The sequence below is a fragment of the Hyaena hyaena genome, unplaced genomic scaffold (assembly GCF_003009895.1).
Source record: "Hyaena hyaena isolate Hyena2069 unplaced genomic scaffold, ASM300989v1 scaffold_38, whole genome shotgun sequence".
NCBI classification, from domain to species: domain Eukaryota; kingdom Metazoa; phylum Chordata; class Mammalia; order Carnivora; family Hyaenidae; genus Hyaena; species Hyaena hyaena.
Window position 1 is genome coordinate 4,193,050 of NW_024080670.1, and position 136,024 is coordinate 4,329,073.

At 56.1% G+C, this 136,024-nt stretch overlaps 7 protein-coding genes and 1 pseudogene across 20 annotated transcripts in view; 7 read left to right on the plus strand and 1 right to left on the minus strand.

Annotated features, from left to right (window-relative positions):
- Positions 1–8,489: 8,489 nt before the first annotated feature.
- Positions 8,490–8,690, minus strand: LOC120230219 (annotated as a pseudogene).
- Positions 8,691–15,961: 7,271 nt separating this feature from the next.
- On the plus strand, positions 15,962–51,049 carry FAM102A (family with sequence similarity 102 member A). The gene is made up of 11 exons (XM_039229530.1): positions 15,962–16,448; positions 39,047–39,167; positions 39,454–39,483; positions 41,465–41,581; positions 43,449–43,495; positions 43,615–43,769; positions 45,777–45,881; positions 45,964–46,159; positions 46,621–46,742; positions 46,848–46,917; positions 48,286–51,049. Exons 1-11 carry the CDS (start codon positions 16,303–16,305, stop codon positions 48,329–48,331), a joined length of 1,155 nt encoding a protein of 384 aa, XP_039085461.1. The 5' UTR covers positions 15,962–16,302; the 3' UTR covers positions 48,332–51,049.
- A 1,852-nt stretch (positions 51,050–52,901) lies between these two features.
- DPM2 (dolichyl-phosphate mannosyltransferase subunit 2, regulatory) lies at positions 52,902–55,805 on the plus strand. Of its 2 annotated transcripts, XR_005527914.1 has the most exons (5): positions 52,902–53,068; positions 53,370–53,459; positions 54,264–54,366; positions 55,250–55,359; positions 55,585–55,805. XR_005527914.1 is itself a non-coding variant. In XM_039229433.1 (4 exons), the coding sequence occupies exons 1-4, from the start codon at positions 53,066–53,068 to the stop codon at positions 55,306–55,308; spliced, it is 255 nt and encodes an 84-aa protein (XP_039085364.1). In that variant the 5' UTR covers positions 52,902–53,065; the 3' UTR covers positions 55,309–55,805. The 2 variants fall into 2 exon arrangements, 1 of the variants encoding a protein (XP_039085364.1); XM_039229433.1 differs by having other exon boundaries at positions 55,250–55,805.
- Positions 55,806–58,631: 2,826 nt separating this feature from the next.
- On the plus strand, positions 58,632–67,164 carry PIP5KL1 (phosphatidylinositol-4-phosphate 5-kinase like 1). 3 transcript variants are annotated; one of them, XM_039229663.1, is made up of 11 exons: positions 58,632–58,683; positions 59,476–59,679; positions 60,748–60,798; positions 60,985–61,139; positions 61,411–61,535; positions 62,027–62,061; positions 62,153–62,208; positions 63,419–63,531; positions 63,823–63,976; positions 65,976–66,734; positions 67,061–67,164. In XM_039229663.1, exons 1-10 carry the CDS (start codon positions 58,654–58,656, stop codon positions 66,241–66,243), a joined length of 1,191 nt encoding a protein of 396 aa, XP_039085594.1. In that variant the 5' UTR covers positions 58,632–58,653; the 3' UTR covers positions 66,244–66,734; positions 67,061–67,164. The 3 variants fall into 3 exon arrangements, with proteins under 3 accessions (XP_039085594.1, XP_039085596.1, XP_039085595.1); XM_039229664.1 differs by lacking the exons at positions 58,632–58,683; positions 59,476–59,679; positions 60,748–60,798; positions 60,985–61,139; positions 61,411–61,535 and adding an exon at positions 61,838–61,883; XM_039229665.1 differs by lacking the exons at positions 58,632–58,683; positions 59,476–59,679; positions 60,748–60,798; positions 60,985–61,139; positions 62,027–62,061 and having other exon boundaries at positions 61,497–61,535.
- A 2,987-nt stretch (positions 67,165–70,151) lies between these two features.
- ST6GALNAC4 (ST6 N-acetylgalactosaminide alpha-2,6-sialyltransferase 4) lies at positions 70,152–79,264 on the plus strand. Of its 2 annotated transcripts, none has more exons than XM_039229518.1 (6): positions 70,152–70,295; positions 70,718–70,804; positions 72,202–72,387; positions 75,460–75,872; positions 77,558–77,665; positions 78,581–79,264. In XM_039229518.1, exons 2-6 carry the CDS (start codon positions 70,793–70,795, stop codon positions 78,768–78,770), a joined length of 909 nt encoding a protein of 302 aa, XP_039085449.1. In that variant the 5' UTR covers positions 70,152–70,295; positions 70,718–70,792; the 3' UTR covers positions 78,771–79,264. The 2 variants fall into 2 exon arrangements, with proteins under 2 accessions (XP_039085449.1, XP_039085450.1); XM_039229519.1 differs by lacking the exon at positions 70,152–70,295 and adding an exon at positions 70,314–70,399.
- Positions 79,265–85,650: 6,386 nt separating this feature from the next.
- On the plus strand, positions 85,651–98,409 carry ST6GALNAC6 (ST6 N-acetylgalactosaminide alpha-2,6-sialyltransferase 6). Of its 8 annotated transcripts, none has more exons than XM_039229513.1 (7): positions 85,651–85,781; positions 86,487–86,678; positions 88,523–88,613; positions 90,412–90,591; positions 93,174–93,580; positions 96,132–96,239; positions 96,900–98,409. In XM_039229513.1, exons 3-7 carry the CDS (start codon positions 88,599–88,601, stop codon positions 97,087–97,089), a joined length of 900 nt encoding a protein of 299 aa, XP_039085444.1. In that variant the 5' UTR covers positions 85,651–85,781; positions 86,487–86,678; positions 88,523–88,598; the 3' UTR covers positions 97,090–98,409. The 8 variants fall into 8 exon arrangements, with proteins under 8 accessions (XP_039085444.1, XP_039085439.1, XP_039085448.1 ...); XM_039229508.1 differs by lacking the exon at positions 86,487–86,678 and adding an exon at positions 86,935–86,991; XM_039229517.1 differs by lacking the exon at positions 86,487–86,678 and adding an exon at positions 86,935–86,991 and having other exon boundaries at positions 96,904–97,055.
- A 6,338-nt stretch (positions 98,410–104,747) lies between these two features.
- AK1 (adenylate kinase 1) lies at positions 104,748–113,494 on the plus strand. 2 transcript variants are annotated; one of them, XM_039229740.1, is made up of 7 exons: positions 104,748–104,849; positions 107,626–107,664; positions 109,213–109,248; positions 109,408–109,571; positions 110,291–110,407; positions 112,812–113,003; positions 113,257–113,494. In XM_039229740.1, the coding sequence occupies exons 2-7, from the start codon at positions 107,658–107,660 to the stop codon at positions 113,323–113,325; spliced, it is 585 nt and encodes a 194-aa protein (XP_039085671.1). In that variant the 5' UTR covers positions 104,748–104,849; positions 107,626–107,657; the 3' UTR covers positions 113,326–113,494. The 2 variants fall into 2 exon arrangements, with proteins under 2 accessions (XP_039085671.1, XP_039085670.1); XM_039229739.1 differs by lacking the exons at positions 104,748–104,849; positions 107,626–107,664 and adding an exon at positions 108,797–108,921.
- A 9,078-nt stretch (positions 113,495–122,572) lies between these two features.
- Positions 122,573–136,024, plus strand: part of ENG (endoglin) — a 33,058-nt gene continuing 19,606 nt past the window's right edge. The window contains exons 1-2 of one of the 2 annotated variants that reach the window (XM_039229630.1): positions 122,573–123,001; positions 131,973–132,118. In XM_039229630.1, coding sequence (XP_039085561.1) covers positions 122,935–123,001; positions 131,973–132,118 — 213 coding nt within the window. In that variant the 5' untranslated portion in view covers positions 122,573–122,934. The remainder of the gene's footprint in view (positions 123,002–131,972; positions 132,119–136,024) is intronic. The other variant, XM_039229631.1, reaches the window with a different exon arrangement.

Genomic DNA, 136,024 nt, shown 5'->3' on the forward strand with positions numbered 1-136,024 from the left:
TTTGAGGAATCTAAAGTGGGTTATGCGGGGGAAGGTGGGGCTTTGTTAGGAGCAGCGGGGATGGAGAGATACACTCGGAGTGAGCAGAGGAGGCAGGATAACGGTGATTCCGAGGGGCTTTTTATCACTGTCACCAGAGCTACAGTCATATGGCTGCAACACTGACACAGCTACCACAACAAAAGGCACAGTAAAGGGCATGCTCTCACCACGTGAAGCAATTTTCATGCAGGAGGTTGCTGGGTAACAGACACCAATGCCAGCTACAAATAGAACCTTGGAGAACCTTGTCTAACCACTAGTGTTCAGTGCTAACATTAGCACTGATCTAGCACCTTCTACAGACCAGGCACCCATTCCAAGCACCTCACTTATAGCTGCTCACGTAACCCTCCTAAAGACTCCAAGAGATCGATACTATTATCCCCATTTTACAGATGGGGAAAAGTAAGGCACAAAGAGGTGCAGTAACTTGCCCTCATTCACAGAGGCAAGATTCCAACCTGGGCAGCTTGGCTCTGATGTCATGCCAGTAATCACTGCTCCCTGCGCGCTGGCATGGACCTGACGCTGTTCCAGGCACTGGGATAGAGGCCAAGGCACAAACCCTGCTTCGTGAGCCTCACTGTCCGGGTGGGGAGACACATAAACGACAATGACCCTCATCATGAGTGAGCGGTCGCTGTTGTTTTAAGTGCTACAAAGCTTGGAACTCTAAGAGTATCTAGAAAGGGACTGTCCTTGCCTACAGGGGTCACGGAGGGCTTTCCTGCAGAAGTGACACTGATGCTGAGGCCTCCAGAGTGACAAGGGGTGGGCCAGGCAAAGCAGCGAGGGCAGATCGTGTGCCAGGAAGAGGTCCAGGTAAGAAGGAACAGCATGTCCAGGGTGCCTCCCATTAGGTAAGCACTTTTCCAAAGGTTATCCCAGACAAAGGTTACAGGGCATGATGGGGACCCTGCCCTGGCCTCCCGGTGACTGGCCACTCTCTCCGTGACTGCCCCACCTCCCCGCTGGCAATCACAGCTGCCTGTCTGCAGCTCTTTGAGGTGGCAGTAGGGACAAACCCATGACTATTTTCAGGGTAAATGTTTGCTACCGAGTGGCCAGGAAGGACGCTAATCACTTCAGTGCTCGGGTTGTGGGAGTCATGATGATTCAGGGAAAAAACCCACTGGCTGGATTCTGGAGGGAATTCAGCCAGCCCAGCTGCCCATGCATGGAGATGCTTATCAGAGACGAGCCCAGGCACCATTCACCTCGAAAGTGGGGCTCCGGCAGTTTGTACAGAGCAGCCCTGGCCTTTCTCCAAGGGCTTATTTTGGACACTGCTGGCCTTCCTAAGTGCGTTAAAAAGCAAACTCTGGGGTTTTTGAGAAGTGTTCTAATCTCAGCCATCTGATGGATATTCTTTTTTTTTTTTTAATATTTTTTTTTATTTCTAGGAGAGAGAGAGAGAGACAGCATGAACAAGGGAGGGTCAGAGAGAAAGGGAGATACAGAATCTGAAACAGGCTCCAGGCTCTGAGCTGGATTCTCAGCACAGAGCCCGACGCGGGGCTCAAACCCACGAACCGTGAGATCATGACCTGAGCCAAAGTCAGACACTCAAGTGACTGAGTCACCCAGGCGCCCCAGAAATATTCTTGACCTTTGGCCCAGAGGGTCTACTTCTGGAAATTATTCCCTGAGACTCTCCCACCAGCACACGGGAGGCATTTACAAGGGTGCGCACTGCAAAGTGGCTTCAAAAAGTTAAAAACTGCAACCCCTGCCCCCCCCCCCAGACATATCCTGATAGGATTGGCTAAGTCTAGGGCGGATGTCCTCATGTCAAACAACTGCAACCCCTCAAGAGAATGTTCCAGCAAGGAGCAGCCTCTAAAAGTCACTGTTAGATAAAACAAAACAAAACAAAAACACATACAAGGGACAAAACAATATGTATTGTATTATTCCATTTTTGTTTTTTATTTTATTTTATTATTATTCTTTTAATGTTTATTTATTTTTGACAGAGAGAGACAGAGTGTGAGCAGGGAGGGGCAGAGAGAGAGGCAGACACAGAATACAAAGCAGGCTCTAGGCTGTCAGCACAGAGCCTGATGCGGCTCGAACTCAAGAACCGTGAAATCATGACCCGAGCCAAAGTCTGTCTCTTAACCCACTGAGCCACCCAGATGCCCCTGTTTTTATTTTTTAAAGAAAGTGTTACTACAAGCTTTGAAAAAAAATGATCTGAAGCATCTATACTGCACTGTTAAACAGAGGTTATCTCTGGGGAGGGGCATATCGGGGACTTTCAGTTTTTAAACTTTTGCTTTCTATAGCGTAAATTGTGCAATGCTTGACTTTTTAAAAGATGAGCATGTGTTACTTTTGCTTTCAGATCTTCCCTTCTTCATGTAAGCATTTATTGCTATAAACTTCCCTGTTAGCCCTGCGTGTGCTGCATCCCAGAGATTTTGGTATGTTGTGTCTCTGTTTTCATTTGTTCTCAAGATATTTGCTAATCTCCCCTGCGATTTCCTCCTTGACTCACTGGTTGCTTAAGAGTGTGCTTGTTCATTTCCACATTCTTGTGAATTTTCCAGTTTTCCTTCTGCTGTTGATTTCTAGTTTCTTCCCATTGCAGGGCACATGCTATGTCTGAAGTCAGAAAAGCAGTGATGAAAATGAACGAATGTCTTCGTGGCTTGTGGGCGAGAGCTCAGGCATGTGACCCGGACTGCCTGGATTTGAAGTCAGCTCCATCATTTACTACCCAGGTGACCCTGGGTGTGATGTCAGCACTCTGTGCCTCAGCTTTCCCACCTGTGAAATGGGACATACCTTATGGGATCTTGAGAGGATCAAAAGAGTTCACATGAAGAAAACCTAAGATCGGTGCCGGGGGCGCATAGTAAGCGTTCGGTGAAGCATGAGCTGTGGTGATGGAAGAGGAGGGCAGGACACAGGCAACTCAAAGTCTGGGGACGTCTTCACTGAGCCCAGGGTGGTGGCCACAAGCATGCAGGATTGCGTTACCTGCCCTCCAGGACCAAAAGAGCCCTTGACCCCTGACCCCATGGAAGGATGCTGTCAGTCTTTCCTCTTGTTCGTTCCTTCCTTCCTTCCTTCCTTCCTTCCTTCCTTCCTTCCTTCCTTCCTTCCGGATTCAGCACTTATTCGCTGTCCCCCTCCCCCATGCGCTACCCTGGGACTGGTGGGGGTGGGGAGGGGGATAGACAGAAACTCTTCTGTGAAATGGGGATGATGATTATGTTAGTTTGCTTGGGCTGCTGTAACAAAAATACTACAGACTGGATGGTTTATAAACAACAGAAATGTATTTCTCACAGTCCTGGAGGCTGCAAGTCCAAGGTCAAGGCGCTGATAGATTTGGTGTCTGGCAGGAGCCTGCTCTCCCGTACACAGACAGCCATCTGTCCTCACGCGGGGCAAGGCGGGAGGAAACTGCTGGGGTCCCCTTCACTAGGGCACCGTTCCCATTCATGAAGGCTATATGCCCTTGTGACCTAATCACCTCTGAAAGACCCCACCCCCCTAATATCATCACCTTGGAGGTCATGGTTTCAATATATGAATTGGGGGGAACACATTGTATCTATAGGAAAGACCTGCTGCAGGCTGTTGGCATTTGAGGAGATCTTAGGAACGCAGTGCTTAGCCCAGGGCATGGGCCCCCAGGGTGAGGTCAATACACGCAGAAGCTGTTGTTTAGAGGGGCACCTGGGTGGCTCAGTTGGTTAAGTGACCGACTTTGGCTCAGATCATGATCTCACGGTTCTTGAGTTCAAGCCCCGTATCTGACTATCTGCTCTCAGCAGAGAGCCCACTTTGGATTTCTCTCTCCCCCCACCAACTTGCATTCTCTCTCTCTCATTCTCAAATATAAAAAAATAAAATATTAGGGGCGCCTGGGTGGCTCAGTCAGTTAAACGTCCAACTTCGGCTCAGGTCATGATCTCTCCATTTGTGGGTTCGAGCCCTGCGTCGAACCTGTGCTGACTGCTAGCTCTGAGCCTGGAGCCTGTTTCAGATTCTGTATCTCCCTCTCTCTCTGACCCTCCCCTGCTCACACTGTCTTTCTCTCTCTCTCTCAGAAATAAATAAAACATTAAAAACATTTTTTTAAATAAAAAATAAAAATAAAACATTAAGAAAAGGAAGCTTTTGTTTAGAGAAACAAGTGACAGCCTCAAGGCCCTTCTAGCTATATATCTAGTTTTCTTTTTTTTAAGTTTATTCATTTATTTTGAGAGAGACAGATACAGTGTGAGTGGGGGAGGGGCAGAGAGAAAGGGAGAGAGAGAATCCCAAGCAGGCTCTGTGCTGTCAGCATGGAGCCCAATGTGGGGCTCGAACTCATGAAACCTGGAGATTATGACCTGAGCTGAAACCAAGAGTTGGACGCTTAACTAACTGAGTCATCCAGGCCCCCTGTCTATCTTTTTTTAGTTTTGTTTTGTTTTATAACATTTATTTTTGAGAAACAGAGAACAAGCTGGGGAGGGACAGAGAGAGAGGGAGACACAGAATCCCAGCAGGCTCCAGGCTCTGAGCTGTCAGCATAGGGCTCGATGTAGGGCTCAAACTCGCGAACTGTGAGATTATGACCTGAGCCGAAGTTGGACACTTAACCGACAGAGCCACCTGGGTCCCCTGATCTATTTTTAAAGAAAGCTTTGTGGTGCCTGGGTGGCTCAGTCAGTTAAGTGTCCAACTTTGGCTCAAGGCATGATCTCATGTCTTGTGGGTCCGAGCCTCGCATTGGGCTCTGTGCTGACAGCTCAGAGCCTGGAGTCTGCTTCAGATTCTGTGTTTCCCTCTCTCTGCCCCTCCCTCCCCAAAATAAATAAACATTAAAAAAAATTTTTAAAGAAAGCTTTATGCCCTCCATGGGGCTTGAACTTATGACCCTGAGATGAAAAGTCACATGCTCTACCAACTGAGCCAGCCAGATGCCCCCATCAAGGCCCTTTTTATTTTTTATTTTATTTTTTTAATATTTTTATTTATTTCTAGGAGAGAGAGAGAGAAAGAGAGACAGCGTGAGCAGGGGAGGGTCAGAGAGAGAGGGAGTCACAGACTCTGAAACAGGCTTCAGGCTCTGAGCTGGCAGTCAGCACAGAGCCCGATGCAGGGCTCAAACCCACGAACCGAGAGATCATGACCTAAGCGAAAGTCGAACGCCTAACCGACTAAGCCACCCAGGAGCCCCATCAAGGCCCTTTTTATTTTATTTTTTATTATTTATTTATTTTTTTTTTAAATATTTTATTTATTTCTAGGAGAGAGAGAGAGAGACAGCGTGAGCAGGGGAGGGTCAGAGAGAGAGGGAGTCACAGACTGAAACAGGCTCAAGGCTCCGAGCTGGCAGTCAGCACAGAGCCCGACGCGGGGCTCGAACCCACGAACCGCGAGATCATGACCTAAGCGAAAGTTGGACGCTTAACCGACTAAGCCACCCAGGCGCCCCAATACCATCAAGGCCCTTTTTAAAGTCAACCCCCCTTGTAGGAGAATGGTCAAACCTGCCTTGGGGCTCATCATTGGTGTTGATTTCTAGCCACCTCTACCCCCCTCCCCCCAAAAAATCCTCACTGAGGTAAAAACTCTTGTCTGTTGTCCACACTTATGTCCCAGTGCTTACCTCTCAGTGCCTGGCACGGTGTGGACACTCAGTTTTTGTTCCAGTCAAACAAGAACGATTATAAGCACTTTACAAATATCATTCTCTACTCATCACAATATTCTCATCTTAGAGATCAGGAAGCTGAGGCACAGAGAGGTTTCATAACTTCTCTAAGATCACACAGCCATGAAGCGGCAGAATTGGAATTCGAACCCTGGGTGATGTTTGCTGAGGGAAGGAAGGAGAGGTGAGGTGCAGGCTCTGGGGCTCTATAGTTCTGAAATGCGGAATCAGAGAGCAGGGCTTTTAGCAAATATCCGTCTCCACCCTCACACCGCACAAGTGGGAAGTAAGTGGGGACTAAGGTCTAAGAGGGTGGGACCCCAAGGCCAAACAGGAGGTTAACATTTGGGATTCCCAGCTTGCAGCCCTGTGATCCTAGGCCATTGGGAGTTCGGGACGTGCCAGGAAATCTCAAGTGTTAATTCCCTACTGTTGATGGCGAGAGGTTTCTCATGAGTTGAGTAGAAAGGACAGGTTACCAAATACTGTGTGATGTTAGTAGCTAACACTTGATGAGCACTTCCTAGGTGCCAGGTAATTTGAATTTTTTTAAATGTTTTATTTATTTCTGAGAGAGAGAGAGAGAGAGAGGCAGCATGAGCAGGGGAGGGTCAGAGAGAGAGGGAGATACAGAATCTGAAACAGGCTCCAGGCTCTGAGCTAGCCATCAGCACAGAGCCCAATGCGGGGCTCGAACCCATGAACTGTGAGATCATGACCTGAGCCGAAGTTGGACGCTTAACTGACTAGAAGCCCCCCCCCCCCGCCCCCGGCGTCCCAGTGCCAGGTAATTTGCAAAGTCCTTTATACATTACGCCCTCGTTGAATCCTCAAAAGAATTTCATGAGGCAAGTATGATCACTAAAACCATTTTACAGCTGTTAAAACTGAGACTAAGAGCCTCCAAGGGACTGGCTCCAGGTCATAGAGCTGAGGAGGAGGAGTCTGGGGCTCATACCCTGCTCTGCTCGCAGGTCCCTGCTGTGGCCCCTGTCCCCCACTGCTCCCCCGGTGCCTCGCCATTCAATGGCACCTTTGATGATTTTCACATTTAAAAGTAAGAGCTGTTGCTGACAGTAGCATCAGGGACTGCGGCTAAGAATTCAGAAAATAAGCAGAGCTCAGCAAGGGCTAAGGGCTTGCGTGTGTGTGTGTGTGTGTGCGTGTAAGGGGACAGGGTGGTGACCTGGAAACACCTCTTCTGGGTAAACACGGCCCCGATCACTGGGTCAGAGGTGCTGGACTCCTGACCAGTTATGTAAGCTCTGTGTTCACTGCCAACTCCTGGCCCCACTGGCTGGGGGTCCAGAAGTCTAGCTCGGCAGTGGGGGGCGGGGGTGTCTCGTTTGAGCTCACCTTGCATACAGTCAGGCTGCCTGAACAAGGCCTCAGCCGACCCCTCCACCCCGCTCAGGGCCAGCAGGGCCCTGGGGATGCTTCCCAGAAATAGGACTGTGGTCTGCTCTTTCGGACGCCCCCTCCAGCCCCCTCCAAGCCTTTAGTTTGACTTTGGGCTGAAGGAATTCAGCTGCACTCCATTTCCCAAGTGGCTCTGTGCCACACACTTTTCCCTCATACTTCAGCTGTGCAAAGGTGTCATTATCTCCATTTTTATGGGTGAGGACACTGAAGGTGAAAGAGGGTAATAACTTGTGTGAAGCGATAGGGCCAGGGAGTGGCGGGGCTGGCATTTGCACCCAGGTCACTTTGGGCAGAAAAGCCCTGGGAACTGTGTGCTCATGAAATATCTTGAGACCCAGGTGACACAGGCAGAGAAACGAAAGTTAAAGGGAATACATACCTGGTTCTTACAGGGAGGCAAAGGTCATGTAGGGAGCTGGCCTCTCTCTAACACCTTCCATGGCTCCCCATTCCCTTTAGGATAAAGCACAGCATCATTACCACAGCCTGCAAAGCCCTCCTTTGGGATGAGGGCTGCCTACTTTTCTAGCCTTGCCCTCACCTCTCACAGATTCTAGGCTCCTACATCTTCTCAGTTTAGACATTCCGCCAACTCCTCTCTCCTGGCTGACTTCCACCCATTCAGCCACACACACCAGGGCAGGCCCACTCTGCGTTCCCACCCCTTCCTGAACTCCCCTTGACCCCCAAGTGTGCCACAGCTCTCATCGCTAGGGCCACACCTGTGTGTCCCCTCCTCCCCCCAGCCCCCCAGCGCAGCCCCAGCCCCAGGGCACATGGTGTGACAAACACTGTGAATGAAAATGGAGGAATGAAGTGCTTGGTGGAGACCGCGGAGCCTGCTGGGCTGACCTGTGGGTTGTTCTAGGACCAGACTGGAAGGGCAGGGCCAGCGCTCAGAGCCCAGAACACAGGCTGGAGTTTGGACTTTGTGTGGTTAGTGATTTGGAGTCCTGGGCTTAAGGCCTGCTGGAGCCGAAGCCACGGTGTACAAAAGTAAGGCTGCCCTCGAAGGCACAGGGGGAGGTGGGTGGCTCTGGGCAAAGGCACCCACAGGTCTCTGGACACGATGGCAATGGGGTAAACACACTGTCATGTTTTAGCCTGGGAATCTGGCCTGATTTTGCACAGTGTCAGGTCAGGCATTGGGCCTCGGCCTTTCCACACTCACTGTTCGAATCTCCCCCAAAACCCCAGGAGGCAGGGACTGCTGGGGGCCCCAGTGGACAAGATGGGAAAACTGAGGTTCAGAGAGGTGGAGCAACCTGCCTTAAGTCACACAGGGACTCTCTATCCCTGCCTTAGGTATAACTGTATTGCAGCTCGCTCAGGGGTTAGGGGGATCTAGGCCATCTAGACCCATACTGTCCAATATGGCCATCATAAGCCCCCTGAGGCTATTTAAAATTAAAATTTAAATTAAATGGAGTTTAAAATTCAATTCCTAGAAAAAAGATAAAATAATAAAATAAAATTCAGTTCCTCAGTCACACTAGCCACATTTTATGTTTTAAACTGGTAAGAACAGATACTACACTTGATCTTAGCCAAAAGGCCGAGAAGCGATGCCACATTTTATTTTTTAATGTTTATTTTTTGAGAGAGAGAGACAGAGCATGGGCAGGGGGGAAGAGCAGGGAGAGAGGGAGACACAGAATCAGAAGCAGGCTCCAGGCTCTGAGCTGTCAGCACAGAGCCCGAGGTGGGGCTTGAACTCACAAAATGAGAGATCGTGACCTGAGCTGCAGTCGGTCGCCCAACCAACTGTGCCACCCAGGCACTGCCACATTAGCCACATTTTACATTCTCTATGGCCACATGTGGCTAATGGTTACCATATTGGATAGTTCAGATATGGATAGTCCATATCTGAACTGCAGAACTTCTATCAATAGTGCTGGTCTAGACTGTGAAGGTGGATAGGTCCTCGGATACCAATTAATTCAATGCTCTTATTTAACAGACAAAGTCACACAGTGAGTCAGTGATAGGGGTGGAACTCAAAACCTGGGCTCCTGACTCCCAACCTACCTCTCTCCATTGACTCCTATCTCTTAGCTGGAGCTTTGTAAGGGGCTTCTGTGAGGCAAAAAGACACCATAAAGTCCAAAGACAACTGCTTAAGTAGAAGTAATACTTTAATAGTGAACTATAACAGAGGTTGATAACCATAATATGTAATAAGCTACCATAAACAAATAAGAACAACAAAAAGATGACTACTTCAATTGAAAAAAATAGACAAGGATAAGCCAGGCAATTTACAGAAAAAAAAAAAAAAAGGAAAATTGAAAAAGATTCTAGTGAAAAAAATGTCCAGTAGTATAAAAATAAGTATAAAAAAAAGTAAGTATAGCTTTCTTATTTTTATTGTTTTGGTCAAACAGATTGGTAAAGATGGAGAAAATGTGGGCATGGGGGCTTATCTTAGACTCTTGGTGGGAGAATAAGTGGGTCCAACCTTTTTGGAAGGCAGTTTGGTCACATTTTTCAACAGTAAGTATGTAAAGACTCTTTGACTCCGCAATCCCTCGGCTGGAACCCAAGGCCACCTGACTCCAGATCCTGTGTTCTGAACCATGACTACTCTCCATGAGTGATGGTCAGGCTTAGGTTGGGAAGGGCAGTGTCGGCTGGTCAATGGGGATACTTGTGGACTTGGCCGTGGGAGGTTTAAGCAGGATGGAACCCTGTGGGCGAGTTCTTTGGCGCCTTTATCTTCTTGTGTGACTGGCTCAGACATTAGCAAAGGACGCAGCACAAATCAATATGCGCTTGGTCAGCTGCTGTGGTGGCTCAGCAGCCATTCCAGTTCTGCAAATAATTGGAGCCCAGTCACCGGTGAATCAGCAGCGACTGCCCTTGGCAAGCAAAGCTGGGAAGGCGCCTTGGCGTGGCACTCTGTGCGGGGTGTCAGGTGACAGAGAGCCGGCCAGCTGGGTAGCTGCCCTGAGGGTGATCTGGGCCAGTGACATTCTCCACCCCACCTCAGTTTCCTCTTTCCCCTTTCTTTCCCTTTCTTTCCTTTTTCCCTCGCTTCTTCCATCCCGCCCTCCCTTCCAATGAATGCCAAATATGCACCACTTATTGTGACAGCAAACAGACGGCGGGCTCTCATTTTCTCTGCACGCAGATGGTCGGTGACTTGAGGGCACAGAGCAGGGAGTGGGCACAGTGTCTGGCATGGGGGCATCGGGTGGGAGAAGATGCTAGAGCTGAAGCTCCATGCTTGGGAGGGGTCACCAGGTGGGCAGGGGACAAGGCCAGAATCTTTGGGCGGGGCTACAGGGGCCTGAGGGAGGCAGGCAGTGAGAGGCTGAGCTGTTGCTTTCAGAGGGTCTTGAATGCCAGGCTAAGGACCTTTGATTATCCAGAGGGTGATGAGGAAGCATGGAAATAATACCCTTATATATTTTTGCTTGTAATAGCTTTACGTATTATTAAATCACAAAATGAATTCATCGTATTATAAAAAACAAACAATATCCCCCCAAATTCGTTAAAATAAGGTAAAAGTTTCCCTGTAAACTCTCTCCCCAGATGGAAGCCTCTGGTAGCAGTTTAGGGTGTATCCTTCAAGATTCTTCTCTACACACACGTAAAGATACCCATGCTTCTTGGCAAAATATAAGCTCACCCTTCATGTACTATTCTGTGACTTGCTTTGCCACAGAAGGGTAAGCAGTTCCTTCCTCGGCCACACACACATCTCCCACATCCTTCTCAGCCACCACGTAACCTCTCATCAATGACGCTTGCCTTCATGTGCCAAATATCGACTGAGCTCCGTCGCGTACCAGGCACTGTTCTGGGTGCCGAGGATGGAGCAGAGAGCAAAGCACAGCACTTGCTCTCAAGGCTTCCTTCTTTGCACTGCCAGACGTCAGGGTGGTTTCAATACTTGTGTGTACTCTACGAGGGTGCAGGAACCGCCTTGCATACCTATCTCTGCATGCATGAGTGAGGACTGCTATTGGGGTAACTTACTCTTTTTTATAGAATTTTAAAAAGTTGTTTAAGAATATATTTAAGGGGCGCCTGGGTGGCTCAGTTGGTTGAGCGTCCGACTTCGGCTCAGGTCAGGGTCTCACGGTTCGTGAGTTTGAGCTCCACGCCGGGCTCTGTGCTGACAGCTAGCTCAGAGCCTGGAGCCTGTTTCAGATTCTGTGTCTCCCTCTCTCTCTGACCCTCCCCTGCTTGCTCTCTCTCTCTCAGAAATAAATAAAACATTAAAAAAAAGATTTAAAAATGTATTTAAGTAATCTCTACACCCAATATAGGACTTGAAATCACGACCCTGAGATCAAGAGCTGCATGTTCTTCCAACTGAGCCAGCCAGGCACCCCCGGGTAACTTTATTTATTTATTGTTTTAAAGTTTATTTTTTCACTTTGAGAGGGGGAGAGACGGGGGGGAGAAAGGGAGAGAGAGAGAGAGAGAGAGAGAGAGAGAGAATCCCAAGCTGTCAGCAAACAGCCTGATGTGGGGCCCGAACTCAGGACCTACAAGATCATGACCTGAGCTGAAGTCGAACGCTTAACCGACAGAGCCACCCAGATGCTCCTTGGTAACATGCTTTAAAAGGTATTGTGCACATTGAATTTTGGTAGTTATTGGCAACATTGAGGAGTTTTAGCATAGGCAGTGGTTTGGTTCATCATCCATCCACCCCTCTATCCATTTACCCATCCACCCATGCATACGCACATAAATGCGCATATACATCATGTGTGCATCTGTGCAGCCATTCCTTTGATAGCATTTATGGAGTATCTCTCATGTGGCAGGCCCTGAAATGGACATAGGGACCCCAAAGATGAGGTGTCTGACCCTGTGAAGCTCATACTTCATGCTGATGGGGGAGAGAGGTAAACAGCATGACAGGAGACTGTCCGAGGCCAGACTAGGGTAAGGAGTCTCGGAGGTCTCCCACTTTCTGCAGCTGTGATTCTCTTCTAGAAACTACAGTCCCACTAAATTCTTCTGTTCCCTCTACTCCTTCCTCACACCTATTCCAGTGCTTATGCTCACTTATATCCCGACTTCAAGAACCTGGTGGCGGGGTGCCTGGGTGGCTCCATCGGTTACATGTCCCAACACTTGATTTTGGCTCAGGTCATGATTTCATGGTTTGTGAGTTCGAGCTCTGCGCTGTCAGCACAGAGCCTGCTTGGGATTCTCTCTCTCTCTCTCTCTCTCTCTCTCTCTCTCTCTCTCCCTCTCTCTCTCTCTCTCTGCCCCTTCTACCCCCCAAAATAAATAAATAAACATTAAGAAAAACAAAGAATGCTGCAGCAGTCAGTCAAATTCAAAACCCTGGGAATCTTCAAAAAGTTCTACTTGAGTAGCTATTATTGTTGCTCAGGAAATGCTGAGTGCTTCCTCTGCAATGTGTCTCCTTTCTCGCCACAGCACGCTGGCTCCACCCTGGTCTGAGCTACAGTCTCCTGTATGGCCATGCGGCTTCCTCGCCCATCTGCCTGCTCCTGTCCTTGTCTGCCATCAAATCCGGCCATCAATCCAATCTCCACGTAGCCAGAAAGAACTTTGAAAGAGGCATTTTGGATCCTGTCACCAACCTGCTTACCTCCTCCAATGGTGTCCCTTTGGGCTTGGAAGAAAACCTGAACTCCCTCCATTTCCCTCTCCAGGCCGCTGGTCTGGATTATCTTGTTAGTTATATGTCTGCTCGGGGCCTTGGGTAGGTAGGACAGGTTATACTTGGGAATTTGGAGGGTGCTGGAGAACTGGGAAATTGCTGGCCCGGGGCTCCCTGCAGACCCCTCGCTCAGATCTCCATGTCCCTTCGGACCTAAGCTGCTTGCAGGTGTAGCCTCTTGAAGTCCTCACAACTTTCTGAAAAAGTGGATATTCTTTTTTTTTTTTAATTTTTAAGTAAGCTGTATGCCGCATGTGGGGCTTGAACTCACAACCCTAAGATCAAGAGTCACATGCTGGATCGACTCAGCCAGGCAGGCGCCCCAGGCTGGTATTTCTATTCCCCTTTTACAGGTGAGAAACTACGGCTCTGAGATTTAAAAAATAAATAAATAAAAGTTTAGGGTGTAACCCTCAAGACTCCTGTCTATGCAGGCAAAACTCCAACCAAAGTTAATGTGACAACTGGTGGTCGGTGTTGTATCAGCCAGGTTTTGAACCCTGCTCTGATGGCTTCCGAGCATGTGGTTCCAGCCACATCATCCTCAACCCTCTCTCTCTTTGGAGTCCCCAGGCCTCAGTGTCCCAAACCAAGGCTACACTGTCCCAGTGCAGCAGAGCCAGGATCCTAACACGGGTTTCTCAGCATCCTGAACTGGCGGCAGTCTCTCTCCCTTCCCCAGGCACCATCTGGGAAATGAGGAAAGGGAAACTTCCTGGGCTCCGAGCCCTGAGGCTACAGAGAGAGACATACCCCATCCGAGCTAAGTCTGGAAGCCAGGCCCACCCGGCTTCCTGTTAGAGCAGTCTGGGGTTACTCATGGTCACAGATGAGGAGCCAGCCAGGCCTTGAGACCTCCTTGGCTGGTCCTCTCCTCTGAAATCCCCTCCTGGGGGCAAGTAGGCACAGGATCTTCCCCTGGCGAGCAGGCCCAGCTAGGATCAGTAAGGGGAACACACCCCACAGTGTGGGCAGTACAGTTTAGCCCTCCGGCGCCTATGCTCCAGGGTCTAGACTGGAGTCAAATGCTCTAAACTCTCCAGGTCTCAACTACCTTAGCTATAAATGGGGATATGTGAGAGCAGTGAGAGCCGCTGTCCTAATTTTTCACCTATCTGCCCGAATTGTTTTCTAAATGATGGGACAAACCGGAGAGAAGTATGGGTTGCTACCCATTTTATGGCTGGGAAGCAGAAAGAAATCAGAAATTGGAGCCCTCTGTGCCATGTCTGGACCCAACTCAGCCCCAAGTCCATTCAGTGTCTGTCTCCCAAATGCCTCTCAAACCCATCCTCTGGTTTTCTCTCCGCTCTGAGGTTCTGCCTTCATCGCTTCTGGCCTCCATCAACACAAGGCCCCTCGCCCCTGTTTCCCATATTCTCCCCCTCCACACTACCTACTCCCAGAGCAAGCTTCTTAAACAACAGAGAACAAGTCTGGGTCACTCTCTTGTTCCAAACATGTGAGTGGCTCCCCTCTTTACCTGGTCTACAAGACTCTGCAAGATCCAACCACGCCACAGGTCTTTCAGGTGCATCTTTTGCTCCCCCGCATTCCCCAGATCTCAGTGCAGCCAGATGAAGTAGCCACTCTGTTCTCCAGGCTTCTAGAGGCTCCCTCTGCATGGGCCCTGCCTAACTCAGGGCATGCATGCATCCACCTATGGCTCTGATAACTTTGTGTGAGAAGCCTTGTCCCTCCGCCCGCATCCCTGCCTCCACTGGGCTCCTCCAGGCCCCTGTATATCCACAATCACAGTTGTCATCTAGCAGATTTGTTGCTGCCTGTGTCCCACGCTGCTTCGCCACTTGATCTTTGGCTTAGAGAGGCTCGGAGGAGAGGCCACGGCTCACACAGCTGGGAGCAGACTGCTAACCCTGTAACATTTGGGGGCTGAATGAATGAACTACAATGTGTCCAGAGTCTGGGAAGTACGAGGCTCCAGAAGCGGTCTCTGCCCTCTGGGGAGTGAACGTAGTCAGAGGGACCAGCCACAAGTAGCTAAGAAGCGAACCGACAACAAAAGGCTTGGAAAGCAGGTTGGGGGAGAAGCTGGGTCTAGCACGGGTTGCCTGATGAACTGCTCCAAGTCACTCCCTCGGCTAAGCCTTTACAGACACTTCCTCTTCAGTACTCGGAACTAGATTCCCAGGCGAAGAACCTGCTTGGTCTAGTCTTGGCCACCTCTCTGGGTGTTTTTTTTGGTTTTGTTTTGTTTTGTTTTTTTCCCCGAAAAATGGAGTCACTACCTCTGGGGCCCGATTTAGTGTCTAACGAGTCAAGTCTGGGGGGACACTGGAGGGCCATTACAGCCCTAGAGTTCATATTGTTTCTTTTCATTGTTTCTTCTTTTCTTCCGCTCGCGCCCTTCTCCTTGCCGGACCAGCCTGGGCTTCCCGCCCCGCGACCTCCCACTGCCTTGTCGGGGCCCCTCTCCCCTTCCCTCCGCCCGGCCTAGTCCGAGGAGGCGGGTGCAGCCACGCGGCGCACCAATCCAAGCTTCTTGAGCCGCTCTGCCTCCGCAAGTCCCGCCCCACGCGGCCGTCCCCCAATCGCGCTCCGTGCCCGCCCCGCCGGGTCGCCCAATCGCGGGCAGCCTGGGCCGCCGGCGCCCCGCCCCTCCCGCGCTCCGCGGCGGCTCCGCGGGCGGCCGCGCTGGGCCTCAGCTTTCAACGAGCGGCGCCGCACAGCGTTGGGCTCAGGCTGCCGCGTCCGGAGTGCAGGCGGCGGGGCTGCTGCTCGCGGGGGTGCTCGGCAGAGGCGGCGAGCGAGGCGGGTGCCACCGGCCGGCCGGAAAGGCGCCTCAGCTCCGCCGGGGCCCGCGGCGCGGGACCCAGGACCGAAGAGGAGGCGGCGCCCCGGCTGCCCGGGCCTGGAGCCCGCCCGGAGGGGGCCGCGGCCGGCCGTTCCCGACCGGGAGTGTCTTCGTCGCGCCTCCCGGAGAGGCCCCCCCCCCCAGAGCTCCCGGTCGCCCCCTGGGGGTGCCCTCAGCAGCCCCGGACTCACCTGCTAGGGCCGCCCGGCCCCCAGGTGCGGGGGCGTGTGCACCGCGAGGGCACCACCCCCGGCCGCCAGCGGGGCGGGCGCGGGGCCGCCCGCCGCGCTCGGCCTCACCGGTCCGCCCGCCGCTCCCGGTAGCGCGGCGAGAGCTCCCCGGGGACCGCGGTGCGGGATGCTGCCCTCCAGCGCAGCCGCTCTCGCGCCGCCCGCCACCCCTACCCCTGCCTCCCGGGCCATGCCCCGCTGTTTACATGCCGGTGAAGCCCCCGGCCATTCCGAGCCCCTCCTTGCCCCGGCTCCCCGACGGTGAAGCCAACCGGCCCGCGAACTGGACTGGTCGCTCAGACCTGGGCCCTCCGGACTCAGATCCCCGCCCGCTCGGCCGCCTTCGCCACCATCTGGGCGGGATCCGGCTCTGATGTTTTGAGGAGGGGGTGTGGTGTAGGGAAAGGAATCCTGGGGATTTCTGGCTTCCCCCCTTTTTTTGGCCTTCGGGGCTTCAGACTCAGGGAACTCGCTCATGGCTTTCTTGATGAAGAAGAAGAAATTCAAATTCCAAACCACTTTCACCCTGGAGGAGCTGACTGCGGTCCCCTTCGTGAACGGAGTCCTCTTCTGCAAAGTCCGGCTGCTGGATGGCGGGGATTTTGTCAGCTTGTCCTCAAGGTAGGAGCCGGGGCAGCCGCGCCTGCAAGGGGAGGGGGACGATGAGCCAGAGCTAGGCACTTGGCACGTGGAAGCGCCCCTGTGGGCCTGGAAAGTTCTGGGGATTATGTGTGTCTGGGGCAGGTTTGCACAAGGCAGGGCTAAGTGATCTGGGAGGTCTGGGCCTGAGGAGCTGGCGGGGCGCCAGGCGCCCTTCCGCAGGTGACCAGCTGGATAGGTGGGGGTTCATTCTTTCAGCCCCCTCTTGGGGCCCTGCACGCAGACCCTTTCCTCAGACTTGCACAAAGAGCTCACGGGGGTTTGTGCCTGGAAGGGCTGAGGCGGGCAGCAGTATTCCAGGCCACCTTGCACCCAGCTGGCCACTTTGGCTGTCATATGATTTAGAGCCTGGGCCAGCCACAGGTTCCCAGGCACTCCTGGTCTGGATGGATGGAGGTGGCTGGATTTTGGCCTGCCCAGCCCTCTCTGAGTGACTGTCCTCTTTTGGCTGTGGCTGGGCTGTTTTGCATTGCAAATGCCCTTGTCAAGGAGGCTGCCACTCTCTCTGAAAGAGGCTCAGTCTAATTTGGTTTTGTGTTCTTCCCCATCCTGCATGTCCAGCTGTCCAGCTCATTGCTGAGGGTGACTGAGTTCCCAAGCTGCCCCCACTGACTGGGCCCACCTGGGATCCCATAGTTTGGGCCTGTGGCGGGGAGAGTGTCTCGGAGTCTGACAGATGCGGGTTTGAGTCCTAGATTTGTCACTTTCTGGGCCCAGCACAGGTCTTTGTAAGAGTTGAGAAGTTTCAGTAGATAGAATGCAGTACAGGGCCTGGCCCAGGGCCTAGGACACGCTGGTTCCCTTCGCTGGTCTGTCCCTTTGCTGCTCGGGCCCCCCTTGGTGGGCCCAGTTAGCTGGAGATGCTTCATGGTTCTGCAATGGGAGAAACTGAGAAACTGCGATGGAGAAACTGAGAAACTGCAATGGAGAAACTGAGGCCCGGAAAGAGGAAGTAAGGGCTTTCCAGGGACCTCACGGGAGGTAGTTGTCAACTTGACTTGGCCTATCTGGAGACCTGTTGGATGAATCGGGTGGTCTGGGAATACGAGGGTGGGATGGGGTAAGGGGTGGGTGGGTATACAGCCTAACCCAGATTTAGGAATCTCTGGTGTGGACAGGGTGGGGCGCCTTTTCTCTGCACTTGGGCCCACTCAGGCCTGGAGGCTCCCCGGTCTGCCAGGAATTGCTTATCTGAGGAATTCAGAGAAGGGCTGCCCTTTGCTGTGGGGGCTGGTGGCGGTCCTCCGCTGCCTGGGAAGCCTGTGATCCCCGTGGCCACCCACATAGCAGCCCATGGTTTCGGGGAAGGGGTTGTGCTCAGAGCTAGGGTCTGGGGTCGGCCACTCAGTGACCAGGTGACCTCGGGGCAAGTCACCTAACCTCTTGGATTCCAAGAACCAGCAATTGTTGGTGTTGTGCTGCCTGTTTTCTTAGCGCGTCTTCCTTAATTCCTTGACTATGCCATGGAGCAGGGTCGAGGTGGGGAGGGGGCGCTGTAGGATTATTATCCCCACTTTACAGAGGTGAAAACTTGAGACTCAGGGAAGGAGTGATTTGCCTGAGCAAATGCAGCAGAGCCCAGATCCAGACTTGGGGTGTGCTTTTAACCACTACCCTGTTCTACCTTTGAGCCTTTGTTGCCTTGTCTGTGAAATGGGAGAAGTCATACTTGTCCATAGAGTTGTGAGGATAATGGGTATTGCCACGTCTGGCTCGGGCAAATGGTTGCAGCGGTTGTAGTTACCATGGCAGAGGGGTCTGGGCCCCAGGCCCCAGCCATCCAGTTGAAGGGACCAGCTGGAGTCAGCAGAGGGCCTGTATGTGAGCAGGGTAATGAATCCCATTGAGGAACCAGTATCTAGCTGCAGACTGAGGTCTCCTCCCAGGCACTGGGGCCACTGTCACCCCACCTGGCAGCCTTTCCATTGCCCTCAACCTGCCTCCTCATCTAGGAAAGCTTGGAAAGTTCTAGGGTTTGGCCCACAGCGTGTGGATTTCACCTCTGCCTTTCCTCCTTCCCTCCTGGCAAGGGGCCACGGATTCCCTGAACCCAGCTGAGCCCAACAGCTCTTCCCAGCCCTCATCCTGGACGAAAACTGAGAGGCTTGTGGAGGGAAGAGCTGAGCCCCCAAGGCTGGACACTCAGCAGGTACCTGGCTGTTGCTGGGCAGGTGTGGCTGGAGAGAGCAGACAGTGATGTTGGGACCCGAGGCTGCTTTAGAGCTGCCTTGGCTTTTGCCCAGGAGATAGGGGTGCCTGGGCTCCTTCCACCTCCACTCCCAGCCCACCCATCCTGTTCTGCAGCCTGGGAGCCCCGCCTCCCAGCCCACCCCTCCAGATGGCCAAGGCCCCATTGTTTTGGACTTGGGGTAGGATCAGAGGTGATGAGGCCTGGTCAGATCCTGGGCCCAGATCCAACAGCATACTCTTCCAACCCCAGGGACCCCTGGGGTGGCCCAGAGACTGCTGGTGGTGGCATTGGTGTTGTCTGAGTGAAGCAGGCCTGTGGCCCCACCCCTGCAGCACCCGCCTTCCTAGCTGGAGTGTTTCCTTGCTTTGGGTACCATGGCAACAGCCGGGTACACAGCTCCAACCTGACCCAATTTGAGTAGGTAGAACAGGTGGTATGTCGCGCTGCTACCCAGCCTCATCCTTGTGAGGCCTTCCGAGCGGCGATCGTCACAGCTACCGCGTTCTGAGGGCCGGTGTTCTGCAGGCAGTATGTCCGTTAATCCCCTTGGCCATCCGGAGGACCACTGAGGCCAGAGAGGTGAAGCTGCATGCTGGTCGCCCAGCTGGTAATGCAGTCGGGAAGATAACCTTTTTCTCATTAGGGTTTAAATTGCCTTTGACGTGTCCTTACTGTGAGCCAGGGACCTGCCGAGGGCCTTGAATGTATGATCAGTTGAGCCCTGGAACCACTCCATGAGCTGATGAGGAAACTGGGGTCAGGACACCTGGAGTAGAGGGCCCATGGCACTCAGCTAGGGAGTGGCAAAGTGGCAAAGCTGTGATTTAAATCAGGCAGGCCCAGCTCCGAAGTCCTGCCTGGCCTACGTAGCAGAGGGTCGGAAGCAGCTATAGCCCATGTGATGTCCCCAGACTTTAGGTTGGGTGATATGGGAAAGCCCAGGTTTGGATGCTTTCTAGGCACCAGGCTAGGCCCTGTGATAGCTGAGGAAAGAGGGCCCTAGGGCCATCAGTGGGGCTGAAGCTAAAATCGCTGCTGTAGATTGGGGGCCAGGCATGGGCTGGCACCGGGGCACAGACGGCATTTGCCAAGGTCCCTGCTTGGAGGTCTTCCAGGCAGATGCATCCAGATGACATTTGGAAGGCTTTCCCGGGGTCCTGGGAGGGATGCAGAGGTGCCAGCCACGGCTGGTGAGCTTGGAGGCAGCAGGCTGGGCCGTGGTGTCTCCATGGCAAGCTGAGGGCAGGCCTCCAGCCTTGAGCCAATCTATCCTCCGAGCCAGAAGAATCCCAAACATCCCAAGAGGACGCTGCGCCCAGTTGGCACGCGTCCTGTGGCCTGGCCCGTGCACGTGCACGTGCTGGCGGTGCCAGGGGAGGGAGAGAGGAGGTGTTGCTTTACATTATAGTAGGTCCTTGCCAGAGGAGAGCACCTCCTTAGCCAATGGGTTGGGGGGGCTGGTGCAAATGAAGATGAGGAATCGCCAGGCCTGACCACTCCTGGCCTTCAGGGTCCAGCTTAGGGGCAGGGGAGCCGTGGGGCCTGGCTTGCCCATCAGGATGATGGCTCTCAGCTGCTGAGTGGGGAAGATGCAAGGGCGCCTGAGCAGCACCCACTAAGGGATGGTTGGAATTGGCCGGGTGGGTTTTGTTGGCCCGGCTGCATGGTGGGGGGAGGGGGGGAGCGAGAAGAGTGGGCAGACTGGAGAGAAGGTGGGCAGGCCGAGTGGGCAGGAGGGTTTCCTGATCCTGAAGCGGCTGGCCCTGCACCTCGTGCTCAGTGGCTGCTGGAAGATGGGAGTTCAGAGGGTACACGGCGGCCACATACAGCTTGGGTTGGCTGCCCCGTACTGTGCTCGAATAGTTTTTGACAGAATAAAAACCCTGACTTTCGATTTCATTTAACTTGGGTATCTGGCAGAAGTGCCGCGTGGCAGCATTTGGCCCAAGGGGCTTCACGGCTGCCTTCTCGCTGGGCTGCTGCTCTAGGCTCCTGACCCCACTGGACACCCTTGGAGTTCTGCCATAGTCTGTGTCCCTCGTTGTATGAGGTCCTGCCTGGTCCCTAGGGCCCCTGCGGAAGGCCTTCCTTGTGCGGGCGGGGGCGGGGAGGGCACAAGGAGGCAGCCACTTGGGGAGAGAAGTCCTTCTGGCAAGCCATAGAGGCCACCCCAGGCAGCCAGGCTCTGGCACCAGGCCAGCCACTGGGTCCCTGCAGGGTTGGCCCGTGCTGCCAGTGCCCTTGGTGAAGCCTGAAGCTGTCCAGCCTGTGCTTGGCCTTGGTGTCTGCTCCTTGGACCTGGCCTTGGCTGCCAGCTGGCCACACCTTTGGCAGGTGCTGCCCTGGCAGCCCCTGCCACCTGTCTGCCAGCTTGGCAGCACCAGTGCCCTGGCCTGAGGTGATCTGACTCTGCGGAGCCAAGGCTGTTCCCTGAGGCCTGCTCCTCGCCTCCAGCTGTGGCCAGGCATTCTTAGCAGCAATGACATCGTGTGTCTGAGGGTCCCAAGTGCCCTTAAACTCTGCTTGTTCGGTCCCTGGAAATCCTGGCTTGCATTTGGGAAAACCCTGCTGAGCCTTGTGGCAGCCACTAGTGTGTCTAGTCACGTGCCCCAGGAGCCTGAGGACTCAGCATATGGAGTCTGGTGACTGCCATGGGGCGACCCTGTGGTCACTTGCCTGTCTCTGGGGGTGGGCACTATAACACCACGGCAGCCAGTATAAGTTTATCTTCATCCTGCCAGACAGCCGCAGCAAGGTCCGAGCAGGGCAGAAACCTCAGGTTTGCTTAGAAAGTGACCTGTAACTTACCAGACAAGCTCCCAGGGCTTCAGAGGTGCCCTGTGACCCAAACTCTGTCATCTCCTGGGCCTTCTGGCTCTCCATGAGGTCACACCATGCCTTTGATGGCCTTGGTGAGGCCTTAAACTGCCCAGTCTGTGCCTGGCAATGGTGTCTGGTTGGGTCCGTGGTTGCAAACCCACGGTCTCTGCTCTGAGCCTTTTTTGGCACTTTGGGTTTGGAACGGCTCCCACATGCAGGCCTGGAGTTGCCACCATCCCCCCCCGCCCCGTTCCTACCCACATGTCAACTGAGAGTGGCCAGCCAGCCGCTCCCTGCCTCCCATCCCAGCCACCTTGGTTCAACAGTCGGGAGGAGGAAGCTCTGATGGAAGACGTTCTGCAAGTTCCATTGGGCTGGTGCCTTGCCCCTGCCATAGGACTGGGAAGGGCATTCCTGTCCTGCCTCTTGCTGCCTGTGTGACCTTGGGCAAGGGACTTAGCCCCTTAGACCCTACCAAGTGGGGCTGGTCGTGCCTGCCTCACAGTGCTCTTGGGAGGACACAGTGAGATAATGCCTGTCACACGTCCAGCTTGGCTTCTGGCACATGCTAGAAGCATAGTGCACACTGCAGGCCAGCCTCGTCCCCGGGCTGAGTGACAGCGGTGGGCTGGGTGGCACACCTCAGTTCTCACCCCCTCCCCCTACCGGTCCCATGGCAGCTGGCACTTCTTTGCACAGGGTCCCCGGTGGGTCTCCATGACTGTGCCTTTTTTTTTTTTAGTTTATATTTTGAGAGAGAGAGAGAGCAAGCAAGTGGGCAGGGAAGGGGAGAGAGAGAATCCCAAGCAGGACCCTCGCTGTCAGCACAGAGCCCAACACAGGGCTCGAACCCAGAACCACTGTGGAATCATGACCTGAGCCGAGATCAAGAGCCGGACGCTGAACCAACTGAGCCACCCAGGTGCCCCAGTGGGCCTCTGTGCTTTTTTGCCCCCATTGGTTAGAAGCTTGGGGCGCTTGGCTCTGAGCCAGGAGAGCGCTGGGGCACTGTCCCCAGGAGGGCCCCGGGCTGGGCTCCTGCCTGCGGAAAGGGACCCTCTCTACAGCCAGCTTTGGAACCCACTCTGACAGGCTGAAGACAGCCCCCCACTTCAGGTGGAGGGCCTCAGCGTCAGACTCTGCTGGAGACAGTGGAGCAGGTGAGGCACCCAGGGGCCTCTTGGTGGGTGGGAGGCCCCTGGCGCTCCCCTGGCTCCCACCAGACCTCACTCTTCTAGTTATTTGTTTATGCAGTTACCTTGACCTCAGGCTCCCTTCCCCCGCTGCTTCACTAGGCTAAACTCCTGCTCAGCCCAAGAGCTACCTCCTATAGGAAGCCTCCCATAGACTCTCCTGCCTTATGCATCCACTGTGGGCCCTTATCTCAGGACATGACAGGTTCTGTACCTATCTCTTCACTTCTTCCCCAAATGCAGCGGCCTTCACTGCATCTTAGTCCTGGGGCTTCCTGCTGCCAGTCGTTGCTGCCATGGGGCTGAGACTTTTCACCCTTGGCACCGAACCAGTATGGGCACTGATGGTGCTGGATCGTGTGCCAGATCATGTGCCAGCCACTGCCAGCTGCTTGGGTCCAGCCCCTCCCCACCCTGGGGCCAGAGGTATCAGTCCGTGTCAGGAGCTGCCCTGACCCATGTAGTAGGCAGCTGGGCACCACCATGGGCTCAGAGGGTGTGATTGAGAGGCAGCTAAGGGCACCGATGGGTTGTGTTGGGTGGACCCTCTGAGGAGGTGGGGATGCCCCCTCTGCGGGATGGGGAGGACGAGCCCCGGGCTTTGCTCTTGGACCTTGGCAGCTGCTTGCCAGCTCTGCGACTGTGGCCAGAGGCCTTGTCTTCTCAGCCTTGGCTTCTTCCTCCATCAAATGGTGTGGGGGTGCTCATGTGGGGGTGGGGGGCTACCTACTCGGCACAGGGGCATGTACCTGGCAGCCAGACACAGATGAAACTTGCCGACAGGGGAGAAGGTGCATAGCCCAGTGCTGGGGGCGGCTCTGGGGAAGACAGAAGTCTGGGTCCCGTCTGCAGGCCCGGCATCTTCTCCTCCCACTGAGTCCTCTCTGCAAGCAGACATGTGAGGGCAGCACACCTGTGGCCCCCAGTCCCTCAGGGACAATTTCCTGAGCACCTGTGTGTAGGGCCCGTGGTGGCTCCTGGGGGCAAAGTCCTGCAATCACAGCCCTCCCCTGCGCCACACAGAAATTGATGCTGGGTTTGGTCCCAGTGAAGAGTGGGCAGGTAGTGGGGAAAAGCACCCTGGGGCAGAGGGAGGGCTAGGACAAGAGCAGGGAGGAGCCAGTGGCCTGGGGGCTTGGAGTGACAGGAGACCATGGGGGGAGGGGGTTAGACCTCTCCGAGGCGGGGAGCCCCAGAAGAGTCAGACTTGTATTTCAGGACCACCAGGGCCAGCCATGACCCTCCCGGGGCTCCAGTGTGCAGAATGGGAGGTGGCCTTCCGCTGAGAGGGCCAGCTCCCCACCTCTGTCATCACGGAATGGTTCAAAAACAAGGCTGGAGCCCCGGCTGCAGTGAGAACGAACACGCCGCTGTTCCTCACAGCCAGGACGGGCGTCACCAACGACGTCGAGGGAAGGAAGCGGCAAGAGCACGTTGTGTGATGTTGTTTATATAAAGTTCAAAAGCAATCTGATTCAAAAACCCACCTGATACAAGTCAGGATGAGGTTTTCTTTGCCGGGGTGGCAGTCATGCCTGGGAGGACTTCTGGGGGCCTGTTCTTCTTCTTGGGGGCTGGTTCCAGGGCGCTGTGCTGAGCCTCTGTGAGCTGACGATGTGTGTGCACCCATGTGTGTCAGCAACGGCCGCGAGATGCTCCCACGCCTCCGGGAGTGCTAGGCGCCTCTAGACAAAACTGAAGCTCCTTGGGTGCCTGGAGGAGGCCATCAGCCTTGCTGGCAAGGCAGCCTGAGCCATCCTGACCTGATAAGCATCACTCCTGTTTACGAGGCTGTAACTCATCTTGGCAGCCTCCAGCGGTCTTCTCTGGCTGCAGATTTTCCTTCTGCTGCTTGCAAACCCCGGCAGGGGCTCTGGACCGCGGGACTTGGCAGTTCAGAGGGAGGAGGGCTCTGGAGGCTGCCAGACCACAGAAATCTCTCTAAACCTTCCCTTTCCTCCTCTGCGAAATGGGGCGATAAGCTGTTTGGTGTTTGGTTTAAGTGGATTAACACCTGTTATGTACCCAGCATAGCGCCTGGCACAGAGTAAGTGCTCAGCGAAGGCTGGCAGTGATTGGTGTGAATCCAGGTCAATTGTTGGAGGGGATCCAAAGCTGGGAGCAGAAAGGAAAGGTCCACATTGTTTCATCTCTCCTGTTCATTGTTTCTCTTCTCTCTTTCTGTCGTTTACCCAGTCAGCCAACATTTGTGCCTCAAGCCAGGCTACTGCCCTGACTGGGCACTGGGCCCAGCAGTGGCCAAGGCAGCCGTGGTCCTGGGCCTGGGGCCCATGAGCCGGGGGAGACCATTAGTCCCATCCACTCTCAGAGAAGTGCCGAGTACCAAAGGGGAGGGGAGGCACTGGCTTTTCCCACCTGCTCTGGCCCTGGCCCCTTTTATTGGGAAAGGCCCTTTGACTGACTGGGTACTCTCAGTGCCAAGAGAAGGCTCCAGCCCCTCCTAAACGTTTTGAGTTGGCTGAAGAGGGATCACACGGACATGAGTGAGAATGGCCATACATGCCCATTTTGGCTGCAGCCAAGACTGATGCCAAGGCTTGCTTGGGATGTATCTCCAGTGTCCCCCTCCGGCCTGGCCCAGTGTAGTAAATGCGGCATAAATGAATGACAGAGGCAGTGATTGGCCCAGGGTCAGGGCATGCGTCTGTAGGAGAATCAGGTATCGAGGAGGTAGAGGATGGTGAGTGATGGTGTCGTGGTCCCACCTGACCCTGAGCTTTCTGTCCTGCGGTTGGAATCTTGGAGAGATGCTGAAAATGGCTGGAAAAACAGGTCTGAGTCTATGAGGAGACATGACTCTGACTCTGACTGGTCTCTGGGTATTCCTCCGTCACCTCAGAAGACCAGGGAGCTGTGTGTGGGACAGTGGGGACACCTGGGGACAGATCCAGAGGTAGCAATAACTCTTGACCCCTTGGACTCTGCAGAGAGCCAGAGGACATGGCTCAACCGCAGCTGGGAGGCCCTTTTCCTGGAGACGGAAAGAGCATTGCAAGAAGGTCTGTGGCAGCCCTCGTTGGCAGCAGGTCTGTGAAGGTCACTGATTTAGTCATCAGATACTTACTGAAGACCTACTGTGTGCCAGGTGCCATCCCCAGGGCTCAGAAGCAGCAGTGAGTGAGACAGAGGCCCTGCCTCTAGGAGCTCCATGCTCTGAGACACAAAAGCCTTGTTTTGTTTTCACCTAAGACCCAGACCCAGAAGAGGAAGTGGTTTGTCCAGCTACAGTAAGTAGATGGGGGAAGGGTGCTTACCTGGAAGGCCTAGTGAACCCCACTAGGATAGGGGCTCAGAGGACAGGGACGTGCCCCTGACTCACTTAAGTCCAGCCATTCAAGGGACAGGACTCTGGGGATGGGATTCCCTTCCTCCTGTTTGTCTTCCTTGGATGATTCAAACATCACCCAGATGTGAGTCAGCCAAGAGCAGCCTGGGCATGCGTGCCTGAGCCACGGGTTCAAGGCCTGGGGAAATATCCAGATATGTGGTCCTGGGGTAGGCAAGGGGAGGCTCCGTTAGGGGCCTGGCATGCCTGGCTTCCTGCTGGACCACTGTCGGAGTTACTAATGATGGCTGCAGCCACATCCCCCATTCCACATGAGTGCCCCCAGGGGCTGGGCTCCTGAGGTCGAGCTTGGGACACATCAGCACTTCCCGTGTGACCAGAAGACTTCTGGAGAGTTTGCTCAAGTAGGTAGCAGTCATGCCTGCAGAGAGTTAATGCTTGAGTACCCCCTGGCACATGTGCCTGGATGCCTAGGAAGCAGGAGCCAGCCTGGGCCACACTGGGTATTGGGGGCATCTCCGCCCAGGTACATGGGACTGGATCTGTACTTGGTCAGAGCTAGCGGTCTACTTGGATGTCTTCAATGGCCCACTCTCCTCTTGGGCTCTTTGAACAAGAGGGAATGGCCCACTGTTGCCACTTGAGAAGAGCATCCACAGGCCCTTGCCTGAGACGTGGGGAGGCTGGGGCAGAGAGGCTATGTAGCTGTGTCTGTAAAATGGGGAAGCTGGCACCTTGCCCCTTTGGGGATTTGATTTAGCTCAAGGTTATTGGGCTGGTGAGTTGGCAGGATTCAAACTCAGGTGCATCTGACTGCAGAAATCTTACTCCTAACCCTGATGCTTCCCCACTAGCCTGAGTGGTTTGGCTGACCCCCTACCCCCTTTTCCAGTTTGGAGTTTCTGATGCCCCCAGTGGGCTGTCCATTCTGTACTTCCATGCATCACTTGCTGGTGCCAGCCTTTCCTCCCGGGCCAGCAGCAGGACTCTTATAGGCAGGGGGGCAGAGAAGAGGACTTGGGGAGGCTAGTGAGCCCCGCTCCCCAACCCCATCCCCAGCACTCTGATGTCAGCACAGAGTGGCCAGCTTCTAGGAACCGACTACTGCCTCATCCTGTCGCAGGAGGAGCAGCCGGCCGTGTCAGAACTGCAGCAAACTGCTTCCCTTGCATGTGGCCCTGAACTCCCAGCAGGAGCCCGATGCCGCTGGGCTGCCACGTTGGCCACGTTGCCGGGATGGGAGCTCTACGCCTCACAGCCCCTGGATGGATGCCCTTGGCTGCTCCCCGCGGTGGCCCCTCCCCAGGCGGCTGTACTCTCTTCTCTTTGGGGAAGCACAGGCAGATGTTGTGGATTTAAATTGTTTCCTTATTAGACTCTTGCCTCTCCCAGCCTGGGCTGGGTTTCATCAGCCGGGAACCTGGGTTGCATCACTGCGACCGACTGCTCCTTCCTCCAGGAACCCAGCCAAGGCCTGGAGCTGATGGAGTGGGTGTGGCCGAGGAGGAGCAGGCTGGGCACCGGGATGGCACCCCCTTCCCCGGGGCTGCTGGACCAGCTGGGAGGGACTTAGGTGGTGCAGCATTGCTCTGGTTACCTGTCGTTATAGGGGCCAGCTTTCCCAGGAACCCAGGAGTGCAGCTGGGGCTGAGGGGTACCCAGGGTCCCACTCAGTTCTGGCGGATGTACCTTCTCTTAGGTGGGGGCCCAGCTCCTGCATCAGAATCACAGGAGAGCTTGTATCAGACGTTCGGCCCAAGGCCTGCAGCAGTGATGCTTCATGGGGTGACTTTGTCCCCTGGGGAGACAGCTGGCAGTGTCTAAAGACATTTTTGGTGGTCACAGCTGGCTACCGGCAGGATGCTGCAGAGTGCCCTACGATGCACAGGAGGACCCCCCCCCCCCGCCCCCCGCCCTGCCCCAGCCCAGGATTTCCCTCTCAGAACGTCAGTAGTGCTGAGGTCAGGGCACCCTGCCCTGGTAGGGCCTGGGCTGCCCCATTGACACCCCGGGTTCCCTTCTCCTGATTCTGCCCCTCTGGTAACTGCCAGCTGTAACGAAGCTCTATGCATAGCTCAGGGGTTAGAGCACTGCTCTCGTAACTGCCGGCTGTGCTGCGTCTTTGGTCGGGCTCCAGGGAGAGGCACCGAAGGGCCCATCTGGTTCCTGTCTGCCAGGACCCTGGGGGCCACAGACAGCCTGTGTCCAGAGGTGGCTCTCTCCCTGCCAACCCTTCATGGGGAGATGCCAGGGCTGCTAAGGCTCTGGGAGCTTGCTGCACTTCCTGGGTTGGAATGCCCGTCTGGGCTGGGCGTCGGGGACATGGCCATGAGCTGACCTTGGGGAACCATGAAGCCTAGACCCTGGCTCCAGCTGGGAGTCCCGCGTCTCTCTGAGAGGCCGCGCGTGAGGGCTCAGTTCAACCTGGCCCACCATCCTTCATGGCCTTTGAGGCTCTGCAGTGGCTGGGGCCAAAGAGGTGAAGCCGGGCCGTGATGTCAGGCCACCTCAGGCTGGCATCCGACCCTGTTGTTTTGTGAGTCAGGGCCTATCCTCCCCTTCTCTGGACCTCAGTTTCTCCATCTGTACTTTGGGAACGATAATGGCACACACCTCATAGGATTGTGGTAGAACTCAGGTTGGTCATGTGGATGAAACACTGTCCTGTAGAAAGAGCTCAATGGACAGGATTTTTTTTTTTTTTAATGTTTATCTCTGAGAGAGAGAGACAGCATGAGCAGGGGACGGTCAGAGAGAGAGGGAGACACGGAATCTGAAACAGGATCCAGGCTCTGAGCTGGCTGTCAGCACAGAGCCCAACGCAGAGCTCGAACCCATGAACCATGAGATCATGACCTGAGCCGAAGTCGGATGCCCAACCGACTGAGCCACCAGGCTCCCCGAATAGGGTCTGATTTGACTATTGATTAAATTAAAGATGAGCCTGGGGGAGGAGGGGAAAGGTGATCTAGAGTGAGAGTCGCACTCTATGCAGCTCTGGCCCGGGCTCTGGGGAGACAGTGGTGACAGATGAAACACCGTCATCATCTGTGTGAGGCCCCAGTGGCGGCCAGCTGTCTTGGTTTCTGGCACACGGCAGATACCAGGAAGATGCGGCCACACACCAAGCTGACAGAATTCACTGTGTGCCCCATCCTGCTGAGTAGGAAGGAGCTGGGCGTGGCACCATGGAGTCACCCTGTGACGGCCTCAGGCGCTGGGCAGTGTCCCCCTTCTGCAGATGACGAAGTCCGGGCTCCCTGAGATGGACCTCCTGGGGCCCCTCACCAGCCTGGTCCCACCCCTCCCTGGCCTTGTCTTCCCTCTTCCTGGGAGCCACCCCTTTCTCTCCGGGTCCTCTTGGGCCGTTCCCATGGCCTAGGACATCTCATCTAATCTTCAGCTGGCCAACCTCACCTTGAGGTCCCAGCTCTGGTGTCACTGCCCCAGACCAGGTGAGGCCCCTGTCTGCACTCTCGGAGGCTGGCGGCAGTTATCAGTCACTTGTGTAGCATCTGTCTCCCCCACCCAACCGGGGACTCCTCCAGGAGGGCTGCTCCCGCCGTGTCCCCACACTCACCCGGGCCCCAGGCCAAGCCAGCACCCACAGTAAGTCTTTGTGGGTGTGTAATAGAGGCCCCGCTCGGGATTTGGGGCCGGCCGGTGGGGGGGTTCCAAGGGAGTTCTGCTGGCCTGACGACGGCAGCATGGTGTGGTGCTCTGTCCTATTTCAGGACAACCCAGAAATAACAGAATTCTGCCACTGGGAAGGCCACAGTGGGCTGTGGTGGGTGGAGGGCTCGCCCTGCCTCCTGGGGCTTGGACGTCTAATTGTAGATCTTAAAGCTAAAAACGAAACTCCCCTGAAAACCCAGTCTCTGTAATTACCTGTGCCCGGCAGCATGGTGCTGGGCACTCGTGCCCGAAGCCCCAGGCTGGAGGGGCGCCTGGTCCTGAAGGAGGGCGAGTGTGGGCCCAGGCCTCGAATCGGGGAGGTGAGGGTCAGAGCTCTTTTGCTTTTGACCATCCCTTCTAATCTCACGCCCTTTTCTCATTTCTCAATTTACATTTCGATTATAGAAATGGTTCTTGGACAGAAATGAAGAAAATGGTCCTGGTGGTCTCTCATCCCACCCTAGCCACACCTGCTGTGAGCTCTCTCCTTCCTTCGACCTGTCCCCTCAGGCCAGCGTGCAGACGAACGCACCCCAAAGCCCGGAGTCCAGGCTCCTGGACCGTCTCCTCTCTGGGCTTCATCTTTATAGTTCCGTTTTCCCGCGCATCCTGAGCCACGTCAGCAGGACAAGCAGGGGCGACGCACAGTCCTGTGTTTTCTTTTCTTTTTTTTTTATTATTAAGTTTATTTATTTATTTTGGGGGGGGCAGGGGTGGCGAGAGACCATGCCAAGCAGGCTCCGTGCAGTCAGCGGAGAGTCTGATGCGGGACTCGGAACCGTGAGATGACGACCTGAGCAGAAATCAAGAGCCGGCACCCCAGTGCTGTTTTCTTAACAAACGTCTTACTTGTGACTTTTTCCCATAGATGCTCATCGGTTTTAATTCTGTCACCCTCCCCCTCTTTCTGAGACAGGCGCTCACTGTGCCTCCTGTCACTGCCGATGTACATGGAGGCCGAGGGTGCCCAGCCAGGCCGGGTCCCTGTCCCCGGAGCCCACAGTCCATCGAGGTCATAGCAGTGTCAGGGTCCTAGCCACCCGTCAGGGGTCTTGCATGGGGCCTCTGCCATTGCCGGGGGTCATTCCCCATGGTGGCTTTGTGGCCCCAGACCTCAGTGCAATGTTATGAACTTCCAGACGAGTTCATTTCCCCCTCAGTCACGCTTTTAAAAAAAACCACATTGGGGTGCCTGGGTGGCTTAGTTGGCTAAGCATCCGACTGTTGCTTAGGTCATGATCTCGCGGTTCGTGGGTTCGAGCCCCGTGTCAGGCTCTATGCTGACTGCCAGCTCAGAGCCTGGAGCCTATTTCAGAGTCTCTATCTCCCTCTCTCTCTGACCCTCCCCTGCTCACGCTGTCTCTCTCTCTCTCTCTCCTAGAAATAAATAAAAATATAAAAAAACAAAAAAAAAAACCAAACCACATTGATATTTCCCGTTTGAATAGAAAAGGACTTGGTTACCCTTCCCCTCTTCTCTCGGTCCTTCCCTACCCACCTGTGCACACGTGGACGCCAGTGATTGCTGGCACCTCTACATGGTTTGGAAGCTTGGGGCCATGACCCCCTCTCCAGTTGCGCTCCCACCAGCCCCTCGCTTACTCTGCTCCAGCTACACTGGCCATCTTGGCTTTGTTAAACATGTCAGGGGGGCACCTGGGTGGCTCTGTCGGTTAAGCCTCCACCTCTTGATTTCAGTTCAGATCACCATCTCGCAGTTCATGAGTTTGAGCCCCACATCAGGCTCTGCACTGTCAGATTCTCTCTGAGAATCTTGGGATTCTCTCTCTCTCTTTCTCTCTCTGTTCCTTCCCTGCTCCTGTTCTCTCCCCCCGCCCCTCTCAAAATAAACAAACATTAAAAGAAAGTCTCTTACACGTGTCGGGCACGCTCCCCCTGCCGGGCCTGCTCGCCCCGCAGTGCGTGGGTCACTCTTGCCTCCTTCAGCTCTTTGCTCAGATGTCACCCTCCCTGGTCACCTTTCTCTCACACTGTCCCCACGTGGGCTCTGCCTGCTTCCTCACCTGGCCCCCTTTCCTCCACAGCACTCCCGCCACCATCGGATGTGTTTGCCCCATTTTGTCGGTCTCCTACGCACTGCCAGACTGTAAGTCCCTGGAGGGCAGGAGTTTCTGTTTCCTTCACGGCTTGTGTCCCCGGGGCCTTCAGCAGTGCCTGGCACCTACCAAGGGCTTAATAAAAGGTTTATGAGTGAATCAAGGCCCTGAGACTTCCACAAGCCTGGCCTAGCCGGCTCCCACCCTGGAGCTCATCATGGCCGCTTGCCTGTCGGCCCCATCCCTGCCTCTTTTACAAACAGCCCTCCCCTGCCCCTGAGCCCATGTTCATCTCCCTCCAGCGCCCCTCTCCCGAACCCGTGACTCTATTTCACCTGGCTAGGGGTGCCCGACTCCCTCGTGGCTCTGTGACACTGGGTGGGCTACTCAGCCTTTCCGAGCCTCACTCTCCTCGCCCATGGAGTGGGCACGATAACACCCAACTTTCAGCGTCAAAGGGCTCCAAGTGGCACACGGCAGGCGCTAGGGAAGTGGCCGCTGCCGAGTGTTTATTTTACCTTTACTGTGAGCTCGTAGGGTGGGCCAGGGCGGAGCTGGGAGCCTCTCCCGGGGGAGTGGTGGCATTTAATAGTGTGTGTTTAGAGCCTAGTGGAAACAAGGGGGCGGCCCAGAGCCGGTTCCCGTGAGCCCTGCCCCGGCCCATCTTCCTGCGGAGGGAGAGGAAGGCACCTGTTACCTGAGCCTGGGAGGGCACCTCGTGGCTTTCTCTGGCCCGGCCTGGCAGGGCCCCACGAACCAGAGAGGGCCTTGGGCTTCCTGGCCGCCCTTTCCCAGGGCGGACTCACAAAGGGGAGGGGAGGGGTGAGGGCCTACGATCCGGTCCGGCTTTTGTTCCCAGACACTAATCCTAATCCACTGGGTGTGTCGACGTGCCCAGTGCTGTGAGCGTTCTCCTCAGGCCTCCAGCGGCCGCTTCCAGCTCCTGGGCTGAGTTGAGTGGAGAGGGGTGAGTGGAGCTCTGAGGGTCCACGTGGGAGCCATGGCTGTCCCCAGCTCCCATTTCCGGCTTGGGCCTCTGGCTGCTTTTCGCCCTTGCCTCCCACCTACTCCAGGGTTGCTCTCTGCCTCCACCTGAAGCCCCCGTGGCAAGACAGAGGCACTGTCAGAATAAGATTCAAAAACCTCTCCTGGGCCCATGAAGCCCCTCATGACACCGAACCCCCTGCTCCCTCACCCACCACATCCCCTCTGCTTTCCCGTCCATTTCCATTCAGCCACTTGTCTCTGTGCTTCTTTTCCATTTGCCAAGCACGTTTCTACCTCAGGGCCTTTGTATCTGCTATTGTTGCATCTCTAGACAGCTCTCCCTGGTCTTTGCCCAACCTGTACCCTCACTTCACTTCAGGCCCAGCTCAGATGTCACCATCTGAAGGCTTTCCCTGTCCATCTGCCCATAGTGCTCACCTTTTCATCTCTTTGCAGCTCTCCTACCCACCTTCCCCTCGGTTTTCTCCATTTTTCTCTCTTTATCCAACCTACCATAGGTGAAATGGTTTTTCACCTATTTATTTATTTATTTATAATATTTTTATTTATTTCTAGGAGAGAGAGAGACAGCGTGAACAGGGGAGGGTCAGAGAGAGAGAGAGAGACACAGACTCTGAAACAGGCTCCAGGCTCTGAGCTGGCAGTCAGCACAGAGCCCGACGCGAGGCTCGAACCCACGAACTGCGAGATCATGACCTAAGCAAAAGTCGGGCGCTTAACCGACTAAGCCACCCAGGTGCCCCAGTTTTTCACCTATTTAAAGCGCACAGCTCAGTGGTTTTTAGTCTACGCACAGAGTTGTGCAGCCATCAGCATAGTCAATTTTAGAACATTTTCATCACCTCCAAAGAGAAACTCCATACCCATTGGCAGTCCCTCCGCATTTTCCCCCAAATCCCCCAGCCCCTGGCAATCACCATCTTTCTGTCTCTTAGGGGTTCGCCCATTCTGGACGTCTTACATAAGTGGGAGCACACAATCCGCAGTTGTGACTGGCTTCATTCACTTAGCATATCTCAGGGTTGATCCATGTGGTAACAGGTGTAAGTGCTTAATTCCTTTTGGTTGCTGAGCAATAATTCCGCTGGATGGATAGACCGTGTTCTGTGGATTCATTCACCAGTTGATGGACGTTTGGGTAGCTTTCACTTTTGTGTTATTATGATACTGCCGTGCACGTTTGTGCACAATCTTTTTTTGTGTGTGGACATGTTTTCGTTTCTCTTGGAATACACCTAGGAGTAGCATTGCTGAGTCATAAGGTAACTCTGAGTTGAACATTTTGAGGACCTGCCAGACTGTTTTCCAAAGGGGCTGCACCGGTTTCCATTCCCGCCAGCCGCGTAGGAGGGTTCCGGTGTCTCCACCCCCTCACCGTCACTTGTTATTATCAGTCTTTTTTTTTTTTTAATGTTTTATTTCTAGGAGAGAGAGAGAGACAGCATGAGCAGGAGAGGGTCAGAGAGAGGAGTCACAGACTCCGAAACAGGCTCCAGGCTCTGAGCTGGCAGTCAGCACAGAGCCCGACGCGGAGCTTGAACCCACGAACCGCGAGATCATGACCTAAGTGAAAGTCGGACGCTTAACCGACTAAGCCACCCAGGTGCCCCTGTTATTATCAGTCTTGATTATAGCCTTCCCAGTGCGTGTGAAGTGGTAACTCATTATAGTTTTGATTCATGTGTCCCTAATGGCCAGTGACCTTGAGCATCTGCTCATGTGCTTATTGGCTATTTGGTGTCTTCTTTAGAGAAATGTCTATTCAAATCACCTGCCCATTTTTAAATTCGGTTGTTTTTTACCATCCAGTTGTAAGTGCCCTTTCTATATTGTTGGTGACAAGTCCCTTGTGATGTATATGCTCTGCAGATATTTTCCTTCGTCTGTGGGCTGCCTTATCACTTTATTATTTATTTGTTTGTTTGTTTGTTTTTATTTATTTGAAAGAGAGAGACAGAATCCAAAGCAGGCTCCAGGCTATCAGCACAGAGTCCAACATGGGGCTCAAACTCATGAACCGTGAGATCATGACCTGAGCCGAAGTCAGACATTTAACCAACAGCCCAGGCACCCCTAGTGTTTATTTTTGAGACAGAGAGAGAGAGAGAGAGAGAGGGAGACACTGAATCTAAAGCAGGGTACAGGCTCTGAGCTGTCAGCACAGAGCCCAACACGTGGGGCTCGAACCCACTAACTACGAGATCATGACCTGAGCTGAAGTCAAATGCTTACTGAGCCACCCAGGCTCCCCGCCATCTCACTTTCTTGATGGTGCCCTTTGAATCAAAAAACAGGCTAATTTTTATGAAATCCAGTATTTTTTTAATGTGTCTATACTTTCTCAATATTGAGAAAGCTCATTCTTTTTTAATGTTTATTTATTTTTGAGAGAGAGAGAGAGAAACCAAGCAAGGGAGGGGAAAAGAGAGAGGGAGACAAAGAATCTGAAGCAGGCTCCAGACTCTGAGCTGTCAGCCCAGAGCCCAACATGGGGCTCAAACCCACTAACCTCAAGATCATGACCTGAGCTGAAGTCAGACACTCAATAGACTGAGCCATTCAACAGACTACCCCTGAAATCCAGTATTTCTAACTTTTCTTTTGTCGCCTATTCTTTAGATGTCCTATCTGAGAAACTCTTGCCTAATTCCAGATCACAAAGACTTATCCTATTTTTTCTAAGAATTTCATGGTTTGGGCTTTTTTTTTTTGGTAAGTTTTTATTTACTTATTTTGAGAGAGAGAGTGTGTATGAGCACGTCAGGGAGGGGCAGAGAGAGGGAGAGAGAATCCCAGGCAGGCTCCACACTGTCAGTGCAGGGCATGATGCAGGGCTCAAATTCACGAACCATGAAATCATGACCTGAGCCAGTCAGAGATGCTTAACCATCCTGAGCCACCCAGGCAGTTAAGAGTTTGGGCTGTTAAATTTAGGTCTTTGATTCATATTGAGTTAGTTACTGTGTGTGGTGTGAGACATGGGTCCTACATCATTCTCTTGCACAGAATATCTTCATTGTCTAGCAACTTTTGTTAAAGACTGTCCTTTTCCCCCACTGGCAGGCACCCTTGCTGAAAATCAGTTGACCATAAATGTGAAGGTTTATTTCTGAGCTCTTAATTCCATTCCGATGATCTGTGTGTCTGTTCTTCGGCCAGAACCATCTTTTCTCAATTATGGTAGCTTTGGAGAAGTTTTGCCAAGACACTGAATCCTTTAATTATGTTCTGTTCTACTTTTCCTAGATGCTTTGATTCTTCTGGTCCCTTAAATCTCCAAAGTTTAGGATCAATGTGTCAAATTTCTACAAAGAAGCCAGCTGAGATTGTGTTAAATTTTTAGATCAGTTTGTGAGTATTGTCATACCAACATTAGATCTTTTGAAACACGACTGTGGGGTGTGTCTCCATTAATTTAGATCTTCTTGAATTACTTTCAATCATGTTTTGTAGTTTTCAGAGTATATATTTTGCACTTCTTTTGTGAAATTTGATTGTATTTATTGTGTTCTTTTTGGCTCTACTATAAATGGAATTATTTCCTTCATTTCATTGTGGGTGTTCACTAGTGTGTAGAAATAATTGATTTCTGTTTATTGATCTTGGATCCTGAAACCTTGCTAATAAACTCTTGTATTCGGATGGTTTTTAGCAGATTCTCTTTGTGATTTTCTACATACAAGCTCAAATTACCTGCCAATAAAGAGAATTCTAGGGGCGCCTGGGTGGCGCAGTTGGTTGGGTGTCCGACTTCAGCTCAGGTCATGATCTCATGGCTTGTGGGTTCGAGTCCCTCATTAGGCTCTGTGCTGACAGCTCAGAGCCTGGAGCCTGCTTTGGATTCTGTGTCTCCCTCTCTCTCTGACCTCCCCCTGCTCACGCTGTCTCTCTCTCTCTCAGAAATAAATAAAACATTAAAAAAAATTTTTTTTTAAGAAGAGAATTCTAGTTCTTCCCCCATCCACTATCATTTCTCTTTGTGGTTTGCCTGACCTCGTTCTTGTCCCATTGCAGTGTTTGGTCACTGCTGTGGTCCCGGTGTGTAGGACGGGGACTGGCATGTGTTTGGATGAATGAGTGGAACCGGCATGGTTGGGGCAGGGATGCTCCCCAGCCCAGGGCTCCTGCTCCCCACGTGGCACCTGCTTCTGGAAGGTCCCTGCCATGTCTGCTGCGGGTTTGGCACCCTCCTTCCTCTCCGTCGCGTCTAGCCCTAAGCTTTTCTGTTTGTACCAGGACTGGGGCAGCAGGGAGTTGCTGGAGCTCACCTTCCTCACAAAGTCAGAGCATGTTGGTGACAGTCCCTCTCGATCCCCATTGTCTTCATCAGACGAGACAGGTCTCATGGACCTCCCCAGCCCCGCCCTTTGAGGGTCCCGCTGATGCTCTCTGGTGCCCCCAAGTGAGTGGGCGGTGTGCCTCTTTTACCCACGAGTGTGGAGAGCTGAGCCCTGGCTGAGTCACTCAGTCATCTGAGGACTGTGAGCCCAGGTCTGCCTGACCCAAGCCCTGTTGTCCCTTGTCACGGCCCTGACAGGATGTAGAGTCAGGAGGGGGCTCCTGAGAGGTTCGGCGCAGGGGTTTTCATAGCCACGGAAACCAAAGTATGTTTGTTCCTCACTCATGCTGTTTCCTCTGCCTGGAACTATGTCCCCCACGGGCTACTCCCCCCTCGTCAGTCCTGTCTGAGCTTGAACGTCACCCCCACCCCCCCGCAGCCAGTTGTCTACCCTGACTCACCCTTTCCCTCCACCCTCTCCTGGCGACACTGAGTCGTCACCGGGTAACTGTCATTGTCGGTCTGTGCATAAAGTCCACCTCGGGCTCAGCGCCTGACTCGTACTTGCCACTCGGAGACATGGGTGGGGTCTCGGGTACATGGCAAGGGACTGCTGGCCCCCGAACCCTGGTGCGCTGCCAGCCCTCCCCCGGCTCTGTGGCCTGTGAACCAAGGTAATGGCCGAATGCTTTGCAGTCAGACAGTCCTGGGTTCAAATCCTGCCTGTTGGTCTCTGTGGATGTGATCCGGGGTAGAGTCTCTTGGGGCCCCAGTGCCCTCAACTATAGAGGGGGTGGCACGAAGCCTACTGTCTACTCATGTGAGCAGCGAACATGCCCATGTGCAGATGACCCTCCGACCCTCCACCCTCAGGCCCCAGTCTGGTGGTTAACCTGTGATCCTCAGGTCCCCCGGGGGGATGGGGGGGCAGTCACTTCCTCATCTGTCCACGTGGCTGTTCCTGTTAGATGGGATGATGAAGCAGGAGGTAATGTCTCTCACACCGTCCCTTCCCTTCCGTGGCCACCCCTTCCTGAGCACAGGCTCTGCCAGGCAGGCTGTGGGGGGCTGGGGGAGCCATGCAGGCCGCCCCAGATCCCGCCAAGCGGCCGGGAGACGCTGGGGGAGCTCCCAGGGCACCAAGCATTTCTCTGTTGAGGGCGTGTTGAGGTTTTCGGTGTGTGATACTCCCCAGGAGCAGGGGGAGCGTGCCCTGGAAGACCAGCCTCCCCCACCCCATTAGTGTCAGGGAAGCTGGGGACCCCAAGTTGGTGTCTCAGGCCAGTATGGTGAGAACGAAGCATGCAGCCCCTGGGGCCCCCCGCTCAAGGTCAAGTCCCTGTTTTTCTGTCCCTGCGGTGGGCCTCCGGCCAGAGTGCTAGCTCCCCCACCACCTCCCCCCACCCCCTGAGCTCCGGTGTCTGTGAATGTGGGATTGGGCTGAGGGTAGTACCTGTCCCAGACACCGCTGGAAGGGCTGGAAAGGGCGGGTGTGATGGCGGGTCTCTGGCCCTGGGAGCAGCCCCACTAGAGTGCCGTGAGGCCTGCCCGGCACATGGGAAGTACGATCCGAGCGTTAGACGTCTCCATTATTACTATCATCGTTGTTGTTAGTGGCAAAGAAACGGTCTCCGCAGGCCAACTGGTTGCTGACTGGGCGGTGCTGGGCAGTTGACCTTGCTTTTCATCTGCTGGGGAAGATTGTTGTGAGGGTCGGGGTGGTGGGAGGTAATGGCAGAGGAAGGGGCCACAGAACAAGGGGAGAGAGCAGCACTGGGAGCAGGGGCAAGGAGTGGCTGCCTGCAGCCTGACCTCACCCCTACCTTGTTTTTTTTTCACTTTTTATCACTTATTTTTGTTTTTGCAACACGTACAACAGGCATGTTCTCATTAGGAAAACACAGCCACTCTGTGATACAAAGTAAAAAGCGAGAGCTCCCCTCCTCCCTCTCCTCCCTAAAGACCAGCCCTGTCCCTGATACCTGTCCTGACCTGCCTGCTTGTGTTCACCTGTCTGCCTGCCCTGCAGGGAGGAGGTGCGGGAGAACTGCGTGCGGTGGCGGAAGAGGTTCACCTTCGTGTGTAAGATGAGTGCCAACCCGGCCACCGGCCTGCTGGACCCCTGCATCTTCCGTGTGTCGGTGCGCAAGGTGAGGCTGGGCTCTGGCTGGGCTCCAGGGCTGGGGCCGGGGCTGCGGGCCCAAGGCCAAAGCTGGGGGGAGGGGGGGGGAGGAGGCCAACGGTCCGGTCCAGTGGCTTTAGGCCCGTCCCCTGACCTGTCCCCTCGAGAGAGCATGGAGTGAGTCGCTCTGCCCCTTGGCTAGTCTTTCCCCCCAGCAGTCAGGTTCGATGTGGGGTGGGGAGGCCCCTGGGGAGACACCCGAGGTCCCTTGGATTCCCTGGTTACGCTGCTTGTGTGTCTGTCTCTCTGTGCAGGAGCTGAAAGGCGGGAAGGCTTATTCCAAGGTGAGTGGGGCTGTGAAGGGTTAGTGGGGCGGAATGGGCCTGAGACAGGCTCCCAGGAGAACTTCCAGTCCCTTCTCTGCCCCAAACTGGAGACCCTCAGCTCTGCATGAGATGTGTTATTTTTTGGAAATGTCTTTATTGATCGTCTTTGCCCTTAATATAAGGGACCCAGGTGCTTGTTGCAACACAAATGGCACAGAAGTTCAGAGTGAGAAGGCGGTTTCCACCCCCTTCCTCCCCAGATCCCACCCTTGGCTCCGGTAAGGTCCCTCCAGACTGCTCAAGAAAAGGAAAGTTAGGAAACAGACTCGCAGAGCAGCGAATAAAACGTCCGCGTGTGTGGTTTAGAGGAGTGTAAAATGAGCTCCCCGTACGTGTACTTGTGTACATGCAGACAAGAGGGTCTTTAGATACACAAAAGGGACTTGTTCTAAACATGTTCTACAGCGTGGCTCCCGCTTGCCGGTACTCCGTGGGCTTGCTGTCACGTCCTCACAGATTCCTCTTGCGTCTAACAGAGACGGCGTCCCCTTGTACGGCTGGGTGCTTGGTGCCCCGCCAGCCCCCGCTCTTGCACATCTGTGTTGCCGTTTGCACGACACCCACTGGGAAAAGTGGGAGAAGGCGGCTCTGGAAGGGTCACCCCTGGCTTCGAATAAACCTGCTTTGCCCTAGACCACTTCTTGGTGGGGGACTCACAGCCCACCCTCCGTAGCCCCTGGGAGGTGGCCTGGTAGCAGGGGGTGGGCTCAGTCCGGAGAGGAAATGCCTTTGCCTCACCTCGCCCTGCGTGGAAGGCGTGGCCCTTCCCACTGACCGGAGCTCAGGAAGCTCATCGTTCTGGGCCGTGCACTCTGCCCTGGCCTGGGCGCGTGTGGCCATCTGCAGAAACGGAGGGCAGGCTGGCTAGAACTGGGCTGTGGAAGGTGCCCCCGTAGTGGAAATTTCTCCTCCCGTTAATTCTCACGGGCAAGGACAGCTGCCCAGAAGGAACTACCGGCGGCCGGCTGTGGCAGCCCACCTCCACCCGACAGGCACTTAGCAGGTGCCTGGCACGTGTCAGACCTGCAGGCCCTTCCCTCCTGTCCCGTAACCAAATGCCCTCAACAGGCCCTGCTCCATTCTCTGGGGAAGGAAGCTGGGGCCCAGCGGGGCAGCTAGACTTGGTGCTGGTAGGGGGGCCTGGCCTCGGGCCTGGCTCTGCTGGTTAGGCTCTGTGGGGCCCTAGGCAAGTCACTTACCCAGAACCTTAGTTTCCTCCTCTGCCCACTGGGGGTCCCTAGGACTTGATGGCAGGGCTAGGATGTGAACCCACTGAATCGGATTCTGGCATATGTGCCCCTAAACTCGGTAGTAGAGACTTGCATGCAGCAGGTGGTCAGTAAATGCCACTTGTTGGTGTGGTTGTCCCCAAAGTCCTTAATCTCAGCACCCCCCCACCCCTGCCTTAACTCAGTTTCCTGCCCGCTATCGAAGGCTCTCGTAGCTTCTACACTTTGTTCTCAAGTGTTCTCCCACTTCCCTCTGTGTCCCCGGTGCCCCTCTCTGCACCCCAGAACAGCCAGGTGTTCCCACCAGCCCCCACTCCAACCTCCGTGAGGGACTCCTGCCTGCCCACCCCCCCATGCCAAGTTCCCACGGGCCTTCCCTCCCCGCTGCGTGCTGGCCCCGCGGCTCCCACAGCACAGCCTTGTTTCCCAGGGAACAATGCCTCTGTGTCACAGGCAACAATGTCCTTTCATCTCAGGCGCTGCCCCAGTGCACTCTGGGACGTGGCACAAAGGGCGCTTTGTGCAGCTCAGGGATGTGAGCTCCAGACCAGCCTCTGTCCTTCGGTGCCATTATGCAACACTCAGTCTGGGCTGTGGGGCGGGTCTGGGGGATCTGCCTGCCCCCCTAACCTTGACAAGTTAACCCTTGTGCCGCCTGCCCTGCGCCCACACCCCCTGCGGCTTCCCACACTCTCCTCTGTCCCTCCCAGCTGGGCTTCGCCGACTTGAACCTGGCCGAGTTCGCAGGCTCGGGCTCCACAGTGCGCTGCTGCCTGCTGGAGGGGTATGACACGAAGAACACTCGTCAGGACAACTCCATCCTCAAGGTACCGGGGCCCCACCCCCAGAGGAGCCCGGGCAGACCTGCTCCTCATCAGAGTCCCCTGGGGGGTTGTTACAAATACAGATTCCCATCCCAGACCCTGGGTCAGAAAACCACCCTCAGAAGCCTGGCTCTGCCACTGGCCTCAGTTTCCCCGTCTTTACTTGGGCGTACGGGTGGAGCCCAGCAGTCTTGTTAGGGGTGGGTTGAGCACTTTCAGTGAGATGAGCATCCCCCGGTGTTTGCCACCTTGCATCTCATGACACCTGACGACAGCCCCATCGGGTGTGGTGTCTGGTTTGGTCCCGGTTTTGCATAGGACGGGGTTGTAGATGCCAGCTCATTTGCCTGGGGTCACAGGCAGAGCTGACGCTTGGCCCCCAGCTGTTTGGTTCCATGGTCCGGCTCCCAGCCATTGCCCCATGTGACACGAGACCGCCTGACCTTGCGGTGGAGGGGCAGTGTGCGGGGAGAACCCGCCATCCCTTGAGCCTGGCACACCAAGCGCGGCCGCTCCAAGAGCCCAGCCAGGGGCACATTTCTGGTGGCCGAGGCAGCTCCCTCCCTCCCAGCAGCCAGCCCTCTGGCCTCTCAGGACAGAGCTACCTGGGCACCCGCCTCGGCCACCACGTCTCTCTTCCTCTTCCCCACACCCTTCCACCCAACTGAGAAAACAGACTTGTCCCAACCACACCTCTGTGAGCTGACCCAGTGGGAGTGTGTTGTACTTGAAGCAGAGCCAGGCAGAGGTGGAGGACTGGGGCACTGCAGTCCCTAGGCCCTTTGCAGAGACAACCAGCGGTACCCAGAAAGGTCCAGGCCAGTCGTGGTGGGAACAGGGACCTTTCGGTCTCGCCCCAGTGGCCCTGTGCACCCTCAGGCAAATCAGGGGTCCCCAAGGGGGTGCAGGTGGCTGCAAAGCCAGCTTCCTCACATCCTGTTTGCAGGGCTTTGGGCCCTTACTTCCCTTGAGTCTGTGTCTGAGTCCTGCCTCCCTCGTCTGCAGCCTGGGGCCATCACCTACTTTGTAGGCCAGATGAAATAATTCATTAAAAAGAAAGTCTCAGGGGGCTCCTGGCTGGCTCAGTCTTAGAGCACGTGACTCATGCTCTCTGGGTCATGAATTCGAGCCCCACGTTGGGTATACAGCTTACTTAACAACAACAACAAAAGTCTCAGCCTAACGATCTCCATTTTTGTCAGTGTTGGCACTGGGCTGTGAGCACCCATTCTCTACCCCATCACCCTCTCCCTGTCGCTTTATCTCAGCCCGGACTCGGGGGCCCCAGCCTTGCCTTGTTTGGGGCATTGATCTCTGCCCTGGTGGGTGATGCTGAATTTCTGATGGCTTCTTGCTTTCTTTTACTCAACACACTTTCACCCAGCCCCCGCCCTCCGGGTTTGACTCTCTGGGCACCCCATCTCCCACTCCCACTCACCGTGTTGTGCCTGGTGAACCCCCACACCAGGTGGGCTTCGTGAGCCTCCCCCTGCCTGCCTGCCTGCCATGCGGAGTGTGCCCTCACCCACTCCAAGGCCGTGAGCAGGCCGTGAGGCTGGAGAGGGACTGCGGCCCCCTCCTCGGCACAGTTTTGGAGAAACGGTAGCTAACTTTCCCAGCTGGCGCTCACTGTGTGCCAGGCCTCGCCTCCCCGAGTCCTCTCGGCCATCTCAGGAAACAGGTGTCACAATCGGTTCTGCCCGCCACCCAAGGAAGCGGGGACTCGGTGCTGCTCAATGGCTTCACCAGGGCCAGTAAGGGGGAGAGGCAGTATCGGAGGCCAGCCTATCTGAAGCTGGAGCAGGTGGGCCACGGGGAGGCTCCTGGGCTGGGGGCAGGTGTGGTGTGGCTGACCTCGCCCTCTGTGCAGGTCACCATCGGAATGCTCCTGCTCTCCGGAGACCCCTGCTTTAAGACGTGAGTGTGGGCACGGGCTGCGGGGGGCCACGCAGGGACCCTTCCCGCCTCTGGGCTCTGGGGACTTTGTCTGACCCAGAGCGTGCGCCAGCCCAGTCACAGCCATCTGCCCTCCTCAGGCCGCCGTCCACCGCCAAGTCCATCTCCATCCCGGGCCAGGACTCCTCCCTGCAGCTGACGCGCAAGGGTGGTGGGACCGGCAGCGGCGGCAGCGGCACCAACTCCCTAACGGGATCCCGGCCCCCCAAGGCGAGGCCCACCATCCTCAGCTCAGGTACCCTTCTCCACCTGCCCTGCTTCCCCCCACTCCCGGGGCCCAAGGCTCAGCTGAGTCTCCCCAAGTCCCAAGGGGGGCGTTTGCTGAAAAGACAGAGGCGTTGGGATGGCGTTTACAGCAGGTCATGTGGGCCAATGTCTGAACCCTTCCCGCATGCCGGGCTCTGTGCGGGGCCCCAGCATCAGAGCAGTGTCCTGGCCTCGGGGCCCCGTCTCGCAGGAGAGACAGAAGCCAGTCAGACAAGAAGTAAGCCCAGGTCACCTTCAGGTGTGACAAGAGCCGTGACAGGCACTGGCTGTATCTGCCTGGGAACAATCAGGGAGGGCTCTCCGAGGAGCTGGCTTTGGAGCCGGATCTGAGGGGTGGGTTGCGGGCAGCGCCCCTGGCAGAGGGGTGTGCCCTGAGCTTGGCTCTCCTGCTTGCTGCTGACCTGCACTGGCCGCTCTGCCTCTCCGGCCCCTGCGTCCTCCCCTAATGTGATAGTGATCGCGTCCCGGCTTGCTTTGGAGATTGGCCGAGCACACACGTGTGCCTTGCCTGGCACACGTATGTACTCCATTTCCCAGCACTGGGTTTCTGTCAAATTACCGTTATCACGAACGCCATAAAAACTGCGGACGCCTGAATCCGCAGAGGAGACAGCATGGCGATTAGGGGGTGGGGCCACAGGAGAGGGGGCTCCAGCCTCCCCGCCACCCCGTGTCTCGTGCTGCAATTGGTGAAGCGGGGCCCGTGAGGGCAAGCCTTGGCCGCCATACCCCGTCCAGGGGGTGAGCCCGGAGCACGCGCCGCCCTAACTTGCCCCACGAGAGCAATTAGAGAGGGCGGCTGGGCCTCCAGCAGCCCAGCGGATGTTTGCGGAGTGATTCTGCCCCCGGGGTGGCTGGGAGCAGAGAGGGCCCTGACCTCAAGGGCCGGGTTTCTTCCACCCCCTTTTTTCCTGTAGGCTCAGTCAGGTAAGGCCTGGAGCTGAAAGCCTGCCTCAGCCTGGAGACTGCTCGCAGAAATAAGGGCTTCCCAGCACCATCGCTCTCGCAGCTTCAGGGGTGGCAGAGTGTGGGGGGCGGGACCAGGCCACCCCAGTATAGATGGTGCCTTTTCCAGGCAGGGTGGGGTTTGAGCCCCCGCACCCCTCTAGCTGGTTTTCTGCCCATCTCCTCCTACAGCACCGCCCCCCCTGGCCCCCCCACCCCCCATCTGCAGACCACCTGTTTTGAGAAGCCCTGTGGCTTTGGGCGGGGATGCCGGCAGGCCTGGGGTCTAGCCTGTGGCCTGGAGTGCTGTTCTCTGAGGAGAGGCTAGACGAGATGAGTCCTTCCTTCCTAAGACCAGAACTGGTGGGCAGGCCCTTGCTGAGCCCTGAGTGGGTCCCACCTGGGCCCCTGGTGCCTCCTGCTGGCGAATGCCAGAAAGTTTGTTTCTGAATTTGGGCTTACGGGTGACCTGTGACAGGACTGTCAGCCACCCCCCATTCCCTTATTCCTCCCACTCTGGCTCTGCTGACTTTCGCTCATTTAAGCTTCCGAGGCCTTTGCTTCTGCTGTTCCTATGTGTGGAAGGTTCTTTCCCTGATGCCTTATGTGGCTTGTTCCCTCCCGTGCTTCCTGAAGGCCTCCCATTAAGGCCCTTTCCTCAGAGAAGCCTTCCCTGAGCCCAGACTGGGTCAGACCCCCGTCCACACCTCTCCCTGTTCTGTAACACACACGTCAGTGTGGTTAATTGTGGGTCATTATTCAACATTCTCCCTTCCCGCTGGCCTGTGGCACCATCTCCCCTCACGGCGCCCGGTAGGGTCCCCTGTGCAGAGGAGGGCCCCACAGATATTTGTGCAACGGACAAATCTGGGCTCCAGTGGTGAACCATGGCGGCAGCAGAACCTCAGCTTTTCAGTCTGTTAAATGGACACACTGAGTGCGCCACCCCCCACCCTGACTCAGTGAGAGGACGCGTGTGAACAGCAGGGGCCGGCGCCGCTGGTAAGCCTGTGTCCCCCCCGCCCCCCAGGGGTGCCAGAGGAGGCCGAACAGAACCTGTCCAGCCCCGAGGACGTGTTCCACTCTGGTCACTCCCGCAGCTCCAGCTACGCCAGCCAGCAGTCCAAGATCTCTGGTGAGTGCCCGCCTGGCCCCGCGCCCCCGGCCTTGCGCCCTCCTGGCCGCCCCAGTAACGAGCCTCCCCAAACGCCCACCAGGCTACAGCACAGAACACTCGCGCTCCTCCAGCCTCTCGGACCTGACGCACCGCCGCAACACGTCCACCAGCAGCAGCGCTTCGGGCGGCCTCAGCATGACCGTGGAGGGCCCCGAGGGCGGGGAGCGGGAGCACCGGCCCCCCGAGAAGCCGCCGCGGCCGCCTCGGCCTCCGCATCTGTCTGACCGCTCATTTCGGTGAGCACAGTGCTCCTGGAGAGCGGACCCCTCCCGGGGGGCACCCTGAACCTCTGCTGCTTTACCTGGAACACGGGGACAGCAGGCTCCCCCACCTCAGAGGGTTGGGTGGTGATGATTCAGCCAGAGGATGTACACGAAGGGCATGGCCTGGGCCTGGCATGCACGTGCCGTCACGTGTGCCTTAGCGCAGCGGGTCCCCCATTGACGCGCCTGCAGCTTCTCGGAGGCTAAGAGATTAGGTAACCTCTCAGAGCGTCCAGGTCCGCGTCCATAAAACCAGGTCATCGCGCCTGCCTTGGTGGCCGAGGTGGGGGCCCAGGTGAGGGCCGGAAGAACAAGCTGGCAGTACGTTCTCGCGTGCACTGAGGGCGGCCTAGGTGCTGCAGGGGCTTGCCGGTGCCCTCCTGCCTGTCCCTGGCCGGACTGCTGTGACTCTGCCCTGCTCTGCCCCACCCCAGGCGGAAGAAGGACTCCGTGGAGAGTCACCCGACCTGGGTGGATGACACTCGGATCGACGCGGACGACATCGTGGAGAAGATCATGCAGAGCCAAGACTTTACAGACGGCAGCAACACTGAGGGTGAGCTGCCCACACGGGGAGGCCTGGGGGCAGCACCACCTGTTCCAGGGGTCCCCCGGCTGCCCCTGCCCCTCTCAGCCTCCATCCTCCCCTGTGTCCCCACAGACAGCAACCTCCGGCTGTTCGTGAGCCGTGACGGCTCCGCCACGCTGAGTGGCATCCAGCTGGCCAACAGGTAAGGGTGATAGTGTGGGGATGGGTCCCTAGGGTGGCCGTGGGGCACATGGGGAAAGCGACACTGACCTGGCATTGAATGCCAGTTCTCATCACCACGTTGTGACTTCAGACCAGTCGCTTCTCTGAACCTCAGTTTCCCTATCCGTCAAATGGTGTGGACCATACCGTCTCACCCAGGTGGGACAACACGCTGGGGTGGGTTCTGAGGGTTGCCAGGGTGGCCTCGGAGAGTGCCTGGCACGGGGCGTGGCACACAACAGGGGCTTTATCTGTCTTTATTTTGCACTCTGCTTTTCCCTTCTGGATATGGGAACCTTAAAAACGATGATGCTGACTCGTTTTATTTATTGAACAAGTATTAATTGAGCACCAGCCACACAGCAAGCACTGAGTCAGGAGCTGGGGACGCAGCAGCGAGCAACACGCATCTGTGCCTTCATGATGTGTACATATGACGGGGTGGGAAGACCGAACTTGGGCTTCAACTCTGCAGTTTATAGAGGGCCTTCTTGTGATCATTTATTTATTTGTAGCATGTTTACTGGCTCACTGAATGAAGGAGTGGAGGAGATTCCCATGTGCAGGGCTGTACTGAAGCCCTACCCCCTTCCTGTGGGCCAGATGGGAAAGTGCACATTTAACATCTAGGTTCCAGGGTGTGGGGAGACCTGGCTGGGCTGCCCCGGGGCCGGCACCTTCCCTCTGGTGCCACTATGCTGACACCTGCTGGCTGAGGCTTGGAATTGCAGCCGCCTTTCCTGGTGGCTTCCTGGGCTGTGCCGGGTAAGGTGGGCTAGAGGAAAACAGGATGCCTCCTTGGAGGTTTGTGAACACCACTCCCTAGCCCCCTGTGACAGTGAGGAAACTGAGGATGGGAGAAACCAATTTAATGAGGACCCAGGTCCTAGCAGAGCCGCACCCCAAGCCCTGAATGTCCGTGACCCTGCGGGTGGGTGGGCCTGGCTTCAGCGGGGAACAAAAAGCCAACCAGGCTTCCTGACTGCCTGCTGTCTTCTTGGTAAGCCTCATAATCCCTCTGCATCTCAGTTTCTTCATCTGTCAAATGGGGTGGGGTGGAGTCTTTCCATGCCAGGGCCACTATGAGGATGGGGGCAGCAGGCTCCTCAGTGTAAGCTGCTGGTGTTCAGGAGAGACTCAGGCACAGCCCCTAGCAGCTCTGAGAGCCCAGACTCTGATACTTACCATCTGCGTTGCCCTAGGCAAGTGACTCCGCTTTCCTGAGCCTCAGTTTACCCTTCTGTGAAACAGGGCCAGTTAGTTAACAGTGCCAGCTCGTGGAGTACTTACCATGGAAGAGCATCTAGAAGGACAAGCTGACCTGTTCCTCCCCTCCCCTCCCCTACAGGGTCTCCTCTGGGGTCTACGAGCCTGTCGTAATTGAAAGCCATTGAGGAGCGGGTGTCCAACCTGGAGAAGGGCCCTGCCTTCGCGGGCATCCAGGCCCGCATCATTCCACGAGGGACCTTCCGCTTCGGATCACCTTCCGCGCCACATCTCATCTGTGCCTCCTCCGTGCACTCCAGCCCCACTCCTGCCCCCAAAGCATCATTCCACTGTCCCCCCATCCATGCCGGGACCTTCCTGGCCTGCCAGGCCCCGGGCACCACTGTGAATATTCTCCTCTGAACCACTAGGGGGCAGGCCACGCAGGCCCACGAAGCAGGTGGACAAGACCAAGCTGGCCAGGACTGCCCCGCTGGAGACCAGTTGGGCCCCTCAGTGAGGACACGCAGCGGCACCTCCGTGCGGCGATGCCTGTGGCCGAGGGGCCTCTTGCCCTGTGTCCCTGCTCGCCCCAGGAGCATTGGCTCACCGTGCCCTGGCAGGGCCTTGCTCTACCGCCCCCCTTGCCCTTGGGCAGGCCAGTCCTCCCCCAGAATCCTGCCACCGCGGCCCCCTGACTGCTTAGTGCTTCAGCCGTCCCTTCCCTGGGTCCTAGGGGACCTGCTGGCGGCCTGCTCCTGGGAACCGAGACCTCAGACCCACACTCCACATTGAGACCCCCCTCCCCCAACGAATGTTCTCCTGCTGCCCCGGCAGCCTGCACTTTGCACATGCTTGTCTCCAGCACAGCCCGCCTGGCCCTAGCCTGCCTTTCCCCCGAGCCCTTCGCAAGGATTCCTGGGCACTGCCTGCTGTGCAGTCAGCGCCTGTGTCTAGTGGCCCGGCTGGAACGTGGCACTGCCCCCCCCCCCCAACCAGTGTAGCTCCAGCTCAGGCCTGACACCCACGTCGAGAAAGGTCTGAGCGTCGATAGTGGCTCACCTCTGCTCGGGGCTGGATCCCGAGCAGCTGGTTTCCTGTAGGAAGCCAGGGAAGGTGTCTCCCAAACCCTTGCAGGTTGAGAGTCGGGCTGAGCTGGGCTGGGCTTGGCAAGCAGAGCCCCCTCTCCGTCCCTGCAGGGTCAGCTGGCCCAGGCTGGGGCCGATGCTGAGAGGCAGGTGGGCTGGGACTGGAGTGGCCTGGAGCTGGCTCCCTGGCCAGAAAAGCCTCAGCCCTCCTCTGGAAGCATCCCCCTCTCTGGGCGAAGGAGAGGTGGGGAGCAGTCTGGCCCTGCCCCTGCCCCTCGCTAAAACCTCTGCTGTCTGCACCCCACCCCTCCCCAGTCTTCCTTACTTGCTTGAAAATTGGGGGTTCTGGCTTCCAGCCAGTCCCTGGACAGACTTTCCCACCACTCTGAAATTTCACTTATTTTGTGTGAACCCAGCAGGCTGGTGTTGACTTAATCCTATATCTTTTTTCTTTTAACATTTCCTCTTTTCCTTTCTTTTTTGTTTTTGTTTTTTTGTTTTTGTTTTTGTTTTTTTTGTTTTTGAGTTCACAGTTTGGTATTTTCTCCTCCCCCAGGTGAGGGGAGGTGGTTCTGTTTTCTGCCCTCCCTGCTGGCTGGGTCCCAGCAGGGCTCAGGATCTAGATGGGGCAGAGGGGGGTCACGGGGGGGCAGGATACTGGTTCTCTCCCTGGTGGGGTGCAGGTGCCGGTGGGGGTCCTCCCCAGGCTGGGAGGGCTCCTGGCAAGAGTTGGAACCTCCCAGCCTTGGGAGGAGAACATTTCTAGGATTTGTTGTCCTTGTTTGTAATCCCCTAACTCTGAGAAGCTGAATGTGAGGCGGCTCTTGCCGAGACCCGGCAGAGTACTTACTTTGGCCGGAGAGGGCTCCGGGTAGCCCTGCGGGTCCCTTCCTGCCCCACCGGCAGCTGGCACTTTAAAAGGGAGCTGGCTCTGTGCAGTCTCCAGATGAAGTGACCCCCCAGGAGATGAGAGAGCCCTCTCCGCCCCTTCTGTGCCTGCACCACCTCCGCCCAGTGGGGCAGCGCAGTCCGAGTGTATTTGGGCTCTGGCTCAAAGTTCTGGGCTTCAAGCATAAAAGAGCCAGCTCTGGTGCTGTTGGGACCTCCCCCCCTAAACCAGGAAGCCCAGCACCACTCAAGGCGAGGTCTGGGCTTGACAGTCACCCCAGAGGTAGACAGAGCCTGCCACATCCTCCCATGCCAGGCCTGGGCCAGGGTAATCGGACTGAGAATTCGGCCACATCCAAATTAGCACTAGCCGGAGCCCGAGGCCTGGAGCCCTTTCTCCAGTCTGGTCCTGTGAAGCTCAGCGAATTCCCGCCAGGCACCCACAGGTCCTGGACTGCAAATGCTATAGAGAGAGAAAGACTATATTAGAGATATTTTTGGAAAGGAATCAGTCTATGCAATGCCAGTTTGGAATCTTCTTGAAAGACAGTTTAACGTTTTTACTAGGAGATTTAAAGAAAATAAAAGTCTGCCATATTTTTAGGTTACTTTTTTTTTCTGGTCACCCCACACTGACCACATGGTGTTCTCTGCGGGGATGGAGATCTGCCGTGTTCTCCTCTCTCTTAGAGGGTTGAGCTGGGAAATGGGGGGTGGGGTGGGGAGGGGTATCTTTTTTTTTTTTTTAAATTCCCCTCCTTTCTAACAGAATGTTGCCGCCACCACCACCCCTTATTCAGAAGGCTGTGTTTGTATCTCTGTCTCCCGGCTTCTGTTATAGAAAATCACATCGTGATGGGAAATCAACCTAGTGTCCGTGTATTGGTTGGGGGAAAAAATTAAATGTCGCAATTTTTGTTTGTTATGGCACGTTGGGTTTTGTTTGTTTCACTGCGTGGTCAGCATCAGAAGAAAGCCAGCTGTGGGTTGACATCTGGGAATGGGGGAATGATGTAGGTGGCCTGGGTCCCCCCGTCCTGGTTGTCGTCACAATTAGCACCTTTACTACTCCGGATTCCCGGGGAGGAAACTGAGGCCCAGGAGGGCAATTTCTTGCCAGTCTCACACCTACTAAGTGGCAACTTTGATCTCAGGGCACAAGTTCTAACCACTGGACTTCCCCAGCAGTCAGCCTGAGGACAAATAACGGTCTGTGCCTCAGTTTCCTCAGCTGTAAATGGGCTGGTGGATGAAAGAAGAAAGTGGGTGTGCAGCCTGACATGGGGAGGTACTGAGTTTGTTCCCAACTCCTCTCAAGCCCCAGGCCACTACTGTCTCCAGGCCCAGGTCCCTCACTTCCTGCCCCCCACACTCAAGGTACACAGGAGCCAGCTCACTTCCTGCCCCCCACACTCAAGGTACACAGGAGCCAGCAGCTTGGTCAGGCTCTGAGAAAGGCAAGTCACCCTGGCCTTGAATTAGCTCAGAAGTGGCAGGAAGCCTCTGTGGCTGTGGACACGCCAGAAGGGACCAGACCAGACCGTCGGGCCTCCTCCCTGCTGCACATTACCTCTTCTGTACCACTTCTGGGGCTGACACCCACTCATGGGCCCTTTAAACCCTGGAGGCTGATTTTGAGTCTCCTCCTCTTCTGCACAGCACACCCTGGGAGGGAAAAGTTGGCCCTTGGCTGAGCCCAGAGTCTGTCTGAGATGGAGAAGGAAGTCCCTGGGCTGTAGGCCAGAGGAGTGCTTCCTATCTATGGTCTCTGAAGAGTGCAGTCCCCATAGGGGCAGGCTCAGGTGACCCAAGGAGACGTGCTGCCAGCAGGAGCAAACCATGCCAGCTTCAGGCACATCTCTTCAAGTCTGCCCATCCTCCCACTCCTCATTCGGGGCACCAGGGACACAGCAGTGACCACAGACTCCATCCCCGGGAACCCACAGGCCAGATCAACAAGTAAATGAGCTAACTAAAACTCAATGACAAGTGTCACCACGGAGACACACCTGGGGCTGTGGAGCACAGGCGAGGGAATCCCTGCCCAGCTGTGAAGGGGCCTCCCTAGGACGCGGGGCATCCCACTGAGGCCCGGTGGGTGAGCAGCAGCCAGCCCCTACCGCTGTGGGAAATCAGTGCTCCAGACTGCGGAAGGACCTGCATGTGGGGCCAGTCCAAGACCCGTCTGTGCCGCTGCCTGGGCCGCAGGGACACGCGGAGACCAACAGGCAAATGGTGAGGAAACGGAGGATCGCCCTGACCTCACCCCTGCAGTGATGAGAGGACCGACACCTGAAAGGGTCTCCTGGGAAGCCAGGCGGCCGTAAGGGGGCGCTCCCCTCACAGCCAATGAGAATCCTCCCCATCCCTGGGGACGCGGGCGTACCGCCGCCCCCCCGCCCCCTCCCCGCTCCTCCCACCTCAGGTGGGGCAATGAACGCTCTCTCTGCACCGCTGTCGACAATTAGGGCCTCGGGACTAGGAAATAGGGCCCCTGGGTGCCGGTCTCGGCTATACCACGGATTCCAGTTGTGATCTGCAAGTTTTGCCTTCTCTGAGCCGCATTTCCCCCATCCGCAAAATGGGACGTCTGACCTCCCACGTCATCCCCGCTCTGGGTTTGGGATCCTGGGATATTTAGAGATAGCTTTTTTTTTCTGGGGCGTTTTCGACAGGACTGACGGCATGAGTGCCAGCCAGTGTGGATCCCGACCGCTCGATTCTATTCACTAGAGAGAGTCTGGGAACAGCGTGTCCCACAATGCCCTTGGAAACTACATTTCCCGACATGCAAGGGGAAGGCGGCACCCTCCTGTCTTGGGACACGTATCCCGGGCCCGCTTTTTAAAGACTACGACTCCCGGCGTGCCCCGCGGCTCAAAGCCAGAAGGGCCCGGATCCGGAGCTAGCTGGGGCTTGTGGCTACGGCGTGGGATTGCCTGGGAGATGGTGAGTTCCGACCCGAGGGCAGGGGGCAGGAGGCAGGAGGCGGCTGCGGGGAGGGGAGGTCGGCCGCGGAGCGGAGGGCTTGGGCGCTCGAAGCCGGGATTGCTCGCTCTCCCGCCGGCCCGTGGTAGAAATGAAAACCCCGCGGCCCGGCCCTCTCCCAGCCTGGAAAGCGATACTCATCAGGCCTGTCTACGTCTGTTGAGTGAACGGGAAACTCAGAGAGCGTGATCGTGACGCCACCCCGCCAGTAGTGCACCTAAAGGGGGAGTGACTTCGTCAGTTGAGCCCTCCTTTTCTCCAGGCCACGGGGACAGACCAGGTGGTGGGACTCGGCCTCGTCGCCGTTAGCCTGATCATCTTCACCTACTACACCGTCTGGGTGATCCTCTTGGTATGTGTGCTGCCCCCGCCCTTCGTCTTACCTTCCACTCCCTGGATCTCGAAGCTGACCCCTGGAATCCTTTACGCTGCTGTGTGCCAGGCACTGTGCTAGGCGCTTTACCTCCTTCCTCTCATGAAACCCCCAGAACAGCGCTATCAGGACCGATGCTAGAGGTTGCTGCAGTTTATAGATGAGGAAGCCGAGGCTCAGCGAGAACCGCTACCCTTAAGGCCCTTGACCACTACACCGTTCGCCCCTATTACTGATTTGCTTTTCCCTTAGATTGGCTTTCTAGTCTTTCCGGTTATCTTGCTCGCTCCTGGGCATGATGACTGCCAGCGGCTTTTGTGAGCGCCTTTAGGATTTTTTTTTTTTCTCTTGTTGGAAAATGTGTTGGTTACTGCTTAAGAAGTGCAGTGTGTCCGGAAGGCAGAACCCTGCAGAACTTTGGAGGGAGATGTGCATAAAGGCGTCCCTGGAGCCTACGTGAGAACCCCTCACGTGCCTTTGTCCGTGTTGGGCTGTGAGTGGCTTAAGGCAAGTCCCTCGTCTTCCGTTCATTGCCAGGTCCCCAGCACCAACTTAGGGCAGGCGCCAGGCAGGTGCCCACTGAACAGCTATTCAATAAATAAATGAAGGAGACAAACCAAAACACCCCCAACACCGTCATCTGAAAGCAAAGCAGGTGCTATCCCAGTGCATTGACTGGGGTCAGCCCAGGAGATGGGGAGGCGGTGAGGGGGGAGAGGCGAGGGGGCTTGAAGGGTTGGGCAAGGCGAGGAGTGCTCATCAGAGCTCTGCCCTCGGTACCAGCCGTTCATCGACAGCCAGCATGTCATCCACAAGTACTTCCTGCCCCGAGCCTATGCTGTCGCCATCCCGCTGGCCGCTGGCCTCCTGCTGCTCCTGTTTGTGGGTAAGTCATCACTCCCTCCACCCTGAGCAGGGTGTCTGGGAGTTCCCACAGCCCCCTCCCATCGCTAAACATGCTTCCTGACTTTGCCACTCGCTGTACACCTGCTTGAGGCTCCTTGCTGCATGCCACCCCCCCCCCCCCCCCCCCCCCCCCCCCCCCCCCCCCCCGCCCAGCCAAAATTACCCCCTGGGATTTTCCTGTTCATCTTTCAGGGCTGTCAGTCATAGCCCCTCTGGCCTTCCCTGTGCCTCAGGTGCATTGATCCCAAATGGGATGGCCCCAGTGGGGTGTGTCCCTTTTTCCTGCCCCCTCCACCGCCACCGTCATCTCTCTGCTCACACCTCGTCAGCCCTCACCCTTTGTCACCCACTGGCCCGTGATATTCCTACCCCTCTCTATCTCCCCCTGAGGTTTAGTGTGGGGGCTTCCTTGGGGCGGGAACTGTGTCTTCATCATTATTATTATGTCCTCAGCCCCCGGCACAGACTGTGGCTCTGAGTTGGTGCTCAAGAGAGCAGTTTGCATGAGTCACCTGGGTGACTGGATGGTGGCGTGGGTGGGGGATGTGGATTAGGCGGGTGGGTGGGTGGACAGGTGGCTGACTGGGTGAGCGGATGCATATTTGAGTGGGTCTTGTTCCCTGCGGAACCTAAAACCCTAAACGTGGCAAATTGCCCCCGCTGGGCACTCTGCTGGTGTTTGTCGAACACGTGGGTAGACGTGTGGCTTGCCGAGTGACCAGGGAGGTGATCCTGGCCCGGAGGGTGGTTGGGCAGGTACCTGGCCCCGCATGCGGGCCGCTCCGCCATGCTGCGCCCTGCCCTGGCCTCCCAGCAGCCCCGAGCCCAGACCTCACCTGGCCTTTCTGGTCTGTGTGTTCCAGGAGTGTTCATCACCTACGTGATGCTGAAGAACCAGAAAGCGGCCAAGAAGGCTCAGTGAAGGCCCAGTGGGGCTCAGGCTCCCAGCCCTTCCTCTGCCTCCCCTCCAAAGGTGGGCACACACGGGACCCATCCAGGCGCCGTGGGCCCCCTCAGGCCTGGCCGCCCTGCAGACTTCCCTGTGGGATGGAGCTGCTCAGGACTGACCACACAGGCCTGCTACTCCCCTGCTCAGCCTTCCAGAAGCCACGAGAGAAGCCTGGAAGGCTCCCTCAGGGCCTGAAAGATGCTGGTTGGGCCCACCTCACTGTCAGGCTTCCTGTCTCCTTTTCCTCAGGGTTCCACTCTCGTTTCACTTTCCCTCTTGTCACCTGCTGCTGTTGGACTTGGCAGGTTCTGAGGCATCACGTGACCTTTGCCCACACGTTCTCCTCCTCATCGGAGCGGCTTTCCCAGGTCTGACACAGCCCCAGGCCCCACAAGGACTTCGGGACCTGGAAAGCCTAAGGGGGGACTAACAGGCCCGAGGGTTACCACCACGCCTCAGGGCACATTAGGGTGGCCACAGTGGGCCCCCAGGCCAACTGCTCCTCATAGAGGCCCAGTCCCCCAGCCCTAGCACTGGCCTACCTGGGAGAGCTGAACAATAAATGGTGACGATGTGTCTGTCTCTGTGGCATCGATGACGAGGGAAGCCGGGCTGCTTGGGGGCTGGAGAGGGGCTGGTCTCAGGTCAGGAGACCCCAGTTTGTTCAATGAGGGTGTCTTGGGCACCTCCCAGACTGTCCCTGTGCTGGACACAGGGTAAAGCAGGGACTGAAAGAGATATGGCCCCGGGCCTGGTGCAGCCCATGGATGGGGACTCGCTGGAGGCACAGCAGTGTGCCAGATGCCAACCACATCAGCCTCTACTACGCCTCCCCTGTGGCAGCCCAGCTGGCATGCACTAGCATTTTAGGGGCCCTCAGGCCAGTCCCCTAAAAGGTCGAGTCCCATCAGACGATGGGTATCTCTGATACCCCAGCAACCCAACCTCGCACGGCTCCGAGCAGTGAGACTGGGAGGACCTGGAGCAGGGCTGGCTGTGGTCAGGTTGGCAGATCTGCACTGGCCCAGCCTTGTCCCTGGTAATCACGCCACACCCCCCGCGCAGCCGGGACTCCGTCCACAGGGCCTAGTTTAAGACTCTGCCTCACCTTGGGTGTTCACTCTACCTAGAGGCGGCTCCATCACCTGAGAACCAAGGCCGACTGTAGACACATCTCCCCTTCCCTCACCTGTCCCCTCCGCCCCCCGTCCTCCGGTCCAGGCAGAGCTAGCACCTGGGCTTTGGGTTCTGTCCTCTCCCCATGCCGTAACAGAAGTATCGTGTCTCTGATGGTCCCCCTCTCATTGCAGAACAGCCTCTGCCTCTTACTGGGATCCTCCCTGTGTTTCATGAGCAATCCAAGGCCCCCATATAAAAGACTGACCATCACCAATTAATTTCCTCTAGGTCTCTCCCCTTCTCCCCTTTGTAGCCAGATTCCCAAAAGGGTGTCCACACCTGCTACCCGGATTTCCTCACCATCACTGTGCTTGGCATCCCTCCTGGAGGGCGGCACCCACTCAGACCACCAGTGACCCCATGTCAGTCTGTGACATCCCCCCAGATGCACCCTCAGATGCTCTCGGACGATCCATCCTCACACTTTATGTCTCTCCTGCTTCATTTCTGCCATGAGACGGTGGGCTCCTTGGGACTTGGTCACAAGCCTTCTCTCCCCACACATCCTGGGTGGCCCTGTCCTTATCTGGGCTCACCTCTCGAGCCCCAGTGGATTGCACACACACCAGCTAACTGCCATTGGATGTCGTAGTGGCACCTCAAATGGAACCTGTCCTGATCCGAGTCCTCAGACTCCCCCTCCACAATCTGGATCTCCCCTCATGCCTTGCCCCCTTCCATGACTGGCATCATCCTGTGGCCCTAACCCCAGACAGAAGCCTGGCAGACATCACTGCAAGCCTCCATCCACATGACCCCAAATCTTGTCACTCCCCTTTTCTCCCTCCCCCCACCCCAGTCACCTTCCTGATGCATCCTCTACCCTAAGTCACCAAAATATTCCTCGCCCCCCTCCCCGCCCACTCTGGCTCCCTCCAATGTGACTATGTGTGACAACCATGGCCTTTCAAGAACAACTGAGCATCTTTCTCCTACACATTTATAATGCTTGTCTGGGTTCCCCACCCCCCTCCCTAAGATGGCCTAAGAGAGACTGCATGGTTGCTCGCTTGTTCGTTCCTCCTCATTCCAGCTACCCTGGTCTTTCATTTCCTGGACTCATTGAGGCCCTTTGCACATCCTACTCACATGGTTCAACATATACTTGTGAAACACTGGTTTGTGCCAGGCACCAAGCCAAGAAATGGACCCAGTACGGTTCCTGCCCTCTGGGTGGTCCCATTCCAGGAGGGCAGATACAGGAAATAAATGGGCAAGACAATTTCTGACAGTGTTAAGTGTGATGAAGAAAATAAAACAAGGTGATGTGATCAAGCATGAGCCGTGGGGACACTTAGAGTCAGGCAAGGTCACAAGAACGAATAGGGCAAATGAGAGTCTAGGGGAAAGGATTACAAGCTTTTTTGCAGGGAACAGCACCCGCAAAAGCCCCAGGTGTGAAAGAATTTTATTCCCGAGGATCAGCGGGGAGCCCCGTGTGGCTGTGCGGTGGGTGTAGGGAGAGTGGTTTGAGATGGACCTGGGGCCGGGGCCATGGCGAGGGGTATGGATTTTGTTCCAGTGCAAAGGGAAGCCACTGGAGGTTTTAAGCATGCGAGTGACATCATCTGATTTATGCTTTTAAAAGATCACGCTGGCAGCTGTGTTCCTGCCTCTCGCTCACCACTGAATCCCCAGGGCCTAGCACTAGTCCTGGCTCAAAGTGAGTGTGTTCAAAATATGCCTTAAATGAATGCATGCCCCGGACTTCCTGTGTGACCTGGAGGTACTCACTTCTCTCTCTGGACCTTAGTTTTCTCACCCAGGAGGCAGTCGGTGGAAATTTCAAGCCAGAGTGGGTGGGTCGGACTGGATTTAGGTTTCCCGCCTCACCAAGCGTCCCCGAGACCCGAATCCCCCACTTTAGGAGACGAACTGGGGGGGTTCGGGTGGCGGGGTCTTCCCTCCTGGCGACCTGAAGCACCGCGCGGCGGCCCCGCCCCGGCCTGGACCGCGCTCCAAAGGATGCTGCAGCCCCGGGGGCGGGACCCGCAGGCGATCGCGGGTGCCTCCTGTGCGGATTGGGTGCAGCCGTGGCCGGCGCCGCGCTATTGGTCGGTCCAGAAGCGGGGGCGGGGCCCCGCTCCTGCAGCGCGGCGGCGGGGACACGGCCGGAGCCCAGGGAGCTGCTGCGGGGCGATGGCCGCGCCGAGCCCGGGGCCCCGCGAGGTAGGTGCGGACCCAAAAGAGGACAGGAGAGGAAAGGGTCGGGGGGCTGGGCCCGGGCCTCCCCTCCCAGCGCAGCGCGGACACACCCCCATCAAGGCCCCTGGGGGTCCTGAACTGGGCGGGGACCAGGACACGCCCCACAGGGGGCCGCAGGTATGCAGGGGAAGTCCGGCGGTTTTCCCCAGAGAACTTCCTCAGTTTTCTCATCGCGAAAATGGAGGTGATAATAAAAGCGCCTCCTTCATAGGGCCGTTAGGAAGTCAAGCTCTCAGCCAGTGCCGGGCACATGGTGGGTGCCAACTGCTAGTGGGTCAGGGGCCGCGAGCTCAGCTTCATGCTGACCCTCCCCTCGGCCTGAAGGATCTCCGTATAAGCGAGTCGAATAGATGCCCGAGTCCCTGGCGTCACAGCTCCTACTATCAAGGGTTCCCGGGCATAGAGCTCAAACTGCCACCGAGGAGTTATTATAGTTCTTTTACAGAGGAGAAAACGAGATGCAGAAAGGTTAGGTGACTTACCTAAGATCACACAGCTGGTGAGAGACAGGCTGCAGAAAGCATTCTTTACCCGCCATTCTATGCTGGGTGCTGACTGCATGCCAGGCCCTGTGTGGCCCGTCACAGCACCCAGTGAGGCGGGTACCAGCGTTATCCCTATTTTACAGTTGAGGAAACGGAGGCAGAGAGCGGTAACAGGAGGGTTCACAAATACCAGAGGTGGGACTCAAATCCAGGTCTTTCCCCGCTGGAATGCTTTCATGTGCTCACTGCATCTTGTGTCTCCTGCCACCAGGTCCTGGCCCCCTCCCCAGAGGCTGGATGCAGAGCAGCCCCCTTGACCTCTGGCCGCCGTGGCCTCCTCTGGCGTCTACGAGACAAGCAGGCTCGCCTTGGCCTGTTTGAGATCGGCCCGGGCCATGAGCTGCACCAGCTGACATGTATGATGCAGGCAGGGCTGTGGGCTGCCACTCAGGCCTCCATGGACCACCCACCCACAGTGAGTGGCTGATCCGTGCCCTTCACCTCAACAGTACCAAGGGCAAGACTGCGCTGATGCCCTGTGTTGCTGATACCGCAGGACTGGGGATGAGAGGAGGAAATCAAGGGCTGTGTGCGGGGAGGGAGGGACAGGCAGGGTGGGGGCTGAGGCCAGGGAGCCAGAAAGCCCAGTGTGTGTTGGGGATGTGAAGAACCCCTTGACCTGGGTGGTCCTTGCGTGACTCTAGTTGGGCCTCTTCCTCTTTGGGCCTCAGCGTCCCCATCTGTATAATGGGTAGGGGGGATTGTATTCTTTGGTCTCTGAGGCCCTCCTCGCTCTGCTAGGGTGTATGGCTGAGAAAGGACCCCACCCCCACCCCGCCAGCCTGGCCCATCCTCCCCGGAGCTCAGGCTGGGGACAGGCTGGCTCAGCAGAAAGGGTCGCCCAACTGCAAACTCAGCAGCTGGACCAGCCCGCGCAAGCATGTGTGTTGTTTGTGTGTGTGCACACATGTGCACAGTGTGACCACATCCCATAGGTCAAGTCCTGGCACAGGGACCTAGAGGTCCAGGAAGGGCACAGGAGCCCAACAGGGGGTCCTCTAAATCTCATCACCTGCTGACAATCTAATGTGACTCCCCAGGACTCAGCGTGGTCTCAGGATCCTGCTGGCTCAAGTCCAATTGCCAGCTGTCCAGCTGCATTCATACTCCGTCCCTCCTTTACTTCATGCAACCACGTGAGCCCTCTTGCTCTTCCTGGAGGCCACCAATGCTGTTCCCCCTGCATGAACACCATGCTCCTCCTCTCTACCACCTTTCGGATTTCAGCTTAGAGGTCACCTCCCCCAAGAAGACTTCTCTGATCCTGCCCCTTTCACACTGAGTCAGGCAGGTCCCTTGGCTTTAAGGCCATCCCCTGTCACTGGGCCAACATGTGCGTCTGGGTGACTGGACCAGGCTCTGAGTTCCGGTCCCTGTTTGCTGGAGCAATCAGACTGTGGAAAGGGGGTGAGGCTCTTGGAGAGCCTGGGGCTGGCAGCGTGGAGTTGAGACTTGCCCTGAGCCCCTCCACCCCTCCCTTTAGGGACCACCCACCGAGGAGGATTTCTCTGAGGTCCTGACCCAGGTTCACGAGGTAGGAAGCCCAAGACTGCTGCATGGGAGTGGCGTGTGCTGCTGTTCTTTCTCTGTCCTCAGTCTCCCCATCTGTGTAGTGGGAGTGCTGGCTTGCCTCGGGGCCTTGTGGGAAGGGTGTGATTACCCAGCTGCATACACCTGGCCCCCCAGGGACACTCTTGGGGCTGCTTTTCCTCCCCTGCAGGGCTTCGAGCTGGGCACCCTGGCTGGCCCGGCCTTCGCCTGGCTACGCAGCTCCCTAGGCCTGGCTGAGGAAGACTATCAAGCGGCATTAGGCCCAGGTGGCCCCTACCTGCAGTTCCTCAGCACCTCCAAGAGCAAGGCCAGCTTCTTCCTGTCGTGAGCTGGCAGCGGGGGTGGGGAAGGGGTGGGAGCGTTGTTCCTGGGTGAAGGGGGGCGGTTGAGGAGAGAAACAGAATGGCAAGGTCGGGGAGGGCCAGGGCCAGGTAGAGATCAGATGGAGGAGGAGAGTGAGGACGGGAAGTGACAAGGGCGGAAGTGGGGAGACCCCCAGCCTGGACCTGGGGAGACAGACCCGCACTCGGGCAGGAGGCCTGATGGGGGCCGCTCCAGCCCCGCCTGACCAGTGACCTCTCCCTCCACCCCCTAGACACGACCAACGCTTCTTCCTGAAGACCCAGCGCCGCCGGGAGGTGCGGGCACTGCTCGCCCACCTGCCCCGCTACGTGGAGCACCTGCAGCGGCACCCGCACTCGCTGCTTGCGCGATTGCTGGGTACGACCGGCCAAGGGGCCGGGACGGCGGGTCTGGGGGAAGGGAGAGCGATCAGGGGAGGTGCGTAGGGGGTGGGGCGGTTCCCAGATTGGGGAGACGTAGGGGATCCGAGCCCGAGCCGGCTGGAGGGAACCCATCCGCAGGCTGCGGCCAGTTCCGTGGGGGGCGTGCCCTAGAGGTCCTTGTTAGGGGAAAGGTGGGTGGTGGGCGGGGCCCAAATGGGCGGAGTCTATTGGACAAACCCTTGTGGGGAGGGGGATTGGGGCGGGGTCACGCCTGAGGACCGCCCATCTCTGGGGCTGCCTAGAGGCGGGTCCAGTCCGGACCTCCACCCAAGCTGAGGAAGAGGTCTGGGGGCGTGGCCTGGAGGGGCGGGGCGGGAGGCGGTGGACCTCGAGAAGGAGGCGTGGCCTGGCGCTGGGCCTAGGGCGGGATGGACCCGGGGTGGTCGAGTTTGGGGCCCCTCACCAGGCGCCCTCTCCCCCTTCCAGGAGTGCACAGTCTGCGGGTGGCTCGGGGAAAGAAGGTGGGTGAGGCCGAGGCGAGGGGGCCGGGCCAGAGGGGGCGGCTGGAGGGTGAGATCCTGTCCTCCCTCACTCCCTACCCCCCGTCTCCAGAAATTCTTCATCATCATGCAGAGCGTCTTCTATCCCGCCGGCCGCATCTCTGAGAGGTGAGTCGCCTCACAGGGGCCCGGCCCCACGCGGGATGTGCCACCTGAAGCACCCATCCTCCCCCGAGAGATAAGAAACTGGGGCCCAGGGAGGGACATCCCCAAGATCTCCTAATGGACCTGGGACACTGCTAGGAAAGACCAGCATCTCTGGAGCACTCAGGATGCACGAGGCACTGTGTCGAGTCTTTGCATTCATTGCCGTCTTTATTCCCAGAACAATTCCGAGGGGTAGGTGTGGTTTATCCCCATTTTATAGATGAGAAGCTGAGGACAAAGAGGGCCAGCTACTATGTGAGGAGCGGGGATTGAACCCTAGACTCTTACTGCACATTGCCCTCCCTCTGGGCCTCCTAACCCTGACTCTGTGTGCAGAACTCCCCATTAGTGCTCTTCCTCGGGGGCCACGGATTTCCTTCAAGCCCTCCTAATGCTGCTGTCTAAGGTTGGACCCCTGTGTCTGGGACCCCTTCAGGGATGACAGAGTGCTGAGAGGCAGACGCTGAGCAGGGGTAAAACCTGAACTGGGCTTCCAGATGCCTGAGTTCAAATTCCCGCTGCTTTTTATTTTTTTAAGTTTATTTACTTATTAAAATTTTTTTATATTTTATTTTTGAGAGACAGAAACAGAGTGCAAGTGGGGTAGGAGCAGAGAGAGAGGGAGACACAGAATCTGAAGCAGGCTCCAGGCTCTGAGCTGTCAGCACAGCCCGATGCAGTGCGGAGCTTGAACTCTCAAACCTTGAGATCATGATCTGAGCTGAAGTCAGATGCTTAACTGAATGAGCCACCCTGGCGCCCCAAAGTTTGTTTATTTTTGAGGGATAGAGAGAGAGCAAGTAAGCAGGAACAGGGGAGGGGCAGAGAGAAAGGAAGGGAGAGAATCCCAAGCAGACTCCACACTGTCATTACGGCTCAAACCCACAAACGGTGAGATCATGACCTGAGCCAAAATCAAGAGTGAGATGCTTCACCGACTGAGCCTCCCAGGCACCTCCCTGCTCTATACTTGCTGTGTGGTCTTGGGCAAGTCAAAGAAACCCTCTGAGCCTTTTTCTTCATCTCTAACATGGGGACAGTAATGGAATGGGGTTGTGCGGAGGCTTTGAACATCCACCTTGTGGAAGCTCTTGTTTCTTGGGTGCCTGTTTGTGTCACTCTGTATATAGCTGAATTCTGTCATCCCCTTTCCTGTCACGCCCCCTCACAGGTATGATATAAAGGGCTGTGAGGTGAGCCGATGGGTGGAGCCAGCCCCTGAGGGTAGCCCCATTGTCCTGGTGCTGAAGGACCTCAACTTCCAAGGCAAGACCATCGACCTGGGTGAGCCATGAGGACAGTCAGTGGCTTCTCTTCCTCCATTCAGGGTGAAGTTAGAAGGGTGTCACCGGCACTGCCCTCTGCCTGAGTCATTAAGAGCCCGAAGTCTAGAGTCAGGCGGAGCACTGGCTCCACGACTCACTAACTAGGTGACCAGGGCAAATGACGGGTTTCCTCATCTGTGATACGGGACAGTAATGGCACCTGCCCTCTCAGGGCACATAGGTGTGGAGCCCTCAGCACCTTGCCTGGCACGCGATGGGCACTCAGGCGGGGGCACTGATGCTCTGACAGGGCCCCAGCGGAGCTGGCTGCTCCACCAGATCCAACTGGACACCACCTTCCTCCGGGAGCTCAACGTGCTAGATTACAGCCTTCTGATGGCCTTCCAGCGCCTCCATGAGGATGAGAGGGGCCCGGGCAGCAGCCTCATCTTCCGCACCGCCAGGTGGGCCCCCCACACACACCGCCACAGGGCACCTGCAAGAACGAGGTGATGGGAGCATGAGAAAGATGGGTGGTGAGGGGGGGAAACAGCACAGACGAAGGCTCAGAGACTGGAAGTGCAGTGTTTGCGTGTACACGTGTGCCTGTGTGTGTCTGCATGTAGGGTGGAGGGCTGGAGAGGCCTGGTCGGCAGGGGTGGCGGGGACATGGGGACAGCGGCAGAAGACAGAACAGGGGAGGTCCCACTGGGAAAGGGCTTCAGTGCTGATTTCAAGAATCTGCCCATTTTCCCAAAGGGGATGTGGAGCCATGGAAGATTTCAGAACAGTTTTCAGACCTATTTAATTTTTACTTTAGAAAGAGCCTTTGCCCTTTACCCCAGTAATTCCACTTCTAGGACCCTGGGGTCATCACCACGGGCACCATCATCATGTTGTCCCCTGCTTTGTAGTAGTAACTGTCGTTCTTTGCATGCTGGGATGTGATAATTGAGGCTCAGAGAGGGGAAGTGAGGTTGTAGAACGACCTCTGAGGATTCGTGTTAGTCCTTGGTTAGTTACTTTGACTTCAACCCTCCAAGGCCCACCTTTGTGACTGAACGGGATTAAGTAGGGGTTAAGGAAGGCACATTAAGGAAAGAAGCCTAACCATCTGGTGGGTGGAAAAGAAAAGTGAAAGATGACATCCTCTCATCCAGCCCTTGAACCCACCCTTTGGAGGAAGACCTTGGGATGGAGGAGGCTTGGGCAGAACCCAGGTTAATGACTCCCCACAGCCCTGTGGCTGGGCTGGCCATAGTCTGACCAGAGACTGGAATTCCTGCTGCGGGGCACAGATGGCCCTCCCGTCCCATGCCATCCAAGTTAGGTCAGCTTCTCCCTTGCCCTCTGCCCCTCACCCCTCCACCCCCCTGCTGGGGCTAGCTGTCATTCAGCTGGTAAACCCTAGTGTACATATGATGGTTGTTGTCATTGAAATTTGCTGGCTGGTAAATTGCCACTGTTCCAGCCCCACCCCTTCCAGTTCCCAGCCCCCCGTTCAGAAAAAGACACACCCCTCCCCGCCCAACACCGCACCTGCACCCACCACACCGCCAAGGATACTAGTGTTTTGCCCAGGCTCCCAGACCACTGGGTTCTGATTGGTCAGTGCCTGGGCGGGGCTTGTCTTTCATTGGCTTACTTCCCTCAGCGACATTTCCCCACCTCCCTTCCACCTCCAGGAGGATGAAATAGGGAATTGAACCTGCTTTGGGCTGTGACTGGGACTCAGACAAAGGCATCTGCGGATTTGGAAGGCATCCCCTCCCCCAACACACACATCATGTACAAACCGGAACTGGACTTTGTTCACAAGGGTTCGGCTCTGCCACCCCGACACTCCAGGGTTGGACGACCCCAAACAAGTTTGGGAAATACCCCAACACCAGACTGGTGGATAATTAAGAGCCAGGGCCTGTGTGACCCAAATGCTCTAGACCAGCACCACCCAATAGAAATGTAATCATGCGAGGTCGCACGTGTAGTTTTAAATCGTCTAGCAGCTTCTTTAGAAAAGTAAAAAGAAACAGGTAAGAATAATTTTAAGAATATATTTGTTACTCAGTACACCCCAAATTGTGTCGTTTCATCATCGAATCCATATAAACATTTATGGGGTATTTTACATTCTTTCTCTCAAACTGTCTTGGAAATTCAGTCGGTATTTTACACTTAGAGCGCGTCTCAGCTGGGACTGGCCACATTTAAATGCTCAGGGGCCACATATGGCTAGTGGCTACGTGTTGGACAGGGCAGCTCAAGACCATCGTCCACACTTTACTCAGCCTCCCAGTTTATCTGACGTCAGAGGCCTCGCACGCAGGAGTTGTGGGAATGAGCGAAGGAAGCGCAGGGTCAGCGCAGAATGCAGTCCGGGCGCGCGGTGTCTACGCTTGCGGGAATCCCTTGGCTGGGGCCCCCTGGAGGAGGCAGTAGCCTCACCCTCCTGTCTGCCGCCAGGTCTGTGCGCGGGGTACAGAGCCCGGAGGAGCCGGGATCCCAGAACCGCCGGCTGCTTCCCGACTCCCCCAACGCCTTACACATCCTGGACGGGCCGGAGCAACGCTATTTCCTGGGCCTCGTGGATCTAGCTACGGTCTACGGGCTCCGCAAGCGGCTGGAGCATCTCTGGAAGACGCTGCGCTACCCGGGCCGGACCTTCTCCACCGTCAGCCCCGCTCGCTACGCCCGTCGCCTCTGTCAGTGGGTGGAGGCTCACACCGAGTGACCCGCGCCCGTCGTGCTCTCCGCATCTGGACAATGGGCGCACGCCGGGAACCAGGGTTCCAGCCTGGCCCCGGCGGCGGGTCGGGCTCCCTCCACCTGCTGTTCCTCTCTTTGGCCTCCAGAGGGCAGCATCCCCTAGCTAATACCGTGACAACACGGCCTCGTTTGGTGGTGCGGTCTGGTTCGGCGTGCCAGGGACTCCCCTACATCAGCTCATTTAATCCTCAGAAAAATGCTGTTATTCTCTTTTTACAGACCATGAAATGGAGGCTCAGGGGGTGAAGGGACTGAGCAAGATCATTCAGCAATAAATGCTGGAACCAGGACTCGACTATGCCTTTTGGACTCAGGAGCCTGTAATCTTACCCACCAGCTCCCTCAGCCCTGTCCTCATGCTCTGGGGAAGGGGGCAGGCTGAAGGCTCCAGCCAAGCCCCTTTGTCGTCCAGATGGGGAAATTGAGGCCCAGAGACCTTAAGGGGCTTACCCATGGGTAAGTGGAAAGGCCAGCCCAAGAACCCAGGTCTCCTTACCCCCTTGCCCACTGGCCTTTTGGGGTGGTCCCCGTGGCTCCTGTTTCTCTAGGGATGCAGGAGGGAGAAGGGGAGTTGGGGGGGGTTGAATCTCTGGAAGACACTATGTTGGGGCTCCCCATTGGTGTTGAGTAAGCTCTTCCTTCCTCTGGGAGTCATTCTTCTCATCTGTGAAAGGGGGGTGGGGGGCGATGGCCAGACCAAGAGCCTGGCCGCACAGACAGTGCCAGGAGCAAAGAAGCGCAGTGCACGCACAGCCCCTGATCATTCCTTCTCCTTCTGCCAGGAAACGCCAGCCTGGCCTCTGACCCTGGCCCGATCCCACCATACCCAAGTGGGCCTCTCCTCTAGAGCTGTGTGACCAGGGCAAGGTGCTAAACCTCTCTGTGCCTCAGTGCTTGAATCTGTAAAATGGAAAGGATGAAAATGGACCTCGTTAATTCATTAAATATTTATTGAGCACCTACTCTGTGACAGGCCCTCTACTGGGTGATGGGGACCTGGGGGGTGGAGCAAGAGTCACAGATGCCACAGAGGTCTCTGCCTCGCAGAACTCACAGTTCTGGGGAGAGATTGTGACAAAAGCAGCGTAGTGTGACAAAGCCTTGTGAAGGAGCATGGGGTCATCGTACTGAGGGAAGGGGTCTCCACCTAATCATTTGACTCTAACATTTTAACTGAGACCGGAAGAGTCAGATGCAGCCCTGGGAGTCAGGCCAAGGGCATGGCAAAGGTCTGGGGTGAGAGAGAGCCTGACACTTGAAAGAAACATCTCACTGTGGGAGGGACAGTGTGGTGGTGGTGGTGGGGTTTTATGGGCCCAGACCAGAGCTGACCCCCAGGACTGGAGCTGGACCTTGAGAAAGCCCCTCAGCAGATACCAAGGACTGCCATTCCATTAGCCTTTAGAGGAAATGAAGAAAAATGGTGGGTTGGGAAGGGAGAGGAAAGGGAAGGTCAATGCCACAGTCCTGGAGTGTGGGCTTCTGGGATATGTATACAATTGTCCTCACCCCTAGTTGTCTGGGTGATCTTGGGTGATACTCAACCTCTCTGAACTAGCACAAGCCACAGAGAATTTCTTGTTCTGGCTCAGCAGGAAGTTGAGACATGGAGCTTAAGGTCATCACTTAGGAGGTGGGTGGGTTGAGGAAACTCAGTAGCTGTAGGGCAGCAGAGCAGGAAATGGGTTGGGCTCTGCATTTCCCCAGGGTCTGGATCTGACAGGATTAAATCAGAGCCTGAGAGTCCTGCACTCCTAGATAAGCATGACTGGCCCCTCTGTACCTAGGGTCTCTCACTACCAGCTGAGCCAGAGCCTGAGGCTGGGGAGGGACCTGACTTATCTGAGATCACACTGGGGGTGGGGGCGTGGGGCGCCAGGACTGGTTCTTCTAACTGGCTCATTCAACAGACATGATCTAGCATCTGTGCTGGGCGTTTGTGCAGGTGCTGGATGATTACTATGGAAAAGACCAGTCAAGGTGGGATTTAGAGGGATGGGCATGCAGTGTCACACAGAGTGGTAGGACAGGGCCTTTCTGAAGAGGTGACATTTGAGCTGAATGAAAGGAAGGAGCTAGCTATGTGAATAGAGTAGTCCAGGTAGAGGATACAGCAAGTGTAAAGGTCCTGAGGTAGGAATGAGTTCAGTGTGATTGGGGGATCCGAAGGGCCACCAGGGTGGGCAGATGGTGATTAAAAAGAAGGCAGGAGTCCAGACCGTATAGGGCCTAGGAGTCAGGGTAAAGAGAGTGGACTTTTGCAAAAACCAAATTGAAGAGCTTTATCTGAGCCTGCATGACTTCCCAGTGTCAGTTCTACTGTGGATTTATGATCCTCATCTTCTCTGGGAGCCCAGGACATTTGGGCACATCCTTGTCTCCACATGGCAAGGACAGAGTTGCCTCTTTAGAGAAAGAGTCCTCACATCAGGTCACCAGCCATTGTGGGTAATGAATGAAGCTGTAGGAGTTTCTCACAATTGTCCCCTTACGGTTGAGTCTATGAGGAGAGAAACTTGAAGGATGAGGATTCGGGGTCGGGGGCAGAAGGACTCTGGCTTTGGGACCCACTACGTGCCTGCCCGTGTGTGAATGGGAGAGACACTGAACTTGGACCACTACCCTTGGGCTATGTCTCAGCTGGGGAGGAGGGACAAAGTAGGCCCATGCGCAGAGGAGCCCCAGGGACAGGGCTTGCCTCAGCGTGCCCTCCCCCCATAGGATGGGAAGAGGCATGGCAGACTTGGCTTTGCACTTGGGAAGTTGCCGATCTGGTGCAGATATCAGAACACGGATACCATGGCATAGTCCCCACATCAGAGCCTTTGAGGAAAAGGCAAATGGAGTTTGAAATGGGGTCTGAGCAGCAACCTAGCCTCTGGATCTCATAGGAAGGCCCCATAGAGGGAGGTGGGTGTGATGGAGGTGGTAAGATGAGCTTTCTGGCCCATAAAGCATTTTATTAAAAAAACACTCTAGATGGGAAATGTGCTCTCTACCTCACCACAGACCCACTCCTCCCTATTGCCCCATATCTGCTCTTTCCAACCTTTGTGGCCCCTAAAGACACCTGAGTTTGAAATCCCCAAGGGACCCCATTTGAGCCTTCAAATGGGACACATTGTAGCCTCTACAGGTGCGCAAGACTGAGTTGGTTGGGGTTTGGAGGACACTTTGGGAGGGGGTGTTTGGGAGGTGAAAGTAGGTGGCCGCTACGTGGCAGTGAGACTGCCCAGGGTTCAAATCCCCCTTGCACTATATCACTGGCAGGTAGGTGCTGCGATTATCCCCACTTCATAGAGAAGAAAAACTGAGACTCAGGTGGAGGTCACACCACCAGAGACAGTCCAGCTAGGGTATCGTCAGAGAAAATATAAGACGCCCAGTTACACTGGAATGTCAGATTTTTAAATATAATTATTGTTTATCTGAAATTCCAATATAACCGAGTGTCCTGTATTTTACTTGCTAAATCTGGCAACCCTACCGGCTTGAAACCCAGGGCTGCTTGACCCCCAAGCCCCTGCTTAATTTTCCTACTCACGCCCCAATTTCAGAAATGGAGAAACCCAAGTCCAGACGGCTAGGCAGCCGCCGCGGCGCCCTGGTTCCCACACCCACGAAGCCTTTTCTTTCCGATCCCCGGCTGAAGTTTGGGAGGAACGCGGTTGGGCAGAAAAGGGGAGATACTGGAGCTCCGACTCCGCCCACGGCCTGCAGGCCCCACCCCCATTCCGGAGGCCCCGTCGCCAGCCACGCACTTCCCTCCCCAGCCGCGCAGGTCCCGCCCCCCGCCGCCAGGGCTCCGCCCCCTGCGCCCCTGTCTCCTCCCCGTCCCCGCAGACCCCGCCCCCGCTGCCGGAGGCGCACGTTCGGTCTCCAGTCTCCAGAAGCCGCGGCCGCGGTGCCGCCTCCGCCCCGGGGCTCCGGCTTCCAGCCCGGCCCGCCCGGTTTGCGGGCCATGGAGCTCCGAGCAGTGGATCGAGAGCAGGCGGAGCGCCCCAGCCTACCCGTCTGGTTAGCGCCCGGCCAGGGGAGGGGGCGGTGGAATCTGGGAGACGGGTGGAAATCCCTCGCCCTATCCCGCCTCAGGCCTCTCGCTTTCTCCCGCCTGTAGTGAGGTAGGAAGGATGGGGAGGCAGTCGGGGCTCCGGGCTGCTGGTGCTAACTGACCCACACTCGATGGGTGACCTTGAGCCGAGGGCTCCCCCTCCCTGCCTCTCCTTCCCCATCTGCACAATGGGGATTGGGTTGGTGTGAGGTTTCCCGAAGGTCACCTGATGATACCAGCTCCTTTAGGATGCGGACAGAGCTGTCCGGTGTTTGGGGACTTTAAGCCATATGCCTTGACCGTGGCCCACACCCTCCCCTGCCTCAGTTTCCCTGGGCAGTTTCCTCAGAGGCCTGGGACCCAGCTCTAAGTTTCCGGATCTTGGCAGGTGCCTGGCGCCCACTCCTTCCCGGCCTGAGCCCTGGAGACAGCAGCCCCCAGGCTGCTGAGCAGCGGCAACAACATGAAGGCTCCGGTAAGTGGTGGAAGGAGGAAGGCTCTTGGGGAACTTCCGGCACAGCAGCCTCATAGCCTCTCCCACCCCGGCACTGACTCACTTTTGACCCACTGGATCCTGAGCTGAGAAGGGCAGACAGGCCTCAAAGCCCTGCCTAATCTGGCAGGCTGTGTGGCTTCAGGCAAGTGGTGTTCCCTCTCTGGTCTCAGCGCCTCGCGGAGATCATAGTACTACCTCCTGTGAGCATCCATGAGGTCACCCAGGTGAGGCACCCACCTGGGAGGGGGATGTATGGAAGTTCAGTTTGTCTGCTTTCAACTTTATTTAGGAGCCGACGGCTGGGGGAGAGGGCCCTGGATGCTGGGGGGAGTCCACCACCACTGCCTGAATCCCGGTCTCTGGGTCCCTTGTGGGCAGTGGACCAGATGCCAGGCAGAGCCTGAGGCCTCAGGGGCTGAACCCCCTCCCCAGCACAGCTGGCCACAGAGAGATTTATTTTTAGCAGCTGATGTGGCTTGTGGGCAGAGAAGGGTGGGCCTCTAGCAGGATATGCCCGGGCGGGGGGGGGTGTTGCTTTCCGACCTCTGATTTTCAGAGTATCAGCCAGCTGTTAGGGGATTTCTGGGGACCAGCTGAGGGATCTCTGCCTTGGGCAGAGAGAGTATTAGAGCCCAAAGAGACGCGGATAGTGACCAGGGTGGCCCAGCACACGATGGCAGCCCCAGGTCCTGCCCCCCATCAGGGGCCTCTCCTCCTTGAAAGGCTTGGTGGGGGCACTCAAGAGGGCCAGGGCGCCTCCGGAGGGCTTCCCGGTTCAAATGGCCTTCAGCACACGTTTTCTGGAGGTGGGAGTCTCTGAACAGCAGCTTTCAATTATTGAAACCATTTCTTGAGTAGCCCTTCCTTTTCTGCCATCCTCCTTACTCACTGGGGCTGCTGATCATCAGTCAGAGGGACGGTCAGTCTCCAAGTCAGTTGGGGGGAGGGGACAGGGGATGGGCACCCCGGCGGTCTGCTGGGCGCACGGTAAGCTCACAGGTGCTAGAGGAGGAAGCAGGCCCAGAGGGGCAGAGAGTCATACCCAGGGCTGCGAGGGCACCCAGGCTTCTGGGTAAGAGCATGGGCTCTGCAGCCTGGATTGAAAGTCCCATTCCGCTATTTCCTTGCCGTGTGGCCTTGAGTTTTCACCCCATATCCCTTATCTAGAACATGGGGAGAGTAATGGGGCTTGTCTCCGGGGCCTGAGCTGGGGCAGCCCAGAGGAAGCCCTGGTTAGCTGTGGACTCTGCTGATGTTCTAGAAGCTTCTGAGCTGGGGTTTGGACCCATGAGGCTGGAGCACGGCATCCCGGCATGAGCTTTTAAGAGGCCCCAGGGACCCCCTCCACAACACCCCATGACTGCTGTCTCCCCCAGGGTCGGCTCCTGCTTGTCATCCTGTGCTCCTTGGGCTTCTCTGCTGCCTACATCCTGCTGTGCTGCTGGGCCTGCCTGTCCTTCTGCCTGGCCCCCTGCCTGGACCCCCACCTGCCCCCCAACTCCAGGCCCACCGTGCCTGGACCCCTGCACTTCAGCGGATATAGCAGCGTGCCAGATGGGAAGGTGAGCTGACCGAACAACATGTCGAGACAGGCTGGGCAGCGTGCCCCCAACTCTCTGGGCGCAAGTGAGAGCCAGGCTCATGCCAGGCCTGCCTGGACCCCAGGCTTGGCTCCTCTGCTCACCAACTGTGTGACATTGAGCAGGTGCTTCACCTCTGTGAGCCCCAAGTTCTAAGAGGAAGTGGGTTTGTTTATTTTTTTTAATCTTTTAATTTTTTTTCTTTTTTAGAAAGAGAGAAAGAGTAAGCATGAGCAGGGGGGAAGGGCAGAGAGAGAGAGGGAGAAAGAATCTCAAGCAGGCTGCACACTCCGCGTGGAGCCCGACGTGGGGCTCAGTTACACCACCCTAGGATCGTGACTTAAGCTGAAGTCAAGAGTCGGGCTTCAACAGATATTGTCTGGCTGCTCTCAGCTGGGTACTGGTGGTAAAATCGATGAGTCAGCCTGGGTGGCTGGCCACCGGGAGCTCCCAGTCTGGTGGGGGAGACAGACTCCATCCCGTCGGGCGATCTGTGTGTGTCATTTTGTGTATCTTTTTAAAAAAATTTTTTAATGTTTGGGGCGCCTGGGTGGCTCAGTCAGTTAAGTGTCCAACTTTGGCTCGGGTCATGATCTCACAGTTCGTGGGTTCGAGCCCCACGTCGGGTTCTGTGCTGACAGCTAGCTCAGAGCCTGGAGCCTGTTTCAGATTCTGTATCTCCCTCTTTCTCTGACCCTCCCCTGCTCATGCTGTCTCTCTCTCTCTCTCTCTCTCTCTCTCTCTCAGAAATAAATAAAACATTAAAAAAAATAATAAATTTTTTTTAATGTTTATTTTCGAGAGAGAGAGAGACAGAGTGCCAGTGGGGGAGAAGCAGAGAGAGAGAGGGAGACACAGAATCTGAAGCAGGCTCCAGGCTCTTAGCTGTCAGCACAGACCATGACATGGGGCTCGAACCCATGAACCGTGAGATAACGACCTGAGCCAAAGTCGGATGCTTAACCACCTGAGCCACCCAGGTGCTCCTATCTTTAGGTGTAACTATGTTTGCACATAATCCATTCATTCGGCAGGTGTGTATTTGGTGCGTTGGATGTGCCCTGCCTTGTGCCATGATGGCTGCTGGGGACGGAGATGATAGAGAAAAGTCATGTCAGCCCCAGACCTTTCCCTCTCCTGGGGCTCTAGGGATGCTGGGGCTCAGGGCTGATGAGGCAGCTCTGGCCCCTGCCCCATGACGCCCCCCTCCCCATGCTTGCTCTGCAGGTGCGGATTGGAGTACTTTATACCCCTCACCCTGATTTCAGTGCCCCACCCCCCATGGTAGCTTTCTCAAAGGCATCCGCACTGGCACCCAGCACAGAAAGCTCCCAGTACTGAGTCTGATGGCTCTCTGAGCACAAAGGTCAGAGGGAGGCATGTTCAGGGACCCTGGCTCGGAGGAGTCATATTTTGGGCCTTAATTTCTCTGAGTCTCGGTTGCCTCCTCATCGGGAAGAGATGAATCTTGTAGTTTCTACCTCTGTAGAGCGGCCGCGCAGATCTAACTGGGCGATCCGTGGACAGAGTTCGCAACAGGTGCTGTGTGAATGTCTGATCAGGATGCAGAACCATTGGGGGTTGGGCCGCATGGGATAAGAGGTGGGGTGGGCTGGGTAGATGCTGTCACACCTTCCGTGGTGGTGGCCAGTGTTTATTTCTGACACTCGAGCTCATGCGGATGTGGGCTCAAGGTGGCCAGATCCTCTGGGTTTCTTAAGAGGAGCCGGAAATCCAGGTTTTGGATATCAGAAGAAAACCCGATTGTGATTAAATATTTTAAAGCCCTTGCGTGGGACAAGCAGAATATTTCCTGAGGCTAGTGGTGACCTCAGATCTGAATAGACTGCAGTTGCCAAGACAGGCTCGAACTGTGGGCAGAATAAAGAAAACTTGCTGTCTTTTGGAGACATGGAAAATGGGCCTATGAGTCCCTAAATCAACATTAGGTTAGATATGAAATATCTCAGAGAGGAATACAAACCACTGAAAACCTGTGTCCTCTCAGGAGAGCAGGGAGACGTAGGGTGGGGAGCAAGTCCTTTTCCTGGGAGCCCTGACCCCTGACCACCAGAGAACATTTGTAGACATGTTGGCTTGGCTTCTGCTTCCCAGGGGATAATGAGATGATGGTTGGGCCCTCACTGTGCTCTGGGTCTGGGCTAATCACTCCCCAGGCAGTTTTATTTTATTTCATTTTAAAAATATTTTTAATGTTTCTTTATTTTGGAGAGAGAGAGACAGAGTGTGATCAGGGGAAGGGGCAGAGAGAGGGGGAGACACAGAATCCGAAGCAGGCTCCAGGTTCTGAGCTGTCAGCACAGAGCCTGATGCGGGGCTCGAACCCACAAGCCATGAAACAATGACGTGAGCCGAAGTCGGACGCTTAACCGACTGAGCCACCCAGGTGCCCCTCCAGGCATTTTTATTTGAGTCCTCACAACCTGGTCAAGTAAATGCTGTCTTCACCACCATTTGACAGATGAGGAAATTGAGGCTCAGAGAGACAGAGGAAGTGGTAGAACCAGGATTCAGGCTCAGAGCCAGAGGTTCTCCATGCCATGGCACCAAAGACCCTGCTGTTACTTACAAACCGGGCATAACATGAGTGGGGCTCAGGCGGAGGAGGGAGTGGCCTAAGAGTGACTGTGAAGAGCTGAGGTTCATGTTTACTTAACAAGCACATATATGACACCCAGTCCCAGTCTGTGCTAGGCACTGCTTTAAGTGCTTTATAAATATTTGCTCATGTAATAAAGAACCCATGATGGAGGGCGTATTAGGGCCTCAGCAATAGCGAAAAGGGACATAAATGGGGCTGATGAGGAAGGATGGGGCCCTGAACACAGAGTCTCAGCCCTGCCACTTGCTCTTCATGTGACTGGAGGAAAGTCACACCACTGGGCCAGCCTCAATTTCCTTATCTGCAAAATCGGTTGATGCTGTACTTGCAGCTAATACAGGAGTCATGTGAAGCCAGTAGCTGTTGCTGGGTGGAGGGGCAGGGAGGTGGGGGTGCTGTGCTCATGTCTTCCTCTCTGCCTGTACCTGCAGCCGCTTGTCCGAGAGCCATGCCGCAGCTGTGCGGTGGTGTCCAGCTCCGGCCAGATGCTGGGCTCAGGCCTGGGCGCCGAGATCGACAGTGCCGAGTGCGTCCTGCGCATGAACCAGGCGCCCACCGTGGGCTTTGAGGCGGACGTGGGCCGGCGCAGCACCCTGCGCATCGTCTCACACACGAGTGTGCCCCTGCTGCTGCGCAACTACTCACACTACTTCCAGCATGCTCGTGACACGCTCTACGTGGTGTGGGGCCAGGGCAGGCACATGGACCGGGCGCTGGGGGGCCGTACCTACCGCACACTGCTGCAGCTCACCCAGATGTACCCAGGCCTGCAGATTTACACCTTCACCGAGCGCATGATGGCCTACTGCGACCAGGTCTTCCAGGACGAGACGGGCAAGAACCGGTGAGCCTCGGGCCTGCCTGTCGGGGGCTCTCCACGCTGGCTGGGGACCTGCCTTCTCAAGCCGCTTCTTGTCCATCGCGGGTCTGCTCCCTCAGGCGCTGGGGATCCGCAGTGATGGAGGCAGATGTGTCCTGCCTCTGATGGGGCACAGAATCAGAGGGACTGACTGTCATTCATCGACTTAGCACATAGATCAAAAATCCCCAGTAGAGGTGAGGGGTGTTCTGCCTTATAAGCACAGGATAGGGGAGCACTGCCGTGGGGAGCGGTGTCGGGGGCCCTTCCCAATGGAGGGGATGCTCCCTGGGATCTGAATTGACCTCTCAAGTCCCTACCGGATGACAGAAGTAACAGTTACGGTGGTAACAGCCCTCTTCAAGCAACAGGCACTGCCCTAAGTGCTGCATTGAAGATTTTATCTCATGCTCAGACTCCGCCCCCAGCCTCCTCCGCACACTGGCTCCTCCCACAGGCTCCTCCCACCGGCCCCACCCCCACAGCCAGCCTCCAGTTTCATTCCCTGCGGTGTATGGTGGGCTCTTGACCCTCCTGTGCCCGCAGGTGCCACCTAAGCCACCGTCGCTGCTCTTGCAGCGCCCCCTTGCTGCTGCCATTCTTGCCCGCTGCAGTCTGAGCGCCAACCTGACAGCAGCTTCACTTCAATGGAGGATAAAGTCCAGGCTCTTGTCCCTCCCCTCCCCTGGCCTATTAGCCTCGTATGAGGGCTGCCTCCGTGATCTCATCATGTCCCTTCACTCAACCTGCCCCAGCCGTTGGGCTTCCTCAGACATCTACACTGGCTTTCACCTGCAGGCCTTATGCATGTTTTCCCTCTGTCTAGAATGTTCTCTCCCGTCTCCCTATGACTCCTTGCTCCTTCATCCCATCCAGATGGGATGTTACCTCCTCAGAGAAGCCCTCCATGACCACCCCATCTGAAGGTGCACCTCCCTGCCTGCCATTCTTTGTCCCCTTCCTTTGCCTCCTCAATACCTCAGCAGTCCTGGCCCTCCCTTGAGAATGTTAGCACTGGCCGCAGCAGGTTCCTGGCCACCCAGTTTGAAAGTGAGCCACCCCATAACCCTTCTGTCAAGGTGGAGGTGAGTGGCCCACATCTGGGAGGGTAACCAGTGCTGGTGCACTGAGAGAGTTGAGGCCTGGGCTCCCCACCCAGTCCCTTGCACCCAGTTGGGTGTGGGGGCCTGGGGGAGGTGCTGAGCTGATGGTGTTCCCTCCCCACAACTATCTATATAACTCTCCCCATTTTACAGATGGGTCCGTGAGGCTCGGAGAGGTTTGTGAGCAAACCTGATACCCTAGAGCAGATTTAGGGCTTGAATCGAAGACCATGTGAATTCAGACTGCGGTCTTGCCGGCTTTCAACGGCCGTGCTCTGTGGCCTCACACGGTCGGTTGTCTGGGGGTTTGCTCTAGCCCCGTGTGGGTGGTGAGGGGCTGAACAAGCCTGGGTTTGCTTCCGGCTCCCCCAATTTCCCACTGCTGATCTCGGGCTGCCTCTGTGCCCTCCCCAGGGGTCAAGGTGAGGGCCTTTGGCTGCAAGGGTTACCTACTCCATGTCCGGAGAGAGCCGAGCCTGGGCCTGCCGCACAGCCCCTTGCTCTGACTTGCATTGGGGGGCGGGGTGGGGGGGAACGCGGCGAGCTGACTGTGCTCCTCCCTGCCAGGAGACAGTCAGGCTCCTTCCTCAGCACCGGCTGGTTCACCATGATCCTCGCCCTCGAGCTGTGCGAAGAGATCGTGGTCTACGGGATGGTCAGCGACAGCTACTGCAGGTCAGGCCGGCCTGGTCCCGGGCGGGAGGAAAGGCCGAGGCTGGGAGGACTCTGGGCCCCCTGCCTGGCCTCACGCTGGGGGAGCTGTGGGGCGTGGGATGCGTGGGTGCCCCAGTGGGCAGCTGCGGCTCAGACACCCGGTGGGCCTGGTGCCTGGTGGGAAGGAGCCCAGCCTCATTGGTCACACCCCCACCCAGGGGCTCCATTTCCTCATGCGTAAAAGTGAGAATAATCACACCTTCCCCAGAAGGTGGTAGAAACATTTAGAGAGAGAATAATCTACCAAAGCGCTCAGAACGGCATCATCAGGGCACCAGCTGAGACATGTGTCAGTGATGTTGCATCTAAGCTGTTGTTGTTGCTATAATATTCCGGTGTTATTGTAAGTAACATGTGCAGAACGGGGCAGAATGGGCCCCGGGTCTTTTCTCCTGATTTTTTGGAGCTTGCTTGCGGAGCATGTGGGCGAGATGACAGCCCGCATGCCCTCTGCCACGGTGCCTGGCCAGCCCGCCAGTGTGCACGGTGCCGATGGGCATGTCGTGGGTGTGCAGCCACGGGGACTGACGGGATCCTCACCGTAAGCCCAGGACCCGCAAGGCACTTTGCAGGCTTCCGTCTTTTTTGACCTGTGGTCTCGGGTGACCATCTGCGTTTTACAGACGGGTTATTTATGCTCACAGAGTCCGTCTCTGGCTCAGAATCGGCCAGCTTGCAAGAGGCAGAACCAGAGTCGAACCTTGGCCCTTTGGGCTGCCTTGCTCCTCCCCTGCCTGTCCTGACCTTCCCCGGGGCCAGGCGTGGGGGTGCTCCGGGGGAGTCCCTGGTGAGGGGGTGGTCGTGGCAGGTGGCAGGGTGTGGCGGGAGGCAGGCGAGCTTTGGTGGCCCACGCCTGTGCCTCTTCCCCACCCGCAGGGAGAAGAGCCACCCCTCGGTGCCTTACCACTACTTTGAGAAGGGCCGGCTGGACGAGTGTCAGATGTACCTGGCACACGAGCGGGCCCCCCGCAGCGCCCACCGCTTCATCACTGAGAAGGCTGTGTTCTCCCGCTGGGCCAAGAAGAGGCCCATTGTGTTCGCCCACCCATCGTGGAGGACCCAGTAGTGCCATCGCGCAGCCAGCCGCAGTGCCCTCACCGGGCCTCTGCTCCATACTCCACTGAAAACATTTAATTTATGGATCCTGTCTCTTGCCACATGCCTAGTGGACCTGAGGTCCCTTCTTGCCCTACCTTGGGGACACTTGGAGCCATCTGAGGCCTCCAGACTTGAGGGGGAGAGGAAGAAGACTGTGGGGACCTTTGCAGCCCTCCTCTGCACCCCACTCCCTGAGTAACCCAAATCTTCGTTTTGGGGTTCATCCCCCCCTCTGGGTCTGTCCAGTGGCCTTTGCCCCGGGGGCTGATGGCCCCCCACTCACCAGCATCGTGATCTTCGATCTTTCAGCAGCCCTGGTCCTTCTTCACTGTCCCCTCTCCACCTGCCTTTGGTGCCACATTTCCCAGGCTGGAGCTTGGGGTTCGTCGGGCAACGGGGCCTTTGAACTGTGATTGCCAGGGCCACCTCTGGAGTGTACGGGTAAACGTGTGTTTTCTGGAAGCCTGTCTGTAGTGTGGTCGTGTGTCTGGGGGTGGGGATTGGGGCTCCTCTCCCTGCCACAACCCCATAACCTGTGGACTCAAGGGCAGGCTGGGTCCGGGGGCTCCTCTCCAGGCCCACAGCCGGCTGGCCTGCTGGCATTTAATCTGCCCACGTGTCTCTTCCCCAGGAGCCCAGCTGCTTCCCCAGCAGGCCAGGAAGTCTGGCCCCCCGGCTGCACTTGGCTCAGGGAACGCCCCAACTCGCAGCCTCCAGGGTACCCCTTGTCCTGTCCCGGTGGAGGAGAGTCTAGGACTCAGGAGGAAATGAGTCAGGGTGGGAAGGAAATTGCTCCACCCCATGTCGCCTCCCTGGTCCGTGGGTTAAATTCCAAGGATCTTGCCAGTGAAATCCCGGGTTAACTCTGAAGTTGGTCACACTGCAAGAAAGGGAGGCAGAGGGGGGCGCCTGGGTGGCTCAGTCGGTTAAGCGGCCGACTTCGGCTCAGGTCATGATCTCACAGTTCGTGGGTTCGACCCCCGTGTCGGCCTCTGTGCTGACAGCCAGCTCAGAGCCTGGAGCCTGTTTCAGATTCTGTATCTCCCTCTCTCTCTGACTCTCCCCTGTTCACGCTGTCTCTCTCTCTCAGAAATAAGTAAAAAAAAAAAAAATGTTTAAAAAAAAAAAAAGAAAGGGAGGCCAAGGGCAGGCCCCAGGCTTTCCCTCTCTGAGCTTCAGTTTCCTCACCTGTAAGTATGGTGAGAAAAACAGATTCACCGTAAACAGGAAGGGCCAGTGAGCAAAGGCCTGCAGCCCCCCCCCCCCCCGGGGGGGGGGAGGGAGTTAGCTCACTTTAAAGATAAGGAGAAGCCGATTGGCTGAGCCAGGGTGCGGTCCTGGTGGGTTGGAGACCTGGAGCCCCGCACCCGCACCCGGGGGCTGGGAAGAGCCCAAGTAAGTACTTAACTTCCTCTTCCTCCCTCTTTCCTTTCCCTTCCTTCCTCCCTCCCTCCCTCCCTCCTTCCCTCCTTCCTTCATCTGGAGAACCAGGACCTCAGGCTCTCAGCTGGGATGGAGGAGCCCTGGGGTTCTAGCTCCCCCAGCCCCAGTTCATGGGCATGTGACCTGCACAGCCGTTCAGGTTCTTGTGCTTAGCGTAATGCTGTGCTGTTGTCAACCTGAAATTCCTAACAGTGCTCTTCCATGAGGGGCTGCACACTTTGATTTCGCACAGCATCCCGCAGACCACGTGGCCAGTGTGGCCGGGCGGCTGGGTGACCCAGCACACTCCCCCTCGTGCCCCCAGCCTTCTCAGGAGAGCCTGGAGCCCTGGCCCCTGGCCCACAGCACTGCCTTATGTGCCTGCCTCCCCGCCCCGCCCCCCCATGCCAGGCAGGCCCAGAAGGCTCTGCAAGTGTGGGATGCGGGGAGAGCCCTGAGCTGCGGAAGTAGAGAGGAGCAGGCTGGCAGCCGGACTCCTGGCAGTGGCCAGTGGCTCTGAGCAGGTACTGGGCAGAGGTAAGGGTGGGATGTAACCTGGCAGGCAGAGGGTGGGTGGGGGGACCTCCAGGCTCAGAGGGAGGGCTCTGGAACGAGACCTGGCCTCCCTCGGGCTCCAGCCACGAGACCTAGGCAGATTAGTGCCTGTCTCCTGACCTCAGTTTCCTCATCTATAAAAGGTATTAAAGGAGTCCTTACTGGGGTGCCTGGCTGGCTCAGTTGGTAGAACATTCAACTCTTGATATCAGGGTTGTGAGTTCAAGCCCCACATAGGCATGGAGCCTACTTTAAAAAAAAAGTAGTACCTACCTCATGGGATTGTGTGAATTCAGAGGTGGCCCCAGGGATGACACTTGTTACGTGGGACGTATCATTTTCAAGGGGGTCTCCCTTGCTCACCCAGCCCTGCCCTCCTTGGCCCCCACCTGCTGCCTCCCTGCTCACAGTCTTTTCCTGGGTCTCCAAGGACCCGAGTCTGCTGTTTCTGAGATTTGAACTCATTCCGCTCCCAAGAGGTTGCCTCCTCATCCTGCTCGATCCTCTAGGAGATGCTGGCTCGAACCCTGGGCCCCGTGCACAGAGGAGCCTCTGTCCTGGTTCTGTCCCCGGGGCGGGGGGCGTTTATTGCTGGGTTGGCCTAAATAATATGTTTTTCTGGGTGGCGACCCGGCAGGCACGATCCACCAGCTACTTCCTCCGGGACAAAGAGAATGACCCCTGACTGCTCTGGTGACTGGTTCTGGGCCTGCTGAAGGCTCTCCTGAGGAAGCCTCTTCTCTGCCACTGCAGTTCCAGCAACTTCCAAGAGGTGAGTTGGGGGCAGGACCTTCCTCCCAGCTCTGAGGAGTGTGGCACGGTGGGGCACCGCGGTGTGCAGCCCCTCTTCGGGGCTCTGTTTTCCTGTCCGCACCCCTGCTCCTTGTCCCCTGCTGGGGACTCATCTACTTCCTCCTGAGGTCAGAGGGGAAACCAGGTGAGCCTCACAGCCTGGAGGCAGTCTTTTTTTTTTTTTTTAATTTTTTTTACATTTATTTATTTTTGAGAGACAGAGACAGGGCAAGAGCAGGGAAGGGGCAGAGAGAGAGGGAGGCACAGAATCCAAAGCAGGCTCCAGGCTCTGAGCTATCAAGCACAGAGCCTGATGCGGGGCTCAAACCCATGAACCAAGAGATCATGACCTGAGCCGAAGTCGGACACTCAATCGACTGAGCCACCCAGGCGCCCCAACCTGGAGGCAGTCTTAAGGGGCCTCTCCTCTCAGAAGAAAGTTGGGGCCAGCTACTTTCTGCTTCCAGACCCACTGCCCAGGCCTTGGGAACATGCACTTGGGGACAGCTCCCGTGTGCAGGCCAACACCTGCTAGAGGCTCTCACTGGCCTTTCCTCTAGAGGCCCTTCCCTTGGGCTCCTTCTCTGTTCAGAGGAAGCTGGAGTTCCCAGGCTTGGCTCTGGGCTGTGCCCAGGACCCAGGAGGGAGAGACCTGGGCAAGTCTCGACCCCTCTCTGGGCCTTGGTTTGAGTCTGTGTAACTTGGGAGCTGGGGTGGCAGGTGGAAGGGAAAAATCCTAGCAGTGCCAAGATTGCTACGGGGTAAGAAGGGAAGGTGGTCACACTCGGGACCCCCACCCTGGGAAAAGAAGGCCTGAAGCAGAGGCCAATCTCTCCCAGACCGTGGATGGGCAGCTCTGTGGGGAGGACCAGCTCTGGGCAGGGTTGGAGAACAGCACCAGAATTAGCCGTGGCCGCCCGTCCATGAAAGCCCTGCTGTGGGCGTGGGGCAGGCCTTGGGCTTCCGGGCAGAACGACTTGTGGTTACTCAGCAGACAGGCCTGGGGGAGTCCCAGTCTGGGACCTGTGCCCACCCCAAGTGGCACTTTCTCCCCCTGGAGAGCAGTACTCGTCTCATAGGTTATTTTAAGGATCCGGTGAGGTATATCTGCAAAGCGCTTAGCACAGGAGAGAGCGCCTGACATGCAAGCCACGGGAGCTGTTTTCTTATCCTTGTTATTATTGAAGGGGTTGTTCTTTTTGGGGGCCCAGGAAGGGGAAGCCAGCCCTAAAGTAGAGCTTTCTGGAATAAGCTGGGGCCCTGCAGGCCTGAGGGGGGAGCTCCAGGTCCGGATTTGGTCCAGAAACTGGTTGCTGCACTCGCTGATCTCCCCAGTCCCTGTCACTGGCCTGGGGCAGGAAGAAGTACTGGGGACAGGACACCCCCACGCTTGGTAGAGGCTCTAAGCTGCGGGGTGACTTTGGGCAAAGGGCTCCTCTTCTCCGAACCCCCAACATCAGGCTTCCCACCTGGCTGCCCTGCTCCCTGCCCTGTGGTTTTCTGTCCTGCGGCTGACAGCGTGAGGGGTCTGGTGGCTGAAGCGGGGTGGGGCTCAGGAAGCGGATAGAGGTGGACGCTGGAGGGGCAAGAAGCCTTCAACCCACTTTTAGCCCTCCCCACCGAGCCCCACTGCCTGGTGGGCGGTGCCTGCGCAGCCTGGAGGAAGGACCTTGGGCACGCCCCCCCCTCCCCTTTGGTTTTAATTTAAAACAAAGTGGTATTAACAAATGAGTCCGATGTAAACAGCCTGGAACTTTATGGGGCAAAAAGTGAAGGTAGCACCCACCCTTCCTGCCTCACATCTGTTCTCCAGGGGAAACTACTGCCGGTAGCCCAGTGTGGATTCTTCTAGACTTTTTGTGTACATTTACAAATATATAGGCATAGATAGTTGTATTTTTAAAAATTTATTTAGAGAGACAGATTGCAAGCAGGGGAGGGGCAGAGAGAGAAGGAGACACAGAATCCGAAGAAGGCTCCAGGCTCTGAGCTGTCATCACAGAGGCCGACAGGGGACTCGAACCCACAAACCATGAGATCATGACCTGAGTCTAAGTCAGATGCTTAACCGACTGAGCCACCCAGGTGCCTTAATACCTGTATTTTTTTTAAGGAATTACGTTATAGATGCAGTTCATTTTTTATAAGTTAAAAACTCAGTTTTTAAATATAAAAACATTAATCTTAAAATTTCTGGAAAATACAGTTTAAGCCAAAAAAAGAAAAAAAAAAAAAAACCCAGGCCATAATCTCATCATTCCAGAAATAACCACTCTTAACACTTTAGTCACTCATAGGTAAAAAATATCTCCTTATTTTAATTTATCTCTTTCCTCTTTTCTTCCACTTTTTTTAGTGCTTTTTTATTTTTTTATTTTAATTTTTTAAACATTTTTTAATGTTTTATTTATTTTTGAGAGAGAGAGAGAGAGAGAGCAGGGGAAGGTCAGAGAGAGAGGGAGATACAGAATCTGAAGCAGGCTCCAGGCTCTGAGCTAGCTGTCAGCACAGAACCTGACGTGGGGCTCGAACTCACAGACCTGTGAGATCATGACCCGAGCCAGTCAGACTCTTAACTGACTGAGCCACTCAGGCGCCCCTAGTGCTTTTTAAAAAAGTTTATTTTTGAGAGAGAGAGAGGGTGCGCCTGCACACACGAGCCAGGGAAGGGCAGAGAGAGAGAGAATCCCAAGCAAGCTCAGCACAGAGAGCCCTACTCGGAGCTCAGTCATGAACTGTGAGATCACGACCTGAGCCAAAATCAAGAGTTGGACACTGAACCGACTGAGCCATCCAGGCATCCCTATTTTTTTCACCTTTTAATTACTCTGATACATACAAATGGTGGCATAGATCATTCTTGTAAATTATAAAACATAACAATGTAGTGAACCTCTCAAACCTGTGTCCCACCTAAAGACCAGAGTGGTCCTAGAAATGCCTGCCTCTGTTTCCTCTCCTCCCCTTTCCTGCATCCCTGCCTACCCCACAGAGACAACTGTGTTCTTGACTTTTGCTTGTAAAACTTTAATCATTCGGATAGGCAAAAGCTAAACACGTCCCTGGCTAGGAGAGGTGGCCTGCTGCCAACTATATGCTTAAACAATATAGTTTGTAGTTTTATTTGTCTTCTGGGACTTGTCTTTTTCACTGCTTGTGTCTCTAAAACCCATCCATGTCTTCGTAGCTTGTTCATTTTCCTGGCTATATACTATTCCACACCCACATACGGCAAAGGAAACAAATCTGTTCTCCTGTTGATATATAGGCTGTTTCCAGTTTTGTGTTATTTCAAGCACTGCCGCTCAGGGTTTTGTTGTGTACAAGAATTTCTCCAGACTACATATCCGGGAGTGGAAGGGAGAGTTTTACAATTTCCTTTTCTAGAATGATTAACCTAACTTTAACTTGCTTTTCTTCACTTAACTAGCCTGTAAATATCCTGGACACTTCTGCATATGGACTCTGCCCCATCCATTTTAGGGGGGTTGTGCGTTTGTTTAGTGAACCAGGCTCCTAGAATGGCTACTTAAATTGTTATTTTTGCTGTCACATAAAATGTCACACATACCCCAGTAACTGTAAGAAGTAATATAACATTTTGAATCCTTACAACACCCTGAGGTTCTTCCTATTTTCCAGAGGTAGAGGAAGGGTAATGTGCCACGACACAACAGCTCCTAGGTGGCACACAGCCGGACTTGAATCCAAGGGAGGACCCCTGAGTTCACCCACGGTGGCTACTGGATGCAGGGCTCTGGGGGTCCTGGGTAGGGGAGCCCAGTGGGAAACTTAACTGGTTCTAAGCGCAGTGTGCTCCGGGACTCAGTTTCCCCATCCGGGTCGTGGCGGCAATAAAGCGAGATAGAAGCGGGCCCGCCCCACACTGAAGGTTTCCAGAACGCTGTTGCGGGTTTCGTTGTCACGACCCAGAGGGGCAAGCGGTGCGCTAGCGCGGCCCGGTCCCGGGGTCGCCCGCCCCTCGCCCTTCACCGCCGGCTCCGCCCAGGGGCGGAGCCACCCGCGGCCCCTCCAGGCCCCGCCCGCCTCCCGGGCCTGGGCCAGATCGGCGACGGCGGCGCTAGGACCCGGCGGGCGTAGGCTGCGGCGGGGCCTGGGCGGCCGGAGCAGCGCGGACCCCGGCTCTCGGCTCCCGGCGCCATGTGAGGGGGCTCGGGGGCCGCGGGGGGCCGGGCGCTCCCCGGGGGAGGTGAGCGGGCGCTGCGCGGAGGCGGGCGGCGGGAGGGGGGCTCTGCGCCCCGGGAGGGGGCAGGGAGTCGCCAGGAATGGGGAAGATGCGGGGCCTCGGGGCTCCCCTAGACCCGCTCTCTCTCGGCAGTCGCGCCTGGAGGTCCGGGTCCTCGCGCCCTAGGGCTGCCGCGGGGTTCGCGGGGCCCCCGCCACTGACCACCCCATTAGAGCTTGGGGACCTGCCGCCGTCCTGGCTCCCTCCTCGTCCCAGCTGGCGCTAGGGCTCCGGACCCCCGGAGTGCGGAAATTGGGGGGCTTAGCGCAAGAGAGGGCAGAGAGTGAGTCGTCCCCCACTGGTGGACCTAACGGGCTCAGCGCCCTCCCCCATCTAGACATTAGGAGCCCCCTCCCCCTTCTCCCCGAAGCCCTCCTCCCACGCGGCTTGTGGGGGCTTCTCGACCCTGCGGGAGGACTCCCCCCGGCTGAGAGAGGCAAAGCCCCCAAACAGAGAGCAGGGTGTGGCCCCCACCCTTAGCCCACGACTGAGCCCTCCTCCTGCACGGCTAGCCTCGGGGCTGAGGCCACGCTCCTGGACCAGCGCTCCGGGCTGCCGCCTCCCCAGCCTTAGCAAGTTGCACCCCAGCAGGCCTGCTCCCCGGTGCTGGGCCAAGTGGGGCCGGGCCAGGTGCCGGACACACACTCAGTGGCCTCTGGCTCCTTCCAGCCCGGGGAGATCCTGGAGGGAGATCCCAGCAGGCTCAGCCCTGGGCTGCTCCCTGCAAACAAGCTGTAAACAAGGCTTCCCAGCAGACTCTGGGCAGCTGTGCAAGGAGCGTGGCCTCTCTGAACCTCAGTCTCCTTCTCTGTGAAATGGGGAGTAAGAGCCCTTCCGTTGCAGCGTTGCCAGGAGGAGTGGGTGAGTGTCTGAGGCAACGCGTGGCTCCCCGTACACCTTCCTCGATATCAGAGGGCAGTTGCTAGGCCAGGTGTCAGAGAAGGAGCTGCATTTAAACTGAAGGTGAGGCAGGCCTCTAACAACAAATAACCACAAGACTGGCAGTTACTGTCAGGCACTGACCGAGCACTTTCAAGCTCCTTGCTTCACTTGCCACATCTGCTCGAATCCTTTTAACAATCCCGTAAATTACCTACTCTTATTATTCCCATTTCAGAGATGAGGAAACTGAGGCTCAGAGAGGTCACATGGCTTGCCCGAGGCCCCTCAGCCAGTAAGTGGTGGAACCGGGATTCGCACTGGCACCTGAGACGCTGTCTGACCCGACCTTCTCAGAGCAGGAGTGTGACGGGGCTGACCAGGGGGTCGGTGGTCCTGGCCGAGGTCACTTCTCAGGCAAAGGTGGGAAAGTAGTGGGTGGGCCTGGGAACTGGAGTCCTCTGGTGTGTCTGGAGCTTGGGGCATCCGAAGGAAAGGGTAGAGAGAGGGGAGGCTGGACCGGGATGGCCTGGACTGCCAGGGGGTCAGTGCTCATGGGCGCGACCCTGGGATTCTGGACTCCTGTCTTGTACCCCAAAGGGCTGTGAGTCCAAGGACAAGCTGCTTTTCTCTTCTAATGAGCCTCAGTTTCCTGACCTGTGTGGCAGACACTGGACCCAGAGAGAGTCCCGAGAGCTGCCATACTGGCCCTCCCTCGTGGGGGAAATCTGAAACCCGGCTGGAGGTGGGGGGTTGCTCCGGCGGAGAAGGGGTGGGGTTGGGCAGTGGGCGGGGTCATGGCCCAACCAATCAGAAGCGGCATGTAGGGGGAGCCTCCTTTGGCCTGTTCTGTGGCTATTCCTGGTGGCTGTGTCGGAGTAAACAGCCGCCAGGTCAGGGGGTGGGGATGGTGGCGGGGGGCTGGGAGGTCCCTGGAGGGGAGGACCGAGCTGGGGAGCCCTGGGCCTCCGTTTCTCCTTCTGCACACTCTCCCTCCCTTAGTGCCCTTTGGCCTTGAATCTGCTGGAGGTGGCTGGATGCAAGTACTTACTCCCTTTTGACAGGTGGGAAAATTGAGGTCTGGAAGGGAGCTAGGGCCTGTGAGGATGTCCCCTCGCAGCCGCAGCTGCCAAGGGCGGACAGGGGCAGGAAGGAAGGGCTGTCCGAGGCTGCACCGTTACTTGAGGCTCCCCACCTACCCACTGAGGGTGGGGCTGTGGTGATAGCGGATTGTTGAGTCTATGTCTTGCTAATCAACCATGTCCTGCAGCGAACCTCCTGCACCCATCTCCCTGCCTTTGTGCGTGAGGATCTGTGCCCGCTCCGCGCTCAGAGAGCGGTCAGCCTAGCGGGGAGGGGACACGCCGAGGAAGTTCCTGGTCTCCCCGAGGCTCGGACGCTGAAAGGGCATGAGCAGAGTGCAGGAGGGCAGGGTGCTCTAGCCAGAGGGACAGTTTATGCAAGATCTGGAAGGCTGCCTGTGCAGAGGAGTTTGGGGGCCTGTAAGACCACAGGGACCTAAGTCGGAGTTTGAAGTAGGAATGTACGCGGGCTGTTGCTGGGTGGGGAGCCAGCTTTGGGCCGGCCAGCTGCCCAGGAGAGCTAACGTGTGGAGGGACCCTGCTCAGGAAGCAGAGTGGGGGAGAGAGGTGGGGCTCTGTACCACCTGGCTGTGTGACCTGGGGCAGGTTCCTGCCCTTTCCAGCCTCAGTGGCTCTGCAAAATGGATATGACCCTGAGCCTTGAAGTCATGGGTGGGTAGGAGAGCTGGTGGGGTGGGGAGGGTGTAGCCTTTCGGTCGCCATAGCCCTTTCTGCGGCTTGCAGGTGTGACCCCACATCCCTGCCCCCTGGACCACCTGCAAGACACCGGCCCCTGCCCCTCAGCAGACGCCGGAGAGAGATGAGTAGCAACAAAGTAAGTCCCCCTTCATTTCTTGCCCCCATATCAGCCTTTTATTTACTCGACAAAATAGGCTCCTTTGGACCTGCCTCAAACCCAGAAAACCACCAGTGTCTCTTCCCTGCCAAGAAGTGCTTGATGCCCAGGAGGCCCTGCCTGGAGCTCTGCCGTGGCCGCTGATCTCTGTGGCCTTGGGAAAGCTCCTCCCTCTCTCTGGGCCCAGGTCCTCCTGTGTCGTCCTAGGTTTGACTGGTCCATCTTCGGTAAAGGATTGGCCCGTGTGATGGGCACACAGCACTGGGAGGTGCTGGGCAGAGGGCGGGGGTGGGGGGAGGGGGCAGCGGTCAGAGTCAAAGATGACGGCATGTTGTGAGCATCACTCTGAGGGTGTCAGAGTGATCCATTCTTTCCTGAGCACCTACTGTGTGCCTGGCCCTGCACACCCCTTTCCTGGGATCCACTGCCGTGAAGCCTTGGCAGAGCCTGAGGGTTGGGGGTGGTGTGGTGTGGTGTGGACATGTCAATGTGAGTCCAATGGGGAGAGAGAAAGCACACAGTAATTTGAACACGGAACGTTTAACGTAAAGAGTCATTAGCTACAGCATTGGAGTCACGAGGGACTGGTATTCTAAGAACTGTAGGAACGACCAGTACTAGGAACAGCCACCACCGGCAGGGCTGAGACCCAGGGCTTGCTGGAGAGGGCCCAGCTCTGGCCCACTGGGTGGCAGAGAACTCACTGTGGCGGTCTGCTGGTGGAAGTCGTCCCCAAACCACTCCCTGGGCTACTGGGAAGGCTGCTCACAGGAGATAACTGAGGAGGCACTCCAAGCTCATACAAAACTGCTCCGGGGAAGGTCATGGCCTCTGGATGTTGCGTGTGGTTGAGTGCACTGCACAGGCTGAGCTCTAGAGAGACTGTGATCAGAGAAGGAGCCAGAGACACTCTGCTCCCAAAGTGCATGGAGATGGAGCATGTGCCATGTGCTCTGGGGTAGCAGGGGCATGGGGGGGTGGGGTGGGCATCAAGCCCAGGGGAAGCAGGAAGCACACTCCTTTTCTCCTGCGCTGCCTCTCCAGCACCCTCTCCTGACAAAGCTTCATCTGCATTTAGCTGCCAAGGACACACATATGAGGGCCCAGGTCCATTTTCACAGACAGGCAAAAAGGGTGAACTTGGGGCTGAGAAGCGATAAATGCATAACCAACACAGGGTGGCGGTTAGCGCAGGGAGCCAGGATTTCCAGGCCTTCCCCAGCTGCACAGGCCCTGGGCAGGTGAAACCCAGGGGACACTTTGGATATCACTTTCCTGCCCTGCCAGTGACAAGTGACATGGTGGTGCACTGACTGCCCACGCACCCCAGTTCCTGACCAGATCCATCCCTTCCGGCTTTAATGAATGATAAACATGACCCTGGGCTACTGTTTGGGGAAGACCTGGTCCCTCTCCTTTGAATGTCCCACCTGTCTCCAGGCCTCCTTCCAGCTGCAGCCGGAGGAGTCCTCCTGACATCCAGTCCAATCCAGCAAACCCTCCTTGAGAACCTTCCGTGCTTCTGTGCCCCGGGAGCTGGGATACGGGGCCACTAGGACCGTCTCGATCCCAGCCTGCGGAGCCCATGGCCTAAGTGGGGGGACTGCAGTTTGAATGGTGTGCCCGGCGCTGTGATCGGGGGTACTTGGGGGCCAGAGAAGGTGGTGTCTGAGCCGGTCTGGAATGAAGAGCAGGAATTGGCCAGGCACGGTGGATGGCAAGGACGAGGCGGGGGCCCGGGGGTGTCCGGGCGCTCAGCAGCCTCTCCTCTCTCCAGGAGCAGCGGTCAGCAGTGTTCGTGATCCTCTTTGCCCTCATCACCATCCTCATCCTCTACAGCTCCAACAGTGCCAATGAGGTCTTCCATTATGGCTCCCTTCGAGGCCGCACCCGCAGGCCCGTCAACCTCAAGAAGTGGAGCATCAGCAATGGCTACGTCCCAATTCTTGGCAACAAGGTACCATGTCCACCTCAGGGCGCTCCCTGACAGCTGACCGCTGGTCTTCCCCATTGCCCACCATCACTCTTCCCACCTCCTCCTCCTCCTCTTCGCTCTGCTGCTTCCATTCCTTCTAAAGGAAAGGGGGGGACCCCAGGAGTCAAGGCCGTAGCTGACAGGGCCCCTTGTTTGTCTGTTTTTTACATTTTTAAAAATGTTTATTTATTTGAGGGTGGGGAGGGGCAGAGAGAGAGAGAGAGAGAGAGGGAGATACAGAATCAGAAGCAGGCTCCGGGCTCTGAGCTGTCAGCACAGAGCCTGATGCGGGGCTTGAACTCACGAACCTCAAGGTCATGACCTGAGCTGAAGTCGGATGCTCAACCGACTGAGCCCCCCAGGCGCCCCATTCAGCCCCTTGTTTGCTGTGTGACATTCCACAGGTGCCCTGTCTCTCTCTGGGCCTCACTTGTCTTCAAGTTTCCATTTTTAGCACTGATATCCTACTGTCTCCTGACTCAGAACCCCTAAGGAGAGATGTCACTGATCTCTGTCTCTGCGAGGTAGTCCACACAGGGTTTGAGAGCAGAACACTCAATTACTTGACCACACAAAACCGATCCTAACAATGGCTGCTCTTGTCAGTCCTCTGCTGGGTGCCGGGCACTGTGATTATAATCCACATACCAACCCTGTAAGGTCAGCATTGTTACCTGCCTTGAAGAGATGGGGAAGCCAGGACTCAGGGAGGCAAAGTCACTTGTCCAAGGCCACACAGCAAGGGGGGGGGAGGGGAGAGGAGCCAGGGTATTTGTTGCCCCAACTCCTGGGGAGTTGCAGCTGTATAGAGAAGCCAGAAGTTATTCCTGGGGCTTCTCTTTGCCTTGAGCAGCCATGAAGCTCAGGCCGTATACCTGGGGTTCACCCCATAATCCTCTGAACCCTAAATGTTTTCTAGGAGGCCGAAGAGATAATCATTGACCTGGATTATGAACTCCACTTCCCAGGAGAAGGCCCTGCCTGCCTCCTTCTCCCCCCCCCACCCCCCGAAAACCCTCCTGGGGTGCCCAGGTGGCTCAGTCAGTTAAGTGTCTGACTTCGGCTCAGGTCATGATCTTGTAGTTCCTGAGTTTGAGTGCCACATCAGGCTTTCCGCTGTCAACACGGACCTGGCTTTGGATCCTCTGTCCCCATCTCTCTCTGCCTGTCCCCCACTCTCTCTCAAAAATAAACAAACATTGGGGCGCCCGGGTGTCTTAGTTGGTTAAGCATCTGACTTCAGCTCAGGTCATGATCTCGCAGTTCGTGGGTTCGAGCCCTGTGTCGGGCTCTGTACTGACAGCTAGCTCAGAGCCTGGAGCCTGTCTCCTGACCCTCCCCTGCTCATGCTGTCTCTCTCTCAAAAATAAATAAAACATTAAAAAAATAAACAAAAATTAAACAAAAATCAAAAACAACACCAACAACAAAACCTCCTAAATTCCTCAGGCTCTCGGCACACGTGGGGTGTATGTAGAGCCTGAACCAGGGGCTCTGAATGCCCCCTTACTGGGAAAGGGCCCACTGGCGGGTATTCAGGGGCGGATTAACACTTAATCAAGACCCTAAGAACCTTTGAAAGAGAAATACAAATAATGGGACCTGGGAGAAAGTGGGACAGCGGGAGTGTGGGTGACACCAGCCTGCCAGGGGAAGCCAGTAGAGCTCGGGAAAGCTGGAAAAGGCATCCACTGAGGTCCATTGGAGCTGTTGTCTGATCTTGGAGGAAGGGCTCAGGGAAGACTGCCTGGAGGAGGTGGCACCGGAGCTCACACTTAAAGGGCAAACAGGAATTCCATGGGCAGAAGATAGGCCCCAGAGAATGTGTGGCTCCAACTCCTTCACCAGTGGGGAAACAGAGGCCCGGAGGGGCTTCCACACTTTCCTGTTTGTGGGTGGTGTGGAAAGGTCACGGGGCCCTGGGGAAGGTGCCCTCTTAGGAGAACTGGACTAAACCCGGGGCTTTGTGGCCATATGGACCTGGGTTCCTACCCCAGTGCTGCGCTCCCCTGCTGGGTGACTTTGGGGACATCCCTGCATAACTGTCCTGTTCTCCTGTCCCTTCGCTCTGCCCCAGACAAGTGGCCGCTTTTGGCTTCTCAACACACCACAGCCATTCCCTCTTCAGAACCCCTGGCATAGCTGTTCCCCCCAAGTACTTTCCCACGCAGTTCCTTTTCACCCTCCTGGTCCCAGCTCCGAGAGGCCCCTGCTGGATGATCTTTCTAGAGGAGCCCCCACTCCTGTCCCTGGTGACACCTGGCCTCTGTTGTATTGTCTTCGTGGCACATTTTGCTCACCACCTGGCATTATTTTACTTTTGTTCACTCTCTCTGACTGTGAGCTGCTTGATGGCAGGGGCTCTGTTACTCATTGCTCTGTCCCTGGTATTCAGCTGTTAGCCAGCTTGCTGTAGGTATTTGTTGAATGTCGAGTGAACAGCCTTCGGTTTCCCTGTCTTTAAAATGGGCAAAATAACTCCCGCCTCCTGGAGGCCTGGACGTACGGAGTGCTGAGCGGTCGTGACCATGTTGACTTGCCTTGCTGCCTCCCCCCCCCGGCAGACGCTGCCCTCCCGGTGCCACCAGTGTGTGATTGTCACCAGCTCTAGCCACCTGCTGGGAACCAAGCTGGGCCCCGAGATCGAGCGGGCCGAGTGCACAATCCGCATGAACGACGCGCCCACCACAGGCTACTCCGCCGACGTAGGCAACAAGACCACGTTCCGTGTGGTCGCCCATTCCAGCGTATTCCGTGTGCTGCGGAGGCCCCAGGAATTCGTCAACCGGACCCCCGAAACTGTGTTCATCTTTTGGGGCCCCCCGAACAAGATGCAGAAGCCCCAGGGCAGCCTTGTGCGCGTCATACAGCGGGCGGGCCTGGTGTTCCCCAACATGGAGGCCTATGCTGTCTCTCCCGGCCGCATGCGCCAATTTGACGACCTCTTCCGGGGTGAGACGGGCAAGGACAGGTACCAGCCTCCTGCCTGCGGCCTCCAGCCAGCCCTGGGCTCCCCCATCGGCATTCTCTGCCCAGAGGGCCCGTTGTTCCCAGCATGCACTGCTCTGAGGCTGGGGTCACTTCCCACCACTCTCTGCTCGGGTTTTCTAGGGGATTTTCGTGGTGTCCAGCCCTTAGCATGAGTCCCTTCCAACATGCTCTGCATGGTCTCGTCTCCCCAGGAAGGCTGCCCAGCCTGCACCGCTCTGAGGGAACAGGGCTCCTCACGTGCTCTGCTCCCCGTAAGTGTGCCTCTTTGAAGGTATTGGCTGTACCCAACATGTCCTGCTTTAGGCCCACGGTTGCTTCCAGCACACTCTATCCTAAGGATACATCTTTCCCAGCATGACCTTCTCTGGCTAATCTCCCCAGAAGAGCTAGGCCAGTGCTATCCAGTAGAAATATAATGCAAGCCATATATGTAACTTACACTTTTATAGTAGCCAACTTAACCCAATACATCTAACATATAGCCCCGTACTTATTTTGTTTGATTTATCCCTAAATATTTAAAATTTGAAGGAGCTGTTGTAAATTATATTTAAAATTTTGGAGGGATCCCAGCTATTCATTGCTAGCGTATAGAAATACGATTGATTTTTGTGTGTTGACCTTATATCCTATAATCCTGCTGAACTTACTTATGGGTTCTGGGAGATTTTTCTAGGTTCTTTGGGATTTTCCATATACATAATCATGTTGTAAGGACAATTAAGAACAGTTTTATTTTTTCTTGCCAATCTGTATGAGTCTTATTTCTTTTCTTGTCTTATTGCAATGGTTGGGACGGACAATACAAGGTCCGATTGCATTGGAAGTGGTGAGAGTAGACATCCTTGCCTGGGTCCCATTCCTACTAGGAAAGCATTCAGTCTTTCATCATTGAATATGATGTTAGCTGTAGAGTTTTATGGCTGCTCTTTATCAGGTTGAAAAAGTTCCCTTTTCTAACTAATCTGCTAAGAGTTTTTATCATTATTGGATACTGAATTTTACCAGGTGTTTTTCCCCATTGATTAATATGATCACGTGGTTTTTCTTAAGAATATGACTATGGTGGATGACACTGATTGACTTTTAAATATTGAATCAGACTTGCATTTCTGGAATAAACTCCACTTGACTGTGGTGTATTATTCTTTGTATATACTGCCGAATATGATCTGCTAATATCTTGTTGAGATTTTTGTGTCTGTGTTCATGAGAGATCTTGGTCTGTAGTTTTGTTTGGTTTTTGTACTGTCTTTGCATGGTTTTGTTAGTATGGGTAATGCTGGCCTCCAAAAATGTGTAGAATTGGTGTTATTTCTTCGTTAAATATTTGGCAGAATTTACCAGTCAAACCCTCTGGGCCTGGAGAGTTCTTTTTCGGAAGGTTTTGAACAATGAATTCAATTTCTTTTTTTTTTTTTTTTGACAGTTTAATGTTTGTTTATTTTTGAGAGAGAGACAGAGCACGAGTGGGGGAGGAGCACAGAGAGAGGGAGACACAGAGCTGAAACAGGCTCCAGGCTCTGAGCTGTCAGCACAGAGCCTGATGCGGGGCTCGAACCCACGAACTGTGAGATCATGACCTGAGCCGAAGTCAGGTGCTTAACCAACTGAGCCACCCAGGCGCCCCTGAATTCAATTTCTTAATCGTCACAGATACTCAGGTTAATCTGTTTCATCTTGGCTGTGTTTTGGTAGTTTCTGATTTTCAAGGAATTGGTCCATTTCATCCAAGTTGTGAAATTTACGTATGTACTCGTTTGTGGCTTTCTTCTTGATCTCGTGTCTGCAGAATCTGCAATGATATCCTCTGCTTTATTCTTGATACTGGTAGCTTATGTCTTTTTTTTTTCTTGGTCAGTCTTGTGAGAGGCTTACTTTCTTTTTAAACTTTCCAAAGAACCACCTTCAATCAAATATATCCAAACTATTTTTGGTTCAACATATGATCAGTATCAAAAACTATCAGTGACATTTTCTGTGTTCATTCTTTCATACTAAAAAAAAATCATGCCTATTTTACACCAACAGCACATGTCAAGCACACATCACATGCCCACATGTGGCCACTGGCTGCCGTGGCGGACAGCGCAGGCTCTCCCACCCATGCCTTGCTGTGACCTGTGGTCACTCTCACCATGACCACCTCTGATTAGTTTCCGCTTAGGCATTTGCCCCTAGCGAGGGCACAACTGTTCCTAGCAAGCTCTGCCAAGCAAGGCCATGAGTCTCGTGAGCTTATGGTCACTTGCAGCCTGCCCTACTGTGACTGGTCTCCCCAGGAGTCTCTTCCAGCATGCCCTGTTCCTTCAAAGGCGCTCTCTCCACACCCCTCATCTCTGCCCAGACAAGTCCTCTGCCAGCATGCACGTGTTCCCACGGTGGGGGGGCAGGGTCACTAAAGTTGGGGGTGGGTCCTGAAGGGGGGTGGGAGGAGTTCTTGGAAACTCAGGGGCCTGTTGACCACTCCTCCCTGCCCGCCTGCCCCCTGCCCGCATGCCCCCTCATCATGCCCTCCCCTCTGCCCCCAGGGAAAAGTCCCATTCGTGGTTGAGCACCGGCTGGTTTACCATGGTGATTGCAGTGGAGTTGTGTGACCACGTGCACGTCTACGGCATGGTCCCCCCTGACTACTGCAGGTGAGCACCCCCCCGCCACCCCCCACTGGACAATGCCCGGTCACTGGCTGCAGCTTGGAGCCCAGAAACATTGGCTGGGGGTGCCTTTGAGAGCCTCTGTCTTACCGTATTCAGACTGCTCTGCAGAGATCTAAGCTCCTGGGGCTAGCTGCCTCAGGGGCCTCTCCCCAGCTCAGCCATAGTCCAGAATTTGTATATTAATAATAACTGTTAATTGAGATGACTGTGTGAAAAGCCCATGTACCAAGTATGGCTTCATTTATTATCTCATTTACTCCTCACAGTGACCCTAATGGATAGTTGCATTATTCTTTCTGTTTCATAGATGAAATAAAAACTGAGGAAGATGTTTTGTGAGTGGCCTAAGGTCCCACAAACAGCAGGGGGTGCCAGGCTCCGGAGCCCGGACTTCTAACCACTACCCTCTTAAGGAAAGGAAAAGTTTCGATCATGTTAAAAAAAAAAAAAAAAAAAGAAAGTTGGATGGTCATAAACCTAGTCCGCCCTACAACCATTTTATAGATGGGAAGACTGAGGCCCAGGGAGGGGCAGGGATTGCCCTTCCCCCGCTGAAATCCTATAGCAAGTCAGGGGCTGGAAAGGGCAAGGGCCCTGCCCGTGCCTACCCTGCCCTTACAGCCCCTTTCTGCTCCGCCCCAGCCAGCGGCCCCGCCTACAGCGCATGCCCTACCACTACTATGAGCCCAAGGGGCCAGATGAGTGTGTGACCTACATCCAGAACGAGCACAGCCGCAAGGGCAACCACCACCGCTTCATCACGGAGAAGAGGGTCTTCTCGTCCTGGGCCCAGCTGTATGGAATCACCTTCTCCCACCCCTCCTGGACCTAGGCCGCCCTGCCTGTGGACCCCTCATGAGGGACACGGGAGAGGCCTCTCTCCTCCCAGCCACTCAGCCAAGGGCCGGCTCCTGGCCCATCCAGGCTGGGCGGAGCGTCTTCTGGCCCATCAGGGCCTTGTCGAGGGTAGTATCCTCTAGCCAGTGAAGGCCTGGGGGCATCTCTTGACCAATCAGGGATTTGAGCTTCTATGTGGTTAATCAGGGGTGTTGGGGGTGCTTCTTGTCCGGTCAGGGTCTGAGCATAGTGAATCAGGGTATTTCTGAAGTTATCTGAGGCTAAGGACGTGCGTTTGTCCTGTGAGTCCTTGGCTCAGAGCCCCAGGATGGACCTCCCACCGCTCCCTGTTGGCTGGGACAGTGGGGTCCTGTCCTGAGAAGCTGGGAGCTCCGTGTTGCTCCCTCACTTCCCAGAGCCAGAAAGAGAAGCTGCGAGGGAGTGGGGCTGTCTGGGGGCCCGGCCAGGCCACTTGGGGGCTTGTCGGGGATCCTAGAGGTGGGAGCCAGCATCCGGGTCTTGGCTCCACCCTGAGTGGCTTTGGACAAAACCCTTGCCCCTCGTCAGGTCGTCTGGTCGTTCTGCCTGTGTCAGGTTCTAACATGGAGTCTGAGACCCCCTCCCACTTTCCCCATTGACCTCCTTGGGTCTGTCCTCCCTGAGACCGGACCCCTCCAGCCATCACCACCTTTGGCTGGGGGGCCCAGCTCCCCGGGGGACTGGGGTCCCCTTCCTCACCTCCTTCTGGAAACTTAAGGGTATTTTTGTGCAAACTCCCACAGAGTCTGGGGGGAATCTTAACAGGAAAGGGATAAACCTTCAGCTGTTTTCTTAGTCCCTCCACTCAGCTGCCATTAGTTTGGCTCTTAAAGAGCCAGGCTCTCTTTTCTGCCATCCAGCAGTGAGGCTTTCTACCTATTGGAGGAGACTTTGGGGCTGAGAAGGGGAGAATCCCAGCCAAACTGGGGCTTCACGTAGCCCCTTTGCAGCTGCTGGAGTTGTCCAAGGGCCTGCCCTCAGCTGGGCCTGGGAAGGCTCTAGGGGGCCAGGAGCTGTGTTGCCTGGGTTCTGTCCCCTCACTCTACAGGCACTTTATTGCTGGACCTCAGTGGGGTGGGCTCGCCCCAGCTCTTCCAGAGTCTGTAAGGGAAGACTGGAGGGCTTCCTGGAGGAGGCTGTGGAATGGGATGGGTCGGGGGAGGAGGAAGAGGCCAGCAGCAAGCCTTTGCACATTGGGGTGGGGGCTGGGGACCGGCGACTACCCCGGACTTGGTTTTGTAATGATTTGTACAGGAATAAACGTACCTAAACTCTGGTTCTGCTTCCTGTGTCTCTCGGATCAAGCTTGATTCCCTCTGGCCTGGCCGTGGGCTTCCTCAGTGCCCACACCGTCCATCCATCCTGGGAGCTCAGACGCAAGATGGCTGGCTTTTTGAACCCGCCAGTGAGTCATGCGTTTTGCAGCTTGGGTGGGGATCTGGCAGCCCCAGAGGTGTGTGGGGCTCCTGGCTCTTCTAGTCCCTCTTCTCCCGTCCTCTGTGACCTCAGGCAAACCACTTCCCCTCTCAGAGCCCTGGTGTCCTCATGGGTGAGACAGGTCCAGACACTGCTGTTGAGGTCATAGGAGGGGAGGGGCCGTGTGGCAGTTCTGCCCCAGACAGGCCGAGGGGGTGTGAGAACAATGAGACCATGACACAGGGCACTTTGAAGAGGCGACGTGCTTCCCCGAGGCCTGAAGGATGAGGAAGAGTCCTGCAGAAGTTTTGGGGGGTCGGGGGGGTCACCGGAGAGAGGAAGCACCTTGAAGGGGAGAGGACAGAGGGATCTCAGAGGTTGGCTCCAGGGGCCGCTGAGGGCAGGGAGTGGAAATTTCCTGCAGGGCCCAGCGGGAAGAAGAGACCGCAGGACTGCCGCCCTGGGAGGGACTGCGCGTGGCAGCCACCACCTTCTCCGCAAAAGGGCTTATTGACTCTAGGTTGGCAGGAGGAAGGGGGTCCGTGACTCTAGCAGATTACAACCTGTTGGGGCAGATAAGATGCCCTTGGGAGCAGAGGCCTAACAAAGGGTGACTGTGTGAGACAAGGCAGGCGGCCTGCTGGGACGGGCGAGGGCACTCCCCGGGCGCAGGGCCAGCGGGGATGCTGGGCCACAGGGTTGGGAGGCGAGAGCTCGCTCACGGATACGGGATAGGCTCAGGATACGCTCGCTCAGCAGGTAGCCGCGTGCCAAGTGCCGTGTTAGGTGCAACTGACGAGGGAGGGAATGACAGGTGGGAAGCATGGCCGAGCGACAGCCTGGGGGGGCCTGGGGGGGCGGGGGGCGACCCCCAGCCTCACTCAGCGGACAGCCAGTCCACAGAAGGAAGGAGCAGTGGGAGATGAGACTGCCTGGGGCCGGACGGGAAAAGGCCACGAGTGCGCGTGATAGGGGGGCAAAGCCACAGTCCCGTGGCGGCAGCAGGATGGGCAGGAGCTGGGACGTGGTGGTGGTGGGCCTGTCAGAGGGACAGCGACCCCTTGCAAAGTCCTCATGCGGGGAGCAGCCTAGGGCCCTGCATGAGAATGGGGAGATGGGAATACCGCACACTTCCAGGCCCACGCAAAGGCTTCTGGGAATCTGGGTCCAGGCAGAGGTTTCTAGGTGGCCCTTTTGTCTGCCCACTGGTGGGCACACAGGGAGGTGCAGTAGGAGGGTATTAAGACGGGGGTGGTTGCTGAGGGTGGACCCTGGGACAGTTCGATTTAGCATCAGAAGGCAGGACTTGGAGGATGTGGAGGGCAGGAGGCATGGGGCCCTCGATTCCACAGACTCACTCCCCCCACCCCCGCCGCCAGATGGGACCCAGTGGAGACTGGTCCTCTGATTGCCAAAGCTAACTTCCTGAAGCCACCCATCACAGTCTTCTTTACTCTGCAACCTTCGCTGCCTCCCCACTGTGCTGGGACCAAACCTACCTCTTCCTTTGGGGTTCAGGGCCCTCCGACCCCCATTTTTCTCTTTACCCCACCAAGGCCCCAACCCCTCGCCCCTCCTTGGGGGTGGGGCCATCTCTTACCAGCTGTAGACCTGACATGCGCTTCCTGTAGTGGCCCCTCCAGCTGTTTCCTGCGGAGCTCAACTAAGGGGTTCGGTTCCATCTGCGAGCCTCTGAGTGAGGCCACCACAGTGTCATCCCTTGCTCCACCCCCAGCCCTGCCCCGCCCCGCCCCGCCCCAGCAGCCTTGTCTTTAAGCCTTGGAATTCCTTCTTTAACCAAAAAATATATATATATTTTTAATTTTAAAAACTGGTTTCGGGGCGCCTGGGTGGCTTAGTCGGTTAAGCGTCCGACTTTCGCTTAGGTCATGATCTCGCGGTTTGTGGGTTCGAGCCCCGCGTCGGGCTCTGTGCTGACAGCCAGCTCAGAGCCTGGAGCCTGTTTCAGTCTGTGACTCCCTCTCTCTCTCTGACCCTCCCCTGCTCACGCTGTCTCTCTCTCTCTCTCTCTCTCTCTCAGAAATTTAAAAAAAAAAAAAACTGGTTTCATGGGACACCTGGGTGGCTCAGTCAGTTAAGCGTCTGACTTCGGCTCAGGTCATGATCTCACAGTCTGTGGGTTCAAGCCCCGCGTCGGGCTCTGTGCTGACAGCTCGGAGCCTGGAGACTGTTTCAGACCCTGTGTCTCTCTCTCTGCCCCTCCCCTGCTTGCACTCTGTCTCTCCGTCGCTCTCTCAAAAATAAATACTCATTAAAAATTTTTTTTAAATAAATAAAAACTGGTTTCATTTGATATGCTTTTTGGTATTGTTTCCATGTTATAAACTAACATAAGCCATACAAATGATACAAGATAGAGGGCATCTCCTGGTCCTATATCCTGTTAACAATCTTTCAGATTTTTCCCTCATGCAATTTTTTCCTTTCCCCCTCTCCATTTCCTCCTTCCTCCCTCTCCTCCCTTCTGCCTCCGTTTTTCTTTAAGTTCTAGCTGGAGGGAAAAAATCCCGACACTCCAATATCCCAGTATTAGTGGAAAATCTGCAGATCATACACAAATGGAATAATTAAAACAGGTACTCAAATGCAGAAATGTGGTCGGTTGGAAACCTCGTTGAACTTCTGCCTTGCTCAAAAAGAATTACAAAAAAGGCAAAATTGTGTTTTTCATATAGACTTAAATATGGCTTAGACTTGAATACAGAATAAAACAGGTACTCCAAACTGCGTTTCTTTCCCCAGTTTTTAAGATTTTGAAATTTATTTTTATTGTGGCAAAAACCACAGAAGATTTACCACTTAACCCATTTTGGTAGTGTTGAGTACATTCACACTGTCGTAAAGTATCTTCGGAACTTTCTTACCTTGCGGGTCCGAAACTCAAAATCTACTAAATGGCAACTCCGAATTTCTCCTCCCCGCCCCCACCCCGTTTGCCATTCCACTTTCTGTTCTATGAACTTGAGTACTCTATCTAGGTGGTTCACGTAAGTAGCATCATACAGTATTTGTCTTTTTTTTAAATATTTTATTTATTTTTGAGAGAGAGATAGAGACAGTGTGAGCAGGGAAGGGTCAGAGAGAGAGGGAGACACAGAATCTGAAACAGGCTCCAGGCTCTGAGCTAGCTGTCAGCACAGAGCCCGATGTGGGGCTCGAACCCACGAACCGTGAGATCATGACCTGAGCTGAAGTCAGACACTTAACCGACTGAGCCACCCAGGCGCCCCAGTATTTGTCTTTTTTTTGACTGACTTATTGCACTTAGCATCGTGTCCTCGAGGTATATCCATGTTAAAATTGTTTCATGTAGAAAGTAATCGGTTGTCTTATTAAAAAGAAAAAGGAAGCAAGAAGTGAAAGTCCCAGGGGCGCCTGGCTGGCTCAGCTGTTTAAGAGTATCTGACGTGTTTTGGACTCAGGTCATGATCTCACGGTTCATGGGCTCAAGCCCCGCGTCAGGCTCTGTACTGATGGCTTCAGAGCCCGATTGGAATTCTCTCTCTCTCCCTCTCTCTGTGCCTTCCCTGGTCAAACTCTCTCTCTCTCTCAAAATAAATAAATAAACATTTTTTTAAAAAGTACATATTTTTCAAAGTGAAAGCCCCACCTCCATCAGGGGGTTCATGGGCACACCCCCGTCCCCTCTGTTCTGTGTCATTTCATCAACTTAAAGATACCATCAATTTGATTATAAGACAACACGATTTCAGAGGAGTTAAAATATTTTTTTAAAAAAACGCCCTAGGAATAGATTTTACACACACACACACACACACACACACGCCCCTGCACGTTTAGAATTATTGTCACTGGGCTCTTTGCCTAGTTCTCTTGCTTCAGCAGCCACACAGACCTCTGGCTTCCTTTTCTCATACCGACTCTACCGCAGGAGCGTCCCCCCACCCTGCCTGGCTGCACCCTCGTCCCTCCCATCAGTCAGGCCCCTCTGGCACCGGAGAACCATCCTGTACTTGTGCCCACGTGTGGGATTCCTAAAAGTAGAAGGATGTTTAAAATTTTGATTGACATCAGTTTGCTTTCCCCAAAGCTTGTGCCGGTAGAGTCAGCTGGTACCTACAGCTTTTGAGAGGGCCTTTCAAGCAACTTTGAAGGCAGAACCTCTGACCCAGCACCCATCCCTCCCACAGATGCGGAAACTAAGGTCCCAAGAAATAAGGACCTTGTCTCATGTCACAGGCGGCAGAGCTGGGCCTAGACCCAGGCCTTATTATCCTGGCTGTTGTCGCTCAGAAATCACCCACCTGAAGCAGTCTCCCTCTCTTGCTCAAACACCTTCCATGGCTCCTTAGTACCTACAAGACAAATTCTAACTTCAACTCACCACCATCTGGGGCTGCTACCTTCAAGGTCATGAGTTCAGACACTGCATGGTCCTCATCTCTGTCTTGCTACATTATCAGGCACCTACCACCATGTGCCAGTCAGTCTCCATGAATAAACACACCACTTCTACCTGTTGTGACCGAGAAAAGAGGAAGAATTGAAAAGAAACAAAAGTATTCCTTTGGGGTCTGAGAATTGCAGTTTGGGGAGCACAGATTCAGGGAGCAGCCTAAACTGTGTCCCGTTGAGGAATAAAAGCCAGGGAGGGGGTCTTTATTAGCAAATTGTAGAAGTATTAGAAGACCACACAAGCTGTTTTCCAAACATTATGACTGGAAGAGAGAATGACATTTTATTTATTTTAAAAAAATTTTTTGGGGACGCCTGGGTGGCTTAGTCAGTTAAGCATCCGACTTTCGCTTAGGTCATGATCTTGTGGTACATGGGTTCAAGCCTCGCATTGGCCTCTGTGCTGACTGCCAGCTCAGAGCCTGGAGCCTATTTCAGAGTCTGTATCTCCCTCTCTCTCTGACCCTCCCCTGCTCACGCTGTCTCTCTCTCTCTCTCTCTCCTAGAAATAAAAATATTTAAAAAACATTTTTTTTTGTTTTATTTATTTTTGAGACAGAGAGAGACAGAGCACAAGTGGGGAGGAGCAGAGAGAGAAGGGAGACACAGACTCTGAAACAGGCTCCAGGCTCTGAGCTGTGAGCACAGAGCCTGACGCGGGGCTCGAACCTACAAACCGCGTGATCATGACCTGAGCCGAAGTCGGACACTCAACCGACTGAGCCACCCAGGCGCCTTGAGAATGACATTTTAAAGTGCGTCAATGTTCTAGTACCTTACGACAGTTACTAGGAAAATAATCAGTTTTTTCTCAAGAATGAGGGTGTAGCAGTTCTGTATTCAGTCATATGCGTTTGTCTAGTTTAACAGTTCAGTGGCTCCTGTGTCAAAAGCTGGATGACGTTTTCATCCGCAAACGAGGTTTCACGTTCAGGGATTTTTCTCAGGCTCACGCTGGGGACCTCAGGCGAGCTATCTTACAGGTGTGACCCTCCCTTCCTCCGTGTTTAAGGATCCACAGACCCGGACTGAGCCCCTGCGCCTGACGCGGTGAGTGCTCATGAATGCGAGGTGTTCTTTTTATCAGGATTGGCGGTGCCCCATCTGGGTACCCACGTCCCCATTCGGCATTCTGAATGTGCCACAGTCTCGTGCTCACCTCAGGGGAGCTGCTTTGATGGGGGCGGAGCTGATATATATAATCTGCACAACTACAAGCTGGGAAATGGGTACATGGACCGTCTTTGGGGTCCTGAGAGAGTTTTAGTTCCAGACGGGTTCTTGGACCCCTTCTTACAGGGGAGGAGGAGTTCCAGGTGGGTCTCGGCCCAGGGGCCTCTGGGCAGGATCTGAGGAGGGGCAGGTAGTAGGGGGGTGGGGGGAGGAGAGGATTGTTCTAGCCAGCCAAGCCCCCGGAATCCACGCATTGGTTGCCTCCCGCGCTGGGTCTGGCCTCTCTCTGCCAACAGTTTGCTGTGGGATTTTCCACAAAGAGCCTCTTCTCTCTGGGTCTCAGTTTCCCCAGCTTCCTACAGGAAACCCGGTTGTGGCGACGTGGGCACACGGAAGGTCAGGCAGGAATGGAAAACCCTCTGCAGACTGCTACGTGCGGTGCTGCCCGGGGTTGCCCGGCCCTGGCTTCCCAACAGGGCTCACTCGGGTCCAGGGCCCCCTCCCTCCGTCCGTCCCTCCCTCCCTCCCGGCCGCTCCCCCTCCCTCCTCCCCCCCCCCTGCCCTGGCGGAGCGCTGGCTCCCGGCATGCTGCGCGCTGCCGACAGCCTTATAAATAGTCGCCTTTGCGGGCGGCCGGCGAGGACGGGCAGGGCACCACTGGCCCCGGCGCCCGCCGCACCCCTCCCCCAGGTCAGTGTGTGCCCGCGTGCATGTCTGGGCGAGCGGGGGGCGCCTCTGCGGGGAGTGGGGGAGCCGCGCGCGCGCCCCCGGGGGCGCCAGGCCGTGTGTGCGGGGCATCCTCGGGGCTCGTGCGGCTGTGTGTTTGTATCCGTGGTTACACCGTGTGCGCGTTTGCCTGCCTGTGCTTCTCTGGCTCTGCTCTGGGTATTCGTGCCACCCTGTGTGGGTGCCCATGTCGGGGGGGTGTGCGTGGCAGTCCCTTCTAGCCTCCCAGACAGTTGCCTCTTTGTCCCTGCTGGCACCCCTGGGGCTGGGGCTCCTGGTCCCTGCCCTTGGCACGTCCTGGCTGGGGCCCAGGGAAGGAGGCTGGGGCCCGACTCCCTGCCCCGGAGGACCTGGCGGGTGCAGCCTTTGTCATTGGAGGAGCTATCCTGCCACGTCGTTTGGAGCCCTGGAGGGACAGGAAGCCCCCCCCCCCCCCCCGTGATGGGTGAGGGCTCTAAGGCAGCCCTACGGCTACCTTTTCTGAGCACTGCTCAGATATCCACTCAGAATTCTCCAGCAGGAGCAGGAAAGGGCCTGAGGGGTACAGGCCCAGAGAGGGGACACCAGCTGCCCAAGGTCACACAGCTGAGCCATGAGCCCCTTGGGTCGCTGTCCCTCTGGGCCTCTGTCCCACAGGCCCCTCGGCAGACCACCCAGTCATGAGGGGAGTTGCCGCAGCCTGGATCAGGGGCCTTATAAGGTCTGGGTGCTGAGCCTGTAACCCAACTCCATCCCGGACCCCTGGCCTCTGTGAGGCCTCCTCACGACTCAAGTTATTTTGGACCAAGGAAGCGGCAGGTGCCAGCAGAGGGCCTTAGGTTACGGGGGAGAGGCAGGGCAAGGTGGGTTGGAGGCCACTCCTCAGGGTCGGTGCAGGCTCTCCCTGGCCTGGGGACCCTCCTCCTCCCTTGCCAGCTGCTACGGGGCGTTGGCAGCGCCTGCCCTTCCCTAAGCACACTCAGCAGGAAAAGGGCTATAACTCATGGCCCGCGAGCAGTGGGACGGCCAGCAAAGCTGCTGAAAGACCTACTGGGTGCCAGGCCTAAAGCAGCAGAAAATGCAGCCCCGAGTTTGACCCCAGCCAGGCTCTGGAGCAAGTCTCTACTCCGCTCCAAGCCTCAAATCCCTTCCAAGACAGCTGTGAGGTGGAGTGAGGCCCCCAGCCCTCTGCTCAGCCTGGGGCCAGGCCCTGTCCAGACGGCCGCAGTTCAGCAGAGAGGTCCGATAGTGTGTGGCGTGTGCGACGCTGGGGGGCGTTCAGAGGAGCCAGTGTGGGAGTGGAGGATGGAGTCCAGGAAGACTTCCTGAAGGAGGTGACAGCTGAACGGAGTCTTAAACAGTAGCTCCTGGTGAGAGGCATCCAGGCATCAGGTGCAACAGTAGCTGGGGCCCAGAGGTGGGATCTCCAGGCAGTTCAGGTGGTGGCTGTGAAGGCTGCGGGGGTAGGGGTGGGGGCACAGGCTACTGGGCCCTGTCAGCCACGTTAGGGGGCCCACGGTTTATCTTGGGACCCAAGGGGGCCACGCGTGGAAGGGTTTTAAGCAGGTGATTGATGTGGTCTGATGCTGATCACAGAAAATCCTGCAGGCTGCGCGGTGGGGTGTGGGGGTCGGGAGACCCATGGGATGCTGGGCGGTGGCCAGTGTCCTGCTTGGAACAGGGAAGTGGTGGTGAGGACACAGACTGGAGAGAGTTTCGAGAGCAAGAGGCTTGGGACGTGGGTGTGCAGGGTGGAGGTGGCATGTGGAGAAGACGGAGGCCTCTGGCTGGACAGTAGGGCACGGAGCTGGGGAAGTGGGTCTGTGGGGGTCGACCCTGTCCAGGGGCTGTAGGCTTATGGGGCTGGGGAGGGAGGCCGGGGCTGGCTGGGCAGAGACGGGGGTCCTGGGAACCCGAAGCCAACAGCGAGAGCGCGGAGTAAGGGGCCTGGGGTTGCGGGCAAGCCAGGCGGGAGGAGTGCTGTGTCGGGGGGTCAGAGGTCAAGGCAAGCGTGGCTGTGATGGTCGCTGGTGGCCTTGGGGCAGGCCGGGGGGGTTGGGGATTGGAGGCCAGAGGTGTGTCAGGGGTAACTGTAGGTGGAAGGGGAGGGTGAAGCAGAATGGGGTCCCCGGAGGGATTGGGGTGGACTCACATGCCGGGGGTGGGGGGGAACATAGGCTGTGGAATGCGATCCTCAGGGGGGTGAAGGGGCAGGGGCCATTGGGGGGAGTGACAGCCGGTGACAACCGTACAGGGCTGTGTCCCCATGAGCAGCTCCTACGGCTTCCTCCCCCTCAGACCTCTGTGTCCCTTTGAGCATCCTTGTCCAAACCCCACGTGGGTGGGACAGATTGCAGCTCAGGTCCCTCCTCCGGCCTCCACAAGTCTCCTCCTGCTCCCCCCTTCCCCCCCTCTGGGGGAGCATCACCAAGGTGTTGAGCAGACACCTGTTGTTTGGGACAGGCAAAGGGAGTGGCTCAGCCATAGCTGATGTCACTGTTTCCGTCCCTCAGCACTGTCCTCACCACCTGGCTCCTCTGGCGGGAAAAGTTGGACCGGAGGGGGCTGCCTTTTGTAACAGGGGGGGCAGTGGAAACACACCGAGGAAAGGTGACTTTCCCAAGGTCACCTGACTTGCGGGGGCCCTTCCCTGCACCGCTGGGAGCATCTGGGCCTGGCGCACACCGTGTGGCTGGGCCCGAGCAGAGGCAGGTGGAGGAGAGGCCCCCTCACCCGCCCCACCTGTGCTCTTGTCTTGCAGAACGCTGACTCGGCTCCCCGGACCTCAGCAGGATGGAAGGTACTGGGGCTCTTCTTTCCTGCTCGCTGCCTGGGCCTCAGTGTGCCCATCCGTTAAGGGGGTGCGCTTTCAGGAGACATCCTGGGAAGGGTTAGAGGGGGTTCTGGGGCTGCCAGAGGGGCCTGGCTGGGAGCCTCCGGCAGCCTCCTCAGGCACCTCACGGGATGTGCCAGCTCCGGGATTAATTTAGAAGCAACGAGGCCTGCTTGAGGCTCCTGAGGGCCCCACAGCTCACCTCCTACACTGGTATTTATAGAGCTGAATCCCTGCCTCTTTCTAGAAAGGGTGGGCGCTGGCAAGGGGAGGCTAGCCCTGGGGAGAGGCCCCAAGTGTGCAACTGCCAAGCCTAACACGGACAAGGCAGCGTCCAACGCCTCCGTGGGACTGAGTTTCCCCGTTGTCCAGAGGGGGTGGGTCTTGAGGATGCCTGGGGCCGCCCTGGCTGCTATGGGCTGGGACCTGGAGGGTGACATGGGGCCAGCAGAGAGCCTGGCCGGCCGCCTCCTGGCAGCCTCACTGCCCCTTCGCTGGCGTTGTGCCTCAGCCTGGGCGGCTCTTAAAGGAGCCCGCTGCTGCTGCTGCCCGAGTCGGCGGTGGCCCTGTCACCCCGTGGGCTCCGAACACCAGCTGCCACTGGGCCATGGCCTCCCCCACCTCCAAGCGGTAGCCGGCACATGGCAGGCAGTCCATTGGGGCCTACGGGATAAATTGTGCCTCAGACCCCACCTCTGGGTTTCCTGCCTCAGGACCACAGGAACCCTAGGAGCTGCCAGACCTTCCCCAGTGGGGAGGGACCCAGAGCCCAAGAGGGGTGGGGACTCCTTTCCTAAGTCCCCTAGGACACAGTGAGGGCCTTCTTTTCTCCCCTGAGAAGAGGGGAAGGCCGGGCAGCCTGGGAGGAGGGCCCGGCCTCTAGTCCTGGGTCTGGCAGCCTTGGAGCAGGCCTCAGTTTCCCTCCGTCTGGCGAGGCTGTGGTCTTGCCGAGTGCTAAGGGCCGGCGAGGCCGAGGTGGCAGCCTCAGCGCGCCTCCCTCTCTGCGCCAGGGTTCTGCGTGCCCACCGCAGCCTCTTCCCTGGCAACCGTCGCCGGGGCAACCTGTGTTGTGGTTGCCGACTCCGCGTTGGTGCCGCCCGGGGAAGGCGGGCGATGGGCAGGCCCAGGGCCTGGGAGGGGAAGGGTAGGGGACCCAGCAGGACGGGACCATGGGGGCCTTCTGCTCCAGAAACCGCCGCAATGTGGAAGACTCTAAGGCCAGAGGTGACCCGCTGCTGCCCAGGCCGCCCACAGGGAGGGGCAGCCGGGGTTGGCATCTGAGCGCCTCAGAGCTGCCTCGGCCTCCAGGCCTTTACCTCTGCCGGTCCCTTTGCCTGGAAACACCCCCTCCTCCGTGACTTCTGAAGTCTGCTCCCCGCCCCCGTCACGGCTCACTCTGGGCAGGAGCGTGAGCTGTGTCTGTCCCTCTGCCTCGGGCCGGCCCAGGCCTGAGACTCCAGGGGCGCTATTTGCCAAGCAAGTGACTGAACTCTGCTCCCCTTTTCTACCCCACAGAGAAGCTGAAGAAAACCAAGATCATCTTTGTGGTGGGTGAGTCCAAGGCAGGCGGGTGAGGCGGCGAGCAGGGAGGCTCCTGGTGGGAGCCTGGGCCCGGGGCTGCACCCCGGGTGCTGCCCCTCCTCTGCGGGGTGACCCTAGCCCTGCGGTGGCCCCATTTCCTGGGGCTTCTGAACGGGTGGGCGCTTGCAGGAGGGCCCGGCTCGGGGAAGGGCACCCAGTGTGAGAAGATTGTCCAGAAGTACGGCTACACCCACCTCTCCACCGGGGACCTCCTGCGGGCCGAGGTCAGCTCGGGCTCGGCCCGGGGCAAGAAGCTGTCGGAAATCATGGAGAAGGGGCAGCTGGTGCCACTGGTGAGTGGGCCAGGGGGGTGGGCGGGTCCTGGTGGCCCTGAGTGGGCTCCAGCCAGCAGAGCCCATGACACTCTGCCTTGACCTTCCCTGGCTCCAAACATTCCCTGGCTTTGGTCCTCATGGCCCTTGGCAGCAAATTCCTTCTAGAGCTCCCAGAGTCTCTAGGACACTGCCCTGCTGACCCCTTCAGCCTCATGCCGCCCACTCACCCTCCCCTCCCCCTGGCCCCCTCAGCTGTCCACCCTCCAGCTGCCCTGGCCTTTCTGTCCCGTCAAACTCATTACATTTCTTCCTGCCTGGAATGTTCTTTCCTCCTCAGCTTTCAGACCCTCCTGGCTCCACAGATTTGAGCTCAGACCCCCTAATGTTATAACTCCTTCTCTGCCCACTCAACCTTGTTTGGAAATTGATGAACGAGCCTCACCACACTGTGAGCTCCTTGGGGAAGGCCTGCTTTGTTCACAGTGTGGGCCCTGGACAGGAGCTGGTGGGGATGAGGGGCTCAGTCAATATTATTGAATGAATGAATGAATGAATGAATGAATGAATGAATGAATGAATGAATAGATGGATGAATGGTTTGATCAACCAGTCAAGTCTTCACATTCAAAGGGAGCTTCCTGGGGAGAGAGGCTTGTCTGGTACATCTTTCGTAGGGTGGAGGCCTAGAGGAAGGGGGAGGGGGCTTATGACCCCTTCATCTTTTCCCGTGCCCCCAGGAGACAGTGTTGGACATGCTCCGAGATGCCATGGTGGCCAAGGTCGATACCTCCAAAGGCTTCCTGATCGATGGCTACCCTCGGGAGGTACAGCAGGGAGAGGAGTTTGAACAGAGGGTAAGGTGCAACCTGGGGGGTGCATCTGAGAGCTGTGATGTGGGGTGGCCAGGTAGAAAGAGGCTGCCGTGATGGCCACACAGAGTTTGGGGCAGAGAGAGAGAGAGAGACACCGATTGTGGGGTTGGGGTGGAGAGAAGGATAAGGAGGGAAACCGGAGAAGACTTTCTGGAAGTCTTTCTAGAAGTGGAGAAGAAAAGTCTAGAAGAGGAGGAATCACAGGCTGGGGAGCTCACAAACCTGTGGTCAGCTTCCACTCAACAGGGCCGAGGCCAATCATTCTGCCTCCCTGACCTCATTTTGCAAAGGGGGTCGGACACAGGTGGAGGCTGTCTTAAGGAGCAGAATGGCGATTAGAGAGAATGCGCCCTTCAAACGCGGGGCTTGCCACCTTATAAACACAGAGTCAGAGGGGCAGGGAGTGGGAGGGGTGGGGCTGGAGGGGTGGGGTGTGGGGAGAACAGACACTATGGGACAGGGCACCCAGGATGATGTGGGAGAGGTGATTCGGGCCTCCAGTGCCAGGGAAGGGAGTCCGGTCTCCTTCCGTGGGCCACGGGGAGTCTGGCCGTGGGCTTTGAGGAGGGCGGCTCCGAGCTGCCTGAACAGAGGCCCACCAGGGAGCCAGGGTGGGGGCGCCTCTCCCAAATACACACACACAGACACCCAAGCACATGCACACGTGCGTACACATACACAGCACAAGCACACCGGCACGCCTACGGGTGCACACACATCTGGCAATGCACATGCACGCACATGCATGTACATACGTGGACTCAGCTCACTTATACACACGTGTGCACATACCCCATGTCTCCCGTGTCACAGGTCATACTAGGAAAACAGGGCTGCAAGCGAGTGTCAAGGAGGGAGAGGTCGGCAAGGGGGTGGGGTTGGACTCAAGGAGGGTTTCTTAGCAGAGGGACTCCTTCCTGCCTTGTGGGGAGCACCGGGCATCCCGACAGGCTGGGGCAGGACCAGAGCCTGGCCCCACTTCCCGAGGCTGTGAGGCTGGGCCATCATTGGGCTCCCATAGCTTTGAGCCTCATCCAGTAGTAGGAGATTGTATTTCCTGACCTTAAAGTGCCGTCAGGACCTCAGGAAAGTGCCTTCCCTGCTCTGGGCCTCGGTTGCCCTATCTCTGAAATGGAAGTGGGCTGGGCCCCCTCAGACTAGGAAGCCATGGACCCTGTGGTCAGGTGCTAGGCAGCCTCGAAGCCTTCCTGGCATGACCCACACGTACCAGCTGTGTGAGGTCACCTCCGATCTTCAGGGCCACATTTAGGAAATGAGATTACTCAATGAGACTCAGGAAATGAGACTCCTGCCTGGGGCTGCTGTGGGCGCCACTGTGGGCGGTGGGCTCGGCACCAGGGCCCAGCTCTGCCATGAGCTCCGGGGGTCCGGGCAGCTGGTCTTCTCAGATCTGGACACCAGGGGGCATCAGGGCCTCACCGAAAGAGGACAGGTCTGCCTCCTTCCCTCTTGCCCTTCCCCGGTGGATGAAATGCTTATTCCCATGACAGTGACACTGTTCAGAACCCCCCCAGAGCTCAGCAGCCCATCACCCCTCAGTCAAGTCCTTGTCCAGCCCTGCTGTGTCACATAGATGCCTCGATGTCCTTAGGGGCTCCTGGACTAGCAGGAGGGAGAGGGACAATCAGTAAATAGCCAGAGGCCGCCTGAGACGTCCTGGGTGGGGAGGTAAAGGGGACTAAAGAGTGTGCCCCCAGAGAGCTGGGGACGGCGGGGGGCGGGCTTGCATCTGGGCAGACTGCCTCCAGTGGAACGAGGTTTTAGCTCAAATCTGAAGGCCGGTGCTTGGTATTGAGGGTGAGGATTCTTTTTTTTTTTAAATATCTTTTAATGTATATTTATTATTTTCGAGAGAGAGAGACAGAGCATGAGTGGGGGAGGGGCAGAGAGAGAGGGAGACACAGAATCTGAAGCCGGCTCCAGGCTCTGAGCTAGCTGTCAGCACAGAGCCCGATGCGGGGCTCGAACCCATGAACCGTGAGATCATGACCTGAGCTGAAGTCAGCCGCTTAACCCACTGAGCCACCCAGGCGCCCCGAGGGTGAGGATTCTTGGCATGAGCGAAGGCCTGGCTTGGGAGGAGGTTGTCAAGAGCCCAGACTACAGAGAATCGGTGTGACTGAAGCAAGGAGAGCAAAGAAGTGGGAAACACAAGACGAGGAGTGTGGGAGACCCTCTCTGAGGGCACTGGGGAGCTATGGGAGAGGTTGGAGCAGAGGAGTAGTTTTAGGAAGGTCCTTTAGGCTGCCCAGAGGACAGTGTAGTCTGAGTGGGCCTCGGGTGAGGCCTCAGACGTCGGAGGATGGGGAGGGGATGGCCCCAGGGGCCAGGAATGGGGCCCCTGTGACTACCGCCCTCCCCGCAGATTGGACAGCCCACGCTGCTGCTGTATGTGGACGCAGGCCCTGAGACCATGACCCAGCGGCTCCTGAAGCGCGGAGAGACCAGCGGGCGCGTGGACGACAATGAGGAGACCATCAAGAAGCGACTAGAAACCTACTACAAGGCCACGGAACCCGTCATCGCCTTCTATGAGAAACGTGGCATCGTCCGCAAGGTGCGCCCCCTGCGGGCCGCGGGTAGCCCCAGGAATCCGGAGGTTTGCCGGGCTTGACCAAAATCCCTGTGACCTTGGGCCAGCCCTCCATTCCGGGCCTTGGTTTCCCCACTGGTTCCGCGACGGGCTGCTGTCCCCGCTGGCTGGGCTCAGAGAGCCAGGCCACGCTGCCGGGGGGAAGTGAGCCCCCGCCCCGGTGCAGCCCACGGGGCCCCTCCCCAGCATCTCTGCCCTTCCGGCGGTCTCCCTGCAGGTCAATGCCGAAGGCTCCGTGGACAGTGTCTTCTCCCAAGTCTGCACCCACCTGGACGCCCTCAAGTAGCAGCACTGGAGCCCCTTCCCCGGCTGAGCCCCGCCCCACCCCTGTGCTGACTTGAGGCTGTCCTGGCCTGAGCTCAGCGCCTCCACCCTGCCCGGCTGGAGCACAGACAGAGGAAGCCACTTTATCCTGTTTTCATGGACAGCCAGCACTAAAGGAATTTCCAAGGACATTTGGTTTTATTCCTTTTTCTTTGCTTTCACTGGAGTTGAGCCACGTGATAAGGCCTCCGGTAGCCCCTCGCCCTCCCAGTCCTCCTCAGGGCCCTCAGCCCGCCTCGGCCATGTACCAGGGGAAGGAAGACCCAGGGCCCTTCCTCACCCGGGGCATGCCGGGTCGGGGGGTCCGGGGTGACCGAGCCAGGATCCTTGCTCTCAGGGACCTGGGGTCAGGCAGAGCTGGGCCCCAGCCTGGGTTCCTCGGAACTCTTGCTGTGCGGCCTTGGCCCTGACCCCTCATGTCTCTGAGCTTGTTTGCTATACTTAACCCCACTGGGGCCCCAGACAGTGAGGCCATGGGCTGTGGGCGGCTTCCTGGGCAGCGGGGACAGCACATGTCAGCTGGCCGGGTGGGCAATGGATTGGCCTCCTATGAGTAAGAAGCTCTGAGCGTCTGAAAAGGGCATCGAGATGCAAAAGTCAGCGGTACCTCCCCGAGGAAGTGACGCGAAGCCCCGCCCGCCGGACGTCCCTGGACAGGACACAAGCTGTCCTTTCTGAGCCCATCTCCGAACCCGAGTTAGGGTCCGTGCCCCCTGCACCCCTTACCTCCCAAGGTTAGGATGAGAACACACTGAACGAGGGCACGGGCTGTCAGTCACCGGGGCCTGTGGGAGCCGAGCCCAGAGCAGCCTTGGGTGCTGGGGGGGGGGGGTGCGGGGGGCGCCCCAGACTCCCTGGGGAGAGGGAACCATCTTCCCTTTTCTGTTCTTCCACTCTGCGACCTCATCACAGAGGAAGGCTCAACTTGGTGCTCACGTGTCCTTAACACCTGTCCTGGTCCCTGTTGCCTCCCTTTAGAGCCACGAGAACCTTCCGCAGCCACACCTGGCTGGGACAAAATGCCGCTTGAGGCTGATGGTGCCCATGGTGTGTCCCCTTTTATTTATGGCAAGTGCGGCTGGTTTTCCTTCTACGTTAGTTATTTAAACTTTCCTTTAAAATAAACATATTTAAGTTATAAAAGGTGAGTCTATTGAAAGAGTAACACAAAACATCAATGTTAGCACAGGGGAGGTAGGAGAAGGCAGGCATCATGGGGGGTGAGCCTTCTGTTGGGGGGCGGGGGAGGCGGGAGGGGAGGTGGACTCTGCTGGTCTCTGTTCCTTGTGCCAGCAGGGGTGTGTGGGGCGGGGAGCCTCGATCTCTCTGTGACCTGCCCCCTCCGGCAGCAGGCACGTCCGTCCCAGCGGGCTAACACACCTGGCGCAGGGCTGCCCAGGGTGGCGTGAGCTGGGAAAACGGACCGAAGGTGAGATCACCTGACAGAAGCAAGGTCATTAGCTTTATTTTGTTGCTAATTACTGCATCATCAGTTCAGGGGTGTCCCTGCTGAATGACAGTCTAAGCTGACCCCAACCATTATGCGTGTAAAACAAAAGGCGACTTGAAAAACGACACAGAAATGTCAGAGTTCCAGTAACCACCACCCCAGTCCTTGCTACCACAGACCTTCCTTTGAGGGTTTCCTTTGTGCCTGTCTGTTCAACTTAGTTTTCCAGAGCACCGGCCACGGGGGTGTGCGGGATGGGGTGGGGGGGTGGGGGCAAGACAGAGTTCATAAGTCGCCACCTGCTGTGATGTGCCCCACCCCATCCCAGCACCAGGAGGGAACCGGAGCTTACAAAACCGAGACCAGTTTTGTTTTTAGCAGCTGAGGGCACAGGGGGGCCCCTGGTGGCAGCCGGTTCCTTGAGCTGGAGCTCTGGAGTGGGGCCTTGAAGATTCCTAGGAGCTCACTTCACCATGAGCAGGCATGGAAGGGGAGAGAGAGCAGCTCTGCAGAGTCACAGAGGCCTGTTGTATGGAAACAGGTGAGAGTGAGGTGCAGTAGCAAGAGACGAGCCCGGAGGGGCCAGATTTGCAGGGCCTTGAATGCCGACCCAAGCATCTAGTCTCTCCCCTAGGGGCAATGGGAGGCTCAGAAAGAGGACTTTTTTTTGTTTGTTGGTTTGGTTTTGGCTTTTCTGTTTGTTTTGGTTTTTTAATATTTATTTTTGAGAGGAAGAGCATGAGCAGGGGAGCGTCAGAGAGAGACACACACACAGAATTGGAAGCAGGCTCCAGGCTCCGAGCTGTCAGCCAGAACCCGATGCGGGGTTCAAGCTCACAAACCATGAGATCATGACCTGAGCTGAAATCTGATGCTCAACCGACTGAGCCACCCAGGTGCCCCATTAATGAAAAATCACAAACAAACTGAAAATTGGAGGAAATAAAACAGTGAACACCATACAGTAATTATCATTTCCCTATATTTCCTCATCACTGTTTTACTTTTACTTTTTTACTCATTTACAGTAAATTACCAATGAGAAAAACTCCACCCCTGAAGTATGACGCTAAAGAACAAGGGCATCTTCCTACCTCACCACAACTCAGAGTTTCAACAACACTAAGTTAACACTAATATCACAATAAATAATAAGCAGTCCACATGCAGTTTGCCCCAGTCATCTCCCAAATGCATCTTTGTTCAAATCAGGGTGCTACCCAGGACCACGCGCGACACTTGGCTGCGGTATCTGTCGGGTCTCTGTTAACCTGGTGGTGACACTGGCCTGTGGAGGGACCCGTTGTCCTGCTGGAAACTTCCAGATTCGCCCTTTGCTTCCTGCTGGTGTCGTCCAACTTGCTCCTTCAGCCCCTAGATTTCTTGTAAACTGGAAGTTAGTTATAAAGGCATCAGAGTTTCAGGCTCAGCCTCTGAGACAAGAACACCTAAGAGATGAGGCCCAGGAAGGACTTTAAAACCAGGGAGGAGAGGCGATGGTGAGGGCGCCTGGCTGGCTCTGTTGGTTAAGTGTCTCTTGATTTTGGCTCAGGTCATGATCTCGTGGTTCATGAGATCAAGCCCCGCGTCAGGCTCTGTGCTGACAGTGCAGAGCCTGCTTGGGATTCTCTCTCTCTCTCTCTCTCTCAAAATAAATATTAAAAAAAAAAAAAAACTCCAACCACAGGCAGCGGGCCAGAACTGCAGTGCCCCCAGGCTTCATGGGCGCGCCCATCTCCAGGGTCTGGTTAAGAAGCTGATTCTGCTCCAGCTGGTCTGGTCTGGGCAGCGAGGCTGGGCTGCAGGTCCGTGGCCCACACTTGGGTAGCTCAGGGAGAACTTGCTGAGCAGAGGCCTGGACCCTGGGGGTGGAGCGGAGGGAGAGCAGCGCTCATCTGCTAGTGTGGGTTGGGAGGTGGGCGTGGCATTGGATCCAGACCAGACACAGTGGCCAGGGTCACACTCTTCAGTCTCTAGGGGCGCTCCAGGCAACAGCTTTGTCCCAAAGTGCAGGGACATTATGGCCAGACAGAGCCTCAGGGTCTTGGAGAGAGAGTGCTCCGCGCGGGTGGTGGCCTCAGATGCCCCCCTGGACTGCGCCCCTAAGTCTTGGCCTCAAGGGCCCTAAGGGCCTGGCCGGAGGCGCGCTGAAGTGGGAGAGGAAGGAAGCGGGGAGCAGAGGAGGCCAAGGCTGCCGCCTCCCAGCCTCAAGAGGGGCCTCGAGTAAACAGGAAGGCCTGGCGGCTCCACGGTGGGGGGGCTTTGCAGGGGCGGGAGGCCAGAGCCCTACTGCACATGTGTGGCCTGTTGGGGAAGCTGACCCAGAGAGGTTGTGTGACTTGTCCCAAGCCACACAGCACAGCAGGGACACAGGGCTGGACCCTCACCTGCCTCTCCTGCTTCTTCCCTCTTCCTAGGGTTCTGGTGCAGGGTCTCCGGCCTGTGTTGCCCTCCATGGTTCATGGGGTGCTGGGTGGGCCTCAACTTCTCTTTCTATGAATTCGGAGCCCTATAACTTAGAGGTTCTAGGATCCTGACCCAGTAGGATTCTTTTGCCTCCTCGGTGGTCCTCATGGGTTTGTCAGACTTTGGGGAGTGGGTTTCATCAGAAAAGCCAACCTGTCCTTGGAGAATGACAGGGAGACTCTGAGGGACTTCTCTCTTCTGCCAGGGTCTGGCAGGACCATTGACTCTTGTGACCACCACGTACCCTTGGGGAGTCCTTCCCCCTTGTCAGAGACCCTGTCTTTGGGCTCAGAATGCTTCCAGCACCCACATCCTGATGCCTTAGAATCACAGTGTATGCACAGCCCATTCATTTACTGCATCAGTGTTTAACCAAACACCTCCCACGGGCCAGGTGCTATTTGAAGCGATGGGCATTTGGTAGCGAACAGAGCAAGGCCCTCGCCCTCATGCAACTTGTGTTCTAGAGTGGGAGACAGACAAAATAAACAATATATAGGGTGTCAGATGGAGACCAGTTGCTGATGTGTGAGGAGGGGGCTATTTTAAACGCAACAGTCAGGGAAGTCCTCACTGACTATGCGACGTTTGATCTGTGACTTAAAGAACGAGGAGCAAGTCCTGTGGTTATCTAGGGGGAGAGTGTTTCAGGTAGTGGGAATAGCAAGTGCAAAGGCCCTGAGGTGGGCATGTGCTTGGCACACGCAAGGGAGGCCAGCATGGCTGAAGTGTGGGGAGCAAGGGGGAGAAGAGCAGAAGATGAGGTCGGAGAAGGGACGGGGAAGCCTCGCTGGCCATTTGAGGAGCTGAGCAGAAGGCATGGAATTTGGCTTCACTTTAACAGGCCCCCTTTACTGTGTACAGAAGGGGCTGGGGTAAGGGTGGAGGCAAGGGAGCTTCGTGAGGTGACTCCAATATTCTAAGAGGTTCCGGTACTGACCAGGGCAGAAGCTGTCAGGCAGTGGGAACCCCAGAAACACTGGGAATTTGGGGGAGCACGCCGCCAAGATTTGCTTAAAGGTTGGGCAAGGCGTGTGGGAGTCAAGGTTCACCTCAAAGCTTGAGCAAAGTGGGGAGGGAATCTGTCACATTCTGAAGATGGAGACAGAGGCAGGAGCAGAGGATCTGCAGCGCTTGATTCAGACGGGAAGTCTGAGCTGTTCCTTATTTGACATCCAGGAGCCTGGAGCCTGGGGGAGAGTTCTGGCTGGAAGCAGAAAGCGGGGAGCCATCAGTATATAGATGGTACTTAAAGCCATTTGTCTGGATGAGGGCACCCAGAACAGCCCTTCTCAAACTTAACGTGCACGCGAGGGCCCTGTGGGTCTTCATAAAATGCAGGTTCTGCATCAGCAGGTCTGGGTCAGGGCCAGAGAGAAGCTCTCAGGAGCTATTAGGACTGCACTTGACAGGCAGGGATCTAAGGCATCATATTTTATGGCCAAGACCTGCTAGTGGATAATGAAATCAATAGAGTGGCTTGTGTTCAGTATTTAAAAGAAAATAGGACAAGATGGATGCGTAGCATAAGGGCATATATACATATGTTCACAAAACCCTGAAAGTATTTGAGCCTGAGTCCCAGGATTTGTGCGGGGACATAACATCATTGTCCCAAAGGTTTGGGAAAGCCTGACCTTGGAGGGAGGGTAAACAGAGAAGGGAAGGAGCCCAGGGGCCACACATGGGAGGATGAGGAGGAACCAGTAAGGAGGCAGATAAGGTGACCAGGGAGGTGGGAAGAATACCAGGATGGAATGTTCTGGAAGCTAAGGGAGGAAATACAGGCCCAGATTTGCTTTGCCCTAGCCCTGTTGTCCTGTACACTTGAATCTCCATCCCCTCCATTGTAAAATGGAGACATGACAGTCTCAGCCCATTAGGGGACTGACTGGAAGTTGGCACTTACTGGTAAGTTTGTTAATGGTGGAGCCATTCTGACTCCTGTCCTGGGCTTCAAGCTTCTCCAGGCCGGCAAGTTGCCCTCTCAATGTGCAGATGAAGAAACTGAGACCCAGAACATAGACAAGCCTTGCCTGAGGCCACTGGAGACAGAGTCTGGACACCTGACCCCCCAGTCCCGTGCTTTCTTTCCTGCGCACCCACTTTCTCCCTTGTGCTTGTGGGTTTGGCCCTGGTGTTCTCAATAGCCCCTGGCTCCCGGCCAATGCTGGAGACAGACGGCCGCCTGGGGGAGGTCCCTGGGGATCGGCTAAAACTCCTCCTGTGGATAGTGGCCAAGGTAGACGTGCTCCATCCCTTCCTGCAGCTCCGGCGTCCCCAGCCAGCCAGGAGGAGGAAGCAGCAGAATTTAGGCACCTGTCCATCGCAGGGTCGAGGCACAGCATCCTGGACATTGGCCACATGTCTCTTTGGCGTGTGGGTAGGCGGCACCTGGAAGCATTTGTATCAGTCAGAGCCCCAGCAGGAAACAGATGGCACGCTCCAATGGGACAATTTGAGAATTTAATGAAGGGTCTGTTTACGCAGGTGTGGACAGGGTGTAGGGAAGCCCCGAGGGACAGGGCGGAACCCAGGGCTGGCAGCGGTGTGGGCCATGACCACCCTTGGCCTGGAGAGGGCCTGGTCAGGGCTGTGGCCTTCAGCAGAGTGGTCCAGCAAGGAAAGCGTCAGAGGAATGACTTCTACTCCCTCCTCCTCCTCCTCCTTCCTCTCCGTGACCTTGAGCAGGGCCATGGGGAACAGGAGGCAGTAGATGTGTCCATCAAGATGGAGAATACATCTGGGGGCAGACAGAAGATGACAGACAGACCTTGGGTCTGTGAGACCATATGACCGTGAAGCTTTCCAGGGACAGGCAACCCAGTCTAAGGACTGGCTTCTTCTACTTTGTACCTCAGTTTCCCATGCCTCCCAGGCCCCTGGCCTTGCCTTATCTTTCTGGGAACTTCAGTAAATATATCTGAAGGCCCAAAGGGGACACAACAGTGCAGAGGCATCAACATCCCCCCTCAAGAGGCTTTAGGTCAAGTGCAGAGACTTATACAACCTGACCGCACACAGACTAGGGTGTGGGGGAAGCCCAGAGTGCTGTGGGAACTTCAGGGCGACCTCCTCTCCACTGCTGGGGGGTCCCAATCTCTTCCTTCCTCCATGAAGTCTCTGGGGTCAGGCCTCCAGGCCCTCGCATAACGGCCTACAGGATTTTCTTTCTCTGAAGTTTCCTGTAAGTTCTTCCTTGTGTCTGCCTGGAGCCTCTCCTGCTTTCTAGAAAATCCAGTGGGTCTTGTTTATAAAGTGGGTGGGGATGGGTTGTGCAGCATGGGGGGGAGGGAGAAGGAGGAAGGTTTGGGGAGAGCCTCCCCTGGGGTCCTTCCCATGGCCTGGGATGGCCATCACTCTGTGACACCCACAGCGACATCTGCCTTCTCCACATTCTGTGAAGGAGTTGGTGAGCTTGGAGCCAGGCAGCCCTGAGATCCCTGCTTCCCAGCTCGGGGTCACGCAAATTTCAGGGAGCCTTGGGTTCCTCTTCCGCAAATGGTTTGATGTCACTGGCCTCCAGGGGTGGCTGTGAGGATTCAGAGCTGATAAGGTGGCCGCCTAGGGCGGAGCCTGGTGCACTGGGGAGTTCAGCCCCTGGGGCCGGATTAACTAACTGTCCCTGGGGTACAGACCCCTGTTCAGAGGGCCTGGGGAAACCTCACGTCCGGTGCCCACCTCCCCGTCTCTGCACCCACCGGAACAGGCAGAGGAGCGGCCACTCTCGGGGGGAACCCGTTTGCCCCATCACAGCCTTCCTGCCTGCTGGGCGTGGACGGTCGCCCAAGACCCTATACCTATGCCTCACCAGAAACCCAGAAACCCTCCCCCAATCCGCACCCAAGGAGCCAGACCACACTCCCCGCCCCATGTCAGCTTCTCCAGAGACAGACACACTTCAGCTCTCTCCTTCTGAGGGACCCAGGGCTCCTGCCTTCTCCTCCCTCCCTGGGCCTCCATTTCTCCATCTGTGACCCGGGACAAGTATAAAGAGGAAGATCTCCTGGCTCCATCCCTTCTGTGGGTCCTGATAGCACACACCACAATCTGTCTTCTCAAAGCCAGCACCTTCTGCTCCAGAACCCTCCCTGACTCCCCGTACCCTTCAGGATAAAGTCCTGGCCTTCAAGGCCCCCTCTTCCAGAGCCTGCCTCTCCAGGCTTCCTGTCCCCACCACACTCCCTGCCTGTCCCACAGTGGCCCAACCACTTCCTGCCTCTGTGCCTCTCTCTGCCATTGGTCCTCTGCCCAATGTACCCTCTTTAGCCATCTCTTCCATGCCCCACCCCCTACGCCCTCAGTCCTTCAAAGGCCAGGCAGCTCAGGCTTCCTTCCCTGAGCTCCCTTGGCCTGGCCCTAGGTGCTGCCTGGGACTAAAACCATGGTGAGCACACAGTTGCAAATATTTACTATTTGCGCGATGAACAAGGGACGGCTCTGGGATTGTCTCCCAGGCTCAGGGAGCACAGATGGGGGAGGACTTGTTGCGTCAGGCCCAGGCTCAGCGCTGTGGCGGCCCGACCTCCCCAGATCTCACAGCTGGCTGGTGGGGAAGGCACGGTTGCGTCCACTTTGCAAGTAGGGTGAAGGCTGTGGAGACTTGCTCAAGGCCTCCTCGCTCAGAGAAGGGAGAGCAGGCATTTGAATCCAGGACCACCTGACTTCAGAGAGGACATTACAGAGTGTCCCTCTTTCATTTGGGGCTGTCTTTTGCCCCTGAGGGATTTTCCACCCGTGGAAGGGGGCCCACCCAAGGTACCTCAGCCCCAGCTGCCATTTGGGAGTGTTCCTTCCCTATCCTGGGCCTCAGTTTCCCTGCCTGCAAAACAGGGAGTGATGAGCGAGTGTCAGGCTCGTATGTAAGCCACTTTGGGTGCTCAGCGACACCTGTTTGAATCCCAACTCCACCGTCTTCTTGGGCCAATTATCTCACCACGTCAGGCCTCTGTTTCCTCATCTGCAAAATGGGAACGACTGAGTTCGTGGGACTATGAGCTCCACATGAGCCTCCTTGGCCAGGGCCTGGCCTCTGAAAGATCCCCTTGGTAGGCTGTTAGGGTGATTGTTTTCATCTGTCCGCTGGGGGCTGCCAGATGAGCCCCACCAGCCCTGGAGAGGGTGGGATGGGAGGGTGGGGTGTGTGGTGGGGAGACAAGCCTGGAGCCCGGGCCCTCCCACCCCACTGCCTCCTCCCCCCAGCTTCAGGGCCCCCCACCCAGCGACAAAGCCCGTGGCACTTCCTCTCCCCGCCTGGCAGGCCGCCTGGCCCGGCCCCTTCTCTAAGGAAGCGCATTTCCTGCCTCCCCGGGCCAGGCTGGATGAGCCGGGAGCTCCCCACGGCTGCCGGTCATACCCTAGCTCCCATCTGCAGCCCCAGGCCGGGGCTGTGCCGCCGCTGTCGTCCACAGGAGCCCAGCACCCCCTCCCCGTCCATCCTTCAGCCAGCCACCCCCCGGCCCGGCCCTGCGCCCTGTGCCCACTTCTCCTGACCCCTCGGCCGCCACCTCAGAAGGCTGGAGCAGGGACGCCGTCGCTCCGGCCGCCTGATCCCCTTGGGTCCCCGCTCGCGCCCACGTCGGCCCCCACGCCCACCTGCAGCCCTGCCCCTGGACACCGGATAAGGCCCAGCGCGCAGACCGCCAGGTGGACAGCATGGACCGCGCCACGCTTTCCCCCGTTGTTGCCTTGCTGCTGGTCGTCTGCAGCCTCAGACCCACAGGTAGGTGTCTGGGGACCCTGGGTGGGGAGACTCGGCCCCGAGGGTTCCCGGCCTCTACCCTGATCCCAGTGGGGCTGTCCTAGGGGGTTTGGACAGCCTGAGGCGGGCACCCCAGGGTGACCAACCAACCCCGGGCCGGCAGGACAAAGAACATTCAGCCCTAAAAGTCTCAAACAGGGAAGAGATATTTACCTTTCTCTTAACCTTGGCCTCTAGCCTCCCAGCTACGTCCAGTTTCTCCCCCAAGAAGCCTTGGGTCCAAGAATGCTTGCTGTGCAGCCCTGGGAGAGTCTCCCGCCCTCTCTGAGCCTCAGGTTCCTGTCTGAAGAACCTGTGGCAAGGAGGGTGTGTGAACTCACAGCACTGGGGCACTTGGTTCCAATCCCATGTGGCTGCTTCCTCGCAGGGTGATGTTGGGGGACTGCGAAGTGGGGGTGGGAATGGAACTCCTCCGGGGCTGTTGCGAGGGTGAGGGGTGAGGCCATGCTTGTAGGGAGAGTTCCGGGAAGGCTGGAGGGTTCTGTGTTGTTACTGTGGCTTTATGATTAGCTTTCAATTCCTGCCCCTCACCTCTCCGGGGCCTGTGAGCGGCTCCCAGAATGCTCTTGAACTTGGTGCTCTCTCTCTGCCTCTACTTACCCCCTCCTCCTTGAGATGCTGCCGGGTGGGGGCACAGGCCCAGACTAGGGGTTCTGTGGGGGCTCCTCAGCCTGGGGGTTTTTCTGGCTGGTCATGGCTCTCGGCCTTCTGAAACTGACCAGATGAGTGGCTGTGAGGAGCTGGGACTCCCAACTCTCATCCCACTCATGTGGGCCTCACCGTGACCGCCTAAAACCACAGGACAGCCCTGTGGGCACCCCTTCACCCATGGTGCATCCAGGGACTCCCTTCAGGATCTGGGGGTGGGGTGGAAAGATCATAGGGGAAGAACACAGCCGTAACCACCCTCCCCACTGATCCCACCCTGTGGCATTTTAAACCCCCTAATCCTTGGTTTCTAACCCCCTACTACTGCCTCACTGATCCCAGAAAACTGTCTCAGACATTAAATGACTTAGCACGAATTTGACCTCAGGCGTGTGGCTCCTAACCACGTGTAATATGCACCCTCCACCCCATATAGCTCCTAGCAACCCTGCAAGATGGCTGCCTTTATCTCCCCATTTTACAGGAGAGGAAGTAAAGGCTGTGACTTGCCAAGTTCACACAGCCCAGACAAGCCCACCTGAGCTCCACAGTAGGTCTCCAGGCTGCCCTGTCTTTCTCCCGCCTCCCCCACATTTCTAGCTTGATAACACTCCCTTCTTCGTAATCATCAGAGAAAGATCCATGTACATCTTTGGGGTCTGGTTTTATAGGACGGAAGGCAGTGGCGTGCTGGCAAATCGTTAACAACAGAGATGGAGGGTGCTGGGCATGGCGTCTGTTAACGTCCAGGGTGTACATGTTTCCACGTGGCCGATTTCAAGCTCCCAACTCCCCAAGCTTAAAGTTAGGACGCAGGGTTCAGCAGTACCTTTGTCGGGTACAGCAAGATGAAGCAGACAAGGATAAAAAACTTCAAGAGCATAGATCTAGTAACATGGAGGAACATAATTAGGAAGTAACGAGTTTTGGTCGTTTAAAATATATCACTTGTTTGTAAGCTTATACAATTTAATGTTTTTAAGATTTAATTTTTTTAATTTTTATTTTTTGAGAGTGCATGCTCACACAAGAAGGGGGAGGGACAGAAGAGGGAGGGAGAGAGAGAGAGAGAGGGTCAGTCTTAAGCCATCTCCTTGCTCAGCAAGGATCCCAGCTCAGAGCTTAATGCCATGACTCTGGGTTCATGACCTGAGCCAAAGTCAAGAGTCAGAAACTTACCCAACTGAGCCACCCAGGTGCCCCTAAGATTTTATTTTTATTTATTATTAATTTCTTAAGTTTATTTCTTTATTTTGAAAGAGAGAGAGAGCGCAAGCGCCCACAAGCAGAGGAGGAACAGAGAGCGAGAGAGAATCCTAAGCAGGCTCCACGCTGTCAGCACAGAGCCTGATGAGGGCTCACAGATCGTGAGATCACACCCTGAGCCAAAATCAACAGTCAAGATGCTTCACCGACTGAGCTATCCAGGCACCCCTATTTATTTATTTTTAAGTTTGTTTCTTTTGAGAGTGACAGAGACCGTGCAAGTACGGGAAGGACAGAGAGAGAGGGAGACAGAGAATCCCAGGCAGGCTCTGTACCAGCAGCATGGAGCCTGACCTGGGGCCTGAACTCCTGAAACCAAGAGTCTTAAACCCATCGTGGGGCTCAAACCTACAACCCCAAGATCAAGATTCGCATGCTCCATCAACTGAGCCAGCCAGGTACCCCAAAATCAAATTTTTAATAACGGCTGTGTTTATCAGCCAGGTAGAGAAACTGGTGACTTATTCTGCCCCTGTGAGCAGGTACCACCACTCTGCTGGTGATCAGAGGGCTCAAGGCCATTCCAAACCACTCAGGCCAACTCACTTACAGTCTGAGGCCCATGGAAGGCAGATGGCAGGGGGCGGGGGGTGCTGGGTTAAGGTGTAGAACCAGATCTCCATGCTGGGGGTGGGGTGGGAGTGACTCTCGCATCCTCAGTCAGGCCAGAGAGGGTAAAAATGGGTCCGGAACAGGTCCAAGAATGGATCCAGCCTTCTGGGAACGCAGCTTGGCAGAATCCCTCAAAACCGTAATTTATGTAACAAACAGCTCAGCCTTCAACTCCATAGAGTTATTTCCTCAACTCTGTAAAGATGCATGGCCCACAGGTACCTGTAACAAAAATGTCCAAATGTCCATCAGCCTAGGTCCTATCAAATGAATTTTTTTTGTTTTTGTTTTTTCTATCAAATGAATTATTAGGCAGTGAAATACCATGCAGCCCAAACCAAGAAAAAGCTAAATCTACACACTGCTGTGGACAGATGTCTGGGACGCAGTGTTAGGTGTTCAAATGGCACTGTGACTCCATTTCTGTAAGAATAAAATAGGAACAGGGGCGCCTGGCTGGCTCAGTCAGTGGAATGTGTGACTCTTGATTTCAGGGTTGTGAGTTCAAGCCCCACAATGGGTGCAGAGATTACTTAAAAATAAAATCTTTGGGGAAAAAAAAAGAATAAAATAGTAGTAATGCACAGTATGCATGGAGAAAATTCCAACATCCCTGTTCTCCAGCCCAAGGTTTCCCTAGGCAATTGTCTTTAAGACATTTTTTTTTAATCGTGTCAGAACTTTTTATTTTGAAAGAATAAACATGTAAGTTTGTTTCTTGTTTTTCTTTTTCTTTTTGTTTTTTTTTTTTTTTACCCTTCACGAATTTGCATCAACCTTGCTCAGGGGCTCTGCTAATCTCTGTATTTTTCTGATTTTCGTATGCATGCTGCTGAAATGAACACAAACGTATATTTTTTTCCATGTAGGTTCTTATTTTACTTTATTTTTTTAAAGTAGGCTCCATGCCCAGTGTGAAGCCCAACACGGGGCTTGAACTCAAGACCTGAGATCAAGACCTGAACTGAGATCAAGAATTGGATGCTTGGGGTGCCTGGGTGGCTCAGTTGGTTAAGCGCCTGGTCTCTTGACTTCGGCTCCGCTCGTGACCTCACAGTTCGTGAGATTGAGCCCCGCATCTGCACTGTCAGTGCAGAGCCTGCTTAGGAGACTCTCTTTCCCTCTCCGTCTCTGCCCCTCTCTCACTTGTGCTGTCTCTCTCTCAAAAGTAAATAAACATTAAAAAGAAGAAGAAGAAGAAGAAGAATTGGATGGTTAACTGACTGAGCTTCCCAGGTGCCCCATCATATAGATTCTTAAAGAGCAATTTAGTTAGATATTCACTTCAGGCTCCTCCTCAAAGAATGTAGATAAGGGAAAAAATCACTTCCCAAGTTCTTTTATTAATATAGGCATTGTTAGCCTGCTGGTGGGTTGCTTACTAGTTTTTGTCAAGCTTGTTAAGGTAATTTTAATGCATACAAATCATCTTTTGGGAGCCTTGGTTACTCTTCGTATGTCCCAGAAAGTTTCTATGTTGTCATGTAGACGCCATAACCATCCCATCGTGTTTCCAGAATGTTCTTTCCCTTAAATGTGCCATCCCGTCGTCTGATGAATCTCTTATTGCTGAATATTTAGGTGGTTTCCCCTTTGAGGCTAGTTATAAATGCCACCACCGCGCACGTTTTTGGTAGATGCACCTCTTCCTGTATTTTGGAGTATTTCACTTGGATAGAGTCCCAGAGGCGAGGGTGCCGGGATTTGAAGCCCACGTTGGGTGGCTGGGATCTGTTTCCAAAGTGTGGACATGGCTTCACGGAGGGATGGGACAGAGGTGGGACTTGGAGCCCTGTGCCGCCTACCCCCTGTGTGGGGATCTGGGCTCTCTGGAGGGGGGCTAGTGATGCAGGACAGAGGCCACAAATATCTATCTATTAGAGCCTGCACTCCAGAGCAGTTTCCCATTTGCCAGGAGGTAAAAGAAGAGGTGTGTGAGCCAGGTCTAAGGATGAGACCCCGGGGACATGACCACTGAGATTCTCATCTCAGCCAGACAGAGAGTGACACTAAGCTCCAGCCCCAGCTTTGGGACATCAGCCCTGGAGGCTGGAAAGGACCATCATCTGGGGCTGGACCATCGATACCTGGGACAGGGCCGGGGGTGAAGAGCCAAATGGAATTGCTGACATTGATTCAGCACTCACTCTGTGCCAGACGCTGCCCTAGGCCTGATGTGTCCCATCAGACTTAACCTCCACAGCGTCCCATCAGACTTAACCTCCACAAAAGCCCAATGAAGCAGACACTCTTGTCGCCGCCATTCGACAGCTGATGAGACTGGGGAAAAGGCAGGCGAAGAGATTTGCCCACGTGACAGCCCAGAAATGAGCGGCTGGGGCTTGAGCCTTGGGTCTGACCTGGGAACTACTGCCTGAGAGCAGAGAAGATTTGGTTCCCTTCTTGCCTGACATCGACCCATCCGGCGAGCATGCAGCTGGATTAGTCCCATCACAACAGGGCTTTGAGAGTTGAACAGAAGTTGACCAAGAGGTCAAGTAGAGGAAGACTCTTGGTCTGGGAGAGAGCGCCGCAGATGCCAGGAATGAGGTGCATTTGGAGGAGGGGCTCACGTCTCCCCAGTGGGCATAAGCAGTCATGAGAGCAAAGGCCAGTTCCTGAGCAGCCTTGCGCATTGGGAGCCCACTCCGCCCTGGCCAGGGGTCATTGGCCAACTGTCTGAGCAAGTGGGTGAGGAAGGTGTTGTGATTACCATCAGCCCCACTGTGAAGAGAGCAACACTGAGGCATGGAGAGGAAGCTGGGAGATCCCTCCACTCTTCAATTCCGTGTTAGATTGTGGAGTGTGGACTTGACCCTGAGGGTGTTGAGCCACGGGAAAGATGGGAGAAGGGAGCACTGAGGCATCACTGGGGGGCGGGGTGGCTGTACTGGAAGTTGGGGAATCTGTGAGGCTATAACTGGACTCTGAGAAGAGCAAAGGGTGGATGGGTAGCTGGGTGACCGAGGAAGAGAAAAAGCCTGTCAATAAGGTTCTGCCCCGATATTATGAAATAATCACAGCTACTGCGTTCAGAACGCTTACTGGGCACGAGGCTCTTCACACGGCTTACTCACCAGGCTGACACACAGCTGGGAAGTAGCGCTGAGTGTGCGAGCTGCATCGCCTGGCATACAAATACAGCCTCGGGTAAATCCTTGCACCTTGCGGGTCTGGTCTCCCCATGTGCCCAGTGGTTACAATAACAGTACCCACCTGTAGGGCTGCTGCAAGCATCCAGTGAATAAACCCATGGGAAGCCTCGAAATGGTGCCTGGCTCTCAGTAAGCATGATGAAGGCTGTTTTGCAAAGGGGGAAACCAAGGCTCAGAGAAGTTAGGCCTTTGCTCAAGGTGACCATCTTTTTTTTTTTTTTAATTTCTTTTTAATGTTTATTTTTGAGAGAGAGAGAGAGACAGAGAAAGAGCATGAATGGGGAAGGGGTAGAGAGAGAGGGAGACACAGAATCTGAAGCAGGCTCCAGGCTCTGAGCTGTTAGCACAGAGCCCGACGCAGGGCTTGAACTCACAAACTGTGAGATCATGACCTGAGCCAAAGTCAGATGTCCAACCGACTGAGCCACCGTGGTGCCCCAAGGAGACCATCTTTTTAAGAGGTAGAGCTGGGATTTGACCCAAGCCATCTGACTCCGGAGTTGCTTTTTCTTGACCATTATTCTCCGTGACCTTTCAAGGTGCCGGGGTGGCGTGTGGAAAGCTCTGAGGTGGCCCTATGCTCATGCGTGGGGGCGGGGGAGGAAGGGGAGAGAGGTGGGGAAGTGGCTCCCAGGTCTTGCGCACAGGCCGGGTCACCCAGGCCCTGAGTGGCGCCTCCTCCGAGCCGGGTCCCGGGAGGCCCTGGCGTTTCCCTTGGTGCCAGGGGATTGTTCTCTGCTCTGTCTGGACCCGCCTCCGGCTCCGGGAGACAGGCCCGGGCGTCACACTCCCTCCTGTCTCCCCATTCTCGTCTGCGGGGTGGGGGCAGCCAGGATTCGAAAAGGCCCCAAAATAAATGGGCCTCTTATCTGATCTCCCAGCCTGGCCCGTTATCTGATCATTACATAATGGCCAGGACTGTGGCCTCTCCCGCTGACGGCATGGAGGAGGTGGCCCGGCTCTCCAGGAGGAACTGGGGTTCCTGGAAGTCTGGGGAAGGGGGCTGGGAAAGTCCCAAGGAAAGGAGGCAGGCACTGCATTCATCTGCAGGCCGGACCCCAGGCCATCGTGGGGAGAGGTGGGTCCGAGGCCTGGCCTGGTTAGCCATGTGCAGTGTGATTCAGGCACGGCCTGCCTCTCCGGGCCTCAGTCTCCCCATCTGTATAGGAAGGGTTTGGACCAAGTCTGTGTTTGCTGATAGGCAATGGGCGAGGAGCACTGAGCGGCTTAGCGGGCCACCAGGTGATGGTGGGGACAGCCCTTGCCTCTGCTGGGGTGAGGGGGTCTACTGGCCTGAGGCACCAGTGACCTCCCTGTCAGAGGCCCCTCGCCTGCAGGCTGCCCTTCCCCCCACTTCACCCCAACCCCCCGGTCCCATTCATCTCCAGTGACTGAAGCCACTCAAATAATCGTAACTAAAAGATGTGCCCCACGCCCTGCCTCATGGAGTCCTCTCACCCACCTCTACGGGTTATGTGGGTTCTAACGATCATTCCACAGACGAGGAAAATGGAGCCCAAAGCGATGAAATGGAGCTCACATGGCCAGGAAGCATGGGCCCGAGATTTAAACCCAGGTCGGCCTGGCTCCAGGGACCTTGTCTTCAATCAAAATGGCATATGACACTTGCGCTCTGAGACTCGCACACAGGACAGGGCCAGGGCAAAGACCTATAAGGCTGGGCCCCCATCGCAGACAAACGTCCTTGTCCTGAACTTCTCCCTCTCAGCGTGCTGCTGGTGGGTGGTGTCGTCGTCGTGACCAGGGACGGCCATCTTTAGTCTTCCTCTTACCCCTGGGGGCCCTGAGCCCAGCAAGGCTGGCTTAGACAAAGACGGTCCAATAGCCCGGGATTCGGAAGAAGCCTCCCTACCCCCCTCCTCTGCGCTGGCGACGGCTGGACTTGCGGCCAGTCCCTCCGCGCCCATCTTTGATCTCCAAGAAAACAGGAAGTGAGCGCGACAAGATGGAGACACAAACTTCCAAACAGTCTCCCCTTCTCTGTCCTCCTTCCCTCCTCCGGAGCCCCCCCCCCCCTTTCCCCAGCACATTCCTTAGGACGAGGTGTAGGGGCCTCATTTCCTCTTCCTCCTCTGCTGGGTCAGGGTGAAATTCCATTCCCTTCCCTCAGGACCTGTGTTTCCGGGCGGCCCAGGGGCAGGCTCTGCGGCCCAGGCCTACTCCCACAGCCACCCTCTGACCCTGGGCCGCCCTTCTGGCTCGCTCTGTCCCTCGGGGCCGGGAGACTCTCAACCCTCCTTGGCCCCTTCCTCCCAGCCTCCCCAAGGCGCAGGAGGGAAAGTTTTTGTCTCCTGATCTCAAGCCTCCTCTCCCTGTGGAGTGAGCCAGCCTGGAGGCACGTCGGAGCCCTGCCGCGTAGCCAGGGTCGCCTGATGCAGCAAATTAAAATATAGGAGGCTCAGTTAAGTTTAAATTTCGGATAAACAATGAAAAAAATGTTAGCGTAACTATGTCCCAGGGAGCCTGGGTGACTCCCTCGGTTAAGCGTCCAAGTCATGACTTTGGCTCAGGTCATGATCTCATGGTTCATGGATTCAAGCCCCGTATCAGGATCTGTGCTGACAGCGCAGAGCTTGCTTGAGATTCTGTCTCCCTCTCTCTCTCTCTCTCTCTCTCTCTCTCTTTATTTATTTTTATTTTAGTTTTTGGGAGATAGCGTGTGCATGGAGGAGGGGCAGAGAGAAAGGGAGACACAGAATCCAAAGCAGGCTCCAGGCTCTGAGCTGTCAGCACAGAGCCCGACGCGGGGCTTGAACTCATGAGCAGTGAGATCATGACCTGAGCTGAAGTCGGACGCTTAACCAACAGAGCCACCCAGGTGCCCCTGTCTCCCTCTCTCTCTGACCCTCCCCTACTCACTCTTTATCTCAAAAATAGATAAACATTAAAAAAATTAAAATTAAAAAATATGTACCATTTTTAGTATATTTAGGATATGCTTATACTTTTAAAAATCAATCATTCTTTATTCAACTTTAACTGGGCACCCTGCATTTTATGTGTCAACCCTCCCCCTGGGAGCACTGTGAGCTCAGGCAAGAGACTTTTCCTTTCTGAGCCTTAGTTTCACCATCTGTGGAATGGATATAATGCTATCCACCTCGCAGGCGGGCTGTGAGGATGTACTAAAGCCCTAAGGCAGTGCCAGGCACCCAGTAGGCATTCAGAAAGTCCGAGCACTGTCACCTCCTTCTTCTCATCTGGTGCTCTCTCGGGCTGTGCTTTGCCAGCAGGTCTCGCAGAAACTGTCCATTGTGACCTACAGCCCGTGGATGCCGAGGTGACATACATCACGAGTCGGGTTCCTGAGGGCTGCGTGGCTCAGGCCCCCAATGCTACCCTTCAAGTTCACATTCTCTTCCTGGAGTCCTCAAGGGTAAGCACCTGGTGGCGGGGCTGGGTGGGGTCCCAGAGAAAGGCCTGGGGCCACTGGGATGAGGGGAGCCTTCCTTGTGGCTGTCCCCGAAGCAGTGGGCTGCGTCCTCACCAGGGCCCCGGCCAGGAGGGACACGTGGGCATCTCACAGGGCCGGGGAGGGATGGCATTTCTGGAGCCAACATCACAGAGGCCTTCTGGGTGCCGCAAGACCCAGGTGGGAAGGGCTGGGTTTGGCCACTGAGTGGAGATGAACCACGTGAGCCGTGGAGGGGACCCGGTGAGACATCACCTGTGCGCCTGCAACGGTGAGGCTTTTGCTGCTTCTTAGCGGACTAAGCTCCCCCCACCCAGGCAGCCTCCTTGGGCTTTGAGAAGGTGTTTCCCTCTGTCGAGCCCAAATCTCCCTCCCTGGCATGTCCCTCATTGGACTTCTGTGACCTGGCCAGGCAGCCCACAGGGACTGAACGCCAGCCATGCCGCCTTGAAGACCACTGAAACCCCCCCTGAGGTCCAGCATTAGCTTACGTCCCTCCTAAGGACAATAACACATTTATCGAGTGCTTACTATGAGCTAAATTCTGTCCCAGGCTTCTGCGCCAGACTCACTGCGTGCCAGATTCTGTGTGAGGCTTACTGTGTGCTGTTAGAGGCCCTACTAAGAGCCAGGACCTGAGTTCAACATCTTACATGTATTAAGCCTCCCAAGGGCCCATCTATCAGAGCCGGTTATTACCCCTACTTTTTGGAGGAGGAAACAGGCAGGCCTGGAGGGGCGAAGCAGAACACCCAAGGTCATAGTTCACGCTAGCTTCTGGGAGACCCCAAGCTAGACCGTCGCCTCGCTCCCCAGCCGGATGCGTGTTCAGCCGGCATCCGGGCTGCCTGGGCCACTCATCATACCTGGGTGATGTGGCGTCAGGTCCTGATAGCGATTTAGTGGCGTCAGCTCAGGAAACTTGTGGCCCAGCTGCCCCTGAAACTGTTAAGTTGCCCTGCGTTTGTGGGATGATAAGAGGGTGCCCAGACCACCAATATCGGGGGGGGCCTGCTCCCCACCGCCCTGCCTGCCACCCGGACTGCAGGCCTCGATAATCCCCAAAGCCAAGATAGCACCAAACACACGTTACATGGTTTTCGGAGCCATTGTAATTTTTTTTCAAGTTTGGTAACGATGTGGAAAATAAGATTGCCCTCTGTAAGTTCGTTTCGTTTGTTCCCATGATCGGGTCTCTGTACCTCCTCTGGGTGACTGGGCTCCCCCAACCCTAATCGCTCAACAACGGGCCAGAGCCCGAGTAAAGCCCTCTGCCAAGTGCCCAGGTCTATGGGAAACAGATGTGTAGACAGACAGCCAGGATGCGGGTGATTGGTGCTTTCTTGGGGAGAGCAGGGCAGGGTGGGTACTCCAACCGCTGTGGGATTAGGCAGGGCTTCCTGGAGGAAGCAACGACACGAAGGATGGTCAGGAGCTCAGGGAGTGAAGGAGGCATTAGGGGAGAGCACAGGACAGAGTGAACGCACAGGCAGGTAAAGTGGACAGTGGTTAGGGTCCAGGTGTAGTTCACCGTGGCAGGAACTTGCCGTTCACCTTTGGGGCAGGGCTGGGGACATGAGAAGGCCCTGTCACCATATGAAGGAGTTTGGTCTTTATTCTATGGGCAGTGATGGTCATCAGAGGGCTCTTAGGGGTACAGTAGGATGCCAGTGTAACTCGTGTCATCTTAGAGTTCATGACAACACGATCTCCCGTCACCCTCTGCCTCTTCTGGAGAACTCAGTCCCCGGAGCATCTGGCTTTTAATCCCAGAAGCCACGCTGCAAGCCCAAGGTTGCCAGACATGTCTTTTTGAGGGGGTGGTAGAGACAGCAAGTCCTCAGGATGCTGGGGCTCCAGCCTTGGGTGTCACTGACCAGTACCTCCCATAGTGCCGGGCCCACCGAGGGGGCTCACTCTCCAACACACACACACACCCATTTCTTAGACGTCGATTTATTTCTTTTTGAGAGAGAGAGAGAGAGAGCGTAAGCAGGGGAGGGGCAAAGAGAAGGAGACAGAATCTGAAGCAGGCTCCATGCTGTCTGCGCAGAACCCAACGTGGGGCTCGAACTCACGAACTGTGAGATCATGACCTGAGCCAAAACCAAGAGTCAGATGCTTAACCGACTGAGCCACCCAGGCGCCCCTCACACGTATTTCTTGGGCTCAGGACTCACTGAAGAATCACAGAGTATCAGGATCTGGGTCAGGGTCTGACAGCAAATAACTGTTTGATGAATGAATGAATAAATTAATTAATTAATAAATGCCCACACTGCTGTGTGACCTTGATTCAATAGTTAAGAACACAGATTCTGGGGCCAGTCTTCAGACTCCTCCTCTCAGAACAGCATGGCCTTGGGCCACCTCTCTAAGGCATTGGTTTTCTACGAGAAATATGGGGCCGATGACAGTACCTCCCTCGCAGGGGGGCTATGAGAGTCCAGCGGGGCAGGGCGGGCAAATACCGAGTGGAGGCTGGCCCAGTAGCTCTGCTTACTGTCCTTATAATATCTCCCCTCTGGCATCTGCATCTCACCTGTAAAAATCTTGCCAGGTATGCTACAGTTTCCAGAATATGGTCCCGCCAGTCAGCTAATTGGATCCCCAAAAGTTAAGGCTACCAGGTAGCTGAGGCAGGGGCTCTGAATCCCACCAGATGCCATGCTGTGACACGGAAGGCATTTTTCTCCCTGGGGAGGCCCCCCAGGAATTGGGTCCACGGCCTGATAGCACCCCGTATGCCCCCGACAACCAGCCGTTGCCAGGTGCCTGCTCTGTGCCCAGCCAGCGCTGGGCATTGATGGTGCAGAGAGAAACCAGATGTGACCCCTGCTATCGAGCGACTCCCAAGCCAGGGGAGGTGGAGGTGGCCATCAGCACGCGGGGTGTTGAGTAATGGGATCGGCAATGAGGGGCACAGGGGGCTGGGGAGGGAAAGGGGCAATGGCACAATGCTCCGGGTGTCTAGCCAGACAGACGGGGGCATTCCAGGCAGAGGGCACCACACGAATGAAGGCCTAGAGGCCAGAAATAAGAGCTGACGGGGTGGGGGGGGGGGGCAGCTGTCTCAGCAAACAGCCCGAGCCCTCTCGACCCGTGGCCGCCTTCTTCAAACCCTGGCACACGGCAACGGCTTTCCCGTCCACCCCCGCACAGCCTCCGAATCCTCAGATTTCCTGTGGGTGGACAGCAGACGACCTGAGAGAGCCAAGCAGCTCGGGGAAGAGAGGTCTGCAGCAGACAGACCAGGGGCCCATTGGGCAGGGGCTCTATCTCCCTGGGTCCCCGAAGGGCAGGCCGGAGCCTGGATTCCGGGAGGGGGCCCAGGGTCACATCCTGACCCGCGGAGACAGGAAACCGGCCTGGTGCCTCAGCGATTCCCGTCAGACCGACTACGCTGATCTGTCCTCCTGACAAACCCCAGGCAGCCAGACCCGAGCTGGGGCGGCCGCTGATTCACCCTACTCCTGGGCAGAGTCGGGGAGCCAAAGACACCCCACCCACCCCCAAGCACACGGAACCTGCTGGGCTCTTGCACTGACTCATTCCTGACCAGAGGGGCAGGCGAGGCTGCTCAGGCAGAGAGGGAGAGCGGGAGGGGCCCTGGGCTACCGTCCTGAGCGGCTGTGGAGGGGTGTCACTCTCAGACTCGGGTAATGGGGACCCCTATTCAGGCCCCACAATTAGCGGCTCTTCTCTGGCCCTCTTCCCGTTGCACTTCTCCCCCGGGAAGAGGGTATCTGCAGGCCAAAGGGACATGGAGCCTGTACTCGTCCCCTGAGTCCGTGCTCTGGGTACCTGGACTCCAGAATCCTCTGCCCTGTATGTGCTGAGCCTCCTCCCAGGGCTGCATGGGGCTCTTTC

Bases quoted from the DNA above. Each gene is read 5' to 3' on its own strand.
- FAM102A (XM_039229530.1), top strand. From the start codon at position 16,303: ATGGCTTTCTTGATGAAGAAGAAGAAATTCAAATTCCAAACCACTTTC. The intron at 39,484-41,464 runs GTGAGTGGGGCT...TGTCCCTCCCAG, and splicing joins GCGGGAAGGCTTATTCCAAG to CTGGGCTTCGCCGACTTGAA. The intron at 43,770-45,776 runs GTACCCTTCTCC...CCCGCCCCCCAG, and splicing joins GCCCACCATCCTCAGCTCAG to GGGTGCCAGAGGAGGCCGAA.
- ST6GALNAC6 (XM_039229508.1), top strand. From the start codon at position 86,966: ATGGCTTGCCCGAGGCCCCTCAGCCA. The intron at 88,614-90,411 runs GTAAGTCCCCCT...TCCTCTCTCCAG, and splicing joins GAGAGATGAGTAGCAACAAA to GAGCAGCGGTCAGCAGTGTT. The intron at 93,581-96,131 runs GTACCAGCCTCC...CTCTGCCCCCAG, and splicing joins GGTGAGACGGGCAAGGACAG to GGAAAAGTCCCATTCGTGGT.
- ST6GALNAC4 (XM_039229518.1), top strand. The intron at 72,388-75,459 runs GTGAGCTGACCG...CTGTACCTGCAG, and splicing joins GCAGCGTGCCAGATGGGAAG to CCGCTTGTCCGAGAGCCATG. The intron at 75,873-77,557 runs GTGAGCCTCGGG...CCTCCCTGCCAG, and splicing joins GACGAGACGGGCAAGAACCG to GAGACAGTCAGGCTCCTTCC.
- DPM2 (XM_039229433.1), top strand. The intron at 53,460-54,263 runs GTATGTGTGCTG...CCTCGGTACCAG, and splicing joins CCGTCTGGGTGATCCTCTTG to CCGTTCATCGACAGCCAGCA. The intron at 54,367-55,249 runs GTAAGTCATCAC...TGTGTGTTCCAG, and splicing joins CCTGCTGCTCCTGTTTGTGG to GAGTGTTCATCACCTACGTG.
- AK1 (XM_039229739.1), top strand. From the start codon at position 108,867: ATGGGGGCCTTCTGCTCCAGAAACCGCCGCAATGTGGAAGACTCTAAG. The intron at 108,922-109,212 runs GTGACCCGCTGC...TCTACCCCACAG, and splicing joins GGAAGACTCTAAGGCCAGAG to AGAAGCTGAAGAAAACCAAG. The intron at 113,004-113,256 runs GTGCGCCCCCTG...GTCTCCCTGCAG, and splicing joins AACGTGGCATCGTCCGCAAG to GTCAATGCCGAAGGCTCCGT.
- PIP5KL1 (XM_039229663.1), top strand. From the start codon at position 58,654: ATGGCCGCGCCGAGCCCGGGGCCCCGCGAG. The intron at 62,209-63,418 runs GTGAGTCGCCTC...GCCCCCTCACAG, and splicing joins GCCGGCCGCATCTCTGAGAG to GTATGATATAAAGGGCTGTG. The intron at 63,532-63,822 runs GTGAGCCATGAG...ATGCTCTGACAG, and splicing joins AGGCAAGACCATCGACCTGG to GGCCCCAGCGGAGCTGGCTG.